A 117,312-nucleotide genomic window follows, 5' to 3' on the forward strand; every position below is an offset into this window, starting at 1 on the left:
GCACTCAGAATATGATCCGAATACGCTGGTGTACCAAACATATTTGCTTTTCCAAGAATAGCTCTTTAAGTTTTACAATAGGCTACTCTTGTTAGCATGTATTTAGTTTGTATTTTTATTTTATTTTATTTATTTATACCAGGCGTGACAGGCAGAAAGGAAAGGGTATGAAAAGGAGTGAGAAAGAAAAACAAAAACAAAACAAAGGTGAGAAAAGAATAATCAAAGAATGATATCCACATATCTACACATGCACATACATACATACACATACACACATACACACACCATGTCCCACAGGTGCCAAGGCTCAGTGAACCACAGGCCCAGGCCCTGCTGTCCATACACTCACACACACACACACACACACACACACACACACACACACACACACACACACACACATGTACCACACACGCACACACATGTACCACACACATACACACGCACACACATTTACCACACACATACACACGCATGCACATGCACCACACACACACAGTTGTCCTGAGCCCGGAACCAACGGCCCCCTGTGGGAAACTACTGCTCCCCCGCCTGCGTGCCCCTCCACCCCAAAGGATGCGCGGGCACCCCAGAATCCCGGAATGACGGCCAGACATCCCGACGCAGTCCCACCCACGCCACTCGACGGTGCGCCCAAGGAGGCACAGACCCCCACAACGCAGGGAGGAGCCCAACCGGGAAACGGGCGACCCCGGGCACCAGGGCCCCAGACCCCACACCCCGATCCCCGCGGAGAAAGCCGGCCACCCGGCCCGGAGCCAGCACCCACCACCACGGGCACCCCAGTCCCACGCCCATATGTTTTAGTACACAGTTAAAAAAAGAAAAATTCTTTGCACTTTATGGGGTCAGAAAACCCACACTGATCCCCATCCGCTGCTCGAAACACCTGCAAGTCGACTGCAGGTCTGATGAATGAATAGCTGATGAATGAATGCATGGCTACACATAAATTAGCTGGACAAGAGGAAGCAGCGGTGTGCAGGTTGGGAAGATCACGTGCTGTGGCGGTAGTGTGATGCTGTGGTTCATGAATGGTTCGCAGAATGTGGCAAAGAGCTCATAGCTGTTGACTCCCAGCTCTACAGCAGCCACAAAGTATTTCTGGTACAAAAAGTAGCTCCTACAGCAAAACCTCTTAGAAGTGTGATGTTTTTAAAGTTAAGACTATCAAATATAAAAGTCATCCACAAAGCCCCAGAGCCCTCAGGAGAGTGTGAAAAACTGAGAACAGAGGACTTTCAGGAGGCTTTAAAGTTTCTGAAGCAGAGACAAAGAACGCAGTTCTGTGAGAACAAACACTGCCTTTCTGTTATTAGAATAAGGACATCAAATATTTAAATAATCGCCATATTGGTATTTAAGATGCCTTCACTGAATCAAGACTTCAGTTTATGTGTGAGCGACTGAATATTTCTCTCTCTGCCAGTGACGTGCGGTGAGGGTCGTGACTGGTGAGGCACTGACGTCATCACATCAGATTTACAAACATATAGCTTATTCACCATTTGATTGGCAACAGTTGTTTTGTTTAACATTAACATAGTCTGAAGCAAACCTTTTAGCTCCGGTGTTGGTCTTCCTTTAATTATTATCTTCTGCTTCGATTGAAAGTCCAGTTTAGAAAATTCTTTCAGTTGAGTTATGTAATCTTCCATGTTGAACATAAGGCCAAGCAACAGGAAAAACTAACTGGCCTTGCTAACTGTTTATGGTAGCTTGCCGCCGAGGAGTCGTAGAGTCCCTGGGATCACCAGCGCCCCCTACCATGAGGCACGAGAACTGCGTGCCTCACCTAGTGTCTCTTCGCAGCAGTTTCATGATCGCTCAACACAAGAATGCATTACACACATACAGTTGTTAATGAAAAAACAAAAAAAAAACTGTGCATTATATACACCAGCTAAAATATAGAAATTTAGTTCATATAGTAAAAGTGTTAGAACATTTTAATAGCCACATGCAAAGGGAAAGTAATCCGGTCTCACTGCATAGCATGCCAGCACAGTTAGTAGTCATTGGCAATGACTATACTGAGCCGCACCACGGATTGCGCAATCCGTGGTGCGGCTCGCCGGGCTGGTGCCTCACCGTTCGTCTCTTAGTATTTGACCGGCAAATGCGAAAATTCAACGATTTTGAAAAAAACTAATCTAAAAATGGTGTAGTTAAATGGAAAAGAACTTTAAAATACAAATCACTGAATGAATATAACCATTTAATTTATTTTTTAATTTTATATTTCCACGATGACAGGTGAGGCCGTGCCTCACCTGCCTCCCCTGACTGCACGTCACTGCTCTCTGCAGCCTTGGTGTAGCGGCGGGCGGAGACTGTCACACAGATGGAGAAGAGGCACAGGCACTGCGGTCTAACAATGGACTGGGTGGTTATCGCTGACTAATGGATGTGAGCTTGCAGCCATAACAACGGTGATTACACAGGGATGCTGTTGCAGCGTCCAGTCGATGAAAGCTTGTGATTGGCTGTTGGTCGACCAGCAGGTGGCAGGATGATGCAGGAGCATTGAAACCAGGGGGGCACAGAGCTCAGAGGCTGTGGTCCTCCTTCAGGCTCACACCGACCTGACAAGAGGAGGGAGGTGACCTTTGACCTCCGTGCAGCCTTAGATTTCATCAGTGGATTTCATATTTGAAGTCACATCCGCACGGAGCCCCGCCCCCGCTCACGGGTTTGTTGTGTAGTTTATGTGAGTGTGATGACCACGCTACATTTGCTGTGTGTCACACGGGTACCTGTTCCTCACGTTAAATTAATTCATGCGCACTCTGCTGCATAAAGCTGCGATACTACGTAAAAGAAAGACAGGAAATTAGATTGTTTTATTTTCAGAATAAAACCATTACTGGCAAAAGAATTCTCGTCTTTTCTGCCATACAAAAGCAAAACAAGTGTTCACATTGTCATATTATTATAAACACCTTCCATTTTTACTCCTTTGCCCTCTGTGAAAGTTATGTCTTATGGTTCTGAATGTGTTTTAATAAAGCAGAAACAGATTTTTGCTTTCTTTAATGCAGTTTTTTAATTTAATTTTTCCTGTTTCTTGGCAGCAGTTTGGGTTCCAGTGTTGATCTACAGAGCCAATAAATAACCAGTCATTATAAATGTAGTAAATGAAGATTATTTATATATTTTTAAGTGAGAGAAGGACAACTAACATTTAAATGTTAAATGTTTTCTTTTGGCAATTTATACCAAGGACTGTATAAAGGAAGTTCTGACATGAATCTGTTTAAACACACAAAATCCAGGAAGCACAATTCAACAGGCTGCTCTGCAAAGCTGAGCTGTTAGTGTTCACATAGCTTTCTTTTCTCCAGTACAGGAATTAAATAAAGTAATTTACTTTTTTCATGCAATTATGTCTATGGTCTGTCTGTATCTGAGGCTCTGGTCTTAATGCAACTGGAATTTTTTGAAGAATAAAAGTTCAGGGAAACTGATTATTATTTAACTTAGCAAATTAATCATGAATTAATTATAGGGAGAATTTGACTTGGAATCATTATCTAAATTAATTTTTCTGTTGGTTTGTCACTGGGACATAAAAAGTGCATTCAATGAATCAAAAGTTTGTGTTTCGGCCTAAAATAAGATTCCTAATGTGTTCACAGCATTGTAAAACGTGAAAAAACGTAAGTTAGGTTTAACCCAGTTTCGAGAAAGTGTCTTATTCTTTTGGCTCGCGGCGTTTGGATTTATTTTGAAAGTCCTTGCCGGAAGGCGTGGCTGCAGGTCCCGGATGCGTTGACGGTACGTTTACTAAACCCTCATTGACCGGGAGGAGGTGGATGCAGCGTTTGGGGGAGCTTCTCTGTCTGTCTGCTGGCAACCTGATTGACTAACATCACCCACGCCCATAAGTGGTAACATCCAGGAAATGAGCTGCTAGAAGAGGAGCCGTCTTTTCCCGCTGAGTCTGACCGGCTTGTTTCTTCCAGTGCGGTGGTCGTGATTTCCGACCGTGTGACGCTAACGGGTGTAGTTCTCTGATGTGTAGCATCCCCTGTGTAAGTTAGCTGCTTTATTACCGTGTAGCTGGCCCTTTCTGCTTCGGACCGACTCGACGCTCACACAGATTCGACCGCCTGACACTTGTCCACCCGAAAAATGGCAACCCAGATCGATAAAGAGGCTTGCAGAGAGGCTTACAACCAAGTCAGGGACGATAACACGGACACCAATTGGTGAGTGTGCAGCACGGTTACTCTTCCAAACTCCACCGAAGAATGCGCCCATTTAATATTAACACCGAAATGACCGAAAATCAGTGAGACGTGCGTGTAACGGTGCATTCTGCCTGGTGCTGTTTTGGCCGTTATCTACTTCGGCGGCCAATAAAACACTGAACACTCTATTTATTTAGTGTCGTTTTAGTTAAAAGTGGATTTCACCGAGTCTGTTACCGCCCACTGCGCCGTCTTTTCACTAAGAAAGAGCGCAAAAGTAAGACGCGGACTTTCTCAGAAAAAGTTCCCATTGTGTTTAAATAAGCGCCGTTTGGCTAACTGTGTACACGCCGAATAGAAAAGTAATTAATAAAGACAAATAAAATGTCATCAGCTGTATGTTTGGTCACATTTATTTGTGCACTTCGGCACGGTAACTTTAAATGGCTCTTTATTCCTGTGCGGTTTCGTGTCATTGTGAAAGGCGCTGGAATGGCACATAGCGGCCCGTTTCTTGTAGAAATACTGGCTGAAAGCGCGCAGCTCTCGCTGTCCTGGCCCTCGGAGGTGGCTGATCTGTATTCTGGCTGTTCGGCAGTCACACACGGCTCCGTTATCAGGCCCGGCGGGCCAGAAGTAATTTCCTTTGTCCTGTATTCGTAGTGGAAAATGTTATAGGGGCGACACTTGCACATGGCTGATAACACAGCTGCCACCTTGCATGGGCGTCTTAGGCATTTTTGTGCAATGCTCTTGTGTGTGCATAGCGCAGACTAATGTGATCCTGCAGTAATAGCCCACTGTGCTCCTTCCAGGGCTGTGTTCAAATACGAGAACAATATCATCGTGCCTGGGGGACAAGGGACCGACTATGAGGACTTCAAGAGGCTGTGCACAGGTAAAGAGCGCGGACGGTTTCAGACGCATCACTGAAGCTGTGTAGCCGGCTGGTGTAGGTTTTGTTCAGCAGCATATATATCAGGCAGCTTGACTTGGCAGGACACTAATCTTTTAAGACTCTGTGTTCCATCAGCCATTGAGCCTTGAGCCCTGTGGCTACGCTGTCAAAGCACTTAACTGTGTATTCACTGCATTGCATAATCTGTTCCACAATATCAAGTTTTCACAGGGTGGTCTACATTTTGCATGTCTGTGCAAGCTACAGTGGAAACATGGTAACTTTTAGCTTTACTCCTGTAACTAACCTGCTGACTTTCATTCATGTGTCACCTGCTTCTACCAAGAGAGCCTCTGAATTTTAACCAAAGCACAGACTCACTGTTGTATGGCCTCCAGCGAGCAAACCTTTAATGTGTAGATAAAACAACCCCATGTTACTCTGCTGAAGTTCCCCTTTAGAGAGCGTGCAGCATCTGCTGAGATGATGGGTGTGGCAGTTACTAATGCGAGCTCTTTCTGCCTTTAAACCTCGGGGCCTCCTGTTCCGTTTTTCTTCCTGATATTTCAGAGTTCACATTCCTATGTTGAAATGACTCCTTTACAGCAGAGTTTTACATGCAGCCGCTCAGCTGCTGCCTTTGTGATTGGTTCCTGTTCAGCGATGACACGCTCATCTCCCTCTGTGTTTGCCTTATTTAGCAGTGAAGTTGTAACTCTGTGTGTAGGAGGAGCTGCCGCAGACTTGAGTTTAGTGAGCTCAGATCAACTCTTGTAGAATATTGTTCGTAAACCTGTGCAGCAGCAGGAAGTGAAAAAGATTCTGCATGCTGGGGTTTCATCGTGTTCTGGTTCCTCATTTTGTCTAATTTAAGATTATTTAAACCTAATTTCTGCCGACAAACTGCAACAGCAGTCAACGAGTTAGTGATACATTATTCATTGTCTGTCACCAAAGTATCAGCTTCAGTAAACGCAGACCTGAACAGCTCTTGTTGTGAAAGGCGTTTTCAGGTTTTCCACATGTGTTTTAAAACCTAGCAGCACCTGAAAGCCAGAGTTAATGCAGATATTCAGTCCTTCATAATCCCCAGAGGATGGCTTCGGTGTTTTATGGACTTTTCAGCTTTCTGAGGATTACTGTGAAGTTAGATTCAGGTATTTCATGTTAGACCATTACTGTCAGATGGATTACTATGAAATATGGTAAGACTGTTTTTATGAACACCGGCTGGTCTGTGCACCACTTCTGTCCAGAAACTTATTGCTTAATTATTGGATGGATAGTTTTAAAAATATTCTTTAAATCCACTTGGAGAAAGTTCAGTGCAGATGATCATGATCCCCAGAGGACGAATCATCATTTCTCTGCTGGTTTCTGGATTCTTGTATTTCAGATCCCCAGAAGATGAATCTTAATGAATTACGGGGTTTAATTATAGTTCATGCTTTCATGTCCTCGGGATGAATTGCGAGCGTGTGTTGGTCTGTGCACTCATGGATGCGTTTGGACATTTTTGATCCCAGATTCCTGGTTAGCTAACTTTAATGCTAGCGGAACACTTTGGCTTAATCTATGAAGTATTTCAGTGTTGAGGAGACCAAATTTAGTTTGGATGATCCAAAGTTAATGAAACCTAATTGATCATCTGTCTCTTCTTCAATCACCACCTCAAAGTAAATTGCTCTTCTTCATCAGATGTAGCTCCACCTGTGTCAGGGTGGTTAGCACTGTGGCCTACAAGAATAGAATAGAACTTTATTGTCATTATACATACAACAAAATTAATCATTATACAACAAATAACAACATTCCGTCATAATATAATGAAATTTCGTTCGGAACAACCATCCAGACAAGACTAACATAGGGGAGATGGGTGTTCGCAGCCGCCGCCACACTGGCGCCGCCGCCGCTACAAGGTTCTGGATTCAAACCTGTTGCTGAGCAGGAGTTTGCAGCTTCCTCCCACAGTCCAGAGACATGAATGCTAAGTTAATTAGTGAGTGTAGGCCAGCTGTAGGTGTGGATGTGGGTACGAAGGGATGTCTTTCTCTCTGTGTTAGCCCTTTGAGGCACTGGTGGCCTGTCCTGCATCTTCTGGGATAAAAGAAAATGGGAGATGCAGATGCTGCGCTTCTGTGAAACCTCTTAGCATGTACCTGATGGCCTGGCACAAGTATTCATGGTCTCCAGAGGACAAATCTGGAGGATCTGAGTGATTCCCAAGCTTGAGCTCCATCACCCTCATGACGTTAATGTTGAATTTGATTAGTCAGTGACTTTTCCAGCAGGGGTAAACGTCATTATCTCTTTGCTGACCCTGGCTTTGTCACAACTCTGATGTTTTGGTTTTCAAAGTGTTGAAATATGCATTTCAAACTATTATGACTAAGCCTTTATAATTAGCACTTTGAGCCACCTGTACATAAACGATGTGGGTGAATTCATTAGGAGTATATTCAATTTTATTTATACAGCACCAAATCACAACAGTCACCTCAGGGAGCTTTATATTGTAAGTTAAAGACCCTCCAGTAATACAGAGAAAACCCAACAGTCCAAACGATCCCCTATGAGCAGCACTTGGTGACAGTGGGAAGGAAAAACTCCCTTTAAACAGGAAGAAACCTCCAGCAGAACCAGGCTCAGGGAGGGGGGGTCATCTGCTGGGACCGGGTGGGGGTGGGGTGGGGGGGGGGCAATAGGACAGAAGACACAATGTGAGAGAGCCAGAGATTAATAATAACTAAAGAGATTAATAATAACTAACTAGTAATGCCACTCCTCACTGAATCCACCCGACACCGACCACAGGAGACGGCTCCGGTTGCTCTCCCAGGAATTGGACGAGTGTCCACAGGAAGACAGGGTGTCACCCGGCAACTGCTGAAATCAAGGCACTTGCTGCAGAGCGGTGTTTGTGCCCACAGGTTTCTCTTGTTGTTTTTTGTCATCTCACCATGTTGTAGTTTCAGTGCAGGTTTCTCTGCAGCAGAGGGAGATGGCTGCACAGTCAGCTAAACCAGGAAGCAGGAGGGCGTGGCTGAGTGCCAGGTCAGGTGGAGGCGTGTGTTTGTACTGGTTTTTTCTCTGGTAGCTCGAACAATGAGGAGACACGAGGAAAAAAAAAAAGGGTGTATTGGTTCATAAATCACATACATCAGTACTGTGGAAAACAGTGTGACTCACTGCCAGCAACACTGAACTTGGCTGTCAGGTGACTGCAGCAAGGTGCTGAAACCAGGGCTGTGATGAGGAGACCCTTTGCTGTGGCCGGTCCTGTCCTCCTGGACTGATCTGAAAGCAGCGCTGCTGCTGGGAAAGCCTTTATCAGCTGATCATAAAGATAACAGAGCCTTAATGCAGACTCAGACTAATCAGGTTTACACATTCAAAACCTTTTCACCTTCTGCACTGTCGCTGCTGCATCTGAATGCTGCCGGGTGGAGCTTTAATCTGACAGTGAGACATTTTGGCTGTCACAGTGGTGCACTGCACCAATCAGCCTTTGAACTTTTACAGATATTCATTCAGTCTGGAATTGATTTATACCTGAGTTTGTGTGTCTGCAGCCACACTGCACACAGAGGAACATCTGGAGGATGGTGATGAGTAACCTGTAGACCACCTGAAGGCAGGGTGGACAAGAATGTGCTGACAGTCAAATATGATTCAGTTCTTTGACTCATGAAACCAAAGGTCCCACGGTGTGTACAGACCAGCGGCGTTGATGCTCCTGGGTTGTGTTCATTTGTGTAGCTCTGTGAGCCTGAGACAGAGGGACTGTAGGAGTTCAGCCAAAGCAAACGTCAGCCGACGGTGATGACGACGTGGTGCTGATTGGTTAAAAAAGTTGCTTTAAACAGCAAACGGCGACTTCGTAGTTCACCACAAAGAGGAAGAGGTGCAAAAAAATATGAGAAGCGCAGCAGGTGGATGTAATGTTCATTGTTTTAACACTCTTCTTCACATTGAAGTGAAACAGTTGTTGATATTCTGCATTCTGTTCTCCGCGGTTGGGGCTAAACTGAAGGAAGGTCAGCCCTCATTCCTGGTTCACCCACAACATGTAGATGTGCAAAGGAAGAACCAAACAGTGCAGCATCACAACCAAATAAATTAAGGCAGTGAAATTAAGCTGATGGACCCAACCATGGAAAACAGGCACGAGTCAGCAGGGCTGATATCTGCCAGTTCAGACACTATCTGTGTAGCCCTTCTAGGGCTGGGTGATATGGACCAAAAGTAATATCTCAATATTTTTTTAGCTGAACGGCGATATACGATATGTCTCTCAATATATTTTCTTCCCAAAAAGTATAAACAAAAAGGCCCTTCAGAGTGTCCCCGATGTCACACAGACACTTTTATTAACATTCAGCTGTAGATGTACATGAGAAATTGGTCAAAAATCAACTATTGGCATATTTAAATAATAATGCTGCTCAAATAAATTAATGCTTTTTTCCCTCTATAAAAAGACTCACAGCTGTGCTATTAAAATATAAATAGAAAAGATAGAGAACAAATAGCAAAAGGCTGACTTATTCTTTACAAAGCCAGCCTGGTGAAGTGTACTTCACTGGAAAGTACTTCCTCCTGTGTGTACTCCTGTACATCCAGTACTCTGACAGACTGACTGAACAAAATTCCATCTGCAGGATTTTAGCATCTCAGTAAATCCATGGACACATGTGCTGCTGTATCACAGGCCGCACACTCAATGCAGCGTCTGCAAGCACCCATAAAAGACCCACTTCCGCTATTAAGGTCACGTGACTTACGGTACAAACCAACTTCTGCTGCGTATGGCGGCGCTCTCATACCTGCAGCCAGGGACTCTTTGGGGTCCGGGCGATGCCAAAGCGTACGAACGGACGGAGTACGAAGGTTGTGTGTACACAAAACACGGCGACAGCGGAGGATTTCAGGTTTCCAAAACTGTCCGACCTCACCGGGAAAAAGTCCCTAAATTTATCGCTAGTCGTTTTTGGGGAAAAAAAGTCGCCAGCAGGGTCGAAAAGCTGCTAAATCTAGCAACAATGTCACTAAGTTGGAAACACTGCATGGTCACTTCCTGGATGATTAACGGGTGAAGCGGACGGGGGGGGCTGTGCAGAGGCTAACTGGGAGAAGAGAAAGTGAACTGTGGACCTACAAGTATGATTGTAATGCGATATAGACTATATCGATAAAAACGATATTGTCTCACCCTACTTCTGAAGGGAGAGGTATAACTCTGTCCTACAGTTAATGTTAACGTTCAGATGTTTTAGCCTCATTCAACACTTCATTGGTACCCATCTGGAGTCATTTCAACCTCAAACATTTTGGCATTGCAGAGTTTCTATTAAGCATTTTAATTTGGGTGTCCAAAAAGGCAAAAATGTTATAAAAGGAGTTCGAGCCAGCGGTTGATCGTCCAGCGCGGTGCTGTGAATTTCACCGGCTCTGAACTGTCACAGATCATTTTGTAGCTAACGGTTGTTTGCTAGTGGCCATTCCAGGCTCCGGTGGTGTAGGTGACCCTCTGATGCATCTGCCATCCCCTCAAATGACAGTCACCGTTACCCTTCACTCCCACTGGTAACCATCTCAGTCTCTTCAGAGTTGAGCTACGTTGACCTTTGAACCAGCCTGTGGTGTTTGCTGTCACTGGGCTTCACTGGGCTCTGGTCACCACATTGCTGTTACTCTCCCTCCTGTGTACATGCCTTTATCCTGACTGTCAACCAGAGATTAAACTGTCTGTTGATAATGCAGGAATCACTTCAGTCATTCTTCCAAGTGCTGAATATTTGGTTGACTGTCTCTGATCTGACGCTTTTCTGTCATATACCATCATAAACTGTTTGTAGTGTAGTCATCTCAGGCACACAGCTCTGGCTGTGAGGGCAGAAGCCCCACCCACCTGCTCTTCAAACTTTTCTGGAGGGGCAGCCAATCAGAAGAAAGTTGTCTTGAAGGGAGGGGGAGGAGCTAAACTACTTGTTTTTAGCCAGAGTGTGAATTGAGAGGTGGCACCAAGGCCAACTATAAGATAAGGACATTCTTGGACTGTGAATCATGGAAAGCTACTCTAATCTAATCTACTCTAATAGAGTTCAAGAATAAATAGATCATTATCTAAATAATGGTTTACTATAAATCTGACCATTGTTTTCTCAAGTGCTTGATTCATGAGTCTGTCACATGTCAAAAAAGTCGCCACTTATAATTTACTACATCTGTGTGCCAACCATCGTTTGAACATTTAACATGTGTGCAGTTTAAAAACCAAAGAAAACCATGAAATCCTCACATCAGGAACCTGGAAATCCAGAGAGGAATACGGCGTAGATGCATCAGTGACTCTCAGCACTGGCTCTCATTTATTGATGTCAGTGACTTATCTGTCATAAGATCAGGATAAATGTTCACAAATGATCAAGAGCTGAGGACAATGAAATGAAAACCTTAGGCTTTAAAACAGGTTTATTATTATTATTATTATTATTATTATTTTTAAATTGCTACCTGTCTAAAACTTAATCTTCCAACTACAGAATTAATTGACCAATCCTTAATCAGAGGCTTCAGCTAACAGGCGTGGATGAAGAAATCGTTCCTGATTTGCAGATGCGGTGAAAGGCTGTGCTCCAGCTGATCTGAGGCAGGCGGTCAGAAATGTTTCCTCTTGTCGGCGTGTTTGTTTGTATTCGGCCGTTGTTCTCAGATTGCAGTAGACCACCGTGACAGTGGTGGGCGTGGTTCCTGGGAGGTTTGCGACACAACCGCAGGGCTCACAAAAGATTTCACTCATCTAGTCTGCTGACCTGAATACTCGCTGGCTGCACGGGCGCGCTCTCACTGAGTGCTGGGACTCTCCTGCAGCACTTGGATCACAGCACAGAGTATTCAGTTATTAAGGTTTTTAGGGCTGCAACCATGGATACAGATTTCAGTGAGTTTGATTGACATGTCATCAGGTGAATGAGAGTTTCCATAGACCAATGAGGTGTGAGCAGCAGGTCACTTCAGTCTGAAACACTTCCTGTAGTGTCTGCAGATGTGAAAGACTGACTTGGAAAAAACAAACTGATCAGGTATTTTTTTATACTGTAGTTCTGTATATAAAATAGAATTAGAAAATAATACTAATGTGGCATTTATTATATGCTAAGGTATCCTAAGATCTTATTACTAAAAGTGTCCGTCCTTCGCTTGTGTTTCGTCCTCACTGACTGCTCTGCAGAGGTATTATGGTCACTGTGTACGGTAAAGCACCTTTAATCGGTATATTCTGACTTAATCCATATCTTCCTCGTCTTCCCTCAGACGACGCTCGTCTGTTCGGCTTTGTCCGGATCACGACGGGAGATGCAATGAGCAAACGAGCCAAGTTCACCCTCATCACCTGGATCGGTGAAAATATCAGCGGGCTGCAGCGTGCAAAGATCAGCACCGACAAGACGCTGGTCAAAGACATCGTGCAGGTCAGTGACTCTGGAGAACGTAGCAATTAAAGTAATGGTTCCTGTGGGGAAACTGGTGGTTACGTGTTCGCACGCTGCTGGATTGAGTGGAACAAAAACAACTGAGAGGGAAAATGGACTCAGCAAAGGAAATGAGCTGCATTAATGATTTTATGGTTTCTGTCAGGAAGTACAACAGGAAGTAGTTTGAGCTGCGGTGCTACTGCAGAGGAGCTGAAGAACCGCAGGATGAAATCCACCAAGAAATAACACCTCAGCTCCAAAACATAATTACCTTCTGCTGACGAGCTTTTGGATAAAGGAGACGATGTTATCTGTTACTGTGTAACAAACTCTTTATTGAGTTGACCAGCAACAAGATTTTAAAAAGCCAAAATACTGTGTGTGTGTGTGTGTGTGTGTGTGTGTGTGTGTGTGTGTGTGTGTGTGTGAGATCACAAATGTGTGTTAACTGCTTAGTTAACACACAATCTGATGGATGAGCTTAAACATAAGCCATACAGAGATGTGCACTTGAAACTGTTCATCCCATTCTTCAGTAATAAAATCTTATTTTAAATGTCTCAGCAGTGAACAGCTGTAATGTAATATAAAACTGTGTCCTGTGTACTGGGTCAAAGGTCACAGTCACAGCAGGTCAGGTGGTCTCAGTGCCAGCCCAAATGAGCTGATGACTCACCTGCATTATCTGTTCACTGCTGCTGCAAGCTGCTTTACAACCCACCTGTACCCCAGCTCCTCCTTTCATGCTGTAATAATATCATATCTGCCTGCTCTCCGTCTTTATGGATTCCATATATAAAAACTTTTCATGGAGGGGCGGGGAGGTCCCAGACCAGAGCTGGGCCGCCAAATACTAAATGTCAATCTTATGACCAGTTTGTCTCTTACTGGTATCATTTTTCCCCTAATTGCAGTTTACCTGTTAATCAAACTGTGAAAGCTGCTTGTTGGAGGGATGCACCGATGTGGTGGCTGTTAACGGCCCTGCTGACTAATGTCGGCAAATATGATATTCACCGACATCAGTGTCTGGTTATTGATTATTGATGGCTATGGACCAAATTATTTTAAACACCTTCATTAGTGACATCCCAGAATATTGGTTCCTCAGATTTTTAGACGATTTAGAGAAAATGATCAACTGACTCAATTAAAGGACTGCTGGAAGCATGTGCTTGATGACAGTGTTACACTGCTGTACCAACATCCCAGCTGCATGTCCCCTCACATGTCTGCATTCTGGTAGTGCTGATCTTCACTGATCTTCACTTTGACACATTTTGTCTCTGCAGAACTTTGCCAAGGAGTTCATGATCAGTGACCCGCGAGAGCTGGAGGAGGACTACATCCGCACAGAGTTGAAGAAGGCTGGCGGAGCCAACTACGACGCCCAGGCAGAGTAGAAGTGCCACTGGAAGGGTCGGGTCAGGGGGGAGTGGCCATGGGTGGTGGGGTGGGGTTGGTTTGTCTAAATGGGGGCGGGGAGTGTTGGGACTGGGCTGCTACTTCTTGGGGAGAGGGCAAGGCAGGATGGAGAGAGCAAATATGAAGTGTCATCAGTTAATCACCCACTAAGGGAAACTGCACAGTGTTTCCCTTACCATCAGGACACATCCACAGCTCACTGTGGATGTGTCCTGATGGTGCACGTCTGCATTAGGGTGCTTATATCCTTGGTTTTTAAGATCAATGAAAAGAAGCTGCATTATTCATACAGGCGTGGATGAGTTTGAGTTCATGAGAGGCCGATCAGGGCTGATGAACATCTTCCAGGTCTCAGACCGGCAGCAGGAACCACTGCAGCTGAATAACAGAATCTGCAGGTTAACCACCACAAAGCAAGCATATAAGCACTCTGAACGGGGTCCTCCTCTCCCTCCTGACCCCCTGCCCTCTCCCCAGTCAGCTCATGGTTGGTTATCTACTGTGCTTTGCATCTTCATCTCACACTCCTCATCTCAGCGGCGTCATCGAGGCTTCGGCACCATTTGACTTAAAGGAGGAAAATGTGGAAAAACTGGAGGGCTTCACTTCAAAGATGTAGTGAGAGCGGCTTATGTTATTAAGACTGTTTCCTGATAAGATGTCTCATTTTGAAATGATACCCGTCACTTGCAGGCATGCGTTAGACACCAGAACATGCTCGTAGTCTTGATACGCTGCACCTCCAGGAGGAAAAGATCTCCATTTCTCTAACAGTATCCCTGTGATGGCTGGCAGCTTGTTTTGAGTCATGCTGCACAGCTTTCGGCCGCCTCTTCATCTCCAGCCAGACAGCTGTGTTTGGATTGCAGCTTCAGAGTAGACAGTAATTGATCCTCCTCTCCTCCTCCTCCTCCTTGTCCTCTGTGCTGTGGACCTTTTTGTCCTCCTGGTTTCTGTTTGATGTTATCCATGCCAGCTGGGATGGCTTTACATCAAGCTTTTGCCTGTATTTGGCTGTGGAGGCACAAAGGAACGGCTAATATCTCGATCTCTAAGCAGCCGTTGCAGTCGCGTTCCCCTCGGCCTCAGAGGGCTGTGAAAAATGGAGGTCTTTCCTTCTGGTGTCTCATCTCATCATCTACCAGTTAAAGGTATCCATGCATACTGTAACCTGCTGTGTTTGACTGCCTTAGTCCCCCGTGGAGAGGGGGTCATGGGAGCTTGTGGACACTACACTGTGATTGGCTGTCTTCCTTTACAGGTGGGTGGGATGTGGGTCTGAGCCTATCGTTCCAGCCCAGAAGGAGCCACGAATCGGTTGTAGCATCTTTTTATTCAGTTTCAACCCTCCCTCCCCCCTGCTAAAAATAGGATTTTATTTCTTTGTACTTTTTTTGGTTTTGAGATAAATGTTATTTTATCTGAAGATTTTACCTGATTATTTGATTAGTTTTTGTTTTTTAAACATTGAAACAGATTTAAAAAAATAAATCATGCAAAATGAAATAAAATGGGCACGAAGTCGGTCATTTCAAAATAAAATTTGATGTTTTTTTCCAAAACCTGCTTCTCAAAGTGTCTTTTGTGTGTCTCTCAAACAGCAGTTATGACAAGTGACCTGGCCCACACGTGCCAACATTAGTTTTTTTCCATGATGTTACTGTAATTTGATTTTCCCCACTAACACAGACACAGATCACGTATGAGCCCATTAAGATTGCACAGTTTATGCTTATTGTGTCCTTTTGTCATGAGCACAGATCTACTGTTCATAAAGCTGCCAGCACTCCGGTCAGACCTCACTGTAAGGAAGAAATAAGGAGCCAAAGCTCCTTTCAGATGGGCTGAGGTGATGTCATGTGGCCTGACCAATCAATGTATTTTTGTAATCATGGACATGTCATCTGCCAGGATCTGCGAAGGCTCCATTAGTTCCTGAGACACACCCGTCCTCGTTTTCAGTGAAGGTTTTGCTTATTTCAGCAGCATCCTGCTCACACACGGTGCACATGAACCTGCAGGCTGTAAAGAGTCTGAGCTAAGCTGGCCGGCCTGCAGTACATACCCATCAACATTTGGTACATTATAGGAACAAAATAGGCCCCAAACTGTTGAGCAGCTGAAATATTACATGAGGCAAGAATGGGACAGTATTTCACTTTGAAGAATGCAGTAATTAGTCTCCCTGCTTCCCAAAGCCTCAGGGTTTTAAGTAACGAGGAGGTGACGCAGCACGGTGGCAAACAAGCCCGTCTGAGCTCATTGAGTACTGCTTCGTACTGATTTCATTGGTGCAGTCATGTCTTGGTCCGGCCCGGTAAGTCACTGCGTTAACAGGGGACATTGATTCCCGATAAAGAGGCCTGAGTGACGGCTGCTGGTCTGTAACAGGTCAGTCGATGGTTTCCGGCTGTTCCACCCAAACACTGTCTGTGTCTCTGTGTGTGTGTGTGTGTGTGTGTGTGTGTGTGTGTGTGTGTGTGTGTGTGTGTGTGTTTGCACGGCCTCTGATCAAACATGTATCCTGCTGAGGGACTGTACATACTGTAGGTTGGTGTCTGCTTGCTGGGTGGTTGCAACAGTGTGTAAAGACTAATTGGCAGGTTTCATAATAACAGATCTGCGAGGAAGTGAGTCGATATTTTACATGTTCCTCTGAGTGTGTGTGGGAGTTGGGGCTGGCTGAGGCAGGCACGCTGGGGGCAGCGTTAATGAGGCTGATGTTCTTACAGTTTAGATTAATCGGCATTTAAAAAATAAATGTGTGAGCCTTTCTCACAGCAGAAATGCTGACATGTCACAGCAGGTCAGAGAACTCAAACCAGGAGGAACTACTTGGATGTGATGGTAACATGTTCCTATTGTTTGTGCACAAACGTTTCTTCCTTGTTTTCAGTTCTCTCGACCATAGTCAATGATTTAAATGTTATCACCTCACATAGATGCCATCTGTTTTACATTCTAGTTTTGCTACAGTGTAAACTAAAAAATAAACCCATATGAATATATGAGCCCTGCTCCTTTTTAAATCTTATGCTGGTCCTTGGTGCCGCCCATCAGTTCTTCCTGTATATCCAGCTGTTTTAGCTCCTCCCCCTTTAGCAGCAGCAGGTTTCTGTGCTCAAGCTGCTGAGATGAGCATATTAAGGATATCACTTCCTAGTGACATCACAGATCCAAGAGAAGAAAAAAAGGAGCATTGAGAGCCTGAGGTTTGGGCTCACAGGCGCTGCGTGGATGCTGGGTGTGATGTGTTGGGGAAGCCTGCCCTCTGATCCTTGGATCTGCTGCCTTATGTTTAACCCTGCAGGAGATTTGCAGAGATGAGGGTAAAGAATAGCAACAAGCTGCAGATGACACCTCCACAGGAGCTCTGCATTCGCACCAACAGGGCAGAAAATAAAGCAAGCTTGAAGTGAGTCATCACTGAGCTCAGAGGCCCATAATGCAGCACAAACTGGCTCATGCATACATTTAGAGAGCCCCTTCTTCCACGGTGCACGAGAACTGTGACCTACTGACTAATCTTTAATTCAAATCTTCAGTCGGACTCATCAACAACCCTCAAATGAAAGACAGTTTGTTGGAGGTGCGCTGGTAGATTTCTCCGTGCAGTGAGCTCCACAGTCGTACTGTGATTGTTGTCCTCTTCCTTTCACTTTTGTGTTCTGCATGTTCTGACAGCTCCAGGCAGCGAGGCCAAAGGTGAATGCGTGCAGGAGTATCAGTCACTTTCTTTAATGTTCCTTTAAGCAGGACTAGAACTCTTTTTCCTGAGTGTGCACCATTAACCTCGCAGCTCTGGGAGAAAACCCACACAAACAGGACAAGATGCAAACTGCACACAGACGGGACCTCCCCGGGTTCAAACCCGGCTCTCTCTTACTGTGAGGAAACCGCTGAACCACAGCACAGTGTAGGAGTCTGAACAAGGACAGTCAGATCAGCCCCTGCAGAGCTGGCACTCAGATCCTTCCTGCATTCTTCAGACCTCCTCAACACAACGGCCCACACAAGTCATGTGCTCTGTGAGAGAGAAAGGCAAGAATTGTCCTCTGGCCGCCCCATGCATCCAAATGTTTGTGTGATGATGCTCTAATGACTCTTTAGTTATTAACTACTCAAACATTAGTTAGTGTCCTTGAACATCCCACATAGAGATCCCTAATATTCTAGCCCCATAATACGTCATAAAAAGAAAATGCACACTTTTATGTTTCAGGACATAATAAATGAAAACATCTGCTCCTTATCAGGTCTTAAAATGTGGTAAATACAACCTTAGATGAACAACAACAACGCATGTCTTTATTTATTAATACAAACTAAAGCAAAATGCAGACACGGTGCATGGAAAGCTGAGTGCACCCTGACTGCTTCCATGGGAAATAAGAGGGTCAGCCGCAGCCGGCTGCTGCTAATCAATACTCTGGAATAACAGCAGAGGTTTTGGCAGTTTGCTGGTGTGGAGCACTCAGCTGTGTGTGATAACACAATGCTGTGGAGGAAGCAGAAGCACTTGTTATTGCCATCAATCTGGGAAAGGTTATGAGGTCATTTCCAAATATTCAAGACAATCTTTCCAGGAAAGGACGTCCAGAACGTCAGACTGCACAACGCTCAGAGAAACTGCAAAAATCCCAGAGCTCCATCTCAGACTCTACAGGCCTCAGTCAGCATGTTAAAGGTTAAAGTTCATGACAACACAAATAGAAAAGGACTGAACAAGCATGGCTGGTTTGGGAGGGTTTCCAGGGGAGTGTGTTAGAATGTCCTTTGGAGACTGAAGCGCAGATGTTTGTTCACAGCAGCACCAACACCTCGGACCAGCTGTCAGCACGGTGGAGGAGGGCGGAGGATTTGGGCTCCTTGCAGTGGACTCTGAACCCTGAACATGTGAGGCCGTCCGTCCTACAGCTGAAGCTGGGACCAAACTGGGTCACCAACAGGACGACGATCCAACCACAGCAGAAGGAGTGAAGGTGCAGCAACGGCCCAGTCAGAGCCCAGACCTCAGCCTGACTGAAGGCTGCAGGAATGAATGCTGTAAACCTCACTGAGCTGATGCTACGCTGTGAAGGAGAGTGGACCAAACTCCTCCACAGTGATGAGACAGACTGATGATGTCACACAGGAAACATCACTGCAGCTTATTGCTGCTGATGGAGGATCTACAGCTGCTGATGGTCCTGCAGGCTGTTCAGTGGAGGTGGATTCAGTTTTTCATGCACTGCATCTGCATTTCAGTTTAATGTTTGTTATAATAACACAAATGATTGTTATTATGTCCTTATACATAACATCTTAGACTTGAGAGAGGGTGTACTTTCTTGTTTTACCATGAGTGTAAACTCAGTCTCTGAACACACAACTTAGTTATAAAGTGTCTTCAAGTTTCTAAAAGAAGAAAAATCCATATTTACTGAGTTTATAATAAAATTTGAATGAGTTAAAGGTGGATTTATGACTTACGCACAACTGTCATTTTTTCCAGTGTAGTAAATCTATCAGGAATCACTGAATTATTGGATCACTTATAAACTGGCTCCCTATTTCTTCTTTAAAGTGAACCTGCTGTGCTTTTCCTTGTTTTCTGTCATGAACACTGTTCCAGTGGTGGAAGCTCACATCGGCTTCCTGTGTGTGCAGGTGATCCCTCCGTCTGCAGACTGCTGTGAAGGCTCGGGTTCAGACAGGTTTTTCTACTCTTGGGTCTGTGTGATCTCACAGAGAGGAGATATCCTAATATGGTCATGTGGGCACAGCTCCACATGCTTGCTGTGTGGCGTGGCAGCCCTTCAGAATAAAGCTGGTTTGAAAAACTACTCAGCCAATCAGGTCCCTTACATTAGTTACATTTTATCAGCAGTTTCTTATTTGCTCTGTGTTTATGCCCAGGTAACTATGGTAACTATTTTTAATTTTGTGGCTCTTATTGTAACGTGTTACTGCTGAGACAAAAAATCCTGCTTTAAATGTGAACATCTGCATGTCAGAGGCGAGGCGTCACCAAGCACTGAAAGACATTTAGTGTGGCGTCAACATTTGGTTCCCTTCTTTCTGCTGAGTCACAGCTCAGAGGAGTCCTGAATCCACACAGATTATGATGACTGTGTGATAAGATCTCAGAAAGAGGCAGGCAGGCGCTGAGAGGGGAGCGCTCCTTTCTAGGATTTAAAAGTGGAGTCAGTGCTTCCAAATGTTGACTCAGTCTGTACTAAGTGTGGTGATAACTCTTGCTAGCAGCAGGATCCTCACGGCTCTGTCACGTTCCTGTCCCAAAGAGGCTCTGAGGGGAAAACCAGTCATCCAGGAGCCGCCTTACTGGAAGTCTAAATGAAATGTAAACTGGGAACACGCTGGAACGGTCACCAGACTGAGAAGGAAAAAGGAAAGAGAGATAATGGTTGGTGGGAGGCTGCAGATGGGGGGCACGGAGATTGAAATTTACACGAGTGAGCAAAGCAAACGGGGGTGGGAGGTGGGGCAGATCTTTTCAGATTCTTCCAGGCCATGTGAAAAGCGAAGACAGAGAGACGGAGGGGGTGTGAATGAGTCTGTCCTGCCAGCGCTGCACGGCGTCAGCACAGAGACATCTTTGTCAGAGACTAACGAGCTGAGGGCCGCTTCATTCTCCCACCCCAAATGAGCATCTGCTTACAGAGGCCCTTCACAGCGAGGCGTCTGTTTGCTGTGATGTCAGTCTGTTATTGCTTCTCTATCTACACTGATGACCAGTTATTCAACTGGAACCACAAAATATAGTTGTAGTAATCATATTTGTAACTTTATATCATACTAATATTACACAAAGTGAAGCTCAAAACATTTGACATGCACAGATCGAACCAGAATATATGGAAGAAACAATAAATGGTCATTTGAATCAGGACTGATTGTTATTTCCGTCACCAGAAAACAGAACAGAAGGAGCTGAGAGTGGGAGTGGGTTGCAAAGAGGCTTACAGGTACACAGCAACAGTCTAAAGAAGCTTGAAAAGTGAGTTCTGTATGAGATTTGCTGGCTTTGTTATCAACGCCACAACTAATGTGAGCAAAATGAACTCTGAGTTACAGAAAACTGGAAGGTAGTTTTATCATTATTGATGTCATTTGATGTGGGGGCACAGTGAGCCACCATGACTCAATCTAATGCTGGAGACCACAAACAACCTCAAGTCTTACAAAAACACCAAACAGGATTTCCTGCACTTATTTCTCATAATATTTAGTTTGGTCTTCAGCTGAGTCAAAGTTACAGACTCAGTCACAGTGACAGCTGGAATATTAGTGAACCTCAGTGCCATCCTCTCCAAAGATACTTGGAGTCACTGCAGGCGCTGAGATCAGATGTGTGGGCTGTAGAGGCACCCCTCCCTATAAATAAAAAAACACAAAGTCTGGATATCACTGATCCTAAAAAAAAAAAAAACCTTTGTATGAACATTTCACCAAACTTGAGCTGCAGTGAACTAACTTTCAAAATAAAATTGGAAGCAAACTGAAGAGCAGAGATACACAGATACATGTAGAAGCTGAAGAGACTCAGAAACATAAAGGCAATAAAGAAGAGACAGCAAAGATTAGAACCACAAAGACTTTTTAATTTCTGCCTCTGCATTTCTACAACGTTCCTGTTAAGAGCTGAGCACTAATCGAAACTGAGCAGAAGTCCTTATCTGTGCCTGTATGTGAGGAAGTTGTGGCTGGCTTCCTGTTGCAGAGGCTATTTCAAAGAAGGTTGACCAATCTGCACTGAGCAAAGGAAGAGATGCAAATAAAATGGGTACGCTTTACAGTCTGGACAAGTCTGCAAGCCATGAGCTATAAATCTGGGTTATATGCTGGGAGAAGCACACATCTGCAGTGAAGTGTGGATCATGACATTAAAGCTTATTTCAGTGCATGTCTCTGTTGGCTTCAGTGAAGCTGTTTTCTTCACGTGCTTGTGTTTTGTCTATTTGCATGTGTTCTTTCCAGCTGCAGAGTCTGGAGCTTTCTGGGCCTCTCTATATGAAAACATTTGCATGCAAAACAAATAGGGGAAATTCTTCTGCAGTACTTCAAATACAGATGATGCAAGTCACTGTTTACTGTATGTGAGTGCCACCATTCATTCATATCTCCAGTGTAACAACAACGATTCAGCCACACAGAAAACAAACACACATTTAAACCTGCTTTGTTTTGAAAATGAAAACTCATAACAAAAACACCCCTCTGCCCTCCAAGCCACTGAAACGCTGAGCTTAACAAACAGCAACGTGAAAAAGGGAGTTTGACCCACAGAAACAGGTCAAACAGTTTCTGCAGAAAAATAGAAAATAAAATGATGTGTTTCAATTTTATCATTTGAATAAATAAAGCATATTGACCGCATTTAAAAAAAAGTGTGTATGTAGCTGCTGTCAAGCATGCTTTCAGATTCATACATGTCAACAGTCGCAGGTGAGGGAGGGGCAAGTGGAGCGTGTCTCATTTACACCTTTAACAAACAGGCTCTTCTGTTGTATCTGCTGTGGATGTGCGAGTCTGGCAGGAGATTTAAAAGAGCTCAAAGTTATTTTAAAATAATCATCATGTTACTGACAGTGTAAAGAAAAAAAGAGGTCTCCAAAACCAAACTGCACAAATGTGACCTGACACCCCCCCACACACACCCCACCCCAGAGCCAAGAGCACAGGATGTGAGTGAGCATGTAAGCAACGAGCACTCAGGTCTATTTGGAACAGTGTGAATCAAAGAAAGAAGGGCTGGGGTTAGATGTAGGGGTAGGCTAACCCAGCCCTAACCCCACGTCACCAGCAGACATGTACAAACCAGGACAGAGGCTCATACTAACCCTGAATGATGCTTCAGCGGCTCAGCATCTTGCTGTCATTAAACGGCCACCAGGCCAATGATGCTGTAACAGTTGTAATTGTGCGGTGTCAGCCTAAGCCAGGGGTATTCAACTACATTTTTATATGGGCCAAATTGTCATGAGGCTATTTGCCAGTGGGCTGCATACTTCTCAGGACTCTTACTCTTGTGCATACTTATCGGTCCAGTTGTCTTAAATTTTCTATTTTCGCTGTCCACCTTACGCCTCTTCTCTTTTGAATGCGACGTTTTCATCAGAAACTGCGGTCTGGCCTCCCGCCAACTCCTCAGCAAGGAAAGTAGCTATTGGATGTCCTAAAAGTCGCTATATGACGTCATCACCTAATTTGCATAATTGGTTATTTGCATGTAGTTGCAATCGAGGCTGTAGGAGAGAGGAATAACATCTTTGGAGAGACAAAAAGTGAAGAAAAAATATGTTTAGAACTACTAGGGCTGGGCGATATGGACCAAAATAATATCTCGATATTTTTTACCTGAATGGTGATATACGAAATATATCTTGATATTTTTTTCTTCCCAAAGGTATAAACAAAAAGGCACCTCTGAGTCAAAGCTAATGTCCCAGATGTCACGCAGACACTTTTATTACCATTCAGCTGTAGATGTACAGGAGAAACTGCTCAAAAATAAACCACTGGCATTTAAATAATAATGCTCCCCAAATAAATTAATGCTTTTTTTCTCCATAACAAAAGACTCACAGCTGTGCTATTAAAATGTAAATATGAAAGATACAGAGCGAAAATAGCAAAAGGCTGACTGATTCTTTAAAAAGCCAGTCTGCAGTGAAGCAGACTTCAGCACAGTGCTTCGTCCTGTGTGAGATAACAAACATGTAACCAGACTGAATGAACAAACTTCATCCTTCAGTCAGCAGGATCTGTAAATCCATAGACATGTATGCTAAAGTGTCACAGCAACGCTCTCACCCGCTCAATGCGGCGTCGTATCCGCCGGCTGCATCACGAGGACACGATCAGACTCAATTCCGCTATTAAGGTCACGTGACTTACGGTACATACCAACAGTTCGGTACTCTTGGGGGTCCGGGCGATGCCAAAGCTTCTGAACGGATGCAGTACGAAGGCTGTATGTACTCTTTAGGCTCGGCTCCCAAAGAAGAGCCGGCTCTTTCAGCTCCCAAATGGCTCCTTAGATTTTAATTAAAAGAAAAAAGTGTAAAATGAATTACTAATGTAAAAACATACATTAGGCCTATATCAAACATTTCTTTATATACTCAACATATAATAGAGTGCTCCAAATACAAATTATAAAACAAAACATTGGAAATCAAAAAAAACAAGCGCCTTTGAGGAGGTGATCCTGTTTCTCCTGCCTGATGACCTGCCCTGTTTTGTTCTTCTAATTACACTGAGGGATGAACAATTCGTATACAGCATACCTTTGTAGGTTGTTTGTGCAGCCTGCTCAATATTAATTTTTAAATTTGCAGTCTACTCTCTGTCTATCAGAATAATCCTTTAACGCCAGGCTCGCTGCTGAAGCGCGGGTTTCCTGACCTTACAAGGCGCGAACAGCTGATTATGACCTAGCCTCTCACTGCAGTCAGCTGGTCAAAGAAACTTGATCAGCTGGCTTTTCACCGTAACTCCGCGACCATTCGTGCTATCGAAAAAATTCAAAGGGTTTCTGAAAGCTCAGAAATTGGACTTCACAGTCATTTAGTGTATTACGGTATTTGTGACCGGAAGTCCGCAAATGCCGGCACTTTTGAAGTACGCTGTTTCTCACATGTTTGGAGGTTAAAATGTTTCCAGTCTTTGCTACGCTTTCCGTCACTCATTTTCCTCACCGTTCCCACGTGTAGCCTCTATGTAACAACTTCCTGTGGCTCTTTCCTGTCTCCGAGCGCATTTTGCAGGAGCCCCTCCCTCTCTGGTGTTTGTTTACTCACTGTGCAGTGTGTCCGTGGACCCTCCCCTCCCGCTCAGTGCAGACGATCATATGCTACCATTCATCTTAACCAATCACGTGCGGCTTCCACAAAAAAAAAAAAGAAAAAGAAACGAACGAAAAGAAAAAAGAAACGGCTCACTATCGGGAGCCGGCTCCCGACGTTCACTTCAAAGAGCCGGCTCTTAGAGCCGGATTGTTCGCAAACGACCCATCACTAGCAGGCCCGGATTAAGGTGGGTCTGGGCCCCGGGGCAAGGAGATTGCAAGGGCCCCCCCTCCCCCCCTCCCGCTCCGAGCCCATACCAGTCGAACAGTCTAAGTTGCCATATCCTGTAGCCCAGGGGCCCTTTGATTGCCGTTTCCTGTGGCACAGGGGCCCTATGGTTGCCATATCCCGTGGCTCAGGGGCCCTTTGATAGCCGTCCCCCGTGGCCCAGGGGCCCTCTGATTGCCGTCCCCCGTGGCCCAGGGGCCCTCTGGTTGCCATATCCCGTGGTTCAGGGGCCCTTTGCCATCCCCCGTGGCCCAGGGGCCCTCTGATTGCCGTCCTCCATGGCCCAGGGGCCCTTTGATTGCTGTCCCCCTAGGCGCTCTAGTCGCCGTACCGCATAGCCCAGGGGCCCTTTGATTGCCGTTTCCTGTGGCACAGGGGCCCTATGGTTGCCATATCCCGTGGCTCAGGGGCCCTTTGATTGCCGTCCCCCGTGGCCCAGGGGCCCTCTGGTTGCCATATCCCGTGGTTCAGGGGCCCTTTGCCATCCCCCGTGGCCCAGGGGCCCTCTGATTGCCGTCCTCCATGGCCCAGGGGCCCTCTGGTTCCTATGTCCTGTGGCCGAGGGCCCTCTGACTGCTGTCACTCCCCCCAGCCCATTTCAGTTAACCCTTATAGACTAAAGAAGTACAACTAAAGAAGATCCTAGAATAGAGGGCTCTATCGCAATCAGCATCGACATCGGTATCTGGATTGTTGTTGGGCCCCCCCCTGGGCCCCCTGGATCCATGGGCCCCGGGGCGCCAGCCCCACTCGCCCGGTCGGTAATACGGCCCTGATCACTAGTATGTACACAAAACACGGCGATAGCGGAGGATTTCAGGTTAACAAAAAACTCTCAAGTCACCGACATCACCGAGAAACCTCGCTAAATTTGTCACTAGTTGCTTTTAGGAAAAAACTCGTTAGGGGGGTCTGAAAAGCCGCTAGCTCTAGTGACAAAGCCGCCAAGTTGGCAACACTGATAAAATGCCATTCTTCTTATTTTTCTTCTTGAGTTTAATGGCGGTTGGTAATGGAGCAAGGAGCGTGAACTACATGCCGTGCTTACAGTTTAGTCACAACTTCTTTTAAAATTTTTATTTAATAGAAGTAAATGGGCAGTGGGCCAGTCCAAAATGACTGATGGGCCGGTTCTGGCCCTTGGGCCGCCAGTTGAATACCCCTGGCCTAAGCTTTTGTTAGTGATGTCACAAGTGTGCGCCACCGCTCCTCTGTAGAGAGCGTGGGAGAAACGTTTTGGCAGACGGACGCATGGATCAAGGCGGACCTCTATTTTTCCATCTCCCCAACTCTTAGTAATGTCACGGGTTGTATGAACTGTGCTTACTTCATGTATGATAATGCAGCAGCCGTTCAACCGGGCTTCATAAGGTTAGTGAAGAGTGTGTTTATTAAAGGACAACACTGTGGAATTCCCAGTACCAGTGTGGTTGTGCGTTTTTGACTGTCTGCTAAGTACGTCTGCCGCCTCCTCTTCACCACCGAACACAACCCAAACGTTACAAAGTGCTCCCAAAATGCATGCATGAAGGTGGATTTGAAAAATAAGCTCTGACCTCTGAGCCCTAAATCAGAGGTCAGAGCTGTGGTGGATGTTCAGGGGTTAATTCAACTATGAACTCTGCAGCATATCAAAGACTGCTTCAATTTAATCTGTCTGAAAGCTAAAGAGGGCCTTTCACAGGATAACTGTCTGAAGCACACCAGCAAACCCACCAAGGAGCGGCTCCGATGGAAGAAACGGACTAAACAATCCCAGGTTTAAATCCCTCGTGTTCCTCTGCGGGCTCCTTATAAAACAAGAGTTTGTTTATCCAAATATGTTAAATAAAAATAATTTAACTCTCTTCTTCATGCATCACGTGTCACCAGCCTACGTAACCACTCCCCTCTCCCTCGCCTCCCTTTCAAACATGGAGGTGCCTCATTTCTCGCTCCCTCCTGCCTCCAGCCAATCACAGCATTATTGTACACGACGCTGCTTCTGACCCGCTTTCTGCCGGCTCGATCCTTTCTTTCTCTTCCCTTTGCTCTACTTTCCTGAAACAGGAGTGGCCTTCTAATCTCACTGTACATTCTGTATAATGAAAAATAAAGGCATTCTATTCTATTCTATTCTATTCAGAGTGCACAGCTCTTGCTGAACCTGCTGAACATTTTTGCCTCATTTTAATTAAACCATAACTCTGCTTTTCATGGATCAGTGACATCCAGTAAAGCAGTTATTCATTTGTTAAGGCCACAGAGGTCACAGTGAAAGGTCAACTGCCTCTGTGCTCTTTACGAATGGGAGCGGCTGTCGCTTTAACCCTCAACGACTCCGAGATGAGCTTTTTTTTTTTTTTGATGTTGGAAGAAATCATAGCTTCACACAGTGATCAGTGAGTTATGTCATCTTTTCTCTCAGTGTCTAAAAGTTCAACGCAGTGCCATCTCATCATTTCTTACATAATCAGTAGAACCAAATAAAAATGTTCTTCATATCCTGATATGCTAATATGTGTCAGTGGCGCAGTGGGTAGGTGCTCCCCTCGCAACTGGTCACTGGTTTGAATCCCTGTCTGAGCGCATGCTGTCGTTGTGTCCCTAGGCAAGACACTTAAGCCACATTACCTAAGTGTGTTTGGTGGTGGTCGGAAGGTCCGTATTGGCAACCACGCTTCTGTCTGACTGCCCCACGGTAGCTGTGGCTATGTTAGTAGCTTACCACCACCAAGTATGATTGAGGTGTGACTGAATAGTGCATGGAATTGTAAAGTGTCTTTGAGTACCTTGAAAAGTGCTATATAAGTCTAAGGCATATATATATATATATATATATATATATATATATATATATATATATATATATATATATATATATATATATAAATATATATATATTTTTTTTTTTCAAGATGGCGGCGGTGAGGTCAGCAGCCGTCGTACCTGCTCCTACGCTTTGTTTGTATATATTAGGTTTAGCTCTAATTCTGGACTTTATAATTCCGCCTGCTCTGTGTCATATCACGTATGACAGACAGACTCTTTTTAATATCAGAATACAGCACTCTGGCTGTATTCTGACACCTTTTCCTCCCGACCCGGCTTGGCCCCAGGAGATCCAGCGTTTCCAGTGGGCCAGCTCAAACAAAGGACGGACCAGGTCACGGACAAGGCCCCGAGGGAAAAGAGCCGGCGTAAGAGAGAGGCTGAGGCGCAGAGCGCACCAAACGCCACTGCTGAGCATCCTGTTGGCTAATGTCCAGTCACTGGATAACAAGCTGGACGAACTCAGGGCCAGGATACAGTTTCAGAGGGACATAAGGGACTGCAACATCATCTGTCTCACGGAGACATGGCTGACCCCCCTCATACCGGACCACGCCGTACAGCCGTCGGAGTTCTTCAGTGTTCATCGCACGGACAGAACGAGTGAGTCTGGAAAATCAAGAGGAGGAGGTGTGTGCCTAATGATTAATAACAACTGGTGTGACAGTAGGAATGTTGTCCCTCTGAAACAATCATGTTCGCCTAACCTGGAGCTCCTAACCCTGAAATGCCGTCCCCACTACCTGCCCCGCGAGTTTACTTCGGTCATCTTCAGCGCCGTCTATATTCCACCTCAGGCGGACACAAACACTGCACTATCCGAGCTACATGAGGCTATTTCCACCTATCAGGCTAACCAGCGTGATGCGGCTCTCATCGTAGCCGGGGACTTTAACAGTGCAAACTTGAAAAAGCTGATACCGGAGTTGATTCAACACATCGACTGCCCCACCAGAGGAGAGAGGACCCTAGACCACTGCTACTCTCCATTCAAAGATGGCTACAAAGCAAAGCCTCTTCCGCCTTTTGGGAAGTCTGACCACACCTCTGTCCTTCTCATGCCGAAATACAAACAACGGCTCAGGCAGGAACCCCCTGCTGTGAGAGAAGTGACACGGTGGTCTGATCAAACAGAGGCCGCTCTGCAGGGTGCGTTGGATTCAACCGACTGGGACATGTTTCGCAGCAGCGCGGGCGGAGACATCGAGGAGTTTACGGAAACTGTTGTGGGATTTATTGGGAAAGTTGTTGATGACACTTCACTTAGGAGGACCATCAGGACTTTTCCCAACCAGAAGCCGTGGGTGGATAAATCTGTCCGCGACGCCCTGAGGTCCCGCACCGTTGCCTACAACTCCGGCCTCGCCTCTGGGAACATGGAGGACTACAAGGTTGCATCATACAACGTCCGCAGAGCGGTGAAAGAGGCTAAACATCGCTACGGCCGCAGACTGGAACAGCAACTACAATAGTCTGACCCCAGGGGACTGTGGCAGGGACTACGCACCATCACGGACTACAAAGCACCACACACACACCCGGTGAGTGCCGACGCTTCTCTGGCTGATGAACTCAACATCTTCTTTGCGCGCTTTGAGTCGGGAAGCCGACAGCCCGCTGCGCTCCCGGCCGGAGGGGCGGAGACACTCACTGTGACGGAGCGCGACGTGAGGAGGGCGTTTAGACGTGTAAACACCAGGAAAGCGGCTGGACCAGACGGTATTAGTGGACGTGTCCTTAAGACCTGCGCTGACCAGCTGGCACCTGTGTTTACACTGATATTCAACCTCTCACTGAAACTGTGTGTGATTCCCACCTGCTTTAAAAAGTCCATCATAGTCCCTGTCCCAAAGAAACCACACCCCAGCAGCCCCAATGACTTCAGGCCCATAGCGCTCACCTCTGTGGTGATGAAGTGTTTTGAGAGACTCATCAAGACATTCATCACCTCCACACTGCCCACCACCCTCGACCCACTACAGTTTGCATACCGGCCAGACAGATCCACAGATGACCTTTTCACAAATAGACACTGGTAAGGGGAACTATGTGAGAGTGCTGTTTGTAGATTACAGCTCAGCATTCAACACCATAGTTCCCTCCAGGCTGGTCTCTAAGCTGCTGGACCTGGGCCTGGGCCCATCCCTGTGCAGGTGGGTTCACAGCTTCCTGACCAGCAGACCACAGGTGGTACGAGTGGGTCACCTCACCTCATCCTCCCTCACCCTCAACACTGGATCCCCCCAAGGCTGTGTGCTCAGCCCTCTGCTGTACTCACTGTACACCCATGACTGCGAGGCCACGTCAGAGTCCAACGTCATCATCAAGTTTGCTGACGACACTGCTGTTGTGGGACTAATCTCTCACAATGAGGAGACAGCCTACAGGAGAGAGGTCTCCCGCCTGGAGAACTGGTGCCAGGAGAACCACCTCCTGCTCAACGTCAGCAAAACAAAGGAACTGATCGTGGACTTCAGCAGGAAGCAGCAGAGGGACTACCATCCACTTGTCATCAGTGGTGCTGAGGTGGAAAGAGTGGACACTTTCAAATACCTGGGAGTGACCATCTCACAGGACCTGTCCTGGACTCATCACATAAACATCACTGTGAAGAAGGCCAGACAGCGTCTCTACCTCCTCAGGCGGCTGAGAGACTTCAAGCTCCCACTCAAGGTGCTCAGGAACTTTTACACCTGCACCATCGAGAGCATCGTGCGTGGGAGCATCACCACCTGGATGGGAAACTGCACCAAGCAGGACTTCATGGCCCTAAAAAGGGTGGTTCGTTCAGCTGAACGGACCATCAGAACCACCCTCCCCAACCTGCAGGACATTTACACCAAGCAGTGCAGGCTGAGGGCCATGAAGATCCTAAAACAGCCCAGCCACCCCGGACACTCTCTCTTCTCCCTGCTCCCATCAGGCCGGCGTTACCGCTGCCTGAGGGCTAAGACTGAAAGGTTGAAGAAGAGTTTTTACCCACAAGCCATCCGTCTGCTCAACTCTGAGCCCTAACTGGACCATTATTGCACAATGTAAATATTATAATTTATAAAAGTGTGTATAGTGTATAGTATATAGAGTATAGTGTACAGTGTGAATTACTTTTTTTATTTTTATTCTTCTTATTTATATGTGTGTGTATATATGGTTGCAGGTACAAAATACATTTCACTGTGCATTGTACTGTGTATAACTGTGCATGTGACAAATAAACACTATCTTAATCTTAATCTTAATATATATATATATATATATATATATATATATATATATATATATATATATATATATATATATATATATATATATATATATATATATTTAAAAAAATATATATTTTTTGAGCCAGACATGATCATGTTTGGATGAGGATTGAGTGCTAGATCATCAGCTAAGATTACCAAAGTTGATTAGCAAGCTGCACAGAAACAGATACCAACTAATCAGTGCTAACATAATACCAGAATTTCTCCCATAAACTCAGTAACTCAAAGTCATATTTATGTTCTAAAAGTTCCATTCAAAATATATCAAAAGACATAAACACCAATAAATAAATAAATAGTTGAGCAGTCCTTTTCAGTGAGCTGCAGGCAGCAGCACACATCATTAAAGGAGTCGTACCACTAAACTTAAGGCTTTATATAACTGATTCAAAATGAATGAGATATTTAAAAATGAGCCACAGCACATCTGTTTCTAAGAGGATGATTCTCTATAGAGACTTATACAGCTTCCATTATATTAGTGTGGAGGAAGTGAGGCTCTAAATGCAGGACGCATGGAGGCAAACAGGGTTTAACGGAAAATGAGCCCTTTATCAAGGCTGACAGCATGGAAACACCAACCAAACCAAACCAAATCAACCAACCAACCAGCCAGCCAGCTAGCCAACTAAACCAAACCAACCAACCAACCAAACCAGCCAGCCAGCCAACAAAACAAACCAAAACAAACCAACCAACCAACCAACCAGCCAGCCAGCCAGCCAACCAAAACAAACCAACCAACCAACCAACCAAACCAGCCAGCCAGCCAACAAAACAAACCAAAACAAACCAAAACAAACCAAAACAAACCAAACCAAACCAAACCAACCAACCAGCCAACCAAACAAACAAACCAGCCAGCCAGCCAACCAAAACAAAAGAAACCAAACCAAACCAAACCAACCAACCAGCCAACCAAAACAAACAAACCAACCAACCAACCAAACCAACCAGCCAGCCAACCAAAACAAACCAACCAACCAACCAACCAGCCAGCCAACCAAAACAAACCAACCAACCAACCAACCAACGAAACCAGCCAGCCAGCCAGCCAGCCAACCAGCCAGCCTGCCAACCAAAACAAAACCAAACCAACCAACCAAACAACCACCAAACCAATCAACCAAACCAAACCAACCAACCAAACAAACAAACAAACCAACCAACCAACCAACCAACCAACCAACCAACCAAAACAACCAACCAGCCAGCCCATATACAAACAAGGTCAAAAGATACAAAGGACACTGAAAAAACTACTAGAAACCCAGAATGAACACATGCAGAAAGTATAAACATTAAACAACCTCAGAAAATTTTCGAATAAATTATTAAAAATTAATTAAACATATTCATTTAGATTGATACTGTTTCTGAAAAGGTGCTACAGTGCTCGACTAAAATGACAGAATTGCAGCACAAAGCCCCGCCCCCTGGCTCCAAAGGGAACCCTCCCCTATATTTCCCGCTTTGTCAGTCAGCAGCACTGGAAATCACTTCAGCTGCTCACCTGAAACCTGAGAGCAGTTTACTCTCTCACACTACTGTTTGCTGAATTTCAGTGACAGTCTGTGGTTCTGTATGCCTGCCATTGCTGGTGTGGTTAATTACAGTCACTTATCCACATTTCTGTCTGCTTGCTTTGCTACTTAACGGAACTAATTCTACTTCTCCCTTTCTGCTTTCTGTGAATGTCTCCTTTCTCCTGAATACAGAAGTTGAGCACCATTTGGTGACTCAGGGCTCTTTGATGGGAGTTCTGTAGAGCTCATTATCAAATATCCAATTAGTCTCTTAGGAACAAAATCTCCAGCAAGTGTGCACACTGCTAATCTAACATATCATCTAGTTACACCTGCGTTTAACAAGTAAAAAGTCCAACATGCAAAATTCAAGCCATGTGCTGCACGGCTTTTTTGGTCCCCTTTGGTCTTCTTCTTTTTCACGAGGTTGCACTTTACAGTGAAAGCAACAAGCACATAAAAGACACGACAGCATCCTGGATTCTCTCAGCATGAATCGAAAGCTGCGTCACAGCCCGGACTGCACCAAAATGAGGAAACTGAGTGTAACTGCAAACAGATATATGATTCTTCATAAATGTGTAGGTACATTAACCTGGTGTTAACGGAAATGCTCACACAAGGGACATTTTTGCTAAGGTGTCATTTTACTTGCAGCACTGAGGTGGCACACTGTGGCGTGTTGTGGTCCGTGCACACACGCACAGGAAGCAGTCAGAAACCAACCAAAAATCCTCTCATTCAAATGCTTTGGTGTGTACATGCAAAGCACTGAAACAGAGAGGACCGTTTGCACAGCAAGACTCGGTAAACTCACAGTTCCCCTTTCTGCTAAAAGCTCTCTGGGTGAGAGCTGTTCCTCCAGGGGAGTGCTCTAACCTCGGCTCTGAGCAGGCACTGAAACACAAAATGACTCTAGATAGATAGATAGATAGATAGATAGATAGATAGATAGATAGATAGATAGATAGATAGATAGATAGATAGATAGAGTTGAGAGTTGTGGGTGGGGTGGATTAACTTGCTAGTCAAATTATTGATTTCCTGTGTAGTCACTCAACAGTGACTCTTTTACCATATAGGGACACAGCTCAGAGGACGGGTTAGTGGGTAAAAGGAAAAGAAAAGAAGAACTGATGAGACTCGCTTCTCAAGTCTCAGCTTGCCGACAGCTGAGTCGCTACAGATGAGTGAACACAGAGATCGTGATCAAGCTGGAATGTGTGCAGATACATGAACTGTGTGCTTTGCTGGGTCTGTTCATACCTGCTTGAGGTATGACAAATGAGGCAACAAAACAGAAAATAAACAGATCAAAGATTATAAATTATAAATTGTATCCGGTTATACCTGCAGGTCCTGCAGCCTACAGGGCACTGACGTCTTTAACTAAGACCAGTGTTTAGCCTTACCTGCCAACAGAATTCATTGTCTTTTTTGTTTTACATGGATAGATTTGATTGACAATATGGTGTTGAACATAAACTTAAAGAAGAGCCCACAGCAAAATTTGAAGAGCAATTATTTGAATGTACTGGGGAGCCAGATCTGACTAGGATGCATCCTGGGTGAGGTGTTCCAGGCATGTCCTACCAGGAGGAGGCCCCGGGGCAGACCCAGGACACGCTGGAGAGATTATATCTGTCGGCTGGCCTGGGAACGCCTTTGGGTCCTCCCGGACGAGCTGGAGGAGGTGGCTGGGGAGAGGGAGGTCTGGGCTTCTCTGCTGAGGCTGCTGCCCCCATAACGCGGCCCTGGATAAGCAGAACAAAATGGATGGATGGATGGATGGATGTTGATTGTTAAACATTAAAAAGTCTTGATTTCTAACATCTACAGAATATATTTGTCTCATTGCATCACAGTGTATCACATGCAGCCCTGCAGCAGCCTAGGCCTATAGCAGCACATCTAAAGCAGGGCTCAGGGTCAGCTGATCCAGCTCTAACTCTAAGCTTGATCGAAGAAGAAAGGTTTAAGCCTAATCTTAAAAGTAGAGAGGGTGTCTGTGTCCTCTCCACAGGCTCTGCCTCTCAGTCTGCTTTAAGAATCTCTGGAATCACAAGTGAGCTTCTCTGAGAGTGAAGAGCTCCGTTATAATAATACGGCACTGTGAGGTCTTTAAGATAAGACGAGGCCTGATTAGACATGCTGTCAGACCTGTGGGTCTGACAGGTCACATTCAAGGTCACCCAGGGTCACCCCTGTTTTGTCTTATTGTTCCTCTTGGACATGGTTGTGATTTGGGACCCAAACACTGAAGTTCTTGTAGACCTGTTTAAAAGCCACAAACTGTGACTTTAGGCTGTTCGTGTGACTGACTGACTGACTGCGCTGAAACAAATGAGTCCATGAAATGATTTTGTTTAAACAAATTACGTTTTCTTTTTCTTTTGTTTTAAGTCGAGTGCATCATTCCTTACATAACCCAGACCTATAAACTCTGCACATCCTGAATCACGCTGACCTCTTCTGCACCTCTGACTGCATATTATATTTATTATTTAGGTTTAAAACCACGGTTCACTTTTAGTTTCAGGAAATATGTCTCCAACCTTCCCAAGAAATGGAAGTTTTCTGCAGCTTTGTTATCTGTGTTTCTGCATGAAACCATCCCGTGCTTCTATTGTGCATACAATACAAAACAATCACATTTAAGGTAGTACTTCTCTTTGCAGATCGCCACCTTAAATTCCTGTTGAATGTTTTGTGCTGCATAAATTCTTAACAAGGTTTGGACTTTGCTGTTGTTCCCTTTATTAGAGGATTTATTAGGGGCAGCTTGCACTGTTGTGTTGAATCACAATGAAGAATGATGCAATACACCTGTTGTATGGTGCACAGTTTTAAAAGTGTGAGCTTTAACATGCTGAAACAACCACAACAGCGACACTACTTCACTGATTGGCTACATCCAGAAATCTACAACTCCAACCAAGGACTTTTCTCCTGTGGAAACACAGATCATAGACACAAAATATATGCTGACAAAATAAAAGGAACACTATTTAATCAGAGTTCAGCATCAGTCAAGTAAACCTCTGTGATAGTGATGTGGTCAGTAAGTATCAGAGGGGATTGTTGATCAGTTTCAGTTTACAGGTAGTCCAGCTCCTCCAGGATGGCTCATCAATACGTGCCATTGGCAGAAGGTTTGCTGTGTCTCCCAGCACAGTCTCAGAGCATGGAGGAGATTCCAGGAGACAGGCAGTTACTCTAGGAGAGCTGGACAGGAGAAGGTCCTTAACCCATCAGGAGGACCGGGATCTGCTCCTTTGTGCAAAGAGGAGCAGGATGAGTACTGCAGAGCAGGTTCACCCTGAGCACATGTGACAGACCTGAAAGGGTCTGGAGAAGCCGTGGAGAACTTTATGCTGCCTGTAACATCATTCAGCATGACCGGTTTGATGGTGGGTCAGTGACACACAGACCTCTGCAGGCTATGCAATGGCACCCTGACTGCCATCACATATCAGGATGAAATCCTTGGACCTGTCAGACCCTACACTGGGGTCCTTTTTCCTCCTGGTGCCTCATGTGGTGAGAGTATGCAGGCAGTTCCTGGAGGATGAAGGAATTGATTCCACTGATTGGCCCCCCACACTGACCTGACCTAAATCCAATAGAACACCTCTGGGACATCATGTTTCAGTCCATCTGACACTGCCAAGCTGGACCTCAGACTGTCCAGGAGCTCAGTGATGCCCTGGTCCAGATCTGGGAGGTGATCTCATCGGGAGCCCTCATGTTGTCAGCTCAGAAACTCAGAGGTTATACAGAGGGAGATGATGCAACAGATAGATAGATAGATAGATAGATAGATAGATAGATAGATAGATAGATAGATAGATAGATAGATAGATAGATAGATAGATAGATAGATAGATAGATAGATAGATAGATAGATAGATAGATAGATAGATAGATAGATAGATAGATAGATATGTGATGTGATGTGTTAGGGATGTTTTGTCTGAGTGGTGACACCTGTTGTTTAGGAGAACACTACAGCAGAGACCCACACCCTCAGCTCTGTTACGAATGTGTGTGAGTGTCACAACCAATGCAGTGACTATAATGGGGCCTTTACACTTGTCGGTTTGATATCTGCCTCCTGTGGCCCATGCATAGTTGGTGCACTGTAATAATGAGGCTTTAATCAAAGAATCTGGCCCTCCCTCACCTTTTAGTTCCTTCAGAGACCTGCTTCAGTGTTCAGACTTAGAGATGGGTTAGTGTTAGTGTAAGGGCTGGTGGCTAAACCTGGGGGTAAGAGGCTTCTGAATGCATTAATGTCAGTAAATGTCCTCCAGAGACTCTGTGTGTGTGTGTGTGTGTGTGTGTGTGTGTGTGTGTGTGTGTGTGTGTGTGTGTGTGTGTGTGTGTGTGTGTGAGAGAGAGAGAGACAGATGGATGGAATTATTTGAAAGATTTTTCATGAATTCATAATTATTTATAACTTAATAAGTAATTTATGTTTATTTGTCCTAAACCTCTTCCTGAGTTTAAGTTCACCCCAAATCAAAGTTCTCTTTCCAAATATTGTGACCTGGTTACTTAAAATGAAATCATGAACTCTGCTAGGATTCATGTAGGAACTATTTCCTCACAGACATTATGCAAGAAGGCGCCTCCCTCGGCTGAGCTCGTCACACGCTTCCCCTGATTAGTGGATACAGACACTAGAAAGCAAATACTTCCTACATAAAAGTGCTCACACTGAGGGTTTCTTTTTTCTGAGAAACCTTGACACAATTCCTGGAAAAAAAACACATGCAGCTGAGTTTTTCCAAATGTAATTTTTGCAGCTTAAGCACTTTAAGCCAAGTGCCATTAAGCTCCATTATATTCAAGAGATGGCAGACTGCAGCTGATATGTCCAAAACTGTCCAGATGGATGAAAGAAGTTCACACCTGATTTGCTGTGAAATCTGGGAGGTGTTGTTGGAGGACCCAGCAGGAGCCTGGAGGCAGTGAGGTGGAAGCCCTCAAGAAAGCCACTTAATTCATTCTGCCAAGCTTCAGATAAGTGTTAATGACTCTATGTAGAATCCTTACTACCAAAACTTCACTGACTCATTCAGGTTTATGACCCAGTTATCAGTGGTTTATTGCAGTGGATGCACTCCGGTAGTTTCAGGGCTTCTTATTTTGACGTTCTCTGCTCTGCCACTACATCCTGTTTATTTGACACAAGCAGATGTCAGTGCGTCACCCTCACATTCAGAAGTGCCTGCTGTCCTGCAAGTCCTCATTACAATGCAACACACCCAGCTCAGCACACTCACACAGTATGCCCTTAAAAGGCATTTTCCAACCGCCTGCTGTTTCTGCAGGGGACCTTCCTGCTCCTCGTTGCTCTTGTGCCTCCTCTACTGGTGAAAGAGGGAACAGGACCATGAAACGTTGCTGGTCATTAGAAGCTTTTTGTGAGGGCTTTAGTGTTAAATCAGCTATGGCACAGAGGTGATATAAGATAACAGAGCAAACCAACTCTTAATATTTGTTTGTTGCTGTTTTTAGGAAAGGAGAAACTACGGGAACACGAGCTTTCCTGCATGGTTGCTACTGAAGCATCAAAGATAAAATGATGATTTTTTTTAACCACACTTTTGTGTCATCCCGCAGCTCTTTGTGGGCATTTTGAGTGTTTTTAATTGATTAAGAATCTCTTTGAAGTTTATTTTCTTCTCCCTGTAGTTTGTCTTGTTATTATGGGATTGATTATTGATTTTTAATTGTTGTTTTGTGTTTCGTCACTGAGCTCTGTGACTTTCCAACAATAAATATTAAGTTATTTCATACGTCTTCTGCCAGGATCTAAACACGTCCTGATAAAAATGAGACATGAATGCTGATCTGGGCCTTTTTTATTATCGGGGATTAATTCTTGCCTTTCACTTGGTAGAGGCAGGTTCAGAGCCCACATAAGATTTTTCATAATGTTACAGTTTTTACAGTTTATCTTTCTAAAAGTCACATTAAATAACATTGCATAAATAAAATGAATGACTAGGCTGGAGAAAAATTATTTAAGACTTCTGTAAATTAAAAAAAAAAAACAAAAACTTGTCTGAAACACTTAAAGCCCTTTGTTGAGTACTTTTCCAGACCCTCAAAAACCCTGCAGCTGAGGATGGCTGACTGTTCTTGAGTCTTTGAACGCACCCCGGCGACCTACGTCCGTTGTCCTCGCCCCCCTGACATCACGGACAAGTCACAATGCAACATGTGATCATTTCGCGCTTTGATTGGCTGCTGTTCCTTTAAGCACCCGGAAGTTTTGCTGTCTGAGGATGGAAAGCTGGTAGCAGCGGTTTCGTTAGCAGGTCAGCGCTTACAGACGCGTTTACTGTTAGTGTCGAAGAAGGTGATGCACAGACTCTGAAACGCGGCCTCTCAGCACCGGGTACACTGCAGCAGGGCGGGGCTTAAGCCCGGCGTTCATTCAGGTCCCAGCTGAGCACTGACGTTTCCTAAAGTAGCCTCACTAGCTTTGTTTTAAAAGCTCTTAAATCATGTCTGTGTGTATGTTTAGAATCACCAAGGACTCTTCTAATCATCTGCGGGAAAATTTATTCCCGCAGATGATTAGAATAATTTTAAGCTCATTCCCAGGTGCACCTGCCGGACGCGTCCGCAGGAAGCAGAACAGGGTGTTGTGCCAAAAAGTGATCGTCTGCCATAAAGTGATTTCCGATGTTTCTATGTGCTTTTATGTATAATGTCTTTGCTTATATTGGTGAATAGGGTGTAGTCAGTATGATTTATGAAGGGCTTATATATAAAATTAAGAAATTACCTGTTTTTCAAGTACGTTTATGACTCATTATTATACATTATAATAAATCCAGTCCTCTTTGGTCACTTAAAATATCTTCATGGAGTGTAATCTTATATTTGTTGGGTTTTCTGCTGCCCTCTTGGCCAGATTTCTCTTTAATAAGACATTTTTAAGATAAATTACAGTTTTTACCCCGATAAATAAAAGTCGCTGCCAAAAACTGATTGCAGCTTCTACCTTGTAACAGAAATGTTGTTTCTCGCTCAAAATGACTTGATATCATTCACGAGAGATATGTTTGACATATTTCCCGCAGATTATAGATCAGCAAGTAATTTACAACAGTTTAAATACAGGCAATCATTTTCCGGCAATTACCGGAAATCACTTTTTGGCAGACGATCACTTTTTGGCACAACACCTGTTCTCGTATTCCTCCGTGAAGCTGCTGTTTGTGGTCGCTGATGGTTAGAGGAGTCTTTCTAGAAGAAAACGTGGTTTCAGGCATCAGCAGCTGATTATGTTACAGAAAACACAGGGCTGTAGGTGAGCTGGTGGGGCCATGAGGATGAAAACACCTGAGGCTTTGATTCATTATTTTTAACAATAGCGATTGAAGACCAGTAAAATAGTACGAGGAGGTGAAAACATGAGGACAGTGGCCTTCAAGTATTATCTTGAAGTATTATAGTAGAAGCTGTTTACTGTCTGCTGTGCTGCTCAGCTTCAGTCAAACATCAGGTGTACAGGCCTGTACTGAATACACCTCTAAAGGCTGCTCACCAGAGGTGGCAAAGGTACTGACATTCTGTACTTAAGTAGAAGTACAAGTACTTATGTTAAAAAATACTTTAGTAAAAGTCGAAGTACTGGTTCAACTTCTCTACTTATGTAAAAGTAAAAAAGTACAGGCTCTGAAATGTACTCAAAGTAAGAAAGTAAAAGTAGTTCTTTGGAGGATGTTTCTACCTGCTATTTTTGTGTAAAACAAACCGAACCTCATTATATATTATTGTAATAACATAAAATAATATTACATGAGAATACAAATGTTATTCCAATCTAAATTTTAATTCTAATGAATGCACTCAGCTTGAATCTGCTCTGTAGGACACAAACTGTTAAAGTGAATTTAAACACAGCTCTGTTCTCTGTGTCCTCCATAGTAGAGGGTGACTGTGTCTCCACCTAAACACAAACATGAGGATACTCAGGGGTTACAGTGGGATTCAGAAGGTGGAGGAACCCTAAGATCAGCTGTAGTGGCTCTGCATGGGGAGAAGAATCACAGCTTTCTATTGTAGCTGCAGTAAATGATGTTGGTGTGCAGGCTGTGATCAGCTGACCTGCTGCTGCTGCTCTGAGGTTTACTGCTCTGTGTGGATGAAGTGAACTCACAAAGATGTAACCCAGTATTTCACAGCTCTCTGAGCTGATCTCCATCCCCTACACTGACAGCATACAGGCTGCATAAATGTTGGATTCAGTGAATGAATCTCAGCATCAGCAGCTTTGATTCAGACTCATCTCTGCTGCACTGATGTAACCTGTAACTCTGACCATGAACACAAACACTGTGCTCCAGTCCAACACAGAGCTTTACTGTAAATACAGTACAACAAGCTAACCTAAACTGCAGTATTTTCATAGAATCTTTGAATTACACAAAGTCAGCATACTTCAGTTTATTTTCCAGTCCTTACCTTTAAATCTAACCTCTCTTCTTCCTCTCCTGTCCTCTTTCTCCATCTGAGTGAACTTCTCTCTCTTTGCTCTCCCTGAAATACAGCAGCTCTTCTTTTAGCTAGCAGACACACTGTGTGACAAACTGCACACACTTTGTGTGTCTGCTGATATTTGTTGAGCATTTAGAAACGCTGCATTTACCTGACACACGTTCCTCCCTTCATGCTCGCTCCTCTTCAGTAGCGCTAATTAAGCTGTTTATGTGCCGCAGCGCAACATACGGACTCGGTCCGGCCCGATTATAGCGCTATAAATGATACATTAATTACATGGGTTTGCGTATTTAATCCCTTTGTACGAGATCAGCCCCGGTGATGGAGGATACGCAGTACGATTGTCTCTTATATGTTATTATTCCTCCGTTTAGGCTCAGATCGTTTGATGTTTGAAGGCGCACTGACCGGAAACGCAAACTTCTCTCTGACGTTAAAAAGTAACGAGTCTGTTTGAAAATGTAAGAAGTAGAAAGTACAGATACTTGTATAAAAATGTAGGGAGTAAAAGTAAAAAGTAGTCAGAAAAATAAATACTTAAGTAAAGTACAGATACCTGAAAAATCTACTTAAGTACAGTAACGAAGTATTTGTACTTCGTTACTTCCCACCTCTGCTGCTCACAGTATTCCTCATCACAACCCAAAACATAACTCAGTCCAGGGTGGAGAGGCCTGGCTATGACGGTGTAAATGCCGTGAAGCTTGGTTGGGTCATTAGGTCAGAGCTGTTCAAATGAACTCAAGACTTTTCTCAACATGTCCAAAGGGTTAAGAGGACGACTTGATCCTCGTTTGTACACTGAAGGCTGCAGGCAGTCCCTGCACTGTGGGTATGTTTCATCATCCACTCCTCGCCACATCGTGCCCAAAAATTTGACCTTTTAGCTTTTTTACATTTTTTTCAGCCAATCAGATAATCTAACCCAAGTTGGCATTGATGCTTGACAATCATCGGACCCCTGTACATGATACATGATGTTATAGTATGTGTTTTATCCATAATGAAATATTTTCTATATGTGGGCGGTGGACAGTAATCTAATACTTTCTTTCCCATGGCCTAGTGATGTGTTGGAATTGAGACTGGGGGGAGGGACATAGTATTGAAACACCTCTAAATGTAATGCAGTCCATTATAAAGTCACCTCTAATTCATCAAACTGGTGCAGTGGTTTACACGGTCGCCTAACCAGCTAATGGGCCCGGTTTGGATCCCAGGAGACACAGGTCACCTGGGGGTTGCTGTAGCCACCCTGTGCGAAGCTGCATGAGATCAACGTTTTAATCGCACCTCATATCTCAGACTTAAAGCTTTGTTTTTGTTCAAATCTACCAGACAAACTTGTACATTTGGGGTGAAGTCTGTGTCATCTAAAGGCTCAGAGAGGTCTGGGACAGAGACCGACACTGTGAGTCTGGATCTAAAAGATGGCCGAGCGTTTTCATTGTTGCCATCTTGGTGTTTTGAAACCAGGAGTGAGGGTGGATCTGAGGGATCCTGCACTTTGTCAGTGACGGAGTATTTTATCCTGCTTTGTGACTTTAATCACAAGAAGATCAGGAAGATTCACAGGGATGAAGCAGTTTCTGAGGACCTTTTGTTTTTGAACAAATAATTGAACACAGCTGGGTGTTCTAGTCATTAGGGTAGCCAGTCGTTCATGAACTACATTTAATAAAAAAGCTATGATATGCCAACAAGTCTGCGCAGTGTCAGGTTTAAGAGTGCATTATGTTCTTCATTTTTATTGAAGTATTTATGGTTCCTGTGGCGTAAAACGCTTAAAAATGCAGTCTTAGTTTTGTAACTCTTCTAACGTGCTAATTAAGAAGCAATTGTGGTGTTTTAAAATGATATTTCATCAGCCCGAAGCATGCTGGCTTCCTCAAAACTCCCAGCCTGCCTCACAGCACACCGTTTGAGACCCGCTGGTCCACCGTAGCATAAAGCTGCTGAGCTTTTGGTTGAAATCAAATCCAGTCATGGCAGAAAATTTTGGCCTCCCTGAAATTTTTACAGAAAATAAAGTATTTCTCCCAGAAAATTATTGCAATTACACATCTTTTGTTATGAATGTGTGTATTAGACATGATGATGACTTCCACTCGGCCATACTTTGTGTCTGACTGCAGAGCATCATGGGTAACACAGAGAGCGTGGTGGTGCAGAAGCGGCTGGCCCGTTTCCGTCCTGAGGAGCGACCCTTGGTTGAGGGGGTTTTTGACCAGCTCCTGGGCAGTGCTGGTGGCCCTCCGGGGGCTGCAGGGAAAACAGCAGCCGGGAGGACCATAACGCTTGAGATGCTGCAGGTGTGACTGTGGAAGCAGTACTGAATATTTTCAAAATAAGACAAAGTCAGTGTGTTTCTCAGGTTAAGAAAATCCAACCTTTATAAAGCCTGAAGTAACAGTTATGTAATATTAAGACTTTATTGCACGACTCTGTTTATTTACAAAGAACAGGTTGAATCTTTTCATGCTGTGCACTTTTCTCCTGAACACACTTTACTTCTCATTCATTGCACTTCTGTAAGCTAACAGACAGACTTTGTTTTTGTGATGCATCCTTTGCTCCCTGTAATTTTTAATGCCTCTCTCAGGAAAGGTCGTTTCTGACGGCCTGTTTCCTTTAAACGTTTCGTTTGTCTCAGTCATTAATGGGCAGCGTGGCACCAGACTCCATGGTGAGGAGGCTCTACCAGTGCATGTCCAGCATCAGCGCTGGACTGGCAGCACCCACGGCCTCTGGGAGGACCGGAGGCTCCGGTCCCTCTGGAGTCAGTCGAGAGCAGCTGGTCGTCTTCCTCGCAGACACCCTGCGGGGAACTGCAGAAGAACGTGCCCCCCTAGTCTTGGCCATGTCCCAGCATGCAGGAGGGGTTGCAGCGGGCGTCACCTGTGAACAGGTGGTGGCGGTGAGTAGAGTGTAGTGTCAGTCTCTGTGGTATTTGACTTCTCTATTTTCTTATTGCTGTTGCCCTTTCTCCAAAGTTCCTACAGGACCTGATCTCTGCTGTAGTTCAGATTTTGGTCCACAGAGGACGCCTGCAGGGCTGGAAGCCCGACAGAATGAGTGATACCTCTCTGGGTGTTAAACTCCTGGCAGAGCAGATGTGCTCTGAGCTCAAACCATCAGGTAGAGGGCTCATTTGAAAGTTTTTAAACATTTTAGAAAGTCTGACTTTTGAAACTACTTCCTGTTTTTCTCGTTAGATGAGGGAGCTTGTGATGTTCCCTGTCTGGAGGACTGGATCTTCCGGGTCCCACAGGTATCTCAGTATTTGGAGCTGCTGGTAGCTGAGGGCCTGAGCGTGTCTCTGAGCGGCCGGCCGGCCCCGACGCTGCTGCCCCCCTGCAGGGAGACGCCTTGGCAAGACCTGAGGTGTCTGTTGGACCTCCCCACCCTCATGTTTTTGGCTCCTCAGGTCAGTATTTTTCAATATATGTTTTCTTTGGTTTGGTTTTATGTAGTCACACCAATAAAACTCTGAGGCTTCAGGTTCGGGCCGTAGATGCGTTCACCCTGAACCGTTTTGGTGTTGCACTTCTGTTCTGTCTCATGAAGAAAGAAGAGCAGCATTACTCAGTCTGAACCTGAACCTTTGGCTTTATTACTTCATTCATTTGGGAACAGCTGTTCCTTTATCGTTGATTTTGACACCTGGATGTCTGGATACCTGTTAACAGGTGAGCCTCGTCAGAAGCTGACAGGTGGAATTAGTTGTGTTGTGCTGCTGTAGTGTAAACAGGTACTGTAGTTATTAGAGATGCACCAATCCAGCTTTTTCCAGGTGTGATACCTCGGCATCTCATACCTGTGTGAAATTAATAAGCTGTAGCTCTCAGTGTGAAGAAGAGACTGGGAATCATTCTCTTATGTGTAATTCTGTGGCTACACTCACACGTCTGCAGTTTGTGCAGCATTTAGTAACATCTCCAGACTTTGTAGAATAAGCATAAAGTTTCTAAGCAACCAGTAATTAGCTGATTTTTGGTGTCCTAAATCAGCAAACTAATATAAAGCCAGGTAAAATGAACTCACCTGGTGCTCCGGCCATAAACTCTAATTTTTCTCAGGTTGCCTTTGTCACTTGGATCATTAACTCTTAAACTTGCTTACTTGCATAATTAAATACACTTTGGCCATTGAAACCTGAAGGTTTATCTTAGCTACTGATGAACTGTGTGATTGAATTCCATGGTAGCGGGTCTATCAGTGTCACCACAGTCTGAAGGATGGATGTAGCTACTGGGACAAAGCTCATTGCTTTGTGTCCTGTTAGCCTCAGAATGAGCACTTTCACCATCTTAGTGTTTCCAAACCCAACGTGATGAGTGAGGGTGGAGCGAACTGTAAAACTGCATTCTCATTGGCTAAGGACTTGTCAATCACGAGTCTTTAGTAAGCTTGTACTCTGAGAGGCAAAAACCAAATGTTCCTGTTAATCTGACCCAAATGTGTCACTGAGCCCAGAAACTCATCACCAAAGTCCGAGGCCATTTTCCCATAAACTTCCACTGATGTTCTGCAGTCGCATGACCGCTAACCACCTAATGTTATCTGGTCCATTTGGGATGCATGAGAGTGTAGGGTCAAGTCACACCACCTGAGACCAGCTACAACTACCGGACATTTAGCGATCAAAGCAATCACTCACGGAGGGTTTTGGTGGCCGACTTCACCTGGCAGCAGCCACAAACCTCCAGGAACCCCTCGTCAACCAGTCATTTTCCTTTGTGACCGGAGCTCATGTCCAATATAGTGGACAACTCTTGAACAGTGTGTGCATGATGCTATGCAAGAAGCCTCTATAGGACCAGAAGGCTTTTTGCAGCTGAGGCTGTCAGCCCCCGGGAGCCTTTAAGGTGTTGGCCGCAGGTTTGTCATTGTTTTTCACTGTGTGTGGTTAACATTAGGTCATCAGCTCTGATCCTTCATCCTTCCTATTTATGTACTTTTGTTATTTCCCTGTTAGTCACTGTGCTGTTACCATGTCTGTAGTCACTTATTAACAAAGGATAATATCTGATTAGAGACATAGTAACACGACTGTTATCCTTTGTTAATGTGTGACTGCAGACATGGTAACAGCATGTAAAGAATAGGAAGGATGAAGGGTCAGAGCTGATGACCTAATGTTAACAATGAACCATTGTTCTAAAACCTCTCCAAACCAAACAGCGGTGCTCGTTTCCTGAACAGGCAGTATATCTATACCCCCCACCACCCCCACCATTTTTATACTCTTATTAAAGTCGTTTGCAAACTATTTTTCTGCTGATTGGAGACAGAATTACTTGATTAAGTATTGCAGCTGTAATATGCACCTGTGGTGGTGCCCAGGGTGTTTTCATCCCATCCCTAAACTGTTGCAGCAACACTGAACCTGCGCTATACAGTGTTCCTCATGTTAAACCTTTATCTGTAATTATAATCACTGAATCGGCTAACTGTTGCATCCTGATGACTCTGCTCTGTCTGCCTGCTTATGAATTAAGATCACTGTGGCGGTGTACGGAGTATCCTAACGATATAAGGATCTACTCTCTGAATGCATGTGTGAATGCACAGCTCAGTGTGTTCAAAGCGTGGCTGTGCAGATGGTGGCTTGCAGCTTTCTGAAGAACTGCTCATGAGTCAGTGATTGAAGTCATTTGTCACAGGAAACCAAAGACAAAAGCAGGTGAAGACTGAGTGACCCTGTCCAGCTGACTTTCTGACAATCAGAGTTATTAATTATTGTAGGGTCTTTACCTTACAACATAAAGCGCCTTGAGGCGACTGTTTGTTGTGATTTGGCGCTATATAAATAAAATAAAATTGAATTAAATTAAATAAATGTTGTCAACTCTCTGGCCAACTCTCATGTTTACACACATCAGTGGCCTGTTTGAGCATTAAGACTTGGTTTAGCTTAAGCTGGGGCTTTAGCACTGGTGTGATAACCTGTCTCCTACACACAGAGTGGAGCGGTCACTGTAGGAAAACAGCTTTTAACTCAAATTTGTCATTGGGATCAGGTTGGCCTGTGTGTCTGTCACTGCTGCAGCTTGTTTTCAGCAGCACACCTCCAAAGTTTGGTGAATATCTGTGAAGAATGCGGGGGGGTGGGGCCCAAAGATTTTCTTGAATTGTTAATAGGATAACGAGCTAAAAGCACTGAGTCATGTGAAGTGCCATCGTTCTGCTCCACCTGCTCTGTTCTAATGGGAATAATTCATCAGCTGTATTCTTTCACAACTCACTGTTATTCTCTACTAGTTGCCGGATGGCTGCGGCGCCCCCTGGAAGTTGATGTTTTCCACTCGGCTGCACGGGGAGAGCTTCACCAGGATGATGGCCGGCTTGATGAAGCGAGGGCCAACCCTGCTGCTTCTCAAAGACACTAAAGGCCATGTCTTTGGGGGCTTTGCCTCCCACAGCTGGGAGGTCAAACCTCAGTTTCAGGGTGAGTATGACCTCCAGACCTTTGATTAGATTCATGAAAACTGGATATAACCAGAGGCAACATCCCGGTGGGGTGGGGGCTGCCCGAACTGTGTGACCGTGTGGTGTAGGATACACCACACGGTCACACACCATTCTCCAGCCTGTCCCTTTGACATGAAAGAGGCCACACATAAAAATTAAACTTTAGCTTTGAGATCAGGCTCACAGTTTAATTTCTTCACATGTCTGAAGCCTCTGTTCCCCAGTGTCACATCAAAGTGCAGATTACATGGACATGTAACCTTATCTTTGGTAAAGCTCCAGAAGGTACCGAGGCTCAAACACCATCAGCTAATAACTGATCGTTTCCTGTGTCAGTCAGAGGATCCATGCCCTAAGTTCAGTAAGCAGACAGAAACTGTTCATGCAGCCAAAATCATTTTTGGTGCTGCTTTTAAATGCTGTAACATGGAGGTCTGCAGGGCTCGGCTCACCTTTGGAGCCGGCCTGAATGAGAGCAGCTGCAAAGTACCTGTAAAAGTAACCACCCTTAGACTTTTCTTTAAGGCATCCCAAGGTGGAGATAATTTGGGTCAGAATTACTGCTCGTTTAAAAATGTCCAAGAAAGAAAGAAAGGCGCTACAAACACACGCAGGCTTTGAAGCCCGTAGTGCTGGGACACCAGCAGAGACTCACAGATGAAATGAAACATTGAGGAAGTAATGCCACTCGTTTGAATACTGTGGGCTATCACTTGACTTTCTCTCAGAACCTCAGAATTTGTGTGTGTGTGTGTGCGTGTGTGTGCAGGTGACTCCAGATGCTTCCTGTTCACTGTGAGCCCCAAACTGAGAGTTTATACAGCAACAGGATACAACCAACACTTCATGTACCTCAATCAGAATCAGCAGACCATGCCCAACGGACTGGTGAGCCCACACTCGTTCAGCAGAGGAGAACTTACCATTAATGCTGGTCCTCAGGGCCTGGAGTTATCAGATGGGCCCTCACTAATAAACCAGTGCACTGAGCCTTAATGTTATTTTCAGAGGTGCACTGATAGGACTAAAAAGGCTGTTTTTAGTTTAGGGAACAGAAGCTTTTAGTAAAACTCGATGTTAGGCTATGTGATTTAAAAAGCTGTGTTTGTATAGCTTTTTCTGGGACTCCTGACGTATGAAATAACTTCAGTTATACTGATTACCTTTGACCAGTGTTCATTTAGACAGCAAATTTTGATTTAGTTTTAGTCATAATTTGGTCATCTGAATAGTCTTCGTTTTAGTCGACTAATTATTGTAAGAATATAGTCGACTAAAATATAAAGGGTGTAAAATGTGAATGCTTTTTCTTCAGTTCCCTTGAATTAGTCATTATACACACTTACATGAAATTAAACATTTATTAAAAGTTATGGAACATTATTAATGCTTGAAAGACCAACACACAAACACACAAACATATTGAACAAACAACATCTTTTTGTACCTGACCTTGTTTATTGAGAATAACAATAAGATATTGATGAGCAGGTCTGCTCTGCCTGAAACATTCACAGCCTAGTTTGGTCTTCCCGGGTTTAGATTTGTTCAACTGTGCATTTGATTGGATGTTTTCCTAACTTGTCGTGCCCTGTCACAAAATTAAATCAGTTCTGATTGGATGTTGTCCCCGCCAAACATTTTCGTCTCAATTTCATTCGTTGACGATAGTGTCAATTAATTTCATCGTTTTTATCCTTTTAGGTAGTTTTTATCTAGTTATTGTCTTGTTTTTGTCATGAAAGAAAGGGTCGTTGATGAGAACTATGATGAAAATAACGCTGTCTGTGACCTGATGGTAGCAGTGTTGGCTCACTGTTCCAGGACACGGTGATACAGACGCAGATCTGTTCAGCTTGTTGTCACGGTGCAGTGACGCTGCAGCACCTGAGCTTCAGGTTCATTGTAGAGCTTCACTTTCTTTGATGTTTGTCTGCTGATGACACCTAAAACTGCCGCTGATGAAATCATGTGACAGCAGAAGCAAAGCCTGAGCATGTCGTAGCTCCATCAGCTGCAGAAAAAGAACGAGTCATCACTGTTTTTCATTTTATATATAGGAAAAGTTTCTAGTTTGTCCAGAATCAGAGGTGCTTGAGCAGAAAAGGTCCTGCAGAACTGTGGAAATGTCTCATCTCCCCACACACAAATTAGAGTGGAGGTGTGCAGTAACACCCAGGAGCATGTGCCTGTAGATAAACTTCTCACCCACTCCAGCGTCTCCTGTCAGGGTGCAGATACAGTGGGTACAGAAAGTATTCAGACCCCTTTAAATTTTTCACTCTTTGTTTCATTGCAGCCATTTGCTAAAATCAAAAAAGTTCCTTTTATTTGTCATTAATGTTCACTCAGCACCCCATCTTGACAGAAAAAAACAGAAATGTAGAAATTTTCCAAATTTATTAAAAAAGAAAAACTGAAATATCACATGGTCATAAGTATTTGCTGTGACACTCGTATTTAACTCACATGCTGTGCATTTCTTCTGGTCCTCCTGGAGATGGTTCTACTCCTTCATTGGAGTCCAGCTTTTTTTTTAAGCCTGTCATGTCTGGCAGTTTTTGCAATCGGAACGATGATCCAAATGCACTGATGTACCAAACATATTTGCTTTTACAAGAACAGCTCTATAAGTCTTCTTTAAGCTATTCTTGTTAATGTTTGTATTTTTATTTTTTATTTAGTTATTTATGCCAGGCCTGATAGGCAATAAGGAAGGAGATAGAAAAGAGGGAGGAAAAAAATGGGGGGGGGGGGGGCAAAGGGGAGAAAGGAATGGAACTACTCGAAGAAAAGTAGATATACATACAGTGGCTTGCAAAAGTATTCATACCCCTTGAACTTTTCCATATTTTGTCACATTACAACCACAAACATAAATATATTTCACTGGAATTTAACACAAAGTGGTTACAATAGTGAAGTGGAAAGAAAATTATACATGATTCAAAACATTTTTTACAAATAAAAAACTGAAAAGTGCGGTGTGCAAAAGTATTGAGCCCCCCTGAGTCAGTACTTTGTGGAACCACCTTTCCAGTGAAATATATTTATGTTTGTGGTTGTAATGTGACAAAATATGGAAAAGTTCAAGGGGTATGAATACTTTTGCAAGCCACCCAAGCGCCTGAGAACAGCCCAACACCTGGCAGAGCCCCCCCCCCCCCCCCCCCCCACCGCCAAGGAGGCCCAAGCCACCCCCAGGCCACAGCCGCCAAGGGAGTGGGTCAGAAACCACACCAAGACATCCGGCCACATACCCCGGGACACATGGGTACCCACACCCTAGGGGTGGCAGTGACGATCAGTGGGGAGCACTGTGGAGCGGTAGGGAGGGGTAACTCCCGCCCCTCCACAACCATGTCCCACAGGTGCCAAGGCTCGGCAAGCCACAGACCCAGGCCCAGCTGTCTACACACACACACACACGCGCGCACGCACACACACACACACACACACACACACACACAGATACCATACATGGACACCTAGTGTGGGAGAGCTGGTACCAGCACACAGCCAGCGGCAACCCAGGGAAGCAGCCAACCCAGGCAGGGTGCATGAAACTGGGGTGTGAGAAGACCCGCCCACCCCCTCCTCCCACTCAACGTGTTTGTGGTGATGTGAGTGTATGTAATGAGAGGAATGTGTATGACTGTGTGAAAGCTACGGTGCTATTAAAATTGGAGGGACAGATGTAATATGAGCACTGAATAACAGCGCCCATCCACACTGCCCCCCCCCAAGGCCCTCAATGTCTAAAATGTAAATAAAATTGAGGAGCAGGCAGCAGTGAACAGACAAGTGGGACCACCTCAGCAGCACCACCCACTAACCACTGTGTGACACACCTGCCCCCCAAGGCCCTGTATGTACTATGATGTGTTGTGAGCTGAATGGTGCAATTAAAAAGGAGGAGTGGGACATCAAGCAACACAGCGAGCAGAGCCGAGGAGGTGGCCATACTCACTACAGCACGAGCCCCCCCTACCCCAGCTGTGTTTAATTAAACTGATTGGACTTGATTAGGAAAGGCACACACCCGTCTATATAAGACATCACAGCTCACAGTGCATGTCAGAGCAAATGAGAATCATGAGGTCGAAGGAACTGCCCAAGGAGCTCAGAGACAGAATTGTGGCACAGATTTGGCCAAGGTTACAAACCTGCTGCTGACCTTCTACCGCTCATCCATTGAGAGCCTGCTGACCTACTGTATCACAGTATGGTACGGCAGCTGCACTGAGGCAGACAGGGTCAGGCTTCAGAGGGTAGTCAAGACAGCACAAAGAATCGTTGGCTGCCCTCTCCCCTCCCTGATGGACATCTACACCTCCCGCTGCATCAGCAGAGCCAGGAACATCATCAAGGACAGCTCCCACCCTGGCTCTGACCTGTTTGACCTGCTGCCCTCTGGCAGGCGCTACAGGTGCATCAAAGCCAGAACAAACAGACTCAGGAACAGTTTCTTCGCCAGAGCAATCACCACCCTGAACTCACACACTCACCCACTGTAACTGTGCAACACCCACATCTCTGTGCAATATTATATCATTCATACTGAACAATATCTAACATTCCTATATTGTGTAATATCCAGTATTCATTCACCAAGTGCAATATTCATCATCTTCATTATTATATGTATACACGCATTTACTTTCTTACAATGTACAGATGCACCAATGTAGGTATGTATGTATATATTTTTATACATTCTATTTTTTTTATATTTTACACATTGTTTATTTTCTGTATATTCATATTTTTATAATATTTTTATTTTCATTTTAGAGAGTTTGATTTTCTGTTACATGGCACTGAACAGGAGTGGCCCTCCAATCTCATTGTACATCCTGTATAATGACAATAAAGGCATTCTATTCTATTCTATTCTAAAAGGATTTCTGCAGCACTCAAGGTTCCTAAGAGCACAGTGGCCTCCATAATCCTTAAATGGAAGAAGTTTGGGACGACCAGAACTCTTCCTAGAGCTGGCCTTCCAGCCAAACTGAGCAATCGTGGGAGAAGAGCCTTGGTGAGAGAGGTAAAGAAGAACCCAAAGATCACTGTGGCTGAGCTCCAGAGATGCAGTAGGGAGATGGGAGATAGTTCCACAAAGTCAACTATCACTGCAGCAATCCACCAGTCAGGGCTTTATGGCAGAGCGGCCTGAGGGAAGCCTCTCCTCAGTGCAGACATATGAAAAAACACATGAAGGACTCCCAGACTGTGAGAAATAAGATTCTCTGGTCTGATGAGACGAAGATTAAACTTTTTGGCGTATGTGTGGAGAAAACCAGGCTCTGCTTATCACCTGCCCAATACAATCCCAACAGTGAAACATGGTGGCAGCATCATGCTATGGGGTGTTTTTCAGCTGCAGGGACAGGATGACTGGTTGCAATTGAAGGAAAGATGAATGCAGCCAAGTACAGAGATATCCTGGAAGAAAACCTCTTCCAGAGTGCTCAGGACCTCAGACTGGGCCGAAGGTTCACCTTCCAACAAGACCATGACCCTAAGCACACAGCTACAATATCAAAGGAGTGGCTTCACAACAACTCTGTGACCATTCTTGACTGGCCCAGCCAGAGCCCTGACCTAAACCCAACTGAGCATCTCTGGAGAGACCTGAAAATGGCCGTCCACCAACGTTCACCATCCAACCTGAGGAACTGGAGAAGATCTGCAGAGGATCCTCATGGCAGAGGATCCCCAAATCCAGGTGTGGAAAACTTGTTGCATCATTCCCAAGAAGACTCATGGCTGTACCAGCTCAAAAGGGTGTTTCTACTCAATACTGAGCAAAGTGTCTGAATACTTATGACCATGTGATATTTCAATTTTTTTTTTAAATAAATTTGCAAAAATTTCTACATTTCTGTTTTTTCTGTCTGCTGAGTGAACATTAATGAGAAATAAAATGAACTTTTTTGATTTTAGCAAATGGCTGCAATGAAACAAAGAGCGAAAAATTTAAAGAGGTCTGAATACTTTCTGTACCCACTGTATAAAACCAAGTGTTATAGAAGAATGGCCATAAGTTTGAACAGATTTGAACCCCATGCTGTGTTTTTATGTTCTTTGTATTTTCATGAGAGGACTCACTACACTGCACAACAAATTTACCTTCAGATACAAATATAGTTACTGAACTTGACCACTAATGAAAATGAACCAGATGATCAACAGACGCCTGACTCATGGCTGAAATATGACACTTTAACAGAACGCCATTATTTTTATTCCCAGGGAATCTAAAGAGCCTGCTCAACATTAAGTATCAGACAGATAAAGTTAGAGATAAACTGCTGAACACAGCAGCTACAGAGACTTTATTTTCATCAGGTGGTGGAGACCAAACCTGAGCTAAGAGGAAAGAAAATGTTAAGCATGCCATTTTTAAATGTATTTGTTATGTTTTGTTTCTGACCCCAAGAAGCCCAAAAAATCTAAAGATTTATTTTTTGTGACACGCTTGTCTTAATTGACATCAACACAAAGACATGTTGTGTGGTCTTCATCAGGGTATGGGCGGTCAGCACGGTTATTTCGGCCTGTGGCTGGACAGCGACTTCGGCCATGGTCATAGCCGGGCACGACCCAAGTGCACCACGTACGGCAGCCCTCAGCTCTCTGGAGAGGAAGACTTCACCCTGGACTCCATGGAGGTGTGGGCTGTGGGAAAACCCCCAGAGCCGGCGGAGGTCAGAGTAAAATTAATATCCATCCATCTATCCATCCATCCATCCATCTGTACATCCATCCGTACATCCATCCATCTTCTGCTACTTATCAAGGGCTGGGCTGGGCTGGGCTGGGGGGTGGGGGGGTTCAGCAGAGGTCTGCAGACCTCCCTCTGCCCAGCCACCTCCTCCAGCTCATCCAGGAGAACGCCGAGGCGTTCCCAAACCAGCTGAGATACATAATCCAGCGAGTCCTGGGTTTGACCCTTTGACTAACAGACAGAATCTCCTCTTTAGCTATTCTGACGTATAGTATTGTAATAAAGTTTCTTTATATTGTTTCCATGGAACCAGACCTTCCTGTAACCTTTTAAAGTGGTTCTCCAGGCTTTCTAAACATCTTTCAAGGTTTCTCTTTGGACATCGGCTGCTTTTAGTCCAGTTCAGTACCTGACCATTTACAGAGGAATGTGTTTTTATGTTTGTTAAGCCACTTAACACTGACCTCTGAATCATTCAAGCATAAAGAAGACACATAACTTTAGGGATGAGCCAATGTTTACACATAACAGACACATTAGCAAAGAACCCATTTGAAATAGTACAGTATCTTTGTTACTCACAGCCTGTCATAAAACACATCATTTGTTCCAATTTCTTTAGTTGAATCTACCAAAAATACCAAAGTTAACACAGTTATCAGTCACGGTGATTCCCAAAGAGCTGTTTGTCAGCTGGCTGTTAGGCCACACCCCAGCCAACAGTCTGCTGTACCACAGCTCAGCCTTAGATTCAAATCTATGCAAATGCGCCCCATAAAAACAATAAGCTTTAGGGATGAGTAAGTGAAGAATTAACAGACATGTTGCAGTGATGCAGTTAGAGACCCGGGCCCGGGTGGCTTAGTGGTGAAGCCGGCAACCACATACGTATGCCGCATTGTGGTGCAGACAGCATGGGTTCGAGTCCCGGTCAGTCGCCAATTTGCCCGCGTGTCTTCCCTTGTATCTTTCCCTCATTTCCTGTCTCCCTCCACTGCTGATAAAAGCCGCTGATGCCAAAAACACAAAAAAAAAAGAAACCTGCTTACTGCCTTCTACAGTCATGTTAGTGGTCCTAGTACTCTGTAAGTTCTACTTCACTTTCATCAATGATTATTAATGTGTACCAAGTACTGAAGCATAAGTTAAGAAGTAACTTTTTGTGCAATTGTATATTGCAGTAATGTCTCATGGCACGCCATCCAGGAAGCACTGCTTTACACTGAGGAGCATTTTTCTTGATAGATTTTCATTGGAAACTCCTGCACAGAACATCCACCGCACCACAAAAGTTCATTTGCGTTGGAGTGTTTCTGTGTGATCCGGCTCCCTTTTAAAACTGCTTTTTTCCCCTCTGTGCCTTTATCTTTTCAGGGTGAGGAGGGTGGGGGCAAGAAGAGCATCCTGGATGTGGATCCAGAGGTCCAGGCCCTGATGGAGATAACAGGGAAGACTCTGCACAGTCAGGGCCTCAGAGAACCAGAGAATGATCAGGAGTGACTGTAAACATACTCAGCTATATCAGATTCATTTGGCCTCAGACCTCCAGGAGCTGCTGCCTCTGTAATGACCCCCACAGTCAATCCTGAGTGGTTTTGATGGGAGCTTATAGGTGGTCTGTAAAGTGTCACCAGTGTGCAGGCTTCAGGCCTGCTGATGGGCGTGTTCACACTGGTGTCTTTTTCTGAAATCACTTCATTACTATTAAAATAACTGAAGGAAAGGAGGTGCAGCAAAGCAGAGCAGGCAAATCTACCCAGTAATGATCATAAGGAGCTGTGAGATAATATCCTGATAAAGATGTGTGCAAACATCTGTCCTAAAGCAGTATTAATGATGTTTTCAGTTTATAACACTGGTGATCACAGCTTCTTTTTCATGGATAAAGTTCATGAAGACATGAAACTGGATACCTGTTTTTACAGCCTGGATTCATACCTGAGTTTATTATTTATTGTTAATTTTACTGGAGTAAGATCAGCAGGTCTGTGCCCGATCATGCAGAGGACCAATAAAGTTTGCAGCTGTGTGCTGGATTCTGTGTTTGGACCTGGATGCAACAGGATCTTATTGGTTATTAACTATGCAAACAATTTTACACTAGTGCAGATTAAAAACTAGAATATTGTGACAAAGTTCATTTTTAAAAATAATTTAACCCTAAAGCTGAACTTTCATATAATCTACATTCATTACACATAAAGTGAAATATTTCCAAATGCATCAGTATCTCAGATTGTTAAAATATTTCTGCAGACCAATCGAAAAAGGAAAAGTCCAACTAAGCAGCAGGTATCCATGTGAACAGCTGAGTGAGCAGGAAAACAGAGACACTTGTTGCATTTACTGGCTGTTGTTCATTTGAGAAGGCTGTTTGGTGACAGCACCCTCAGTTTATGGGTTCAGCTGCTCGCATGTGCCGGGTGAAGCTGGGTATGGGTGTTGCTCAGTACTTCGGATGCTGTTGCAGTTGAATTGTGCACTGTCCTAAACCTACATTATTTCTAATGGCCAGCCAGGGTGGACTAACACTTTCAAAATGGAGTCTGTTTGCATATAAGTCTACAGAGGTCTGTGGAAAAGAGTCTTCAGCTCCCTGGATCTGTGTCCTTGGTCTGAGTCACTAGTTCCAGCCCGTAATGAATAGACTGTAACATTCGTTTTGGTCCCATTAAGGTCAAAAAGGATAATAAAGCGTGGTGTGCTCTACCATGTTGCTACCCTGTGAGCTGTATTGTTTTTCAGCTCCAGACGCCGCCTCTTGGCAAATATCCATCGGCTACAACTTTCAGTGCTGGGGTAGTCGGGACTGTCGATCACAGCGTTCACGCCTCGGGCAGGTTTATGGGTGCAGCTTGATAGCCAAGCATTAGCTGATACCTTATTTATCCACCCTGTTGTTCAAAGCTGGCAGCAGACACAAGGCTTACACCGAGGCTTCAAAGTGCAGAATCCAGGACGGGTGGATAGTGACTCTGACTCGCTATTGGGCCCAGCCTCGAGCGGCTTGTTTTAGCAGTTCTGTGGTTGGTGCTTTTTAGGAAGTACTCTAGAGGCTGAAGGCTGCTCACAGATTTAGTCCACATGCTGCAAAATAAGCTGAGCTTTCTACATTTATGTATAAAGATGCAATCTATAAAATGGGTCCTGCCATCTTATGCTGATGAGGTTATCTGCAGTGTGTGCAGGTTTGACCTGACATCACCTGTTTACAATATATTTTAGCTTCGCTTTGGTACAGTGAAGGAAGTGGTAATGCATCCATCTTGATATACAGGCACTGATGCAGCTTTCCTGAGCAGGCATAGCTGCTGGTGCTCTGACTCATGCTGTGGTTCAACCCGTGGTTACGTGGACAAAATAAAATGACAGGGTTCAGAAAACCAGCTTACTGAGCTGAGGTGCTGCAAACTGAGAGACCAGCAGGGTCACGAGACCAAAGAGCCGCTGACTGAACTCAGCTGTTCATTAGAGCCAGTTAATTCACACCCAGTGGATATGTAAACTGACAGTCAATTCAGTTTTATTTATATAGCCCCAAATCACAACAAACAGTCGCCTCAAGGAGGTTTATATTGTAGGTAAAGACCCTCCAATAATACAGAGAAAACCCAACAGGCTAAATGACCCCCTATGAGCAGCACTTGGTGACAGTGGGAAGGAAAAACTCCCTTTTAACAGGAAGAAACCTCCATCAGAACCAGGCTCAGGGAGGGGGGGTCATCTGCTGAGGGGGGGGGGGGCAGACAGAGATTAATAATAACTAATGATTAAATGCAGAGTGGAGTATAAACAGAGTAAAAAGAGGTGAAGAAGAAGTCACTGGCATTCCTAAATTAGTGACTGGGTCTGACCATCACAGCCAAATCAGTCAGCTGGCTTTGTCATAGATGTGGGCCTCTTCAAGCCTCTCTTATTCATATTTCTGCCACAGCCCAGCACTGTAACAACAGTCTGCTGTGCAACAGCTCAGCCTTAGATGCAAATATATGCAAATACATCCCATACAAAACATCTCCCAAAACAACCTTTAGGGATTGGTCACTTCCTGCACCCCTGTGATCTTGAGTTGGATGAGTAGAAGAGGATGGATGGATGAGTAACTGAAGGAGTAACGTGTTGCAGTTAGAAACATGTATTCCCTTCTACAGTCATGTTAGCTGTCCTGGTTCTCTGTAAGTCCCACTTCAGTTAAAGGTTTGTGGGAAACAGAAACTTTGAGTTTAGTTCAGTACGAACAGACGATGTTTCACTGCACTCTCGATCCACTCGGTCCACCTGCAGCACCTTCTCAGCTCAGGGCAGAGCAACAGCCCACATTTAGGATCCCTGTCCCAGACAAATGAACTGTTACACAGCCTTTCCTTAAGTGTAAAGTTAAATTACACAAACAGGAAAACAGTAACAACGTGGTAGATGTATATTCATGTTCAAAGTAACACTGGAGGTTTTATGCAAAGGGGCCACAGACAGTCAGCTGTTAAAAAAGTGCACGCTGCAGAGTTTGTTCACTGAACCTGAACAAATGAGTTTAATAAGCCAAAGCAAAAACAAACTCTTAAAAAATATCTAAACTTACTGAATGAACACAAAAGATGTTGTCAAGCTAACACAGGACAAAACGACCGTTTGTGTGACTGCTCTGAGAGCTTTATGGACGGATTGTGATTTAAAGTGTTTTAATGAAGTAGCCTCAGTGAACCTGAGAGGCCCACCTGCTTGGACCCATTCCTCCCTCTGAATATGACTGTTTGCTAATACGGGCGACTAATTGTACTAATACAAACTGCTGATAAGCGACTGAAAGGCAGCCCTGTATCCACCCCCTCCCTCGCTGCTCTTTCTCTATCATGCAAATTACCGAGGCAGGTTACACATGCAAATCCATGAGATAATCTCACAGCAGTTCAAACAGTGGCATGATGGCTGTGGTCCCATAAAGAACATTTATGCTTGTTATATTCATGTAAGGAAATGATTTTAGTGTTCCCAGAAATGTGAACATAATCTGGGATCATCTCATTTCATGCTCTTCAGCACAATTTGCAGCATTAAAATGATATATGTACACATATTTTTTCTTCCATGTCTGGCAGTGCTTTTGTTTTCTGGCCTGTCCGTCACACTGATGGTCTAACAGTCACACTGGCTCAGCCAAGAACTCAAACCTCATTTCCTATCACATTACATATCAAACATATTTAATTTAAAGGAAATATGGTTGTAAATATTCATTCTCTGTTCTGTAGAAACAACAGGGAATTTCCTGGCTCATAACAGGCCTGACCACAAGTGCATACAGTAAAGGAAACAAGGCTGCGTCACTCGTTTTCACAGATGTTTATGCATGTTCCTGTTATTTTTCAAAATCAGAGAAACAAATGTTTCTAATATGTGAAACACAAAGTTTTTGTAATTCTGAGGATTTTCCTCTGACATTTGAACCTATTTGTTGATTGCCATGAATTTTTCTCTGTGTTACAAACTCTGAGCAAAAAACGTGATAATTTAAATTATGATGCCTTACATTCCACCACCCAACAATGTAGAAAAAGGCGATTTAAGGGAGTTTGAATGTGGTGGTTGTTGGTGGCAGATATGCCAGAGCTCACAGAGAATGGCCCCAAGAAAATATCCAGTGAGCAGCAGCTCCTCTGACCTCTGAGGTCAGAGGAGAATGCTTCGAGCTGATTGGAAGGTAACAACCAAGGTATGCAGAAGAGTATCGCTGAACAAACAACACAAAGCAGATGTGCTACAGCAGCAGAAGACCATACTGGGCCACACTCCTGTCAGATAAGAAGAGGAAACTGAGGCTACAGTTTACACAATTTCAGAAACACGGAAAAATAGAAGGCTGAAAAATGTCGTCTGAGTCTCGATTTCTGCTGCCACATTCGGATGGTAGGGTCAGAATTTTGTGTAAACATCATGACAGCATGGATCCATCCTGCCTTGTATCAACAGTTCAGGGTGGTGGAGGTGTCATGGTGTGGGAGATATTTCCTTGTCACACTTTGGGCCCATTTAGTACTGACCGAGCATCATATGAAGTGTATCTGTTGTTGCTGTGGACCTGTCTCCTTGTAGCTGCTTCCAGCAGGATAATACTCCACGTCACAAAACTAACACTGGCTTCTTGAACATGTCTCAAGTCAATGCAATGAAGCACCTTTTGGGATGTGGTGGAATGGGCGATTTGCATCGCGGATGTGCAGCTAATAAACGTGTAGCAACTGTGTGATGCTATCATGTCAATATGGACCAAAACCTCTGAGGAATGTTTCCAGCTCCCTGTTGAATCTACATCACAACAAATTAATGCAGTCCTGAAGGAAAAAGGGCTCCAACCTGGTACTGCAAGCTGTACCTAATGAAGTGGCTAGTGTGTGTATAATAATAAACTTGTGAGATGTTTAAAAATCTTTTTGTGGTAGGTTAAAAACTGCTGTAGGATCTGTGCAAAGTTATAGGAGGGTTTAGATCAGGGCTCTTCAACTCCAGGCCTCGAGGGCCGGTGTCCTGCAGGTTTTAGAGGTGTCTCTGCTTCAACACACCGGAGTTGAAGAGCCCTGGTTTAGATAAAGCCTGTAACTGTAAATATTTCATGATGAGTCCAAAAAGAGAAAAATGTCAGCGATAAATAGATGTGAGGACCTGTTTTGCTCTATGTGATATTACAGATATAATTACTAGGATGCTTTTACATAATAATTGAAAGCTGTGGCGGGGGCTGTGGTGCTGATCTCGGGCACTGCGGTGCTCCATGGTGCTGTCACCGGGGCCCCAGGTCCACCTGTGCCTGCCCTGTGCTGGGGTGTGGGGAATCGGGGTGCCTATTGAGCCAGCGGACAGCTGGCTCTCTTACTCCAGGTTTCCTGGTCATAAGACCCCCCCCCCACACACACACACACACACGCGCACATATACACACATATACAAACTTCATGTCGTGTGGAGAGGCCACGTGTGGAACCACACTTGCCTCTCCATTTTAATTGCATTACAGACATTACAAGTGACAATACACTCTGATACACATAGGACCTTGGGGGGCAGGCATAGGGATGATGAGAGGGGGCCACTATGATGGCCTCGCTCTGGTCCAGTCTACCGTCAGCCCCCCAGTTTTAATGGCACTTTAGACATTAAGGGCTTTGAGGGGGTGGTGTGGTCGAACACCGATGGATGCTTGAGGCACAGCTGTCCCCTCAATTTTAACTGCATCTTAGACACTTCATGCATTCACAAACATGAAGCCATACACTTCAACATTTATAATTTGGGTGGGGGGTGGGGTGGGGCGGGCCATCCCACACCTGGATTTCCTGCACCTCGCCCGGGGTGGGAGTTGGGTGGTGCTTCGGGTGCCGGGCTGGCAGCATCGTGGGGTCGCTGTTGGCCCGGGTGGGGTGTCTACTTGCCCTGGCCTCAGAGGGTGGATAGATGTGGATGAATGTGCATTTGTCACAGTCCTCGTGGGTGTATTTGGGTGGGTAAATGCGTGTGGGTAGGGTTGTGTGTGGTGTGTGTGTGCGGGTGTGTGGGTGTGTGTGTGTGTGCACATGAGCATGTGTGGGTGAGTGTGTGTGTGCATGAGCATATATGGGTGAGTGTGTGTGCGCATAAGCATATATGGGTGAGTGTGTGTGCGCATGAGCATATGTGGGTGAGTGTGTGTGCATACGTGTGTGCATGGCTGGACCTGAATCTGGGCCTTCTTGTGCCTTGCCTCCCGGCTGCTTCTCGGTGGTTGCTCCTGCGTCCCCCGCTTCCCTGGGGTGTGGATGCCTTGGGGTTCCTGGGCCGGGCTGGATGTTCTGGCGTGGGTGTCGACCTGCTCTCCTGGGGGCTGTGGGCCGGGGCGGCTGGTTGGGCAAACTCCCACACACACTCGAACATCCTCGAGAGGATAAAGAGCTGGACCAGCTCTTTATCCTCTCGATAAAGAGCTGGACCAGCTCTTTATCCTCTCGAGGATGTTCGAGTGTGTGTGGGAGTTTGCCCAACCAGTCTAGCCGGCCTTGGGCTGGTAATCATATCTCTCCAGGACATTGTGTGATGGATGCTCTTCCCCCCTGCCTTCTCTGTGATTTGTGTGAGCTGGATCTGGTGTATCATGGCCGCTGATGAACTTCCATCACTATCAGCAAACTGTTTTGGCTAGGAGCTGGCATCGGGCTCCACAATGCCCCTACCCACTCGTCTCCGTCTACATTCCTTCTCGCCCTCCCTACCCCACCTTATTGCTATCCTGGCTTTAAATGTGCAAATATGCTTTGCTAAGGTGGTTTTTTTTGGACCCTGGTGAGCACCGTACCTAACTACCCCATGATGTGTGTTTGTTTTCCTTTTTCTGGGGACTGATTTGTGCTGGCGGCGCAGACACCCATCTCCCCTATGTTAGTCTTGTCTGTACTACTCTTGGATGGTTGTTCTGAATAAATTCCATTGTATGTATGATGATTAATTTCACTGTATGTATAATGACAATAAAGTTCTTTTCTATTCTACATGTGCTTTGTAGACTTGGAGAAGGCATTCGACCGTGTCCCTCAGGGTGTCCTTTGGGAGGTCCTGCGGGAGTATGGGGTGTCTGGCCCGTTGTTGCAGGCCATTCAGTATCTGTACAACCGCAGTGAGAGCTTGGTCCGTATAGCTGGTAAAAAGTCGGACTTGTTTCCTGTAAGTGTTGGACTCCGTCAGGGCTGCCCTTTGTCACCGATTCTGTTCATAATTTTTATGGACAGAATTTCTAGGTGTAGCCAGGTGGCGGAAGGCTTCTTCCTTGGTGGCCTCAGAGTCTCATCTCTGCTCTTTGCAGATGATGTGGTCCTGTTGGCTTCATCAGGTGGTGGCCTCCAGCTTGCAGTGGAACAGGCCATGGTTCTCACCCTGAAAAGGGTGGAGTGCCCTCTCCGGCACAGGGACAAGTTCCCCTCAGGGGGAGGAGTTCAGGTATCTAGAGGTCTTGTTCACGAGTGACGGGAGAAGGGAGCGGGAGATCGACAGATGGATCGGGGCTGCTTCTGCAGTGATGCGGATGCTGTCGTGGTGAAGAGGGAGTTTAGTGTAAAAGCGAAGCTCTCGATTTACCAGTCGATCTACGCCCCTACCCTCACATATTTTCACGAGCTTTGGGTAGTGACCGAAAGAATAAGATCGTGAATACAAGCGGCAGAAATGAGTTTCCTTCGAAGGGTGGCTGGCCTCTCCCTTAGAGATAAGGTGAGGAGTGCGGCCATCCGGGAGGGGCTCAGAGTAGAGCCGCTGCTCCTCCACATTGAAAGGAGCCAGTTGAGGTGGCTCGGGTATCTGATTAGGATGCCTCCTGGCTGCCTCTTGGGTGAGGTGTTCCGGGCATGTCCCACTGGGAGGAGGCCCCGTGGTAGACCCAGGACATGCTGGATATATTATATCTCTTGGCTGGCCTGGGAACGCCTTGGGGTCCCTCCGGATGAGCTGGAGGAGGTGGCTGGGGAGAGGGAAGCCTGGGCTTCTCTGCTTAGGCTCGTGCCTCTGCAAACTGGCCCCGGATTTAGAGGAGTTTGGAGCCTTTTGAGCATTTGGCTCACATTTCTTATTTCCTGTGTCGGAGTATCAATGGTGAAATAACAAAGTGCTGAAATAAAGAAGTGGTGGAACTAATTATCACTGTCATTACAGGAGCAGATTAAAAGAATTTCAGCTGAAGTTCAAGAACTTGGAGAACCTGATGGAACTGCCGCGTTTCAAGGTTACCGTTCATTGAACCTAATTAATTATAAACTAGAAGGGCACTCAGCAAAGCGCACACCTCACACACACAGGCATGCACACACACACACACACAGACACACCATTGTGAACACCCCCATATAATACACACTGACTAGTTCTAACAGATACAAAACAAAATGTTTTGTGAGCTTTAAAAATATAATCTTCATTTTCAGCCTTTCTGCAGGCTGTAGTTACTTTATGGTTCAATAAGTTTTGTTAGGAGCGTCGAGTTTAAAGGTGAATTATTTTACTTATTTTATTTTACTTATTTTACTTCCCACTACCTTTGGGGCAACCTTTATTTTCCTCACTCAAAGATCTCTATAAGAATGAAGCATACGTGGCATCATACTGTTCAACCTGTTTGCTGCTAAGGCACATTAGAGGTCAGAGGTCAGACCACATGGAATTATCTTAATAAATGTGATGGTTTAATTAAGTGTCCAAACATATGATTATAAAACTGTAAAACTAAAATAACAGTAGGTCAAATATCAGTATGTTAAAATACTTGAGGTTAAATTTGATTTATGATATGACCTGTAAACATGCACAGAAAGTAAGGAAATGTGTGTTTGGGTGATTATTTCTTTGTTGTAACGATGCTTCTTGGCAACACATCTGACACTGTTGGAAAGCCTGTTTATTCCCCTTAAATGGAGCCACGTTTAGAAGGAAAATGCATCTGTGGACTGAGCAGCAGAGTTGAGTATGTGGACTGTGCCCGTGAAAAATCTGATAAACCTTCTCTGCCAAACAGCTGATTCTGCTACTGGCTCTGGTGTTGAGCTTCTGGTACCCCAGCTGCTGATAATCAGGCTCATCGTCATTGGAGGTAATCTTGGAGGTGAGATTCTGCAGCCAGCAATCCCATAACTCCAGAGTCTGGGACCGAACTCTGTCCTCCAAGACAGAGTTCGGTCTAACCCTAACCCTTGCCCCCACAGAGCGGGTTTATCCCACACTGCCTCCAGAATCTGGGAGTTTCGTTTCTTCCTGGGGTCTCCACATCTTCACATTTTGACACATGAACACACACAACATAACTTCACTACAAAACAAAACACACATACAAACATCAAACACATCCATGGGTGCATCCATGTAAAATATCCCTCATATTAAAATAAGCATCAATAACGTAACATTTACATAATATTTAATTGCCTATCATTATTGCAGCACACAAATTAAATGATTAATTCATATTAACATTTTCTAATTGTAATCAAAACCAAATAAGTATTGTTTTATTGACTTCCATTCCTCCGTAGCCCCCTTTATAAAACTGGGTCATTCATCCTCTGTAACCTGTTAACCACGACATCCATGCATCACTATGATATTTGTTTTAATCTCACAACCATTTGCAGTTTCCTAATGTGATCCATTGTACCACTGGACCATACCACTGAGCAGTAATCCAGATGAGACAATATCAGAGCCTGGATTTATTGCCTAATTGATTTTGGTGTCACTTTGCATATCTTTTAACTATAGAACTACTATTTCCCATTTTAACAGCTGTTTTATTAATATGTTCTACTCTACAGCCCTAATATCAGACAGTGTCCCATTTAGGAAAACAGTTTCCTATAACTCCTCATTCATAACAATGCATACTGATTAAAACCATAGCATTCTAATTTATTCAACAATATATCAGAAGTACCTCACCAACCATTTATTCTCTTCTATACTCTTTAGCTAACTTAATTTGAGTTAAGGCAGTAGCTGTTTAATCTAGTAGTGGCTGTTTACAGTTTTCTGTAAGGATATTGAAATTCAGTCTCACTAAAATAAGAATTAATCTGTTGATATACAATTCTTTCCATAATACAGGTAATAAACTCATTGGATGACTGTTAGATCCACAAAAAGATCATTTACTGTTTTTCAGCAGTGGGATGACTTTTCCATGCTCGTGGGCATATTTTTCAATAAAACTGATTAATAATACAACAAATTCGCCACTAATTTAAACAATGTTGCATCAAGCCAGTCAACACCAGAGGATTTATCTTTATAAGGTTATTAACATATTCTCTACTGTCTTTATATTTACTAGGTTAAAATTGAAAATACATAATTTGATTTTTAATTAAATATAACATCCTTATTTGTTCTAGGCATATCATTTTTTAAATGATCCACTTTATTTATAAAACATTTATTAAAGTAATTTACAATCTCAATTGGTTTGGTCAAAAAGTTAGATTCTGACTCAAAGAAGGAAGGCTCGTCTGTTTTGTTTTTACCCATTAAATCGTTTAATACGTTCCATACATTTTTAGAGCCATTTTTTAAAAATGTAATACATTTTCCTTTTCTTTCTATTTAACCTAGTAACAAAATATATCTGATTTATAACCCGATCTACTGGCCATTAGTTTTGCCTGTTTACACTCTACCATATATTCTTTCACGTTTCTATCCAGCCATGGATGGAGAGGATGGATGGCCTGCCTGCAATCCTGACCTCAACCCCACTGAACCCTGTGTTGTGCTAGAGTGACCGACACAACCACACTGGCTGACCTGCGACAAATGCTGGTTGAAGAATGGGTTAGGGTTCGAACATCCCACATGCTCAGCTCTGCTGCTCAACCAGATGCATTTTCCTCACAGATGTGGGTCCATGTAAGGGGGAATCAACGGGCTCTCAGCTGTATCAGATTTAGTTCCAAGAAGCAAAGAAATAATCCACCAAACACAAATGAATATCCGTGGTGTGTTCCTCTGGTATTGTCAGCAGTCTGATGGCCTTGCTGCTGCTGGATGATTTAGTAACACATGAAAACTTTTGCAAGATTGCACACAGGTCTGTTGGTGTGCTGCCTGCCAGTGTTTCATTAGAACTAACCAACGCTAAACAGATGCATCCATCGCCATACAAGTGACAACTTACAGGCTTTTTGAAGTTAAGAAGCAGAGTCATTGTAGCATTTGAATATGATGTTTCATCTTCCTGAAACATGCTGGCTTCCTCTAAATGCCCTGCTTATCTCACAGCACCGTCACAGTGAAGCTCAGTGGTGCCCGATGTTGCTTTGAGTGTTGCTGTATGAGCTCAGCTGCTCCTTCACTCTCTCTCTGTTTCTGACATTAAAAGCTGTGAACTTCATGCTGTTAGGTTGTGCTGAGTTATTGTGATAGATGCAGCGGCACACTGTCTGTACCAGCGGACTACCCTCAGTTTGCTTTAGCTCCTTTTTTCTTCCTTTTCTTTTTTGATACCCTGAATTCACCGAGCACTGATCCTGAAGGAATTAACTGTGCCGCGCAGGTGAGTCTGAGTGCAGGTGGACTAAACCGTTTTACCTCATTTGTGGGATCAGAGAGGCTGCAGTCCCCCCGCGGATTTATTCAGGCAGTTTAATTATGACACTCAGAAATACAAAGTAAAGCAAACCACCGTCACGGCCTGGGTACCTCTCTCTCCCTCAGTTCAGATCCTAATGGGGTGAGTTTTTAAAACAGTTTTCTCATAGTTTAATTAGATTTTTATTTCTGATAGGAACCCCCCCCCCCCCCTTGTCGTACCCCCCGCAGCGGTCAAACAGCTGCGCGCATATTTACATGAGCATCAGACTGAAACGTGTCAGAAATGCTCTTTTCCACATGTACGCGGCCATCAGCGGCTCTGTGCCCGCTCCTAGTTTGCATAGATACCGTCCTTCCGGACTCGTTTTTATAACTTGCGGCTATGCCTATAATGCAAGTTAACTTTTACTTCCTTGTACACACGCGGATAGAGGAACTGGCCGTTCTGCGGGTGGCCTTTTTGTCCGCGCTCTACATCCCCTCCTGCTTCATTTCACAACTTTCACATGATGATTAGATAGAAAAGCAGCCAGCGGAGCTGTAAGGCATCGATTTCACTGCGAAGGTAAGCGGCGCTTCACATTTTTACGCCTTTCTGTTTTTATGAGCGGCTGCGAGGTGACAGCGTTCAGCGGGCTGAGGGGAAATCCGCTTTTTACTCGCAGCGGGGCTCCACAGGACGGTCTGACCATCTCCCAGCGTGGACGCAGCTCCGTGGGCTGCGTTCAGCTCTGCGTGGCAGTTTTGGTATGATCGGTGAGGCTGGAGGAGTGACCACCTGAGACCATCTTTGCTCTTTGGGAAGTTTCAGCTAAACTAAACTTTCACTCATATTTAACTCCAGTAAAGTTAACCGGTGAGGTCAGAATATTATTCCGCGGGCCTGCACACCGACTCATGTACTCACAGTGAGGGGCGTTAGGGTTAGGGGTTAGGGGTTAACTGAGAACCCGGCTCGTCCGTGTGTTGGTGGACTGTTCAGTCTCAAACAGTTTGTGGTATTTTATTGTCGTTTTGCGCCACTTTCGTGAGTCTTTTCCATCTGTTTTATGTTCCTGGGTCATTCTGTGTCTCTTTCAGTTTGGGAAGCTTAGAATATTAAAAGGTTACAGATTACTCGTCCTCTGCCAAATATGTAAGACATAACTACTGTAATGAGATCACCTAATGTAATGTAACATACCGCATTTGGTTGCATTTTAAAGTGGATGGGCAGACTGAGCTGATTTAAATCAGGCTCTGCATCTTATTTTACTTCATGGGTCACATGAAGAGTCCGAGTTTGCCAGACCGCTAAATTCATTACATCATAACCCATAAGGTCAGTTTCTCTAAGTTAGCCAAGATCTTAATAAACCATCTGACCCTAAAGAATTACCAAACAACCAGAGATGTTACTGTTCTCATTAAACGGGCAGTCCGTTTGTCAAACAGAGATGAATATCCTCACATATCTTTGGACAAGTGCAGTTTCTAAAATATGTTTTTCCATATTCAGTGACTCTACTGTCTTTACATGTACTTTACATTTTGGGGACCACAGAAACACCAGAATGTGACAGCAGCAGTTTATTTATGTCTTCGAAGAACTCGAGGAGATCCAGAATGACCCGTACCAGTCCCGACCTGTGCAGTGATGCTGGCAGCACCAGGGCTGGTTTCACATTCACTGCTGCTAAACAAGTTTATCCTACAGTCATGTTAGAGCCCAAATCTGATTTTTAAATGAAAAAAATCTTGAATTTCCAGCTCTGTGAGGCGCTCTTGTCAGACAACATGGCCCCTGCTTGGTTTGGTTAGCTGATCACAGGCATGGCCGACGGAGCTTCCTCAGAGCATGATTGATGGGAGACGGTGCAGATTCAAACCAGAGTTACTCAGAAACAATGCTGGCAGATGTAGAGCTCCTTCTGCAGCTCTCTGCCTACAATGAATGAAGGAATTCAACCAAAGCACAGACTGCAGAGAAACACTCGCGCACACGTCTCCAAAAAGCCAATGAAGTGTTGCCTTCGCTGAATGCTGATTGGCCGAAAAGATTAAACAGGAAAGGTAGCGACCATAGAAGACTTCACCCTGGAGATAAAACAGCAAAGATCAAAGAAGGATGGTTAGAGCATCAGACGCAGGCAGACGGTGGACGTTTCCACTGTTTTCAACACACTTTCACAACGCTACAAAGAAGCTGTTTGTATGTGACAACGTTCGTCTTCTCCACGGCAGGCATGAAGCTGAAGTACCAATAACTGCACAAACAAGAACAGGTGTAGCTCTTGCATATATCTTTGTGGCTGCCGCTTTGGTGACAGTCCACAGTTAGAAGATGTAGACAGAGTTCTGCAGAGCTCTGCTTACATCTGTACACCCCCACAGCAGAACCATAATGGGACCTTACACCAGTTTACCTTCGATGGTATTACACTCGTCCGGAAGTATCCAGAATCAGGCGTTCCTGCATGAAAGAATATAACGAATAAAAACAGAACAACTGTTGTATGTTTTTAGCTCATCTGGCCAAAGGACCGATGAGTGCGTCCCAAAGCTGGTCATCTGCTGTCTGTCTATTTGTCCACAACAAGAATCACTAACTAGCCCTCTGATTGGCCAGAATTCAGACTTACAGGTAATGGGTCTTCACCTGAACTGGGTGGGTGTGGCTTAGGAGGTAGAGCAGGTCATCTACTAATCAGAAGGTTGGTGGTTCGATTCCTGGCTGCTCCAGTCTCCATGCCAAAGTATCCTTGGGCAAGATACTCAACCCAAGTTGCTCTCCGATGCAGCTGTTGGTGTGTGACTGTGTGAATGTTAAATAGAAAACAGTGCTTGTATGAATGCAAACGTGTTGTATAAAGTCCTCTGAGAGCTCAGCCGGAGTAGAAAAGCGTTACATAAGAACCAGTACCTTAACCAAACTGAGCTCAGTGGATCTGAATTCTTATTAGTTTGTGTAATAAATCCCTGCAGTCACAGGAAAAGCTGTGGCTGTCTTTATGTACAAACGCATTTCATTCTGCAATGATGCCAGCAAAAGGTGGAGTGCAGCCTGGACAGGTTTATGGTTGTATTCATTTAGTAATTTAATTACATGTTTTTCTGCTAAGTTTGCATCTCTATGATCATCTCATGTCTCACATTTCTCAATTTCCTGGTCCTTTTGTTCCTCTTTGGTCATTTTGAGTTCACGTCTATTTTTGCTTGCTTCCTTTTGGTTTTGTGTATCTCGTTAATTATTTTGTGTTTCTTTGGGGCTCCGTTTGCATTACAGTTTTGGTTTTTGTGGTCATTTTGTCATGTTGTGTTTGCTCATGTTGTGTCTCCTTTATTTCATCCTTTTGTGTCTTTTTTGGACCCTTCTGTGTCCATTTGAATAATTATGTCTCACTGGTCAATTTGCAGCTATTTGTTCATGTTGCATGTTTTGTGTTAATTTTTGTGTCTTTTTTGCTCGTCTTGGTCATGTTGCATTTATTTTTCATCTTCTGGATTTTGTTTGATTGAACTGGGTGACAGATTCAGAGTCTGACATGTGGTAGATGCAAGTTTTTCCACCTTCTGAAACCACAAAGCGTCTGCACCGGTTTGGGCGTGTGAATTCTGCCCAGACTCACAAACGGAAAACATCCGCCTCCGACAACAACCTCAGCCCGATAACATGTAGTGTGATTCCCAGTGTGTTCAGACAGCACCCTGTCACAGCTTCTTCCTGCTGGAAAAACCCAGACCTGAGGTCCAGGAAGTAGTTTGTAGTTTGTGAATGGAACAGTGTGTCTGGCCTGGAAGTGAAGCTGTTTTTGACTTCGGTAGAAAAACTGGTGAAAAAAACGAGACCATCATATTTCAACCAAAACGGCCACAAAATCGAGGTTTGTACACCTCCCGTAGGTCCTTCGTCAGCATGAAGGTGTCTCTGCTGAAATCTGTTGTTCTTAATAATATTTCATAATTCATTAGAGGCCTGTATTTCTTTCATTGCTGCTTTCAAAGCATCTTCTTCAGTTTACCTTGGACAGCTGAGGATTCTCTGGTTATGCTTTTGGAAAACTTGGACTCGTAATGTTGGTTTGGGAATAATTCTCCGGCCTGCCACCGACAAGTAGACCGAACAACTGAAAAAAGTTGAATATTAATTTTTAGGTTGCCGTGAGAAACAAAGAGATGCCAAATTAGCAGAAAGAGACACTAAAGGAACACAAATGGATGCAAAGTGGCTGCACAGACTCACAAACCACACTGCTCATGTTTCTAATCCCTCTGTGTGCGGGCTCGCTCATGTGAGGGGAACCTTTCACAGGTGTGTGCCTCAGGTAGACCTGCAATCTCCTGAAATCGCTCACGTTTGTGATTCTTTCCATTTCACTGGCACACCAACGCAGGAGGAGTCCAGCTGCAGTAAAGGGGGTGTAGCTGCTCAGCCCGCTGGGTGATGGGTAGGCTCCTCTGCTAACACATCTGTGGAGGACTAATACAGCTGCATCTGCAGTGAGGGTCAAACCAAATGAATGAGCTCAGCTGCTGTGTCAGTATCAGCTTTCCACACATGTAGAGCCCTTTTTAACCGAAATGTCCCGATGGAGCGTCAGCGTCACGGCTGCTGTTACCAGGCTCTCGTTGAGGAAAGTGGAGTTAATGTAATGTTACTCCTGAACACGTTTGTACTGCAGCTCTGTTTTTGGTGGCAGCTGTGGGTGAAGGTGGTGCTCATATGGTGGCAGCTGAGCTGCAGATTCGTGGGTTAAATGAAGCGTTGAAGCAAAAAAATTTGCATTGAGGATTTTTTTAGAATCGAGTTACTCGATGAACGGTTGCAGCCCTAGACCTGAGTGTGATTAGATCTGTCCTGAGATCAGTTTGCTCTACTATTATTTAAAGATGTGCTTATTAAATAAAAGAATAAAACATACTGATAATTTGTTTTTGATTACTTTATAAATGGCTTTTTTTCTTGGGTTATTTTTAAATTATCTACATTTTAAACAGAATCATTGTTCTAACTTCCCGTTTGTGTTCTGCACATAGTTGGATCATATTATGAGCACACAGGTGACGCTGCTCTATGCTGCAGCAATGATAAATAAATACCCACAAAGTTCAATTTGGGGTTAATGTAATTCAGTGAAAATAATGAATGTGAAGCTCAGACTGAAGGACGGAGACGTCAGTGACCTCCTCCGTCCTTCCTGTGCTGCAGAGGAGGCGGCTGCTGCCTCAGCCTGCAGATTAGATGTAGCACATTAAGCTACCAGCTGTGCTGCATACATACAGCTCAGCGTGAGCGTGCTCATGACGAGACTTTAACTACAGGCACAAAAAACAACATTTCTAAAGTGAAACACAAACACTGAACAGTTAAAACTCAGAGGCATAATCTTATTATGAAGGAAGTGAAAATGTGCATAAAGGAGGTTTAAGCCCAATGTCTGTATGATTTTATGTGACGGTGACCCAAGAAGTGCAAAGTGTTACCTGCACCCAGCACCTCACTGCTGAGGTGTCACAGTGCTCTGCTGACTCAGTCAGATGTGCTGTGACATGCACAGCTTCATATCTACTGTTTGTATTCAGTGTTAATCATTTTTAAATGATTCTATAACATCTTCTGTTTCTTCAGGATTTAGTTTGTACTGAGCTGCTTGCAGCTGTAAGTACTGATAATACATTTTTTATTTAACCAGCACTTCTTTGGTGAGTAGATCCCAGCCAGTGCTGTCACACTCCATCATAAGCTCCATATTCACACAGAATAGAAATTCCTGGATCCAGATAATGATCCGGATCACCACCAACATTTAACTGTTCCTTTGCCACAGCCAACAATTCCAGAAATTTTTGTGACCGTAAACATAACCTCTCCACCTATCAGAGGGCTTCACGGTGGCAGGGTTTAAAGTGTGTAACCACAGACTGTATATCAAAGATGGGCACAGCTACTGTGACACCATCATAAACCTCACGCAGGTTCCTGGACATCACGGTTGCTGCTTTGGCTGCTATGTAACTTTTTGGAGCCTGAAGTGACCGTGGACAAGAGCTTCACCATAAACCGTATGAATGATACATACAGTCATTTGTTGGACAAAGACACAGTTTTTTGGAGCACCTCCACAATCAAGATTAAAACGCAGATGTTTAGATTTAATTTAAGGGGTTTGACAACAATTTAGCATGAGCTGTTCAGGAATCGCAGACATTTTTATTCCTGGTCGCCCATCCTCAGAGGCTCAAAAGTAATTGGACAAAGTAACATCATTTTAAATGTAATGATGGTTTTTAATCACGGACCAAAATCCTGTGCAGTCAGTGACCGCTTGAAAAACTCTCGGACACCAAATGCTTCAGATGCTCTGCCAGGCCTTTACTGCAGCCTGGCTGCTTGTTTCTGGGTCTCTTCATTAACTGAATATGATGCTCTGTTGGGTGGAGATCAGGTGACTGAGCTGCCATTGAAGAATATCCTGTCTCGTAGCCCCGATAAACTCTGTTTCATTATTGGCACTGTGAAGCTGTGTCTGAGTTTTGCAGCATTTGTCTGAGTCTGAGCAGAGAGTACAGCCCCGTACACGCCACAGTTCATCCTGCTGCTTCTATCAGCAGCCACATCCTCAATAAACACTACTGCAACATGCCCATGCTGTAACACTGGCTCCACCATGTTTGGCAGATGATGTAGTAGTGTTCATTTCCTACTCCATCCGTTTCTCTAAGCAGGCCTTTCTGTTCCTGAGTGTAACCAGCGGTTTGCACCTTCTTTTAAAGCCTCTGTATCTGCATTCATGAAGGCATCTCTTATGGACCTTGACAATGATGTGCTACCTCCTCCAGAGTGTTGTTGACCTGGTTGGATGTTGTGGGGTTGTTTTTGGAAAAAATTCTGTCATCACTGGTGCACTTTGGTTGTTTTTGTGGTCTTTCAGGCCTTTTGCTGTTGCTGAGCTGGTCAGCACATTCATTCTTTTAAAAATGTACCAGATTGTTGATTTGGCCCCTCCTGAATTTTTTTCTCTCTATGATTGGTTTATTTTTGGTGTTTCAGGATGGCCTGCCTCTTTGGGCCTCACATTTAAAATTACAGTATAAAATATAATTTTAAAAAAGTATCAAATAAAACTTCAGATGTTCTGTTGGTTTTATTTGTCATGAAGTAACAAGAGAACAGGCTGTAATTCATAAACAGTAAATGAGAGCCTTTTGTTAAACCTCTTGAATTAAATCTGCACTTCAGTCACATCATGATTGTTTGATTGTTGTTGGTCCACAGAGCAAAACTTCAAAAATCATGTCTTTGTCCAAAAAATGATGGACCTGACTGTCCCAACCTCCTAATTAGTGCTGAGTGACAGGCTCATAAAATACTGAAGTTTCACTCACTGAACTGATAACTGCAGCAAAAATGCTCCAACATGAACCAGACGTCCATTTCAGGGACTGATCTCAGGGCAGGTGAGGGCTGGCAGACGGCCATCAGCGCGTGTGTCAGTTTAAGCAGCCACACCCCAAACTTTAAGCCTTAATGATTTTCAGATCTTTGGATTATTTCTTTGTTGTAACGATGCTTCTTGGAAATAGTGAAAAGCCTGTTTATTCCCCTTAAATGGAGCCACATCTGTGGGTTACGCCCATGAAAAACGTACCAAATCTTCTCTGCCAAAGCCAAACAGCTGATCCCATGAACTGTGAAGCCTTCAAAAATTTTTAAAAAGTTATTTCTGGATAATTCAGAGCTGCAGCGGCTGGTGGTCAGGTCTTTCCACTGCAGCGCTAATCCTCATGTTTTGTTTTTTGACAAACCAAAGAAAGAAGTCAATAATAAAAATGAAAGCAGACCTAATCCCCATCATTACCAGTGCATGTAATCCTCACCTGGTCACTGTGCCAGTTAACATTCAATGCAACAAAAAAATCAGATGAATCTCTTTTAAAACAGTGAAACTATTTTGAATAAAGTGACCTTTAACCTCTTAACCTTCTCCAGGTAACCCTGGGATCTGGGATAGATTTGACTCGTGATGTAGCCACATGTTCAGAAACGAGATGTTATTGTTGCATGACAGAGTTTCTGTCAGGAGCTTTTTCCACAGGGATGCTCCACACAGGTGTGGACTGATCCCATGACCTGCTGACCCCACCCACGGCTTCTCTGGCTGATACATGGAGACGATCACTTTAACTTCTGACTTTGTGTTTATATGAATGTTTATATGTATCATAGAGACATCACATCCTCATTTGATGCAAACGGTGATCTTCCTGAAGCCTTTACCGCAGTCTCATGCAGCACGTTGCTCTGACTCAGGGCTCAGTGTTTGATGCTCTGCTGCTTAACAACTATGAGGAAATTTGTTAGTCTAAATGAGGTCCTGAATGGGGACTGTCCCTTCATGGGACCCAAGGTTTCATCGGGGAAAACGGGAATAATAATATCAGTTAATTATTCACTTCAGATCACTGAAGAATGCTTTTAATATTTGAGCCTCATTCACAGCAGATAATGGATATTTTCACAAACCCATATTTGCTGAGATTATTTACTCTAAATGTGATCCAGAGCTAAAGTCCTCGTGTGGTGCTGTTGTGTTTTAATCTCTCCCGGATCAGTTGCAAGTTAAATATTAAGTATTGTACCCCACAGCTGCAACTCAGAGTGTAGTTCCCGCAGCTCAGCGTGAACGAGTTCATGTTCATAACTCACAAGTTTGAAGCGAGTGCAATGCCCCACCTCACCACCAAGTAGTCACCTCCACCCACTGCAGCCACTTCTAATATGTTATCATACACTCATTGAGTTTACTAAATAGCCATATTAACAATGTAATGCTGAAGTGCATGATGGTCACAGATGATGTAACAACTTTACAAACTGTTAAACCGCACCTCAGACCCGCTGTCAGCACGGTGGAGGAGAGCTGAGGATTTGGGCCTGTTTTACAGCCACACACCCACATCCGCTCCTGGGAGGAGCTGCAGTCATCAGTCATCCATGAACTCCTCTGTATATGAGGTGGCTGCAGCTCAGGAGGTAGAGCAGGTCGTCTACTAGTCAGAAGGTTGGTGGGTCGGTTCCTAACTGCTCCAGTCTGCGTGCCAAAGTATCCTTGGGCAAGATATGGAAACTTGAGTTGCTCCCGATCTGTGTGTGTGTGTGTGTGTGTGTGTGTGTGTGAATGCAAACATCAAGTAGAGTACAAAAGCTCTATATAAGAACTAGTCCTTTTTAGGGCTGCAACTATTGATTATTTTAGATAAGAATGCTTTTGTCTTATTAACAGTTCATCTGCATATTTTAACCTGAGCTGCAGAGTTTAAACGAAGCATCGAAGCAACAAATTTGTGTCGAGGATTTTTAATAATCAAATTATTCAAATTACTCGAGGAATCAGGAATCAGCTCTAGTCCTTTTAACATATATCAACATAGTCTAGAGTCACATGTGAGGCCATCAGTCTGACAGCTAAAACACACAACAGGACAATGATCCAAGCACAACAGCAAGAACAATGCTGCTGCAGTCAGAGTCCAGAGCTCAGCCTGACTCAATGCTGTGGGGGGGACCTTCAGAGAGCTGTGCATGAATGAATGACTGAGTGAGCTGAAGAGTGCCCAGTCCTCCACAGAGATGTGACAGATTGATGAAGCCACACAGAAAACCATAAATTCAACCTACTGCTGCTACAGGAGTGGCTACAACCTGCTGAATAATAGGAGGACTAAGTTTTTTGCATGATTGTATATTACAAGGTTGCTGCCATTAAAAGCTATTCTGTTACAGTTGGGAGAAAATGAACTTGTTAGCGTTAATTGTTACTAACATAAACACTTCATTTTTAGCTTTTTGGTTGTGTGGTGCACATAATGCCTACTGCATATTTACTCCAGAGCATATCGATTTCACTTCATAGCAAGCTGATAGCATCTCCTCATCTACGAAACGAACAACAAGCCTGATGACCCCCCCCCCCCCCCCAGCCACTTCTTTAGCTAAAAGTTAGCTGTTAAATTCTGAGCTTTGTAGCATCAGCAGCATCATCCTCAAACAGCCTCACCACCAGTATGGTGAAGCTGTGGTTAGCTTGCAGGAGCTTCTTTAGAGTGGCTGACAGACACTTTTTGCCCCGGCTTATAAAAATGCAGATACTTCCACAGTGTAAATGTGGTCCTCTCTGTCATCATGCTAACTGACCTGACTGACGGCCATGAGCCTGGAAACATTTTACTGGTGTGCAGCTGCACTCAGAGGGAGACTGAAACATCAACGGTGTTACAAGTTTGTCACAAACATGGCAGAAACAAATGTTGATATTTTTACACTAATGACTTATTTATCTGTTTAAATCATTACTTTATTTGCAAATTTAACATCATTCATTTGTCTGCATCTAGTCTTGGCTAAAAAAGTCATGTTGCTTGTAAGATATTAAAATGCACCAACACCACAAACATGATGGAGTCCAGTTCCAGGGCTGGAGGTGAAGCTTAGCAGACTGCTAGCAGATGCAGTTGGACCAGTTTGCATGTCAATCAAAGCAGCTCACTTTAAAACATAATATTTATTTAAAACCTATCAGCCACCATACAGTCGTTTGGGAGAGGGTTACAAGTAATCATGGATACTTGTGCTGGAAGTCTGGGAGTCTGGAGCCGGCCCCAAGAGGCCTCTAGAGGAGCTGCAGCTTTGAATGCCATTGCACCATGACCCATGAGTGCTTATGTAATAATGTACATGGGGTGGAATGTCAACACATTTAGCAGAGTTGCAGCTGGTGTGATCTCGGCTTCCACTTCCTTCCTTTTTCTGCCGCCTTTCTGTATTAGTGGACTCTATAAATGATATGAAAAAGCAAAGCAAAAATAGAAATGCTGTCAGAATTGGAGTTTAGACATCTGCCCACTCATCAGAAAAGATGTGGGCGAGGTCAGCTTCCCATTTCAGGCTAAAGTGGAATCCAGAAATAGTGACGACATTAACGGGTCATCAGAGCATGCAGTTCCTGCAGACCTGGATTCTGAACACTGTGATGAGATGGACATTATTCATTTCAGCTTTAACATTTCTGTTGTTTCACTTCATAATGGTCATGGCTGTGCTGTAGCTGTCGACGTGAAAGAGAGGTGTCACAAAGGAGCCAGATCACCAGGCTGAGCTACTACAAACCACACAGCCATGTTGTTACACTCGTTTTGCTCCAGCAGCTATGTCTCTGGCAGATATTTTGCATCTCTTAGTGGTTGTTTTGTGACTCTTCCTGGTTGTGTTACATCTGTTTGTGGCCAATTTGCATCTCTTCATATCTTTATGATCATTTTGCATTCCCTATCTGAAAAAGAAGCAGAAAGGTTCACACTATCTGCCTCATTGTCCCATGCAGTACTATGGCTGTGCATATAGTCACTGTTTTGTGCTCAAGTATGCAAATGTATTCTTTTTCTTAATCAGATATGAAAGTAAAAAGCACTGGCATCTTAAATGTCTTATTTGGAGTAGGGCATATCTATAGGGATCATTAGTGCAGGCTTTGATACTGTTGACCACAGCGTGTTACTAAAAGGCTTAAGGTTTTGGGTGTTATCTCTGGCTCTGCATTCGACTGGTTTCTCCTCCTTTTAACCTTTTAATAGACTTTCTTTATTCGAGTCAGTATACTTCCTCTCCAAGCACTGCTTCTTTAACCTGTGGGGTTCCACAAGGCTCAATCCTGGGTCCGTTATTATTTCCTTTCTACAGTCTTCTTTAGCAAGTGTCATTTAATATTTTAATTACCTATCTTATCACTGTGAAAATCACTTACTTACAGTACATAATAGTAAAGAAAAGTGACAAGAAAAACATTTGAACATTTTGAAGTAAAACTATCTGCAATAAGACGTTTTGAATAAACACAACACTGGTGGTTTAACAGTAATGATGAAATGGGATTTTACCCACCTTTTGTGTTATGTAACTCAACTAAAGACAGCAATAATTTAGTGATGTCTCCTCAAATAAAGGATGATTTATAGAGTTGCAGGGGAGGCTTGTTTGTGGGTAAGCTTCTCGGAAAAACATACACACTGTTTTGAAGGGCATTGTAGGATTCATAAATGTTTAACAGTGGGTTGATTTTACTCTCATGTGCACTGACTGAAAGGTCTCTGTGATGACTGATGGGTTAGTAGTGTTTTAAAATAGTCCCGGCAGAAACTTTCCTGTGTTTCCTCTGTATGCAAAAATCATGCTTCAAATTTCTCTCTTCCTGTGGCAGCTGCAGATATGGCTTGTTCGGGGCAGCAGGGCGAGATGACGGAGTACAGGAAGATAGTGATCAAGCGGGACATGGAGATGGGCGTGGTCATGACGGTGTTTCGGCAGAAGGCGGAGCGACTCACTGTGCAGGTCATCATGGAAACCCGGCAGGTGGCGTGGACACGAACCGCAGACAAGACTGACGGTGTCTGTAAGTATTTTAATCCTCCGTTGGATGAGCTGAGGGTGTGAGTGTCTCACTCTTCCTGAACCCACACAATGATAAAGTGGTGCAACTGTGGGTCTTATTGTCAGAGTCCAGCTGCAGGATGCTGCAGCTCAGAATGTCCCAGGGTTAATTAAAAAAATGATTTTAATGAAGGAGACTTCATAAATGCATTCATCTGTAAGCACAACCTGACACGCTTTAAACCACACCATCCACACTTCTTTCTCTTTGACCTTGTTTCCTTGTATCTACATATATACATACACTATACTGCCAAAAGTATCCACTCACCATCCAGATCACTGAGTTCAGGTGTTCCAGTCTCTTCCACAGGTGTATAAACCAGCACCTAGGCATGCAGACTGCTTCTACTATCATCAGTGAAAGAATGGGTCGCTCTCAGGAGCTCAGGGAATCCCAGCGTGGTACCGTGATAGGATGATACCTGTGCACAGAGTCCAGTCACTGCTAAATATTCCACAGTCAGCTGTTAGTGGGATTATAACAAAGTGGAAGCAATTGGGAATGACAGCAGCTCAGCCATGAAGTGGTAGGCCACGTAAAATCACAGAGTGGGGTCAGAGGATGCTGAGGGTCATAGTGCACAGAGGTCACCAACTTTCTGCAGAGTCAATCACTACAGACCTCCAACCTTCATGTGGCCTTCAGATCAGCTCAGGAACAGAGAGAGCTTCATGGATGGCAGCTGCATCCAGCCTTACATCACCAGGTGGTGTAAAGCACGCCGCCACTGGACTCTAGAGCAGCAGAGACGTGTTCTCTGGAGGGATGAATCACACTTCCCCATCTGCCAATCTGAGGGAGGAGTCTGGGTTTGCTGGTTGTTTTGAATATCAGCTTTATGAAGTTGCTGTAATTCAGCCTTCACAGATGATTGTGGCCCAAACAAGGTAGTTAACCATACATCACAATATTCAACCAATCAATATTCAATCAATTCATGAAACAGTGAGTGTGTTCCGTCTCCTTGTTCTCCTTGATGGTGTGGTTTAACTTTATTATTATTATCATCAATATTTCATTTTAAAAAGGAAATGAAAAACTATGCTTACTGATTAGTTTATTATATTGATGCACAGGAGCCTGATGGATCATTACCTGTCCCATTACCTGATGCATGAATCACACAGTTTGTGCAGTCATTTTTAAGTGGACCTCTCCTGCTTTTCCTCATTATCTTTTATATGAACTGTTGCTGGATACAGTAAACTGGACGAAAGTTCAAAGATGAGGTAATCCAGGCTCAGGCTGCTCTAAACACACATGGATTTTCTGCTCTTGGCTTTGTGTGATGGAACAGATTGGGGATATTGTTAATACAGTATAATCATCTCAGACTCATAGCTCTAGCTGTGAGCACAAAACCCCTGCCCACTGTTGTCCATACCTTCTGTTTGAGAGGGGAATCCAATCAGTAGTAGGTTTGATTAAGAGAGTAGGCGGGGACAGACAGAAGATGATCTGAGGGCTGCATGGAGGCCCAGTTTAAGATGCTCGAGTCCATGCTTAGAATATAGGAATATGCATCACAGGGCCCCTTTTTTTGTTTTCCATGCATGCAATAAAATACAATAAAATACCTTTATTGCCATCATACAGGATGTACAATGAGAGGGGATGATGGGGATGATGGTATTGAAAAGTCAACTCCTCTCTTTTTAAAAACACTAACCACCATAAACATGCTGTGTTTCAGTGGACCTGTCTGAGATCAGAGAGATCCGTCCAGGGAGGAACTCCAAGGACTTTGAGCGCTTTAAAGATGGGAAGGACAAGCACGATGAGAACACCTGCTTCACCATCTTCTACGGCTCTCAGTTTGTGCTCAACACCCTCAGTCTGGGAGGTGAAGCCTTCTGGATTTAACACCAAAATCTGCATCTGCTGCATGTGACAGACCTTTAGTTGCTGAGTGGATTTGCGTGATCTATTTGCATCTTTTCATTTTTTCGGGTTTTTCAGTACATTAGGCTCCTCTGTGAAACGCACCTGTTGCTCCAGGAAGTGCACGGTGCTTCTGCTGTGAACAAGAGTCTAATCACCATCTCATTTGTTTTAGGATGAACAGCAGCTTTGATGTTCCCTGTGTCATATACAAACTCCACGGGCTTTGTTTGTGAAGGTCGTTGGTCATGTGACTGTTTTTACTCGTTTACAGCTGATTCTGTGGATGAGGCGCAGAAATGGCTGATTGGCCTCGAAATGCTGAGGGAGGAGACTCTGGCATCCCCCACTCCAGTTCTCATAGAGAGGTGGGCAGGCATACGGCTGTGTTTTCATGTCTTCAGACAATATCACATATTCATGTATTCTCACCATAACTGCTACTTGGTTAAAGCAAACATTACTTAAACGTTAAACCACCAGAAAAACAGCTCAGTTTACATTTGTGCTCAGACCAAAACCTCAAATGTTCATGAACACGATCATGTTGGAGGTGGATCCTAACATGACTTCATGGGAGTGACTTCACTCTCTCTCACACACACGCACACACACACACACACACACACACACACACACACTGGTCCAATCATTGATCTCTCTGTGTTATTGCCCCTCCAGCTGGCTGAGGAAGCAGATGTATTCTGTTAATCAGACCAAGACAAACAGGTACAGTAAATATCTAGTTACTGTTTAGTTTGATACTTTTTACTCCATAAATCCAGACTGGTGTTTTCTGATCTCTGTCAGTGATGAACCCCGAGAGCACCAGTCACACCAGTCACACCAGTACCAGCTCCAGTATATCCACAACACACACCGTGTTTACCATAGGTCCCTTTACACTGGATATTATTTAACAGTATTAATGTGTATAAATTGTAGCAAACTATATAGAACATCCATAAAGAACATGTAGCTATTGAACCAATTGTTGTAACAATGTATTTGGTTCCTCGTTGGGGATTTGGTGAAATCGTGCAGTGAACACGTGTCACAGCAGTGGGTCGTTCCCCTCTAAAGTTCAGTTAAATGATAAAAGAGAGAAGAAGCAACGAACTGTGAGGAGAGCATCCTCTGTGACGCTGTTTGATCGATATGTGCGATCTATAAACAGCAGTTTGATTTCTCAGCTGTTCATATGTTTGTGACTGGATTAGAAAATAATTTTAACAAAGATGAAATCACAGCTAGAAGATGAGAATGTAAAAAGGATGCAGGGAAAACAGATGTTTCACATGAGCAGCTTCCTGTTACACGTTTTCTTCAGCGAATCATCAGAAAACATATCCTGTCATCCTGATGCTGAACATTTCATGTGGATACCATCTCTACTATCTGAGGACATGTTAATGTTTAGCATAGACTAAAGGGATTTTCTCATGGGGTGGGAACTGTTCATATTTGGTTGATTTTATATGGAATTACTCAGTTTCACCCAGTTTCATTTTCTCATGAATGACTGGAGCCAACGACATGTTCATCTGCAGCCACACCTGCATTAATCCAGTTAGATACCTGCTGTCACAGCACGCAGGAGAAACTCTGAACGTGTTACAATCAGGAAGCTTTCGATGGTTTCCAGCCTGATCACTGTTTTTTCCAGCATCTCCATGAAGGAACTGAAGGCGCTGCTTCCTTTGATCAACTACAAGGCCCTGAGCTCTCGCGCTCTGAAAGATAAATTCCAGGTATTTTCCGTCTCACTCCTTTTCAGAAATCATTAAACCTACTAAATATTCCGGGTCTCTGTGGACGATCCCGTCAGCTCGATCACAGCTTTCATGTCCTGCTTTCACAGGAAGTGGGAGCAAAGAAGGATCGCCTGGACTTTGAGCAGTTTCATAAATTTTATAACCTCATCATGTTTGAACAGAATGAGGTTGGTATGAATTAATGACATGATCTAAATTACTGCACTGCTGTAATTTTTTCTAGACTTTTAATTTATGCTGTTTTTTTTTCTCAGATTCTTGATGAGTTCAAAAAAGAATCGTGTGCTTTTATTCTGGGGTGAGGTCCCATCTTCCTGTAAGTAATCATAAATCTGATGAAGGATGTTTGGATCGTTTGAATGTGTGTTCCCTCTCTTCCATCACGCAGTAACACGGATAAGCCAGACGCCTCGGCTGTTCTCCTGCACGACTTTCAAAGATTTCTCATCTATCAGCAGCAGGTAAAGAAGCTTCGGGAATAATGAGCTGGTCAGAGGAGCTTAAACCAATCACATGAGCAGCAAAGGTCGGGGACCAGCTGTGTGGCAGAGGGCGCGTCTTTCTGCTCGTTAGCAAAGATATCAGTAAATGTGCTTTGTTCATAAAACCTTTCCTTCCTGTTTCATGTGTATGAGGACAGCTCGCAGGGACAAACACATTTTAAAGCTGATTTTGGGGCAAAGTCATCAAATGTCTCCTGGTCTTTGGGACGGGTGAAATGCAGAGATCAGTGAAGGAAATCTGTCTTATTTATATTAAGCTGCACATTTATTTCTCTGCTGAATCTTTATGATTGTAATCGTTTCTTTGGACACACTAGAAAAACACGGCTGCAGCGACACTGTAACAACTTTAATATCATCCTCCTCTTAAAATTATCCTAAAAGTCTTTTTTGGCTAGGAGCTGGCATCTGGGCTCCACAATGCCCCCACCCTCTCGTCTCCGTCTGCATGCCCTCCTGACCTGACCTTACCCACCATACTGCTATCCTGGCTTTAAATGTGCAAATATGCTTATGCTGAGGTGTTTTTTGGAACCTCGTACGGTGTTTATAATGAACACAGTACGAGATGATTTTTTTTTAACCTACCTATCCCAGTGTATCTCTTTCTGTTCTTCTGCTAAAGGTAGCGCTGCATGACCTCAGGACACCTGCCCCCCCTGTTTGCTTCTGTTCTTTGTATTTCTTGGATGGGTGTTCTGGAACGCAAAATTTCATTATATGTTTTCATTTTATGTTTACATATATATGACAATAAAGAAACCTTGAAACCTTAAAAAAAACTGAACCAAACACTGAAATTATGATGATTTAGGCAAAAATCAAACTCATTATTTTTAGGAGGGTGATGACGTCCGTCAGGTCACCAGAGACGCTCCTGGTTTAGGGTAGGGTTGAGTTTGGGGCACATTTTCAGAAGCTTGGAGATGTTCCAGTTCAGATGAAGTCTTGTATATTTTTGGTATGATATTTCTATTAAAACATTCCCATTTGGATGCTCCAACAAACTTCTTGGACAGGTTTGGATGTTACCCCTGCACAGGCCACAGATGTTAGGAGGCCAATTATTTTCAGTTCTTATTCATAAGAAGACTAAAAATATAAGGGGAACAGTAATATGATATTATTCATTATAGAGACAATAATATTAACTTCCTCATTAAACAGAGAAGTTCTTCTGGTTCTTGTTGCTGTGAAATGCTGTGTGTCGGTTTGGAGTTTAGGGATTTGTATGAGACCTGAAACTATGATCGTGTGTTAGTTTGAAAACAGGAAACACACGAAAATGCAACATTACAGCGATTTATGTGACCAGTGTATCAAAACTAGTTTGGATTGTACTCAGATGTCATAAATGTTCTGAAGAAGATCTTTAATTGTTTTACAGAATACTGTGAGCTGTAAGAAGCCTCCACCTGAAGGCATCAGGTGCTGTATTACAATAATAATAATAATAATAATAATAATAATAATGAGGGTGGAAGGGAAGCTTAGATTAGATAAACTGTAGCTGTGACAGTGTCTCACTTTGAATCCTGGAGCTTTCTCCAGAGTCATCGTAGCGCGGGGCTCGACAGCTGAAACATGACTGCCGGCGTTTTTCCACTTATAGCAGAGTTGGAGTCGCAGCGTGCTCGCTGCACCGATGGTGGTTTAGAAAAAACGCTGCCCTGATAGAAACTGGGCCTAATGTACCCTCTGCCTGGAACGAGCCCGTCAGCTCCACCGTCTGTTTAGATCGTTTTCTTCTGACGTGTTCTTCGTATGCAGAGTGCTCCAAAGGTGGGTGGAGCTTCAGGGATTTCCTCTTTGGTTGATGTCATGCAGCTCCCAGACTAGAAAAAAGGGAAAACAACCATCCTGCAGTCTGAGATCTGAGTTTTGGGTCACATGGATTTCTTGTACATATGCTGACCTAACTGTTGGTTTAATATGAGCATCCACCAGTGTGCTAACAGTCTCTCAGTCTGTCCATTTCCTTCTTTCACCATCAGGAGGCCTGGGCCAATGATCTGAACCAGGTCAGAGAGCTGATGACCACTTTTATTGATGACACCATGAGAAAAACCAATGACCCCGAGTTCACTGTCAGTGAGGTATTCAGCAGATCATCAGTGAAAATATTTGTTGTGTGCTGAAACATTGAGTGACTAAAAATAGCTTCTAGTCTTTGGAATTTCTAAGTGAACACATGTATTCCCATTCAGTAACAGCTGTACAGCTGTGAGATCCAACAGTAGCAGCACTGATGGGAAATTTTGGCGTCTTGGATTGTGTTTAGTATATGAGACATCTGCATGAAGCAGTGCAGTTTGAGTCACAGTAAATGCTGCCTCCTCAGGGTAAACGTCAGTCAGCAGCTGGCTGCGGGTTACAGCCTGGTGGAACGGCTCAGCTTACTGTAAAATCTGAAGCTCTTCTCCTGTTCTAGTTCCTCGGCTTCCTGTTTTCCAAGGAGAATTCCATCTGGGATGAGAGGTGCTCGGACATCAGCACTGTGGACATGAACAATCCTTTGTCGCATTACTGGATCAGCTCCTCGCACAACACGTCAGTTTTGACTCCACGAGCACTCACAGAGCTCATGCATGTTAATGAAGCTGAATAACATTCACATATTGGACCTTTATTAAACAGATATCCTGCACTGCAGAGGTGCAGGACCAACGTCTTATATTTGTGAAATACATGATGTTGTGTGTCTCGCCAACAGCTACCTGACAGGTGATCAGATTCGCAGTGAGTCGTCCACAGAAGCTTATGTTCGCTCTCTGCGTCTGGGATGCCGCTGTGTTGAATGTTAGTATCCTGCACGTGTTCCACCCGGATCGTAGATGCTTCAGTTTTGACAGTTACAAACTGTTCAGACCTGACATTAACATGCATGTTGGCTTGTTTGTTTGTTTGTTTTATTTATTTAAAAGGGACAGCACACATTAATGAACATCAAAATGTAAATATGCCAGAATTAGCCAAAAAGGCTACTTTTCATCTGTAGTACCTGGCAGGTCAGACAAAAAACATCAAACAACAGACAACAAATCTAAATCTAGACAACAGCAGCATTAACAAAAGCTGATTCTGGGACAGCTCAAAGAACACATATAAGCACTCGAGAAGTATTAACAAAGTGCTGATCGTTCAAACGGCTATCTCGAGGTGTTGGTTTGGGCACAAAATAGTCACATTTTTACCCGTGTGAGCAAATGTGTCCCGAGCAAGGCGCAACATCCAGGCCATAAAAAGGACCAAGTGGAAGTGCCACAGACTGCAGTTCCTCCAGCGGCCACTTGAGGCTGGCTCCAAAAGTGTGGTGCCAATTTTCTTGTAACAACTTCAAGATGACGTGAATTATTGAACATTCTTTTAAGCCGTTTGTACACCGTCCCAACCAGTTTGCCAGCACTAACACTGGAGAACCTCTCCTGCTCTAACCCTAACCCTGCTCAGGTATCTCGTCAATTAAGCGTGTTTACCAAAAAAAAAAAAGCTGGTCAGCAACGATCAAAATACCAAGCTGGAGTCTTTGTCCACAAACTACTGGCTGATGTCACAGTTTCTAAATTCATCTTTTATATATAGTCTGATTTCCTACAGATAGGCGGAGTAGCTGCACAGCTACCTTTTGGAAATGGAAAATCTATAAATGTTTATTTGCACATCAAACAAGTAAGTGAGAACTGACCACTAGCACTTAGTCAAGACACAAGTGATGATTTCTGTGAGCTGTCCACGTTTGATTGGCTTACTCATGACACATGTTAATGTCAGGCGTGACGACCGCCTCAGTGGCCGTAATACTGAGGTACAACAAAGATGAGTCATTGAAACAGCAATGTCTTTATTTTAGCTATAATGTCTGTTTTGATACACCATTTTGACACTATATCACCAAAAGCATCCACTCACCATACAGATCACTGAGTTCAGGTGTTCCAGTCACTTCCACAGGTGTATAAACCAGCACCTAGGCATGCAGACTGCTTCTACAAACTTCAGTGAAAGAATGGGTCGCTCTCAGGAGCTCAGTGAGTTCCAGCGTGGTACCGTGATAGGATGATACCTGTGCACAGAGTCCAGTCACTGCTAAATATTCCACAGTCAGCTGTTAGTGGGATTATAACAAAGTGGAAGTGATTGGGAACGACAGCAGCTCAGCCATGAAGTGGTAGGCCATGTAAAATCACAGAGTGGGGTCAGTGGATGCTGAGGGTCATAGTGCACAGAGGTCACCAACTTTCTGCAGAGTCAATCACTACAGTCCCAACTCTGTGGAACAGTTTGGGGATGGCCCCTTCCTGTTCCAACATGACTGCACACCAGAGCACAATGCAGCTCCATAAAGACATGGATGAGCCAGTTTGGTGTGGAAGAACTTGACTGGCCTGCACAGAGTCCTGACCTCAGCCCGAAAGAACACCTTTGGGATGAATTAGAGCGGAGACTGTGAGCCAGGCCTTCTCTCCAACATCAGTGTCTGACCTCACAGATGTGCTTCTGGAAGAATGGTCAGAAATTCCCATAAACACTCCTAAACCTGTGGAAAGACTTCCCAGAAGAGCTGAAGCTGTTATAGCTGCAGAGGGTGGGCCCACATCATAGCCTCTGGATTAAGAATGGATGTTACTCAGGTTCATGTGTGTGTGCGTGTGTGTGTGTGAGAAGACAGACGAGTGAATACATTTAGTACTGTAGTGTATTTATATTAATGATTTTGTCCGGTCACTGGTTTGGGCCTTTTCAAACATCTTCATCTTTTATTTAATGCTCAGTAACTTGTGATGTAAATGTCAGTGAACCATGGCTGACTCCTACCATTACACTATAAACATAATTTCTTTAACTTATCTACATGAAAATACAAAATATGATGGACACAGTTTTGAAGAGCTTTAATCTACAGTAAATATTTTCCTGTATTTACTGTGAAAGTACTGAATAACTCTGTATATGGTGACAGTGAGCGCTGCAGTTTTCAGGATCTGAAATGGCTTCTGAAAAACGGACCTGAGCACTTTAATTTCATGTCAAGTCTGTATTCAGAATACCTGCTTTGTGTTAAACAGTGGACTGCTGGGAGGGCCCCGGGGAGCCAATCATTTACCACGGCTGGACCAGGACGACTAAGATCAAGTTTGAGGACGTCGTCAAAGCGATAAATGAGCATGCTTTTGTCACCTCAGAGTAAGAATAGAAACAGTACACCTGTCACACAAAACGTCTTGCTTATATTGTATCCAGATAAATTAACTATTTAAATTAAATTAATTAATTAATTATACTTTTTTTGGCTTACGAGGTGCTCTTGAGTAACACATGCAACCCAAGGGCCGATTACCTGATGGCATAAACATAGTGTAGTGGTTTTGTCTCTGTTTGGATGCACACCTTCTGTCAGTTCAAAGGTTGTACATACCAGGATGTATTCAGAAAACCTCTGCTCCTTAGCAGGTCTTAAAATGAGCTAAATACAACCGCAGAGGAGCAGCACAGCATGATGTATTACAGCGATCTGTTTAAACCAAAACGCAGAAGCAGTGTGTGAAAATCTAAGTGCACCCCGTCATTCAGGAGCTGGATGAACGACTTTTAGCAGCAGTAATCTGAAGTGATTGTTTTCTGTGTGACTTTATCGCTCTGCTCTGGTTTTCCATGACACCGTTCAATAACCATGTCTTTGGTAACCACCTGTGGTCTCAGGTTCCCGGTGATCCTGTCCATAGAGGAGCATTGTCCTTTAGAGCAGCAGCGTCAGATGGCTCGGCTCTTCAGAGAAGTGTTTGGAGACAAACTGCTGACTGAACCTGTGGAGCACATGGCTGAGCAGCTGCCTTCACCTTCGCAGCTGAAGGGCAAGATCATCCTGAAGGTACTGGGTGCTCAAAGTATTCATGTGCCACTGAGAAACGTGTCCTGATAACCGTGCTCTCTTTCTCGGCTTTGAGCAGCACAAGAAGCTCAGTGTGGAGGGAGGAGGGACCACCAAGGACTTCAGAAAGGGGCAAAAACAAGGAGACCTGGAGATCTGGGACCCTGTGGACCAGGTACCATCCTACAACGTCAAGAGAGTGCAGCTAGAAGAAGAGATTTGAAGTTTAAAGGGTCAAAGACTGAGTCAGTCCGTGATGTTTGTTCTACACTTGAAATGTCCTGAAATCCAATCAGAGGAGGCAGATCAGCTCGTTCGGTGCTGTTTCCTTTATGATGGTCAGATTAAACTGCTGCATCAGTTGTAACAAACTGAAGTGACTGAGATGTTGTGTATGTGAAGCTCACAGAGGGTTGGTTTTTCCTCTTGTTGCAGTTCACTGTGGAGTCATTGTGGGTCTCTTTGTAATTATTTTGTCTCTCCATAGTTGTTTGTGTATTTGTGAGTAGGTCTGGTCTCATTTTGTGGTACTTTATGTCTCTTCCTGATTTGTTTTTGAGGGTTAAAAATGGCTCCTGATGCTTTGGGTCCCTTTTGACCTGTTCAGTAGTCCTTCCATGATGGAATCTCATAATGAGCCTTTTTGAAAGACTTCCTGTGCAGGTGGTGTGTTTTTCATGAAGGTGAAGATGTAAATGTTCCTCTCTCTTTGTCAGCGGTGGAACAAGCACTACTGTGTGATCTCTGACGATAAACTGTACTACGCAGAGGAGTACGAGGAAGAGGACGAAGATCCCAGGAAGGTAAAACAAAGAGGGAGGCTGGAACTTCATGTTGGAAGATGTTTTTACTAATTACAAAATAAAAGCCCTCCTGTTGGCTGCCAATAATTCTGAAAGCTGCAGGGGTGTGACAGACCTCAGGCTTCTGTAATAAAAACCTGAATTTTATACTGAAATACACAGTAGATTGGTCATATTTAGGTATACAAATTACACTAAAGCAAAAGTACAAATGAATTTGGTATTAAAGTGATATCACCTGCTGATATATAATAACGGTCTACCATTGATGGCTGAGCTAGACTTCATTTTTAATAGTTATGGATTGGTGAGAAAGCTCCAAGCTTTCTATTATTTATAACTTTGTTTGTAACAAGGCATTCTGGTGTGTAAATTAAAGGTAAGACGTGTTAAAAATGTGTTTTTCAGTATCAGGAGCTTCACTGCTCAGAGCCGTGGTTTCACGGCCGCATGGAAGGCAGGCTGATGGCTGAGCGACTGATCCAGGATTACTGTGCAGAGACGGGGGGCAGAGATGGCACCTTCTTGGTCCGACAGAGCGACACCTTCGTCACGGACTTCACCCTCTCCTTCTGGTACCGTGTCCCATGTTTAAATATAATATGACGTCCCTTTCTAAGGACTACCTCTTCCAAAGGATGTGGCCTGAAGGTGAGGTAGGACCTAAATACTGAGGCCACCAGTGTTCAGTTTCGTTTCTAAGAGGCCAGCAGGGAAAAATGATGTGACGTCAAAGTATTGTGGAGTTGCAGTAAACAGCTTCAAACTGATTTCATCCAGATTTGAAGCATGTGAAGAAGCACTTAAAGTCTGTCAGCAGTGCAGCAGATCAGATCCGTATCTAACGTCACATCTTCAGAAGTGAAAAGATCAGACATGTTATCTGTGCTGGTCTTTGTGTGGAAATGCATTCAGCTCCTCTGAGGGGTCCACCACAACATAACTGTTGACCTGTCTGACTATGAGATCAGTTCCACCAGTGAACATTTCTACAAATTCATGTTTTAACTGGAAATCATTTAAAATAGTGCAAGGCTATTCTCCCAGTAAGGGCTACATGGGGGAGTACAACCAGATTTATGTATTTCTGGCTGCTAAATGATACCATTTCTGTCAGGACCGCTTTAGTTAAAATAGGATTGTTAATAATTCATATTTGGCAACACTGCTCTGCTGCAGGAACTGAGGAGAGCCTGCAGCAGGGAGAGCACATTTCCCTGTCCTTCCATGGGCTTTCATGGAGGTGGGTTTCAAAGTGGCTTGCAGATGATTTAATATGAGGTTTAACAACAGATGCCAGGATAGCTGACCAAGCTGACTCCATGCTGGACTCAGTTTGGGATGTTTAAAAAAGGGTCTGTTGTGCTTATTTTGGGTTCTGTAGTTTTATTCTTGTACTGAGTCTAGCTTTCCTGAGTTTACAGTTTAAAGTAATGTAATATTCATGTCTGTAAGCATCCTCTGTCTGAAAGAAGCAGTTTTAGCTCCTCTTCATTTGAGGCCACCACCTTTTTAAACCAGCTTTCTTTTGATTGGCAGCCCTTCATAAATGAAAGGTTTAAACAGTGGGTGGTGGGGCTTGTGTGCTTAGAGCCAGGGAGATGCCCTCTCTGTTATACAGAACCAAGAGCAAGAGTGAAGTTTTAGATCAAACTGTGTGTTTTTGGTTAAAGGGGGAACAAAATGTGAGCTTTACTGAAAATGCTAAAGTCCATAAACACCCAACAAAAGGCTGAAATATCCAGAGGCACACAATTCCCAAAACTAACACGGAATGACAGTTACAGGGAAAACTCACACAGGAAGCAGACTGTCCAACAAAGGCCACAGGACACACAGAGATGCACACAGAGACACTCACAACACATTGACTGGGGGTTGAACACAGGTAAAACAGGAAGTGAACATCAGCATAAGTGGAAACAAGGAAACATTGAAACATGAATGAACGGTGCGAACACAGAAAAGGTGGCAGAGAAGAAGAAAGAGGACAACAGCTGCAAATACAAGAACCAAACAACTGAATTCATTCCTAGAAAATCATGAAAGAAACAGAAACCAGAGACGGAGTATCTCACAGCAAGGAAACAAAGTCACAATAGAATCATAAATAAATAAGAAGAGTGATCCAAAACTTTACACAGAGCAGAAAACTGAAATAGAAACTCAGACTAGAATATAACGAAGAATAGAAAACACACAGGTCTGTGCAGGTTCTCAGACATCCAGCTCAGGGTCGTCTCTTTTAGACTTCTTGAACTGAAAGGATTACAGAACTCCTTTTCCAACAAAACCTCAAATCTGGGGTGACCGTCTGGAGCCTGAGCTTCTGGCTAATGATCTGGACATCCACCGACTTCATTATTTGAAGTGTGTTTAATCTGAGTATTCATCACACATTTGACTGAGAATAAAGAACCAGGTCGACTCTAACAGTTGTGATAGTTTCTCCTACCCTGGTGGAAATGGTAAAAGAAAACCTTTGAATGAGCAGGTGCATCCAGATGTTTGAGTGACAGCTGTGATGGCGATATCATTATCATCATCGTTCTGCTTGCATTTCAGGCGCAGTGGGAGGGTCCAGCACTGCCGTATTCGCTCGGTCTCAGAGGGCGGGCACACGGCCTTCTACCTGACGCCAAACCTGCACTTTCCCAGCGTGTACTCCCTGATCCAGCATTACAGAGACAGCCCACTGCGCTGCCAGGACTTCGAGCTGCGCCTCACTGACCCCGTACCAAAGCCCAACTCACATCTGCAAGAAGGGTTCGTCCCACAGCGTGGAACATGACAGATATGGATACATGAACACACAATGCACACATGATTTGATGAGTTCATCCCTCTGTATCACAGTTCTTTGTACAATGCTACATCAGATTTCATAAGCACCAAAGTGATATCTCAGCATATATCTATGAAAAGCTTCAATTAAGGTTTCCATTTCAGACTGTAGGAAAGCTTTACATCTCACATTTAGTGCAGCACTCATGCAGAGCATTCACACCCTCGCACACCCACATGTTTCTTTAGCATCACCTGATAAACATGCCTGTGAATGAATGCACGCTGTAACCCTCCTGTGTTTGTGTGGTGCAGGTGGTTCTACAGTAACCTCAGCAGAGGGCAGGCAGAGGATTACCTGCTGAGGATTCCCAGAGATGGAGCGTTCCTCATCCGGCAGAGAGAAGGAGAACCAGACTCCTTTGCCATCACATTCAGGTACTGTGCCAAATTCTCCAGAAGGTCAGGATTACTACAGTAAAAACTTCTAAAACTACCTATTTACATACACTGACCCCAAACATCATCAGTGAGAAAGTGGAGCTAAAATGTCCTTTTCTGACATAAATCTGGTGTGCCCAGGATTACGTGGAAGAGAGCCCCGGCACCCCCCTCAGCCCCCTCACCCTCACCCGTCAGCCGATAGTGAACACACTGTGATCATCTGCATAAAGGATAATATAACAAACAGTAACTGTTTGTCATCATCTTCTCTCCTTCAGAGGTGATGGTAAGGTGAAGCACTGCCGCATCCAGAAGGAGGGCAACATGTACTTGCTGGGCACCACTACGGAGTTCGAGAGCCTTGTGGAGCTGGTCAACTACTTCAGGAAGAAGCCGCTGTATCGCAAGATCAAGCTACGCTACCCGGTCACGCCCGAGCTGGTCGACCGCTTCAGCACAGTGAGTTTCTGTAGGAACAGAGCCTGTCACGACACTTCGCTGCTGTTAAACCAGGTTAAACCAGGAAACCAGGCAATAATTTACTTGGACAAGCTGATATTTTTCTAAGAAAACACATAAATAAATGAAAAACAGGAAAAACAGTCAGCATTTAATCAGGTATCAGAGTTGCTGCCGTATCAGCTCTAGGGTACCTGCTGCCCCCTGGCTCCAGACAGAGTGAACCCAGCTTGGGGAGCTACAGGAGTACAGTTCATGGTATCCTACTAGTGCTGTGTGTGTGTGTGTTCACAGGAGAAGAACTGCGCCTCCCTCTATGAGGTGAAGACGTACGTGGAGCCCAATGAGATCGAGCCCTCGTTGGTGAGCACAGAGCTGTCAGATTGGTGAGGACTTCTTGGATTCAGATTGTTTAACAGGATTGTATCTGTTTGTCTCCTTCAGCCTCAGAATACTGTCAGGGCTTTATACAGCTACCAGGCCAAGAGGCCGGATGAGCTCAGCTTCACACAAGGAGCTCTGATACACAATGTGTCCCGGGAGACTGATGGATGGTGAGGTCGCACACAAGTGTGTTTCTCTGCATGTACTTGGCTGGTGTGTGTAAAAACCCTCCATATGATCACTGTCTTATGCAGTAACTGTGTGTTTGTGTCTGTTTTTTAGATGTTTTGTGTCTCATTGTAGCTCTTTGTGGTAGTTGTTGTGGATTTTTGTCTTTTTTGATCATTTGCAGTTGCTTTGTTCCTCTTTGTAGTCATTTTGTGTCTATTTTTGTACCTTCTGTGTCTTGTTGTGTTGCAGTGACCTTTTTTTTTCTGTCCCTTTCAGTAGGACACAGAAGTGCAGCAACTTTAATAACTGCTGATGATTATTTGTCCTCTCTTGCTGATCTCTCCAAACTTACTGTAATACTGACGTTCTCCAAACATCAGTGTTAGACTGCACTCCTAAAAGATGAAGTCTCACCATTAATGAATGCTTCAGTTTTAAACCCCATCAGTTTATCTTTATTAGCAGGTTATGTACCACAGGAGGTGGCTGTAATTCAGCAGTTACTTTGCTAACTATATTTTACTTAGAGTAATAATAATGGACTGGATTGATTGGAATGAGTTTCTCAGTGCATCACAGCACAGAAACGGCACTATTGAGGGCTGCTAATGATCCTCTTATGGCCTCTGACGGTGAGTTTGTCTCTGCGCTTTTCTTGTGAGACTTCAGTGCAGCGTTTGATGCTGCTGATTATTAGATCACTGAAATGTACTGTGCTGGTATGAATCATATTTAACTGATAGATTCCATATCGTTCATGTAAACTAAAAGTCTTCTTCACTCACAAAAGTCATTCATCAGACATGAACTGCTGTAATTCCTTTATTATCAGGCTGTCCTGAAAGCTGATCTAAAACACAGTGAGAGCACTGATGGACTAGAAGGAGAGAGCATTTTTCTCCCATACTGGCTTCTGTGCTCCTGTTACATCCATAATGACAAAGTCTTGAAAGACTGGGCATCATCGTTTGTTAAAGATCTCCTAGTAACATAGTATTCTAACAGAGCACTTTGCTCTCAGACTGCAGGCTTATGGTTACTTACAGTTTCTTAGTTATGCTGCTTCTCTCTCCTATAGTGTGTTTTTCCTGTTTCCTCACAGGGGGACGGTCTGATCGTGGGTTTTCTCTCTGATGTTATGGGGTCTTACATTACAGTACAAAGCCCCTTGAGGTGACTGTTGGTGTGATATAAATAAAACTGAGTGGTTGTGCTCATTACAGGTACAAAGGAGACTATGGTGGAAAGTTGCAGTTATTCTTTCCTGCTAACTACGTAGAGCCCGTGTCCAGCAACACTAAACCTGCCATGAGAGTACAGGTAAAGGTCAGAAATCAGGTCACAGTTCAGCTGTACTGCATCAGTGTAGAGACTGAAACCCATCTGTGATGTCTACTGAAACAGGAAATGGAGGACAACCCACTGGGTGAACTGTGTAAGGGTGTTGTGGACATCTCCAAGTGCAACATTCAAAACTGTGAGTACTTGTTATGTTGGTGTCTGCTGTTGTTCTTTGTATTTACTGCGTGTTTTAATAATCAGTTTAAATCAATAATACCCAGCTGCATAACAAGAAAACTGCCACCATTTCTCATCTCTGCCTTTTGTTGGCACTCGCTTCATTTCCTGAGACCGTGTTAGAAACTCGTCACTTGGTAGAATCAAATTTTTCTTTTCTATTGTAAATCCTGACAGTACGCTTCAGTGTGTCACCATCACTTCAGATCAAATTACATGAACAGTCATGTTTAAGCTACTTTATACATCTGCTACTGGAGCCAAGTGTTTATTAAGCTCACAGATGGTCTGCTCTCACAGATCTCATCAAAATCCCCTTCTTTAAGAAAACAGCCTTTTCCTGTGAACCTGACAAAATCTGAACATATCAGAGGAGTCCCACACGAGGCCCAGCTCTCCAGTAAGGAATATAGTTCAGGCTGCTGAGAGCTGTTTAATAACTGGAGCATCAAACAGTAGCAGGATCCAGTGGCACAGAGACAGTAAAAGCTTTGTTTACTGGTCACAGATGATATAGAAAATCCCCAACATGCAGTCAGGATCTGGACTTTTCTGCCCTCGGAGCTGTCACACAGTCACACAGCAGCTGTCCTCGGGTTTAGTCCTGAACACTTCACTGCATGTTTGACTCCATTTTGGCTAAATGCGTCGTTACTGTGTTTGTATACCTGTGTTAATGTGGGTTTGAGGTGGAGAGTTAATCATCTATCTTCACCCTGCACAACTGCATCTCTTTCTCTTCATTTTGTAGTGAAGAATGGTAAAAACGGGAAGCCCCACGTGCTGACCCTGCAGGACAAGGACGAGGACAGTCTGCAGTTTGACTTGGCTGCAGGTTCTCTAGAAGAGCTGTTTGAATGGTACCAGGTGGCGTGGGACACTACGCAGAGAGAGCTGAGCAAGGAGTACGACATGGAGCAGAAGGTGAGGATCTGATGTTATATTATATTACATGTTATATTTGCTGATAGATTAGCGAACGTGACTTTTTAACAAAATTATCCAAAATACAATAAAATGGCCTGAAAATAATACAAGTTTTCCCCAAGAAATGGAAAATGATTATGAATTCCACACTGCTGCAGCTGCCTGTAGTTTAAATGGGAGACACGGACGTGTCTGCAAACACCTGCTAACTGGTAGTAAAACTGTTAAAGACACAAAGAATGTCCACATTCAAAGTAAAAGTCCGGCCTTCATTGCTGAAACCAGCGCGTTTCAAAAAGCGCAGCTTTTATTTTGAAGGGGAACAGTCTCTGGTGGTGCTATACTAATAAAATTAAATTGAACTGACCTAAATAAAAAAACTAAGAAATAAAAATAATTTATAATAAAAACAAAGTGGAAGCAGCAAAGAAATGAAAAATATAGTGTATGTAGAATATAAGAGGACCACCACTGACTCCTTATATGGCTGTAATCATGTCTGTGAGCTCACACGGCGGTTTACGTGCCGGGAATCTGTGCTGGTTTAGGCTACCACAGAGTCTGACCGAAACAAAGTGCATGATGCAGAAGCACATATATTCAGAGGTAGTCTGTCACATTACAGTGCGAGCAGGAAATGACTGTTTTTCTGTCCAATCTCAGAGGAAACAGCAGGAGGAAGTGGAGAAGAAAGCAGTGGTTGCCAAGGAGATGTCGGACGTGGTGGTCTACTGTCAGCCGCGCAGCAAAGAGAAGGACCGCTTTGGTAAATACGTGCAGACTGCTCTGACCCTGCTTTGAACCGAAGCCTTCGCTCACTTATTTAATGTGAGCGTCAACGTGGTGTTCCCTTTGTAGGTCCTGTGTGAGAATAAGCTCATTACAGCCTGTGTCAAACCTCCAGTTAAATGGATACATACAGTTACATTTAAATAAGCTGAGTACACACCTGCCAACTAAACCTAAAGAAGTGAATATAATATCTTTATTCAAGTGAATATTGGGGCCTTCTTATTTTCAGAGGTTTGTTCCAGACGGTAAAATACCTTTTTGATAGGCTAAGCATTTATTTTACGCCTCAGCTAAACTGCTGTGACAGTGTTGGTGTGCCTTTTGTGTCTGTAGAGAGAGTTATTTCTAACGGGAGAAACAAAAAGACACGTCTGTGTGTTAAAGGTCAAAAAAGGTATCCTAGCAACTTACCGTATTTTTCGGACTATACGTCGCTCCGGAGTATAGGTCGCACCAGCCAAAAAATGCATAATAAAGAAGAAAAAAACATATATAGGTCGCACTGGACTATAAGTCGCACTTTTTTTGGGGGGGGGGGGGGGGGGGTTGATAGAATCCGAGACCCAGAGCAGAAATTCCATCTTGAACGGCAATTTAAAATAATAATGGATTAAAGAACAGGACGAACACGGTTACGCCTACGTTATGCTAACGTAGCACATTCAGCTACATGACGCACAACGAACACGTGTTCGGTATGTTAACGTAACATTAAGTTATTCAGATAACCATAGCATAAAGAACATACTAACAAGTTAACCAAACCATCAATCCATTGAATTCTTCATCCTCGGTGTCACTTCTAAACAATTCCGTACACTCCGTAGACGAAGCGCCGCTTCCTCTTCTGTGTCGCGTTAGTCAGACTCGTCGTCAGCTGCAGTTCCAATTTTTCCAGCCTTTCTGAATCCCAACAGGATGGTTTGTCACTGAAGCCCATGTTTTCTTGATCCATCCAATGACTTCCAGGAAAGTTGGGTGGCGCATTCTCCCAGTTGCCGTTAAGCTGTGCTCTCCATCCATCATCCACTGCGCCCACAGGTTACGCAAGACTGCCTTAAACTGCATTCACGAGATGTCAAGTGGCTGGAGTATTTTGGTTCATGTGTTTAAATGTCACATATACGTCGCTCCGGAGTATAGGTCGCACCCCCAGCCAAACTATGAAAAAAAGTGCGACTTATACTCCGGAAAATACGGTAGTTACTGTACAACCAAGTGGCAACAAGTTCATACAGTGTTAAAATCCTGACTTTACGGGATTAAAGAAGCGTGTTTACAGCTCGTTCCCCTTCATAACGACGGTGCATCTACTGATGCCTCCTCCACTTTGGATACTGGCAACGCTTAAAGGCCACTTTGATCGACAGGTGTGCCACAGGGAGCTCAAGCCCATAACGAGCCTCGCCTCTGCTAATCTGAGTTACTGGGGCCGTCATACACGACATGACTGTTGTTGAAGGAGACCTTTATTAAAGTCCAGTGTGGATTTGACCTTGCAGTCAATCAGCAGGCGCTACCTGGTTCATTTCTGACTTTTAGACGTTACTTTTTAGGTTATTTGGTGACCTTTAAATGTGACTTCCAGTGATTTCCAGTAAAGTCAGCTCAGTCTAATCTTCTATAAACCTTTATTTAATCACTGAAAGTAAAACGTCTTTTACAAGCAGAGGTTAAAATATTTATTTATTTATACACTTTCTAAATGCTTTACTTTCTAAAATAGAACAAGGCAGATTTGAGCTGGACATGGTCATGTGACACTTCCAGGAAAACGGCAGGACAGTGAACGATGTTAGAGTGTGTGTGTGTGGTGTGTGTGGTGTGTGTGTGTGTGTGTGTGAGAGGGACATGTGTTCAATCCAGGAAGTGGCTTTGCACCAAAGTAAGAAGAAAGGAAAAAAAGCATTTTAAAAGGAGGAAAGAAAAATCAATGTAACAAATATAAAAACATATTTCACAACATTACTGTTGCTCTCAAAGAAGGTCCTTTGGCCACCTTCTCGGGGAACCCCGTGTTTCTTTGGTTTCTCTCAGATTTCAGACCTGCTCTCAGAGCACAATGCTTACTAGGCTCCCCTGGTAAAAACCCTGACCTGTTCTAGAGGTCATCAAATCACGTCTTTATGGATGAAACTGAGGTGTCTCTTTAAGGATACGGGGTTGTCAGATGTCGTCTCTGTAAGTCCAGTGCTCATAGCATGTGAAGGTGGTCCCAGCTTATTAACCCTCAGTGAAGGCTGGGATCCCACAACAATACAAAATGATGACAACAGTAACATTTTGCGTGGCATATTGAGAGTTTAACTCGGGCCAGGCTGTACTTCACTGCAGTGAGTTAATGTAACTCTTATTTAACCAGAAAAATGATTAAGAACATTTAATGTGTATCTAAAATGAAATATTAAACATTAACAGCTGTGCAGCAGTTCAGTGTACCCGCTGCTGCCCCTGATGGAGAAACTTCAGATATGAAGCTAAATCACAGCATTGTTCATCGCTCACTTATGATGTTTGAGGTATCCTGAAGTATGCTGGGCTGGCTTTGATGGCCCAGCTGTGAGCTGAACCGATGCTGTGACGTCAAAGTTCTGCTCTTCCTCATCCAGTTCAGTTCAAGTACACTGAATTAATTTGATTTCTGCAGAGCCAGTTAACATAAATAGTCATATTAAGGTGATGTGAAGAGAAGTCTTGCTGCTTTTCATGAAGCTTTTAAAGACAACCTAATTAATCCACCAGCCTGAGACAGACAGGATCTTGCACATCCGAAGGGAGTCGGAGGCCATTCCACTTTTTATATGGCAGTGGACTAATTTGCTGAATTCTTCAGGCCAAACACCTCAGCTGCTCCCCTCCCAACAAAGGTGAGCTGAGTGAACACTGATCATCTCCAATAGCTGCTCTCTCCTGTCTCTACAGATAGTTACAGCTACAAGGAGATCCGCTCCTTCGTGGAGAACAAGATTCCAGGGAAGAGCCGCACCAAAGACTTCCTGCAGTACAACCGCAAAGCCCTGAGTCGTATCTACCCAAAAGCCCAGCGCGTGGAGTCCTCAAACTACGACCCTTATCCACTGTGGGCTGTCGGCTGTCACATGGTGGCTCTCAACTTCCAAACAGCAGGTACAGCAGTACTTTATATTTCAGTGCAAATATCACACAGCATGTTTTCCAAAGCACTGCTGCACACCATCTGCAGAAACAGACAGTTTACAGCATTTTTCTGTTTGTTTTAGTAATTTATCTGAATGTGATCAGAACATTTTATCTGCTGACCAACCTCACAACTTCAAGATAAACGGGAAATATAAAAACATGACAAAGTATCTGCATATATGACCGTGCAAGGATATACATATAAAATGAGATGTTTCACTGTCATGGGAGGCATGCCAATATAAAATATACTGCTCAAAAAAATGAAAGGAAGACTTTTTAGCATCAGGTCAGTGAAACTTCTGGGATATGGATGTGATCAGGTAAGTAGCAGAGAGGGTTGTTCACCAGTTTCAGCTGCTTTGGTGTTCATGAAATTAACAACAGGTAGCATGAGGCCATACCTGGACCTTACAGAGGTTGCAATCAGAGCCCTGCCAGAGCTACAGAATGACCTCCAGCAGCCACTGGTGTGAATGTCTGACCAAACAATCAGAAACAGACTTCATGAGGGTGGCCTGAGGGCCCGACGTCCTCTAGTGGGTGCTGTGCATGTGCCATAGAATATCAGAATTGGCAGGTCCACCAATGGAGCCCTGACTGCCATCAGGTATCAGGATGAAATCCTTGGAGCTGTCAGATGGTGCAGTGGGTCCTGGGTTCCTCCTGGTACCGCATGAGATGAGAGTATGCAGGCAGTTCCTGGAGGACGAAGGAACTGATTGACTGACTGGCCCCCACACTGACCACAACACCTCTGGGACGTTATGTTTCAGTCCATCCGACTCTGCCAGGTTGCACCTCAGACTGTCCAGTCTTTCCCATTGAGATCTGATGTGTTTCCAAAGTGTTCCTTTATTTTTTGAGCAGTGTATGTTGGGTGTACTTAGTTTGACTTAGTTAAGTACTTAGGTACATACGCTGCGTCTGCACCTTGGCTTAAATTTAGCTATCCTTTTGCACAAAATAAGCAGCAGGATGTTGACGTCATACAGTCTGTGAGCTTTTTACCTTCCGGTCTGTAGACTCCACACGGAGCTGAGCCATGAAATCTGGCAGCATGATATTGATGTTCCTGGATGTTTAATACCTTTGTACACTTTGGCTGTATTTAGAGTAAACAGTCTGAGGAGACTGTGACTCATCATTGAGCAATATGAAAGAAATACTATTGCTCAAATATAAACAACATGGTTGCCTTATGATTATAGTGATGTTATACATAATGCACTGATATCAGCAGGTTATAAAGTAATATTCCTATACACACACAAGTATAATATGATGTGAATATTTGGTAAGTATGCATCATATCTGGCTTATTGTTATAGATTACATAAATAGACATTATGTAGTACACATACTTGTACAGAGTGCAGTACTTTCTCTAATCTGTTTCCATGGAGATGTTAGTGTCTGCTCTGGGATGGTTACCAAACAGTATTTGTAGAAATGTTAAAGATAATCCCAGAATATCTCTGACAGCATGATTACGATAGTTTTGATTAATGAGTATTGTTAATATTGACAACACATTTTTGCTAAAAGTAAAAGTGATCCAAATAAAGTATTTGGATCAAAGTTTAAGGCAAAGCCTCCAAATTAGAGTAAAATAGTTCTGCGGCAGGTAATCAGGCGTCTGCTGAAGGGTTCCTGTAATCAGACGGGGCTGCGATGTTATCCTGACCTCTATATTTATCCCATATTTTCATTCATTGTGGGAGGAGAGCCCCATCACTGATGGGTGCTGTTAAATAAATCAGTATGTGCTGCCTAGAGGAGAAATACTGAAATGTGTGAAATACTGCTTGTGTCCACCCAGATAAATACATGCAGCTCAATAGCGCCCTCTTCAGTCTGAACGGACAAACGGGTTACGTGCTGCAGCCAGAGTTCATGCGCTCTGATAGCTACGACCCTCATCAGGAGAAAAAGTCAAGTACAACATTGTGGTCAAGGTATGACACACACACACACACACACACACACACACACACACACACACACCCACACACACACACACACACACGGGTTACGATCAGGGTCAACTGAAGTATAAATACGCACTTTGATGGTGTTTATAACAGCAGTTGTTTGTTCATTGCAGGTGATCGCTGCCAGACACCTGCCTAAGCCTGGCCGCAGCATCGCCAGTCCATTTGTGGAGATGGAGCTGTGTGGACACACGGAGGAGAAGTTCAAGACCATCGTTTATCGTAAGGAGGCCCTCAAGCAAAGGTTCCCCCGCAGGAACTTTGCCAAAAACTGCTTTTAAAGAACTTTGTAGTTTGTGTTCATTGTTTAAGCACATTTAGCAAGAATTAAGACAATGAAAGAAGATGATGTTAAAAATTTAATGAGGCTGTTATCAACAATGGTGCACGTGTCTTATCTTTGTGGGGAACACAAATAATGGTTCAGAGGAAATCCACTGACCTTCCTTTAGTTATACTTGCAGGATGATCACAGGAGGCTGGAGCCTGGACCAGCTGGGATGTGGGAGAGATGCATGTTGGACCGGTGTGGTTCATTTCACACTTAGAGGCAGATGGTGTGCCTTTGGACTGTGAGGCTTAGCACACTGAACTATGAAGCCTAAAATTGTTTAATAATGATTAGGAAATCATCTTAGTCCATCCTTCCATCCATATTCAGGGTCACAGGGGGCTGCAGCCTTTCCCAGCTGCCACAGGGCTAAAGGCAGGGTACACCCTGGACAGGTCACCAGTCTACTGCAGGGTTAACGCAAAAATTAATAATCATCTAAAACCTTAAAATAATCACATGGCTAAATTACATGAATTATATGGGCGAAACGGCCTTTTTCTGATTCATACTTACTGGATAAAGACACAAACCAGTGGAATAACATCCTGAAATCCAGCCCTCCAAATCATTTGTAGGACATCTTTCCGAATGCTGCTCCTCTGCCTCGCACTGATGGAGCCGCTCCAAGAAGAAAAAAGATGTAAAAACTTTCCATCCAGGCAGTCGGTACTTTTTATTATTTTGATATCCTGAATCTGTGTGTCTTCCACAGATGTACACAGAGTAAAAAATGACTCTGAAATAAAGAACTACACAAACAAAATTATATAAATATATTTCATATATTTATGTTTTCAGCAAATTTGAGATTACGAAAAAATTTAATTAATTAATTATTAATATTATTGACTATTAATTAAAATAAAAGTGACCTTGGATTGAGAGTGTAAATACAAAAACGATCTTTATGAGATCAAAAAGTAGCAGTATGAAAACTGGAATTATGAAATAAATAACATTAAATAAAAAGTCCTAATTATGTCTGGAAGAGTGATAAGCTACGCCTGCCGGGGGCGGGGTTTGTTCCTAATTATCAAATCTTAATTTGATAATAAACACATTATGGCAAAAATTTAATCTGGTGGAGGTTCATACAAATTTAGTATAAATTGCACCGATAGTGCTGTAATATTGTGACCCCCCACTCACCCACCCCCGCTATCATAATTAAATCCCTGTGCATAATCTCAGGAGTTTTGACCTAACGAGGTTTCAGGAGTCACAGGCTCTCTGCTCGTTTCTGCCACCTGCAGGTGACAATGGTCTGAACCCGGTGTGGAAGGCCTCAGAGCCCGCGGTCTTCAGCGTGTACGAGCCCGAGCTCACCTTCCTGCGCTTCGTCGTCAACGAGGAGGACATGTTCTCAGACCCCAACTTCCTGGCTCAGGCCACGTTTCCTGTGAAAGGCCTCCGCTCAGGTGGAACTGCACACATACAGCTTCATCAGCATTATGATGTTATTTAACCCTTAGGCACCATTTAATGCATACTGTCATTACCTAAGAAATATAAATACTACATATGATGTGTACCTCAGGTTAGTTTCAGTGATCAGTTGTGGGTCACTGATCACAGGTGTACTCTGTATTGTTGTAAGTTATGTAATCTATAATCATATAGATTACTCATAACTGGAAATGCTCCACATAGAAATAATGAAATTGCTAAGAGGTGATAAGTGATATTGGACAGGTGCAGCTTATATCAGTGGTGTACTGTATATCAAACTAATACTGAGCTTTAGAGTAAATGACCCTCTGAGCCGAGTGACTCTCATTCTAGACTTTTCCTTTTAAATACATTCAGAACTCTGTATGCATTTCACAGGGCTTTTATTCTGAAATTCATAACCACGGTGATATTGCTTGTGTGAGGTGGCTGCTGTCATTCTGGAGCCAAACTGAGTCTAAGCAGAGAGCATCTCAGAGTCGGACCCTTTGCTCTATGCTGACCTGTAAAAAGAAAAACGATGACTCATCGTGAAATAAGTTACAGAACCAACAATTTGTGATCCAATTTTTCCAAAATAAAGTCAATATATTTCCTATATTGACTTTATTTTATGAAATTTAAAAAAAAAAGTCAAATGTGTCACGATGATGCAATCACAGATCGTAAAATAAATGATGGAATATTACATAAGAATGATGACATAAAAGGTCATATTTAACTGTTAAATAATACATGACATTCACAAAAAAAGTCATGAAATAACATCAAAGAACATTAAACAAATCAAATGATAAAATAAGACTGTGTCCACAGGTTACCGCTCTGTCCCTCTGAAGAACGGCTACAGTGAAAACCTGGAGCTGGCCTCTCTTCTGGTCTACATCAATGTGCAGCAGGCGGGGGTGAGTAACACACTGGGAGCACATCAGTGTCACGGTGGAGGTATCTGCTCACCTGACTCACCTGTGCCGTTCAGAAAGCAGAGGAGGAGCTGTACTCCTCTTCCAGCCAGCTGAGGAAGAAGCAGGCCGAGCTGAGCGAGCCCTTCCTGTACGACACGCACAGCAACATCCAGAGATCTTCGCTCCCCCGCCAGACCAACAACCTCACCAGGGAGAGCAGCGAGAAAAACAAGTAAGTCTTTGGTTTACATGCAGAAATATTCCAGCAGGGACACGGTCCTCCTGTGATGAAGCTCAGCAGCACAGTTTTTATTTTGCTGCCTCTAATGACCCTGCAGAGGACCTCCTGCTTCACCTGAATGGAGCTCCTCCGACTGCTTCCAAATTTAAGTGCCAATCTTGGAATGAACTCCAGATCTTTGACTCGTTTACTTCATAAAGCAATAATCTGGGAACGCTTTCGGTCAAATATCCCATTAAATCTGCACCTTAAGCCCATATTCATAATATACATTAATCCAAATTAATGTTGTTCATTGTGAACACTGTAATATGTACATATACTGTATGTAACATGGGATTGTTTATGCTGTAGCACCCCATTAAACCTGCACTTGTCTGGAAACATTACTAATCTTTTGCACTTCTAGTTTGATGACAGCCACATCTAATTTTACTCTCTACCTCCCCTCCACCTGTCTGTCTCTCTCTCCCTCTCTCTCTCTCTCTCTCTCTCTCTCACTCACCTGTCTGCTCTCTCTCACTCACCTGTCTCTCTCTCTCTCACTCACCTGTCTCTCTCTCTCTCTCTCTCTACCTGTCTGTCTGTCTCTCCACCTGTCTCTCTCTCTACCTGTCTCTCTCTCTCTACTACTCTTCTCTCTCTCACTCACCTGTCTGTCTCTCTCTCCCCACCTGTCTGTCTCTCTCTCTCTCCACCTGTCTGTCTGTCTCTCTCTCACTCACCTGTCTCTCTCTCTCACTCACCTGTCTGTCTCTCTCTCTCACTCACCTGTCTCTCTCTCTCACTCACCTGTCTCTCTCTCTCTCACTCACCTGTCTGTCTCTCTGTCTCTCCACCTGTCTCTCTCTCTCACTCACCTGTCTCTCTCTCACTCACCTGTCTGTCTCTCTCTCCCCTGTCTGTCTCTCCACCTGTCTGTCTCTCTCTCTCCACCTGTCTGTCTCTCTCTCACTCACCTGTCTGTCTTTCTGTCTCTCTCTCTCCCCATCTGTCTGTCTCTCTGTCTCTCCCCTGCCTCTCTCTCTCTCACTCACCTGTCTGTCTCTCGTCTCTCTCCACCTGTCTCTCTCTCTCTCACTCACCTGTCTCTCTACCTGTCTGTCTCTCTCTCTCACTCAACTGTCTGTCTCTCTCTCACTCACCTGTCTCTCTCTCTCTCACTCACCTGTCTGACTCTCTCTCTCCCTACCTGTCTCTCTCTCTCACTCACCTGTCTGTCTCTCTGTCTCTCCACCTGTCTCTCTCTCTCACTCACCTGTCTCTCTCTCTCTCACTCACCTGTCTGTCTCTCTGTCTCTCCACCTGTCTCTCTCTCTCACTCACCTGTCTCTCTCTCTCTCACTCACCTGTCTGTCTCTCTGTCTCTCCACCTGTCTCTCTCTCTCTCACTCACCTGTCTGTCTCTCTCTCTCCACCTGTCTGTCTCTCTGTCTCCCACCTGTCTGTCTCTCTCTCTCCACCTGTCTGTCTCTCTCTCACTCACCTGTCTGTCTTTCTCTGTCTCTCTCTCCCCCATCTGTCTGTCTCTCCACCTGTCTCTCCTCTCTCTCACCTGTCTCTCTCTCTCTCACTCTCTCACCTGTCTGTCTCTCTCTCTCACCTGTCTGTCTCCTCTCTCTCCTCACTCCACCTGTCTCTCTCTCTCTCTCTCTCTCACTCACCTGTCTTCTCTCTCTCTCCACCTGTCTCTCTCTCCTCTCTCTCTCACTCACCTGTCTCTCTCTCTCTCACTCACCTGTCTGTCTCTCTGTCTCTCCACTGTCTGTCTCCTCTCTCCACCTGTCTGTCTCTCGCTCTCCACTGTCTGTCTCTTCTGTCTCTCCTCTCTCACTCCTGTCTGTCTCTCTCTCTCCCCTCTGTCTGTCTCTCCCTCTCACCTGTCCCCTCTCTCTCACTCACCTGTCTGTCTCTCTTCTCTCCACCTGTCTGTCTCTCTCTCTCTCACTCAGTCCTGTCTCTCTCTCTCACCTCACTCACCTGTTCTCTCTCTCCACCTGTCTGTCTCTCTCTCTCTCACTCACCTCTCTCTCTCTCACTCCCTGTCTGTCTCTCTCTTCTCCCTACCTGTCTCTCTCTCTCACTCACCTGTCTCTCTCTCTCTCTCACTCCCTGTCTGTCTCTCTTCTCTCCACCTGTCTCTCTCCTCATCACCTGTCTCTCTCTCTATCTCACTCACCTGCTGTCTCTGTTCTCCACCTGTCCTTCTTCTCTCACTCACCTGTCTGTCTTTCTGTCTCTCTCTCCCCATCTGTCTGTCTCTCCACCTGTCTCTCTCTCTCTCACTCACCTGTCTGTCTCTCTGTCTCTCCACCTGTCTGTCTCTCTCTCTCTCTCCACCTGTCTGTCTCTCTGTCTCTCCACCTGTCTGTCTCTCTCTCCCCACCTGTCTGTCTCTCCACCTGTCTGTCTCTCTCTCTCTCTCTCCACCTGTCTGTCTCTCCACCTGTCTGTCTCTCTCCCACCTGTCTGTCTCTCCACCTGTCTCTCTCTCTCACTCACCTGTCTGTCTCTCTCTCCCCACCTGTCTGTCTCTCCACCTGTCTCTCTCTCTCTCACTCACCTGTCTGTCTCTCTCTCTCCCTACCTGTCTCTCTCTCTCACTCACCTGTCTGTCTCTCTGTCTCTCCACCTGTCTCTCTTCTCACTCACCTGTCTGTCTTTCTGTCTCTCTCTCCCCATCTGTCTGTCTCTCCACCTGTCTGTCTCTCTGTCTCTCCACCTGTCTCTCTATCTCACTCACCTGTCTCTCTCTCTCTCACTCACCTGTCTGTCTCTCCACCTGTCTGTCTCTTCTCTCTCTCTCTCACCTGTCTGTTTCTGTCTCTCTCTCCCCATCTGTCTGTCTCTCCACCTGTCTCTCTCTCTCTCACTCACCTGTCTGTCTCTCTGTCTCTCCACCTGTCTGTCTCTCTCTCTCTCTCCCACCTGTCTGTCTCTCTGTCTCTCCACCTGTCTGTCTCTCTCTCCCCACCTGTCTGTGTCTGCAGGTCCAGAGAAAAGAAAATCAACAACAGTAGGTTTTACTCCTGAGGACTCGTTACTCTGACCTGTGTGAGCAGCAGGATATGAATCTACTGAGCTTGGAGATGGTTTTTCATTTTTACACCATAGATGGAAATATTTCAGTACCCCATGGTTTCCCATTTATTTAAAATTGGGGGGGGGGGGGGGGGGGGGGGACTTTCCTAACTTTTTTTTTTTAAATATGGGAAAGTGTAGGAAGCCATTACGCTGGTGCCAGAATCCAGGATTGTGCCCAACAAGTTTGCGTTGAGTGTGTTGTCAAACTGCATCATGTTCCACTGATGGTATTTATTTGGAACGACAGTCTAACTGAAGTAAGGAGGAATTCCCTGCAGCAGCTGCCGGACGCTCCTTTCATTTTTAGAGAACGTTTTTTGCTGTGCAGCTTCATCACTGTGACGTTTTCCTTTAACGTGTTTGAAAGTGTAATCTCATGCAGTGAGAGTGTCTCCTATTTAATATGAAGGCAGATTGTGGTTATAGCTTTCCTCCATGACTTCCTCATGAATAGAGTCAATAAAGCATGCTTGGTGAACTAAATTCTTTATTGCGATTTATTGCATGTTTTCATAAGTCGGCTGCTGGGGCAGCAGTAGGTCTAACACTTGGAAAGAGACCACAAAGAACAAACTGCAGGAGAGAGGATGAACGTTAATGACATGCAGAAGCTGCAGATAAACACATGGAGAAATGCTCAGTGTATCAGGAGCTTATAGCAGCATCGCTAAGAGACCGCTCAGCCTCACCTGGACCAGCTGTAATCAAGACATCTCAAATAATCTTTAGCAGCTCAGAAAGGAGGTAAACTCAGATAAACAACACTCCACATGTTATTCTGTCATGTAACATAAATTAAGACAAAATAAGGAATAATTTACTTACTCTGGACGGCATTACCTTGGCCTTCAGTAACACTGTGGAGTCATTTTTGACCAGGACAATGCACATATTAAACAAATATGTAGGACCGCTTTTTTTGCATTTGTGCAATATTTCTAAAATTAGAAACATCCTTTCTCAGAGTGATGCTGAAAAGCTAATTCATGCATTTATTACTTCTAGGCTGGACTATTGTAATTCATTATTATCAGGCTGTCCTAAAAGCTCCCTGAAAAGCCTTCAGCTGATCCAAAATGCTGCAGCTAGAGTACTGACAGGGACTAGAAAGAGAGAGCAGATTTCTCCCATATTGGCTTCTCTTCATTGGCTCCCTGAATTTTCTTCATGGATGTATCCATGTGGTGATCCTGGCTGAAATTAGAAAACTGTTCCTTCATCTGCATAAAGAAGCAGAAATTCTTCAGGTGAGGTAAAGAAAGAAGCCCAAGAGAAAATACAGTGCTTAAGAAGTTAAATGGTAAATGGACCGGTTCTAATATAACGCTTTTCTACTCCAGCCGAGCACTCAAAGCGCTTCATAAAACATGTTTGCCTTTACCCATTCACTGTTTCCTATTTCAAAGTGCTTTCTATCTAACACTCACACACATTCATACTCTGACTGTTGCATCAGAGAGCAGCTTGTTCAGTATCTTGCCCAAGGATACTTGCATGCAGGCCGGAGCAGCAGAGCAATCGAACCACCAACCTTCTGATTAGTAGATGACCTGCGCTGCCTCCTGAGCCACAGCCTTCATCCTGATGGCAGTCAGGGTGTCGCTGCCTCACCCCTAGAGGTCTGTGTGGCCCTCCATGGATATGCCTCCCAGACCATCACTGATCCACTACCAAACATGCTGAATGATGTTACAGGCAGCATAACGTTCTCCACGGCTTCTCCAGTTCAGCAGAAGTGTAAAACATACAGAAACTCTGTCATTCTGATAACAGGGCAACAGGTAATCTACTGACACTAATGTGAAGGGCACACAGGTACACAGGGCAGGTCGGGCTCCAGAGCAGTGGCAGACATGTGCAAAATGTCACTAGATGGGAGTCACAGTCTGGGTCTCAAGTGCTTCACAACAGAGAAACATGTTAAGATAAACAAGATGATCTCTGGAAACTGACCGTCTACCAATATCTTTGCTTATACTGGTAAATAGGCTGAAGTCAACAGGATTTATGGAGGGCTTAAATATAAAATAGTCACTGCCAGGATTGCAGCTTCTAGTCTGTTTCTTCTGGCTCTAAATTACTTGACATCATTCATGAGGGATATACTTGACATATTTCATAGATTATGAGTCAAAAGGTTTAAATATAATCAATCGCTTTTTGGCAAACAACCATTTTTTCGCACAACAAAGGCCACAGCAGTCACTGCCACACTGAAGCTCAGTCCGCTCCAGCTGCAGGTGGAGCCTCATCAGGGTCCTTTATGAAAGAGGCAAAATCCCCAAAGCGGTCGTTGAACTCACCGGTGAAGGATGCCGTGGCTGCTTCGTAAAGCTTCGGCTCAGCTGTCACCGTCTGCTAGCTCGTCATTAGCATCTCTTCACATTATGTTCATCAAACAAGGCAGCAGTCTCACGGCAAATCAGGCAGGCAGTTATTTCAGTGTTCAGTGAAAACTTCCTGTAATCTCCGTCAGGGGCGGGCTGCTTGGTTTGGAGAGGCCTTTTATCCGATCGTACAACGGACAAACCATCATTTTAAAACAAGAGAACTTTATTTGCAGTATAAAAACACTGTTTTTTTCAGCAGCATTAAAACAACTGTGTGTGTGTATGTAATGACAAAGAAAGCACGGCTCTTAATTTATTATCATCTGCAGCATCATATATTTTAGCTTAACTTGGCAAATATGAATGTTTTGTAAGATAAATCCTTTTGCATTCAGTGTTCCCTATATGAGAAGCCTTATACTTGCTTGATTTTATTTATTTGTTCTATTACCAAAGCAGGCATTCTTACTTTTGTATAATATTTTGATCAAACTTTTCATTTTTATTTAATACAAAAACAAATGAACAAAACACTGCAAACAAATCTACCAAACAGACCAATAATAATAATAATTATTATATATATATTTTTAAGCTGCAGCAGAATGCAGAGGGGAGCCACTGAGAATGAAAGCTGAGCAGCAAAGGGGGGGGGGGGGGGGTCGTCCCCCTTAGCTGCTGTCTCACCTTTCACCTCTCCTGTGGTGCGCTGGCTGGGCTGTTGTGTTTGTAGCCCCTCCTGATGAAAAACGGCTCTCAGTGAAGAGTCAGCTCTTAGAGCCGAAACGTTCGCGACCGACCATCACTGCCTGCACCTGTGGCTGCGAGCGCTGCAGGGCTTAATTGGGGTTAAAAAAAAAATTCTGAACACCGGCCGGTTCGGCCTGGAAACGACCGGTCGTTCGGGGAACCTCCCGAAACTCCCGATGGCCACCCCGCCCCTGATCGCCGTCCTTCCTGGAAGCGGAGCCTTCATTATCTTTCCCTTTCCCACTTCCTGTAGCCATGACACCTGCAGAGCCCTCTGTGGCCGCTTTTCCACCGACGAGGTGCTGGTGCCGGTGCCTTAATTTGGCCCGTTAGGCGGGTTTTCCACCACGGAACCACTCGGTGCTCGGCCGAAAAACGGGTTCAACTCCGGCCCCGCAAACTAGCTGGTCTGGAACCAAGAACGCCTTACGAAAGCGGCAGAAGGGCGTGACTGCCGTTGTTCTCAGCATCAAGTTTTCTACCATATTAAATGTGTATTACACAGTGGCGGATCTAGGATTTTTCTGAGTAAGGGACCATCAAGGGGCCGCAGTATTCATAGAGGGGCCAAGTATTTGTGGTAGATGTGGTGATATACGGACCAATAAAAATTAAAGCCATTACATTAGAGTTATGGTAAATCTTATCACCATGAGGTGTAAGAATTCAGTGAACTTATGTTCCATTTCACTAAACAATATCAGACATTTCATACATTACAGCATTAACTGTTGTTGCTCTCCCTAAATGATTTCTGAGCTGATGAAAAGGGGCTGGAGGTGTCCTGCTCCTGACCAGCCTCTGGTCTATGTCCTGCCGCTCTCTCCCTCCTCTCACCCTGCTCATTTTCAGCTGGCAGACTCACTGTTTTGCTCAAAAACTGCTGAATTCCCTCCTGAGACTGACCCTTTCTTTTCATATTCTTCTCTATCACTGCCAGACATTATAGTTAATGTTAACACACAAATGCAAATTACAAAGAAGTACATGAATTAGTGAAATGCTAATGTTCATGTCCAAACACAAGTAGGGCCTCAGTTAACATTACTCTTAACTAACTTTGCTTCTTAATTTAATATTTGTCAGACTTACACTATGTGACAGCTGTGAGTAAAAATGGATTTATGAATTATCATTACCAACAAACTCCTCAAAATGTAGACTGGATTGTGGGTTAAAAAACTTTCTCTGCAAGATCGTTCAAATCTTCTTCTTCTGTAAGCTTTATTGATGCTGAGCATTCCTATTTGGCTCATGAGCGCTACTGGTGTTTCGGCATGGAATTGCATCCACCTATAATTTGATCCTCGCTCTCAGACAAAGTGACAGGACATGGGCACTTCAGGGGGCCAATCAAATTTCAGAGGGGGCCAATGCCCCTGTGGCTCCGCCCCTAGAACCGCCCCTGGTATTACATGAGAAAAGCAAAGCGATTTTCACGGCTGTGAATTAGGTTGGGCTCTAAGGCTGAACTTGCTGCTTTGTATCAGTTCATATCACAGATAAAAGGACACAAAGTGCGTACTTGTCATCTTGCTCTAATCGCGTCTGTGTTTCCCTCTGTGCTGCACACAGATGCTGCAGTAGTTTGGTTTGGACTGTAAAATGTGTTCCCAGCACAGAGGGGAGCTTCGGCCTCCGTGTCCAGACGAGAACCCGCCCACACTCATACGTAAAGGAGCGGTTCGCAAGCGCGGTGGAAACGTGGGCCCGTTCTTAAGCTTTTCGCCAGTTCTTTTGGGAACAGCACGGGCACCGGAACCGGCACCGGTAGCCCGGCAGTGGAAAAGGGGTTTGTGTCATGACCCCACCCAAGCCCCATGATTGGTCCATTAGTTGATCTTCTTTTTGAGGTTTAATGGCAGACATCTGTTACACGATGCTGCCTCCATGAGTTAAAATAAGGTACTGCATGCCCAAAATAACATTTTTAGACAAATCGCCCGGGCCATATAAAATCAGTTTGGTCCACGGGCCGGACTTTGGATATGCCTCTTTCAGCCCAAGCTCCATGTTTCTGTAAATGGATGGTTTTAGTTATGCTGATATTAGAGTAAAATTAACCCTCATAATGTCCTCCCGATTGCCTTCCACCTACTGCCCTCTGGGGTCAAAAATGGCCCCAATCCATTACAAGGATTAAAGAACAAAAACACAGCACACACACTTCATAACATATTCACAGACAATTTATTTTTGATTGAAATTATTTCACATCATAGTTGTTATTTTTCCTGTTGATGATCTTTTGTATTTTTATTACAACAGCCACAGAGCAGCAGCAGCAGCAATAATAATAATAATAATAATAATAATAACCCAGCAGGAGAAGCAGATCAATGCGACTGAAAGACTGAAAAAGAGAGAAACATGATGGCGCCCCGTTCCAGCTGCCAACAAAATGATTTTACAACAAGGAATGGGAAATAGCTGAAATGTTTTTCAGTCTGTCAGGCCGTGCCGTATCTGACCCTGTTCCTTCTGTAACAACTGTTAAGACTGGAGCACAGCTGTACGTGACTGAGACGCGGTAGAAACTCTTTACAAAAAATGATAAAAAGTGTGATGAAAGGGGAAGAAGCGCAGTGAGCTCCACAGGAAAGAGGAGACATGACTGAACAGGAGAGGCGTTTCTTTCCAACCAGCACAGGTTCTATAGTCACACTTAAAAAACACACACAGAACTAAACAAAGGTACTGTGATAACATGCCCAGGCTCACAGTTTGGACCTGAAACAGCCCACTTCTGCCACAGGAACCGTTCTGCTTTCATACGAGTGAAGCTACAGCCACAAGCTCATCAGCTTAGCCAGACTTTCCCTCCTAATATAGGCCGAGGTGCAGTTATCTGGAGGTCAAGGATGCTGAACTGGACCCAATACCTCTGAATCCAGAGTGTTGCATTATGGGTTACTTGTCACTTTCTCAATCAGGCGACCCCTGACTGATGTTTGTGGATGCATATGATTATTTTCTGCTTTATCTTCAATAAATGTCAATAATCACACACCTTATAACAATGAAAGTCAGTTTATCCTGTCTGAAGCTCTCTTAGCTCCTCCCTCTTTAAGGCAACTTTTTTCAGATTGGCTGCCTTGTGTAAACAGAACATCCTGACATCATAAAGACCCAAGAGCAGAACAAACTGTCTGAAAAGGAGTGTTTCCACCAGTCTGAACCCTGAGCTTCGGGCTCACAAAGATTACTCGTCTTTACTCTGACCTCATGTTTGTGTGTGTGTGTGTGTGTGTGTGGGGGGGGGGGGGGGTTCTGGTCTGTATGCAAAGCTGAGCTAACCAGCTGATGGCTGCGGCTTCACACTAACTAGATAAACATGATATTGGTTTAAGGATTCTTCATGTCACTCTTAAAATAGAGCAAGAGTCTTTGCTTAAGAGTCTAACGGTCATACTTCAAAAACATCAGGGATAAAAATAAAGTACAGTAAAATCAAAGTGGAGCCACCAACTTTATTTAATATGATCAGAGTCAGTTAGTGCGATCCACACGATACGATTCAGGATATAAAAATGGCCATTAATGAATTATTATCGGCTTCAGTCCAAGTGTCACTGGCTTTTTAGAAACATGAATAAAGCTTTAACTGCCTCACAGGTAGATCCTGGCTGCAACCAATCAGAAATCTCCATTTCAGTCCTTAACCTGGTGAGATAGTGATCAAACCCTTTATCGCATTTTTACAAAATAAAATTACAAACAAAAATATCAACGTGCAAAAACCAACAAAAACACAGGAAACAAATGTTTGATTAAAGTGATCGAAACAGAAAAGATGTTTTTAGATTACAGTGCACTTCGTGTGAAAAGGAAAACACGTTTAGAGATGAAGGCAACAGCAGCCTCGATAAACGAGGCTGACACACAGAAAAGGCATGAAGAAGAAAACGGGAAGGATTCAAAAATAGGTCAAAGAGAGGAAGGTAGAAGACAACTATATACACTCGTATGTACATCATACAGGATATGAAAAAGAGCACGACGTCCTAAAGCTACACCCGGAGACACAAACTGCAGGCCAAACAGAAAACTGTCATGGCACCCAATAAATAGGAAACAAGGCGTTCTGGAGCGGACGGCGTCCCGTCCTCAGACACGGGGAGAATCCTCCAGGTGGACACGAATAAATAAAATGGATGGTGCTGCCCAAAGCGCACGAACACAGGGAGGAGAGCAGATGGTGACAGACGTGCAGTGAGTCAGGGCACATCGTATGAAACGCTGCCACAACAAACAGGCAACACTTTCAGGGAATGTACACGCCCCCCACCCACATTTGTCCCTTATTGATTGAATATGAACAATAATTTTGTCCCATCCTCTGATAAGAATTAGCCTAAAAATGTGATCCATATATTATGGCGTAATATAAACACAGCAGGGACAAAAAGATCCAATAAGTGAGTCATCCGCGAGAGGCACTGCGACCCAGAGAGGCTCACGCTGGCCTCGAAACAACAACGCCGAGTTCTTTGCTTCAAAACGGTCCCAAAGCACCTGCACAGGGACCAAAAACAGGAGCGGGGATGTGAAAATATACCGCTGTGAGCTGGTGATGGATCCGCTTTAGCAGGTCCGAATTCAGAATCACTGCAGTCCACTTTGAAGTTGACCACCACGGCTTCAGAGCACGGAGAGCCACGCGTGGCTGCGCCTCCTGGGATAACGTGAGGAGCCGCGTACTTCATTAACTCCCAGCACAGGTGAAAGACTGAGTCAGAGGCTTTAACTTATAAATATGAGGCAGTCC

At 44.1% G+C, this 117,312-nt stretch overlaps 3 protein-coding genes across 4 annotated transcripts; all 3 read left to right on the forward strand.

The window, feature by feature from the left end:
• The first annotated feature begins 3,801 nt into the window (after nucleotides 1-3,801).
• Nucleotides 3,802-15,583, forward strand: cotl1 (coactosin-like F-actin binding protein 1). The gene is made up of 4 exons (XM_030731382.1): nucleotides 3,802-4,235; nucleotides 5,033-5,115; nucleotides 12,436-12,593; nucleotides 13,889-15,583. Exons 1-4 carry the CDS (start codon nucleotides 4,159-4,161, stop codon nucleotides 13,997-13,999), a joined length of 429 nt encoding a protein of 142 aa, XP_030587242.1. The 5' UTR covers nucleotides 3,802-4,158; the 3' UTR covers nucleotides 14,000-15,583.
• A 21,850-nt stretch (nucleotides 15,584-37,433) lies between these two features.
• On the forward strand, nucleotides 37,434-58,062 carry meak7 (MTOR associated protein, eak-7 homolog). 2 transcript variants are annotated; one of them, XM_030730650.1, is made up of 9 exons: nucleotides 37,434-39,037; nucleotides 43,367-43,543; nucleotides 43,885-44,148; nucleotides 44,225-44,369; nucleotides 44,447-44,658; nucleotides 47,496-47,682; nucleotides 48,475-48,593; nucleotides 54,236-54,415; nucleotides 55,810-58,062. In XM_030730650.1, the coding sequence occupies exons 2-9, from the start codon at nucleotides 43,373-43,375 to the stop codon at nucleotides 55,933-55,935; spliced, it is 1,404 nt and encodes a 467-aa protein (XP_030586510.1). In that variant the 5' UTR covers nucleotides 37,434-39,037; nucleotides 43,367-43,372; the 3' UTR covers nucleotides 55,936-58,062. The 2 variants fall into 2 exon arrangements, with proteins under 2 accessions (XP_030586510.1, XP_030586511.1); XM_030730651.1 differs by lacking the exon at nucleotides 37,434-39,037 and adding an exon at nucleotides 39,909-40,289.
• A 9,859-nt stretch (nucleotides 58,063-67,921) lies between these two features.
• plcg2 (phospholipase C, gamma 2) lies at nucleotides 67,922-109,520 on the forward strand. The gene is given in 34 exon segments (XM_030731331.1): nucleotides 67,922-68,086; nucleotides 79,755-79,946; nucleotides 81,682-81,831; nucleotides 82,144-82,237; nucleotides 82,551-82,598; nucleotides 83,536-83,620; nucleotides 83,731-83,811; nucleotides 83,899-83,942; nucleotides 84,033-84,105; nucleotides 86,142-86,243; nucleotides 86,579-86,697; nucleotides 86,861-86,946; nucleotides 89,214-89,331; nucleotides 89,848-90,016; nucleotides 90,096-90,191; nucleotides 90,733-90,819; nucleotides 91,228-91,394; nucleotides 93,385-93,585; nucleotides 93,919-94,041; nucleotides 94,326-94,506; nucleotides 94,801-94,869; nucleotides 94,951-95,060; nucleotides 96,285-96,381; nucleotides 96,466-96,538; nucleotides 97,331-97,503; nucleotides 98,170-98,272; nucleotides 101,221-101,424; nucleotides 103,280-103,390; nucleotides 103,393-103,415; nucleotides 103,565-103,673; nucleotides 105,039-105,203; nucleotides 106,051-106,139; nucleotides 106,214-106,371; nucleotides 109,371-109,520. Coding segments are annotated over 33 exon segments (3,735 nt in total). The 5' UTR covers nucleotides 67,922-68,086; nucleotides 79,755-79,762; the 3' UTR covers nucleotides 109,414-109,520.
• Nucleotides 109,521-117,312: the final 7,792 nt, after the last annotated feature.

The sequence above is a fragment of the Archocentrus centrarchus genome, chromosome 6 (genome assembly GCF_007364275.1).
Source record: "Archocentrus centrarchus isolate MPI-CPG fArcCen1 chromosome 6, fArcCen1, whole genome shotgun sequence".
NCBI lineage: Eukaryota > Metazoa > Chordata > Actinopteri > Cichliformes > Cichlidae > Archocentrus > Archocentrus centrarchus.

Bases quoted from the DNA above. Each gene is read 5' to 3' on its own strand.
- meak7 (XM_030730650.1), top strand. From the start codon at position 43,373: ATGGGTAACACAGAGAGCGTGGTGGTGCAGAAGCGGCTGGCCCGTTTC. The intron at 44,149-44,224 runs GTGAGTAGAGTG...CTTTCTCCAAAG, and splicing joins CCTGTGAACAGGTGGTGGCG to TTCCTACAGGACCTGATCTC. The intron at 47,683-48,474 runs GTGAGTATGACC...GTGTGTGTGCAG, and splicing joins GGTCAAACCTCAGTTTCAGG to GTGACTCCAGATGCTTCCTG.
- cotl1 (XM_030731382.1), top strand. From the start codon at position 4,159: ATGGCAACCCAGATCGATAAAGAGGCTTGCAGAGAGGCTTACAACCAA. The intron at 4,236-5,032 runs GTGAGTGTGCAG...TGCTCCTTCCAG, and splicing joins GATAACACGGACACCAATTG to GGCTGTGTTCAAATACGAGA. The intron at 5,116-12,435 runs GTAAAGAGCGCG...GTCTTCCCTCAG, and splicing joins CTTCAAGAGGCTGTGCACAG to ACGACGCTCGTCTGTTCGGC.